This window comes from Crassostrea angulata, chromosome 6 (assembly GCF_025612915.1).
Source record: "Crassostrea angulata isolate pt1a10 chromosome 6, ASM2561291v2, whole genome shotgun sequence".
Lineage (NCBI taxonomy): Eukaryota > Metazoa > Mollusca > Bivalvia > Ostreida > Ostreidae > Magallana > Magallana angulata.
This window is the reverse complement of record NC_069116.1, coordinates 39,963,956-40,096,747: the sequence shown is the minus strand read 5'-3', so window position 1 is coordinate 40,096,747 and position 132,792 is coordinate 39,963,956. Positions and strand designations below refer to the sequence as shown.

At 33.2% G+C, this 132,792-nt stretch overlaps 9 protein-coding genes and 1 pseudogene across 11 annotated transcripts; 2 read left to right on the top strand and 8 right to left on the bottom strand.

Moving 5' to 3' along the window:
- Positions 1-1,535: 1,535 nt before the first annotated feature.
- Positions 1,536-2,969, bottom strand: LOC128190743 (uncharacterized). The gene is made up of 5 exons (XM_052862919.1): positions 2,771-2,969; positions 2,524-2,620; positions 2,245-2,387; positions 2,072-2,125; positions 1,536-1,873 (listed from the first exon to the last, which is right to left on the bottom strand). The coding sequence occupies exons 1-5, from the start codon at positions 2,855-2,857 to the stop codon at positions 1,661-1,663; spliced, it is 594 nt and encodes a 197-aa protein (XP_052718879.1). The 5' UTR covers positions 2,858-2,969; the 3' UTR covers positions 1,536-1,660.
- A 2,470-nt stretch (positions 2,970-5,439) lies between these two features.
- LOC128190435 (uncharacterized) lies at positions 5,440-6,922 on the bottom strand. Its single transcript, XM_052862480.1, has 5 exons — positions 6,694-6,922; positions 6,442-6,538; positions 6,174-6,305; positions 5,990-6,054; positions 5,440-5,790 (listed from the first exon to the last, which is right to left on the bottom strand). The coding sequence occupies exons 1-5, from the start codon at positions 6,778-6,780 to the stop codon at positions 5,578-5,580; spliced, it is 594 nt and encodes a 197-aa protein (XP_052718440.1). The 5' UTR covers positions 6,781-6,922; the 3' UTR covers positions 5,440-5,577.
- A 1,880-nt stretch (positions 6,923-8,802) lies between these two features.
- Positions 8,803-13,274, bottom strand: LOC128190440 (glutathione S-transferase kappa 1-like). Its single transcript, XM_052862492.1, has 8 exons — positions 13,187-13,274; positions 12,267-12,351; positions 11,859-11,959; positions 10,878-11,000; positions 10,385-10,420; positions 9,771-9,887; positions 9,434-9,527; positions 8,803-9,087 (listed from the first exon to the last, which is right to left on the bottom strand). Exons 1-8 carry the CDS (start codon positions 13,259-13,261, stop codon positions 9,044-9,046), a joined length of 675 nt encoding a protein of 224 aa, XP_052718452.1. The 5' UTR covers positions 13,262-13,274; the 3' UTR covers positions 8,803-9,043.
- A 6,689-nt stretch (positions 13,275-19,963) lies between these two features.
- On the bottom strand, positions 19,964-20,915 carry LOC128190441 (uncharacterized). Its single transcript, XM_052862493.1, has 3 exons — positions 20,785-20,915; positions 20,194-20,428; positions 19,964-20,045 (listed from the first exon to the last, which is right to left on the bottom strand). Exons 1-3 carry the CDS (start codon positions 20,837-20,839, stop codon positions 20,009-20,011), a joined length of 327 nt encoding a protein of 108 aa, XP_052718453.1. The 5' UTR covers positions 20,840-20,915; the 3' UTR covers positions 19,964-20,008.
- Positions 20,916-23,647: 2,732 nt separating this feature from the next.
- LOC128190269 (uncharacterized) lies at positions 23,648-30,721 on the bottom strand. Its single transcript, XM_052862259.1, has 3 exons — positions 29,921-30,721; positions 25,858-26,057; positions 23,648-25,718 (listed from the first exon to the last, which is right to left on the bottom strand). Exons 1-3 carry the CDS (start codon positions 30,183-30,185, stop codon positions 23,898-23,900), a joined length of 2,286 nt encoding a protein of 761 aa, XP_052718219.1. The 5' UTR covers positions 30,186-30,721; the 3' UTR covers positions 23,648-23,897.
- Positions 30,722-46,942: 16,221 nt separating this feature from the next.
- LOC128188907 (uncharacterized) lies at positions 46,943-90,144 on the bottom strand. Of its 2 annotated transcripts, none has more exons than XM_052860229.1 (2): positions 90,017-90,144; positions 46,943-50,624 (listed from the first exon to the last, which is right to left on the bottom strand). In XM_052860229.1, the coding sequence occupies exon 2, from the start codon at positions 50,600-50,602 to the stop codon at positions 48,644-48,646; it is 1,959 nt and encodes a 652-aa protein (XP_052716189.1). In that variant the 5' UTR covers positions 50,603-50,624; positions 90,017-90,144; the 3' UTR covers positions 46,943-48,643. The 2 variants fall into 2 exon arrangements, with proteins under 2 accessions (XP_052716189.1, XP_052716188.1); XM_052860228.1 differs by lacking the exon at positions 90,017-90,144 and adding an exon at positions 60,905-61,301.
- A 10,961-nt stretch (positions 90,145-101,105) lies between these two features.
- Positions 101,106-102,115, top strand: LOC128187501 (uncharacterized). Its single transcript, XM_052857927.1, has 2 exons — positions 101,106-101,519; positions 101,664-102,115. The coding sequence occupies exons 1-2, from the start codon at positions 101,267-101,269 to the stop codon at positions 102,113-102,115; spliced, it is 705 nt and encodes a 234-aa protein (XP_052713887.1). The 5' UTR covers positions 101,106-101,266.
- A 4,379-nt stretch (positions 102,116-106,494) lies between these two features.
- LOC128189942 (uncharacterized) lies at positions 106,495-112,893 on the bottom strand. The gene is made up of 6 exons (XM_052861769.1): positions 112,811-112,893; positions 112,525-112,583; positions 111,223-111,360; positions 107,563-107,689; positions 107,419-107,453; positions 106,495-107,300 (listed from the first exon to the last, which is right to left on the bottom strand). Exons 1-6 carry the CDS (start codon positions 112,891-112,893, stop codon positions 106,798-106,800), a joined length of 945 nt encoding a protein of 314 aa, XP_052717729.1. The 3' UTR covers positions 106,495-106,797.
- Positions 112,894-117,240: 4,347 nt separating this feature from the next.
- On the bottom strand, positions 117,241-122,094 carry LOC128189280 (multiple epidermal growth factor-like domains protein 10). Of its 2 annotated transcripts, none has more exons than XM_052860835.1 (6): positions 122,007-122,094; positions 121,739-121,791; positions 120,132-120,269; positions 118,133-118,283; positions 118,004-118,038; positions 117,241-117,923 (listed from the first exon to the last, which is right to left on the bottom strand). In XM_052860835.1, exons 1-6 carry the CDS (start codon positions 122,057-122,059, stop codon positions 117,427-117,429), a joined length of 927 nt encoding a protein of 308 aa, XP_052716795.1. In that variant the 5' UTR covers positions 122,060-122,094; the 3' UTR covers positions 117,241-117,426. The 2 variants fall into 2 exon arrangements, with proteins under 2 accessions (XP_052716795.1, XP_052716796.1); XM_052860836.1 differs by having other exon boundaries at positions 118,133-118,268.
- A 2,729-nt stretch (positions 122,095-124,823) lies between these two features.
- Positions 124,824-126,882, top strand: LOC128187500 (uncharacterized; annotated as a pseudogene).
- Positions 126,883-132,792: the final 5,910 nt, after the last annotated feature.

Here is a 132,792-nt window from a genome sequence, read left to right as displayed (position 1 = left end):
CATGTTGGGTCAATTCAGCGCCCTGACGCAAAAAATCGGTAATTATATCGCCACTTTTGAGACTGGATTTCGTCAGGGGACAGCCGTACCCCCAAAGAATTCGGTCTCAGCTATACTCTGTCGCGAGTTCTTGCTTCCACCACTTTTCGCATGTATTTCGATAATAATAAATACCTTTGTGCTCAAACTACTTTCATCTAATAATATGAAAAATGTCCAGATTATCTGTTTTGAAACGCCCCATCCACCGCTTCAGGTTTCAATACACATCTCAAAATAGAAAGTCTACGGGGATTTTGCATTGCATCAGCCATTAATAAGCCCGGATAATAACGTTGAAAAAATGTGCGAGGTGTCCCGAGTACTTCCGAATGGAGAAGAGATGTAAACATTTCCCATTATAAATCTCCGTAAGAAATTTGTTTTCGTTCCGGTGAAATTTTATGAGTGAAAAGGGATCATTTGTCAATGAAGATATCTTGATTTTTTTCCATTTCACTGATTTCAACTGTACTTCTTTTACAGGTGTGTGTATTTTTATTCCAAATCATCAATAAGTGATGGAAGCAGTAATTTGGGACAGACTATAAATGGCCGAGAGAGAGAGAGAGAGAGAGAGAGAAAGAGAGAGAGAGAGAGAGATCAATAACTTAATAAAAGTAATGTTTAGCTGTGTATTAAGTGTTTGCGGTTGGGCCCGGGGGGGGGGGGGGGGGGTCGTTTAATACATGCATACATGTACATGATACATGTATATGTACATTGTAATAATTGATTAATGGTAAAATTTGCCTTTCAATATTATTTTATTTTATATTTAACACTGCAGTATCAATTATAACTTACAATACATCTATCTTTTCTAATTAGTGTCTGCAAAATGATGGATTTCTGTATATCATACATGTAGGTGGTATTTATTAGATATTACTCGAAATATGCGATGTACAGTCAGAGACAGTGTTAAATGTATTTATGTCTCTGGTACTGTGTATATAACTCATTGAATTATCATTGATGAGAAATAAAGCAGCAATACATGACAATTATAACAATTACAGTCAAGAAAAGTATTAACATTTTGCAGTTTTCAAAAAAGTTTATACACGTTCACGTGCAAATCATGATATTTGAAAGTTGACAATTCATTGCTTATTTTTAAAAGTTAGATGCAGAAAACAAACCCAGGTCGCAAAATTATGACAAGAAGATATTAGTACACATCAACTGATGACGCCTCCAACAGATTGATAAAGCAAGCCACCGATATAAATGTGTTTTTAAAATTTAAAGTAATTCATATACCGAAACACAATTAAGCATCAAGTTTATTAAGTTTTCATTTATTTCATAATGACGTGCATGTTAAGCTGTAATTTAATGAATATACAAGTATGCCAAGCAAGCATTTTTCTTCTAAATTTTCCTAGAATTTGATAATAAAATAATCTTTGAAAAAGCAAGAAAACACAATTAACAGATATTTTAAATGACTTTATTGGTGACTAAAACGCCACAACACCCCAACCCCTCCCCTAAGTGACTAAAACGCCACATGGTAAAGGTGACAAAAGCACCACAACAAAAACAAAGTTCAATTGCCACGTGACTAAAACGCCACAACTGAGATCCATATAACCAAATGACTAAAACGCCACCTTTACTGAATGCCATGGAACTTCAGCATCAAAAAGTCTTTCGAATCTCCTCGGCCAAACTTTTTCTTCAGTGACGTTGCAATTCTCTCAAATAACCTGGGTCTTCTAAAGCGAAACGGACAGACTTTAATCTTTGTCACGTGACCAATGGATAGGCTCTCTGTATTTGGTTCGCTTGCTTTCGTTCTTTCCAGATTTCGCTGAAATCGTTTGATCTACAAAATGGAGAAACATCCAATTATGATAAGCATTTTTTTGATTAAAGTTTTTAAAGTTTCTTCGAAGAATAAAAAAAATGCTGGCAAAAATAGTTTATAACGCCTTAAATATTGGGATATTTCAAATTTGATATTAATTTAGATGCATTTTTGGAAAGACATCAATATGTATTTAACATGCAATCAAATACATACGTTAAAACTTGTCTCCTCGCTGTTATGAAGAATCCTTTCGTATCTTTCAGCTGTCTTTGTCATTTCTGTAAGGAAAAGAAAAAAAATCATGCATAAGGAATCGAACACAATCTTTTTGATAATAATTTCATAATTACAATCAAAAGCAGTGTCAAATTGAATAAGAGTTAAACCATGTACATACCGTTGTTGACCAGGGACAGGATATGCTGCCCCCACATTCTCTGGAGGGTGGTCAAGTCCGTCTCTGTCATCGTGTGCATCTTCAACGCCTCCATGAAGAGAAAGCCGAACAAAACGTACTTCCTTTGTTGATCTGAAATTAAAACTAATTATCGTCAGGGTAATAAATATCTGGTCCATTAGAACTAAGAAAAACCATGAATTAAAAAAGGTAACTCGGGTCACATCTAGATTAGAATGAAATCTTGAGCAGTGTATTATTTACATACCAGCAACTTCTTTGTTCTTGGAGTAAGAGAATCTACCAAGTTGATCAAAATTCTCCTCTCCATACAGAAACATCACCAGCTGCAGAATGTGTTTCCTCTGTAAAAACAACATTAAGTAAAAGAATTAATTTTAAAAGCCCAGAATTCGAAATTAATATGTCAGATTGTGTATATGCAATGCGATGAAGCAATGTTAAGGTCTTTAAAACCATAAGCAAACAACAAAAAGTATAAATAGCAAACATACCACGGGCGTCATTGTCCGTGTGTTTGTGGAGGACAAGTAGTCCACCAACAGTGAACGCAACCGACCCTCGAACCCTGCTTTCTCCATCTTGATCAGTAATAGAATCCTTGCAATATCGATAAGAGCGTGTGTTTATCTTTCGATTGACAACGATAATAGTTCGCGACGTTTATGACGTCATGTCATTATGATGCGCATCGAGACGACGTCACGAAAAAACAAACAAAAAAGTTGATGTTTTCCGGATTTAGTCTTTTTTCCACATGCATCGTCCTGCTTTGTATGGATTCTATAACACGTTGTCGGTTAGTCGTGTTTGTTAATCAAGAGGTCCGGATGATTGTGGTCATTTTAAGGCTATATTTACCTACTCTATATAAAGATATGGGAAATGAGTTTAGATATTTTTGCATTTATTTACCTCTCGCTTCTTCGTTCCGTGACATCGAGCGACATCATCTTTTTGAGCCAATTTAAATGATGACTACATTATATCTGTTTTTCATAGATGATATCTGTTTAGGAAGAAACTATATACAACTATTATTTAGTACATATATATTATCAATACAAAGTTCAATTTAATCTGATGTTTAAATTACTTTAAATTACTTAAAAATATGGGTTTCCAGCAGGTGTTCGAATTTAAAATGACCGAAAAGAATTAATTCAATTTTTTTTTTTTTTTGGGGGGGGGGTCAACTTTTTTAAATCTTACAGTTATTCATGAAAATAAATTAGAGTCCCTTCGGTATTCAAACTCGGGACCTGCGAGTCGGTAGGTCTAGGCTACACCCATTGAGCCACAGACAGTTATTCAACTGGTTTGTATCCACACACCGTTGCAGTTATGATACCACATCTTTAAAAAAATAATGATTAAACACCTGAATAAAGTCACAGCGACAGCACATCGATCTAATGCAGACCCTATCTTAATGTATGGAACCTGTATAATAGGGCCAACTCAGTGCCCTGGTGCCAAAAATAGGCACCTATATCGCCACTTTTGAGACCAGATTCCGTCAGGGGACACTTGTAACCTTGAGGACCGGGTCTCAGCTAAATGGCATACCTCCTAGTTTGGGCGCTAGGCGTCCCGTTTAGAGACCCTATCTAAATTTACGGAACCTGTACGATACATGTAGCGTCAATTCAGGGCCCTGACGCAAAAAATCGGTAATTATATCGCCACTTTTGAGACTGGATTTCGTCAGGGGACAGCCGTACCCCCAAAGAATTCGGTCTCAGCTATACTCTGTCGCGAGTTCTTGCTTCCACCACTTTTTGCATGTATTTCGATAATAATAAATACCTTTGTGCTCAAACTACTTTCATCTAATAATATGAAAAATGTCCAAATTATCTGTTTTGAAACGCCCCATCCACCGCTTCAGTTTTCAATACACATCTCAAAATAGAAAGTCTACGGGGATTTTGCATTGCATCAGCCATTAATAAGCCCGGATAATAACGTTGAAAAAATGTGCGAGGTGTCCCGAGTACTTCCGAATGGAGAAGAGATGTAAACATTTCCCATTATAAATCTCCGTAAGAAATTTGTTTTCGTTCCGGTGAAATTTTATGAGTGAAAAGGGATCATTTGTCAATGAAGATATCTTGATTTTTTCCATTTCACTGATTTCAACTGTACTTCTTTTACAGGTATGTGTATTTTTATTCCAAATCATCAATAAGTGATGGAAGCAGTAATTTAGGACAGACTATAAATGGCAGAGAGAGAGAGAGAGAGAGAGAGAGAGAGAGAGAGAGAGAGAGAGAGAGAGAGAGCTCAATAACTTAATGAAAGTAATGTTTAGCTCTGTATTAAGTGTTTGCGGTTGGGCCCGGGGGGGGGGGGGGGGTCGTTTAATACATGTATACATGTACATGATACATGTATATGTACATTGTAATAATTGATTAATGGTAAAATTTGCCTTTCAATATCATTTTATTTTATATTTAACACTGCAGTATCAATTATAACTTACAATACATCTATCTTTTTTAATTAGTGTCTGCAAAATGATGGATTTCTGTATATCATACATGTAGGTGGTATTTATTAGATATTACTCGAAATATGCGATGTACAGTCAGAGACAGTGTTAAATGTATTTATGTCTCTGGTACTGTGTATATAACTCATTGAATTATCATTGATGAGAAATAAAGCAGCAATACATGACAATTATAACAATTACAGTCAAGAAAAGTAATAACATTTTGCAGTTTTCAAAAAAGTTTATACACGTTCACGTGCAAATCATGATATTTGAAAGTTGACAATTCATTGCTTATTTAAAAGTTCGATGCAGAAAACAAACCCAGGTCGCAAAATTATGACAAGAAGATATTAGTACACATCAACTGATGACGTCTCGAACAGATTGGTGAAGCAAGCCACCGATATAAATGTGTTTTTAAAATTAAAAGTAATTCATATACCGAAATACAATTAAGCATCAAGTTTATTAAGTTTTCATTTATTTCATAATGACGTGCATGTTAAGCTGTAATTTTATTGAATATACAAGTATGCCAAGCAAGCATTTTTCTTCTAAATTTTCATGAAATTTGATAATAAAATAATCTTTGAAAAAGCAAGAAAACACAATTAACAGATATTTTAAATGATTTTATTGGTGACTAAAACGCCACAACACCCCAACCCCTCCCCCAAGTGACTAAAACGCCACATGGTAAAGGTGACAAAAGCACCACAACAAAAACAAAGTTCAATTGCCACGTGACTAAAACGCCACAACTGAGATCCATATAATCAAGTGACTAAAACGCCACATTTACTGAATGCCATGGAACTTCAACATCAAAAAGTCTTTCGAATCTCCTCGGCCAAACTTTTTCTTCAGTGACATTGCAATTCTCTCAAATAACCTGGGTCTTCTAAAGCGAAACGGACAAACTTTAATCTTTGCCACGTGACCAATGGATAGGCTCTCTGTATTTGGTTCGCTTGCTTTCGTTCTTTCCAGATTTCGCTGAAATCGTTTGATCTACAGAATGGAGAAACATCCAATTATGATACGCATTTTTTTGTCTAAAGTCTTTAAAGTTTCTTCGAAGAATAAAAAAAAATGCTGGCAAAAATAGTTTATAACGCCTTAAATATTGGGATATTTCAAATTTGATATTAATTTAGATGCATTTTTGGAAAGACATAAATATGTATTTAACATGCAATCAAATACATACGTTAAAAATTGTCTCCTCGCTGTTATGAAGAATCCTTTCGTATCTTTCAGCTGTCTTTGTCATTTCTGTAAGAAAAAGAAAAAAAATCATGCATAAGGAATCGAACACAATCTTTTTGATAATAATTTCATAATTACAATCAAAAGCAGTGTCAAATTGAATAAGAATTAAACCATGTACATACCGTTGTTGACCAGGGACAGGATATGCTGCCCCCACATTCTCTGGAGGGTGGTAAAGTCCGTCTCTGTCACCGTGTGTTTCTTCAACGCCTCCATGAAGAGAAAGCCGAACAAAACGTACTTCCTTTGTTGATCTGAAATTAAAACTAATTATCGTCAGGGTAATAAATAACTGGTCCATTAGAATTAAGAAAACCCATGAATTAAAAAAGGTAACTCGGGTCACATCTAGATTAGAATGAAATCTTGAGCAGTGTATTATTTACACACCAGCAACTTCTTTGTTCTTGGAGTAAGAGAATCTACCAAGTTGATCAAAATTCTCCTCTCCATACAGAAACATCACCAGCTGCAGAATGTGTTTCCTCTGTAAAAAAAAAAAAACATTAAGTAAAAGAATTAATTTTAAAAGCCCAGAATTCGAAATTAATATGTCAAATTGTGTATATGCAATGCGATGAAGCAATGTTAAGGTCTTTAAAACCATAAGCAAACAACAAAAAGTATAAATAGCAAACATACCACGGGCGTCATTGTCCGTGTGTTTGTGGAGGACAAGTAGTCCACCAACAGTGAACGCAACCGACCCTCGAACCCTGCTTTCTCCATCTTGATCAGTAATAGAATCCTTGCAATTGATTTTGCCGATAAGAGCGTGTGTTTATCTGTCGATTGACAACGATAATAGTTCGCGACGTTTATGACGTCATGTCATTATGATGCGCATCGAGACGACGTCACGAAAAAACAAACAAAAAAGTTGATGTTTTCCGGATTTAGTCTTTTTTCCACATGCATCGTCCTGCTTTGTATGGATTCTATAACACGTTGTCGGTTAATTGTGTTTGTTAATCAAGAGGTCCGGATGATTGTGGCCATTTTAAGGCTATATTTAACTACTCTGTATAAAGATATGGGAAATGAGTTTAAATATTTTTGCATTTATTTACCTCTCGCTTCTTCGTTCCGTGACATCGAGCGACATCATCTTTTTGAGCCAATTTAAATTATGACTACATGATACATATGTATCTGTTTTTCATATACAACCATTATTTAGTATATATATATATATTATCAATACAAAGTTCAATTTAATCTGATGTTTAAATCACTTTAAATCACTTAAAAATATGGGTTTCCAGCAGGTGTTCGAATTTAAAATGACAGAAAAGAATTAATTCAATTTTTTTTTTGGAGAGGGGGGGGGGGGATCAACTTTTTTAAATCTTACAGTTATTCATGAAAATAGATTATTAAAGTCCCTTCGGTATACAAACTCGGGACCTGCGAGTCGGTAGGTCTAGGCTACACCCATTGAGCCACAGACAGAGTTATTCAACTGGTTTGTATCCACAAACCGTTGCAGTTATGATACCACATCTTTAAAAAAATAATGATTCAACACCTAAATAAAGTCACAGCGACAGCACACCGATCTAATGCAGACCCTATCTTAATGTATGGAACCTGTATGATAGGGCCAACTCAGTGCCCTGGCGCCAAAAATAGGCACCTATATCGCCACTTTTGAGACCAGATTCCGTCAGGGGACACTTGTAACCTTGAGGACCAGGTCTCAGCTAAATGCCATACCTCCTAGTTTGGGCGTTAGGCGCCCCGTTTAGAGACCCTATCTAAATTTACGGAACCTGTACGATACATGTAGGGTCAATTCAGCGCCCTGACGCAAAAAATCGGTAATTATATCGCCACTTTTGAGACTGGATTTCGTGGTGTATGGAGACAAAATAAATTTTCTCTTCAAACTTATAACATGTACATGTACTTTCTATAGACAGCAAGTTAAACAAAGCATTACATATCCGGCATTTTTGCAATAATCTTTCTTGTTTAAATAAATTAATGAAACTGTTCATGACCAAATTAATGTTTGAAATTAAATTAAAAAACATGCAGGTCAATTGTTATGTAAATGTGCTTTTATGCAATTTATATTGTAACATTAAATAAAAGTAAATATCAAATGGAAATAGATATGTTTTATTTATTTTATTGTCAATCTGCCCTCACAGGAACTGTGATATAGACTAAGTAAGTAGACCCTGACAACGTTTTCCAAATCCTTTGAATTCCATGTTGACTGGTCCTCTGTCTATATATCGCGCATATCAGACAGGCATTGCCAGTCTAAATTCCATGATGATGCTAAGTGGAAGGGGTCGGTCCTGTCCCAAGCACCTGTGTTCACGATTTGTATCATTTTGTGGAGAAATACTATGTCAAAAACACAGTGAATTTAATAAATCATCATAGAAAAATTTCCAAAATACAATTATAACTTTATACTAGTACATGAAACCATTACATTACAAAACGAGGCCAGAGTGACCTACTTCTTAAATCATTCTTTAAGATTCGTAGAGATTCTAAGCCTCACATTGTCCAAGAAATGATCCAGACATGATTTGAGTATGTGCAGTAAGATTCCACAACAAGGCCAACATGACTTACTTTTGGGTTGTGACACGGCCTCCCTAAAACATGCATCAGCTAACCAGGTTTCAACCATTCTAGACCACAGTGTAAAAGATATGACTTGGACACAAAAAACAAAAAATAAAAAGGACAATGTCAAAAGACATGCATTTAATAATAAAATGCAACTGCATCAATTTCACTTTTATTATCGGCAAAACATAGTACACGTATAAAGTAATTACAAAATAATGTATCACAGATTCAATCACACCAATTACTTCTTTCACTAGGATTATTATTGGTTTATGGTACATTGTAACAGCATACATGTATGTAGTTACACACAACTCATAATTCCTGCCATTTATGACTTTGCTGCCACCGCTTAGTTTGACCTCAAAGAATTTTCCAAAGCATATGCCTTGCTTAATTACAGCTTCGATAATTCCTTTAATGGGCCATGCCATTCTTCTTCTGAAAAATTAGAAGGTAAAAAATAAATTTCATTTTCATTTTGGATGTGTATACAAGATGGACGAAATGGACATTAACTGATAAATTACAAATATATGCATATCAACTACAGAATTTTCCTTTTAAGAGTTCAAATTACAAAACTGGCACATTCAATGAAAGTTGCAATTATGTTCAAATTCATGTTTTAAGGGATGAGGGATATTTGACTCCTTTGCAATTAAGCCATGTCTACATGTAGTCACCGTAGTAATAAAAAATTACCACTCAAAGATTGTCATCTTTTGATCAGCTCCACCTGAATATAAAATCATGTCATACAATGTATGCTGGTATATGTACTTGCCTAATAACATTGCTAATATTGGAAATCTGTCTGATCCAAATATAGATTCTTTCTTCCCATTTATGTGAGCCACAATCCATGGACTGCCAAAGGCCTGAAAGGATCGAGTTTTAAAGGTATTATTTTATTGTTATTACATGACCTTATAATTATGCATGTATTGACTTATAAAGCGCAATATATACATATAGTTTCTATACGCTGCACAGTGTACAATTTTGAGATCTCCCGCATAATATCAAGACTTACATTGCTTTTACATAGCTTCCTCCCAATTGTAAGCTCTTGACCTGCCCCTCCGGTATTTCACTCCCAACATAAGTACAAATGTACTCACCCCTTCATCCAGGGCCTGTTTTGTGTACTGAGCTAGTCTGTCCTTCACATCTTGGTCCTTCATTCTTTTAAGTGCTGTTGCTATTGCATCATCACATAGTCCTGCTTTTTTGGCAGCCTTGAAAATACATGTATTGAATGAAATTGTGCAAGGAAAATCGAAGTATCGTTGTTGAGAATATTAATGATTTTTAATGATTTCTTTTTTTAACCCTTCTTGAAATTAACTTTCCAGTAATGTAAATCTCTTCTTGTTCAACATAAATGTCTAAATTTCAAGTAATGTTAATTTCTTCAAACTTGTTCAACATAAACTTATGTTTATATTAAATTAATATCAGAAAAGTTTGCCATTAGTCTGAAGAGGGGTGATTCTTTTTCTTCTACACTTATTGTATAACTTAAATTTACTAGAAAATGATTTCATGAAGACAACGGCTTAATTGAAGCATATACATGTACCAGTAATCAAATGATTTTGGAGTTGGATGCATGTACTGGCAATTGCTTTTATTCTTTTTTTCCAATTTAGAAGTAAACTATGCATACACACATTAGTTTTTCTCTTATTCTAATATTAACTTGAGAAAAAAAAATCTTTTAAAATGTTCCTACCTCTGCATAATGCTGGGGGTCAGTGACTGGTTCATCCTGTAAAAGAAACAGATTCATGTTTGACATACATGTAAATTACCAGGGATTAGCTTATTTATCTCAGTAATGTATACTATACATGTCTTGGGAGTCACCAAATTTTCTAAACCCCTTTGCAATTGACTAAAGTGATTTTACTTGCAGATACTTTCCTCAAGATATGCTTTATTTATACATATATAGCTAGTTTTATTTTACAAACATTTACTAGGAATGTTTTAGAGATATTATGAGTTGATGCGTCTAAATGTTTTCATTCAATTTCTACAAAAATAGACATTTTTTTTTTCAAAAAATTTACCAGTATATTGACATGTAATAATTGATATGCTATGAATATTTCCTTTGAACCTAATCAAAAGAATGTACAAGAAAACCTTGTTTTAAATTTTTTCTTCTGTTTAAATCAAAAAATTTTCATTGGTTATAAGTAAGAAAATCTCAATCAACATACATTTTTCCAAATTCGGAACCAGAATTGCCGAGAGAGTTCCTCAGTGTACTCGGGATGGGCCATGTCCACAGCTGTTAGAAACCTCTGGACTGGAAGAGTCCCAAACATCACGCTGCCAAAGTCCTGCCCCACAGGAAAAGACAAAATTTAAGTCTGGATTTACCTTTGAGCAACCACTTTTATGTGACCTTCACCAAGGAGTCACTCCATTCTGTTGGAGGGAGAGGGATGGGAGGGGGTCATGTGGAGGGACATTTGTGGAACTCTTGGGGAAAGTGTGTCTACGTTTCCAGAACCTGTGCCTAATCATTTTGTTGATACCATCACAAAAATAAAGTACATGTTTTTCTAATCACACATGAATTAACATTATCCTCAACATATACTGGTACATAATGTTTATTCAGGGTTGTTTCGGGGGGGGGGGGAGAATTTCCCCGCCTATGAGGACATAATTAACCTGCTATAATTGCATTTCAAACACAATCTAGCTATAAGCTAGACCCCCAGACCCCCTTTTACTTTTTAGTTTTTTCCTTCTACATGTACTTAAATTTTTAGAGACAAATAAACCCTGGTTTGTTGATCTTTAATGAAATTGCACATCCATGAAATTACATTACCAGACCCACAGACCAGTTAATTTATGCATTACATGTATTAAATTGTTTGTTTAAATGTTAATTATTTCCTGAACGAATATTTTATCATAAAGTCTGACAAGTGAATAATAGTGATGTTTTGATATTATTTGTTTAAAACTCTACTACCTAAAAGATATACATATATGTTGCATGTTTTAATTTCAAAGAGTATCTAAATCATTTCAAATATATCATGTGTCCTTTAAAAAACAGATGACAGTTTTAAACTGTTTGAAATCACAAACCATGTAAAGCTCTCCTCAATTACTATCAGAAAATATACATGGCTTTCATTTTTCTGGAGAGAATAATAATTTTTGGACTACAGATTGTTTACCTTAGGTTGGTTCAGAGGAATTCCATAGTATTTCCCCAATCTCTGTATGTCCTTTATCATATAAACACCTTTGTTTGGAACCATGGCTGGGGGTTTGTTTCCTACAAGACATCCCCGAGTTCAAATTAACTTTTTAAAGTACACATATTTCTAGTCATTTGAATCTCCTAAACTTAATTTCAGAAGTATTTTATTCAACATATAAATACATTGATTTGGATCAAACAGCACATCATCTCCTAAACTTGAAATATATATGTCTCTATAACATACTTGTAATTCGTAGAAAGTTTGTTACCATGTGTATATAATATTGACAATATACATATAAATTATTGGCTGATGAACAAATAAGAGCATAAATTATAATTTCAAACTGAAAGAATAAATATTTACATAAACTCATACCTGATTCCTTCATTACTCCTCCAAGGAAGAATGGTTTAAGCTGCAGGTCCATGTTTGGCCATTTTGTTCTGTATCGACATAGCACCTACAATGTAGAAGCTGTTATTTTTTTTCTCTTTAATACTAAAGTTTTACAGTTGTGCTACCTAAATGTGAAATTCAAAATGATCAGAACAGATAAAATGATACTGGAATCATGAAACTGCAATATACCTCCAAAAGTTGTGATATATAAAATATTTATTAATTTTAACATTAGATATTAATAACCAATAATATAAGCAGATAAGTTTTCGTTAGGAATAAATTTCAGCTTGCTAGATTTCCAACCTCCGTTAATTTTCGTACAAAAATTCGTAGAGGGAATTTTACTGAAAGAGGTCACAAAAAAAAAAAATATATACATGTATATAATTCAATGATATGTAAAAAGTATATAGGAGATTTATTCCATTTGATTTTTTGCTTGTTTATTGCAGCATGTTAAGAAACATATTTAGAAATACAAGTGTTCCAAACAACAACAAAAATCAGTGGAGGGGGAGGGGGTAGAGAAGAAATGGTATCCACAATTCATCTGCCTTGCTTGTAAACAGACGGGTCATTTATTTCCCCTTATTTTAATATAACAAAGTGAGATGATACACATGTCATTTAAAATGTGCAAAACATTGGTCAACTAACACGTTAAAGTTATTCTCTTTTGAGAAGTGGACAGGCATAGCCTTCACCTACAAGGGTATACAATTCCAATCCACTTATAACATGTAGAGCGTAGAGAGTCTAAAGTCCATTCTATAGTTATAACGTTATAGCTCACGTTATAGAGGTTATTTTTATTAATGCAGTTTCTGTCAGAAATTGAAACCGTGGCATTGTATTAAATTTTGATATTTGCATTCCAAATAATTGATACAAACTTCAAATCCAATCCACGTATAGGGTGAAACTACATCATAAAAAAGTTCAACAGTTTTCTTCATGGGGGCTGCCATCTTTGTTTTTATGAACAACTGTTACCTCAAATGTTTCGTGTTTAACATTTGAAAAAAATATTTTCGATACATTTATTCACGTTAATTAAATTAAATTATCTCTCATCTTTGAATCAAAGTAAATTCATCTATAAAAAGATATGATTATGGACTCAATTTATTCATTTTTATTTTCAAAGTTTTTCTGATGTAATTTTCTACATATTTTGATGATACATATTGAAATAGGTTTTTTGTCAATTTATATGTAAAATCTAGCATTTCAAACACAACATTATTATTTATTATGATTATCCTTTTTTAGAACTTTACTACATATCCTTATTTATCTTATGCAATCAAGCCGGAAAACTTTTTTTTTTTTTTTTTTTTATTTGCAATTTTTTGTAATTACATTTTTCACATTCATACATACACAAACACACATACCATAGATTATAAGTAATTATACTATAAAGTTGATACAATCAGGAAAAAAAACTATATGACTTCTGCTCTAGATCTTGTATATATTAAACATCACAGAAAAGATTTTTCCATTCAGACCATATTGTATTATGTTTGTAAAAAGAAGAATTTCTAATTGCTAGACAACTTTCAATTTCATATCTATAAAGTAAATGACACATTAGTCCAGCAATGTTTGGGGGTTTTTTATTACAAAGACATTGAAAAATATACTGTTTGGTAAATAAAATTAGAAAATTAATGACTAAATTTGACTTTGAGAGAGGAGCCTCTCCGAATAATACATTGATTACATTAAAACCAACTCTCTTTGTGACAGTATTGTAAATATGCATACTCAAACTATTCCAGATAGCAAGTACAGTAGGACAAGATGTGAAAATATGTTCAATGGTTTCAACTTCACTCTTGCAGAAAGTACAAGTGTCATTATCAACTAATTTTAACTTTTTCAAGTAAGCTTTAACTGGGAGAAGTCTATGTAATGTTCTATATTGTAATCATTGTATAGAAGAGTCTTTAGTGACCTTGAAACATATTTTAAACACATCCTGTAAAATTAATTCAGGATATCCTCTTTGTACAATAGTGGAATTCCATCTTCTAATTGATGTTGGTAAAATACCTACTGTATTAGTATTAATTAATTTGTAAATATGCTTGGTACATTTCTTGTATAAAAGAATTTCAACACAATGATAAGGAACAAAAGGACCAATGCTATGGTTGTAGGTTTCCTTACAGAACTTTGAACCTTTTACAAACTTTGCTACAGCACTAATCATACTGTTGTATTGCATAAAACATATTTCAAAATTGAATTTCTTTTCAAAATCAGATTTTGATAGAAATGATCCATTTTCATATAAGAAGTCTTTCAAAATTTTAACACCTCTTCTGTACCATTCTTTATAAAACACAGGCTTTTTATCCACCTTAATTTTAGAATTAAACCAAACTGGAGCATATATTATGTTATCATTTGAAATTCGACTTTGGTTAAAATTTATATTCAATACAATAAGCCATGACTTCAGAACATCTCTCCAAAAAGTGTTGGTACAGTTGTTCAAAAGATTTTCAATAAAAGCATCACCAAAATCCAAAAATCCAGACACTATATCTCCAAACACTGCTTTAAAAATACTCAACCAAGATTGTCCCCCCTGCACTAGTCTTTGTATCCAGGAACACTTTAAAGAAATTATAAAATTATTCAAGTTCACCATATTCAAGCCTCCTGCAAAGAGGTTTTGTGTCACGACTGAGCGTTTAATTTTATCACACTTGGATTTCCAAATAAATCTAAAAAAATCATTGTTCAAAAAATTAATTGTTTCTATTCTTGGATTTGGTAATGAAATAAGTAAATGGTTTATTTTTGGAATAATAAGACTCTTAAGTACAGTAAGTCTTCCTATGGGAGTAAGAATTCGCCTTTCCCATTGTTGGATGAGTGCAGAGATTTTTGGAATTTGAATATTATAATTTAATTCTGGAATTTGTTCCAAGTCAACAGAAAAATGAATACCTAATAATACAAATTCAGTGGCTCCCCAATCTAATTTCCATCTAGAGTGATGAAAGACTTCAGATGAAAATTTTTTTGAGCCAAACCATATAATTTTTGTTTTTGAGCTATTAACTTTCAACCCCGATATTTTTGAAAATAATTCTAAAGTTTCGAGAGCATTAAATAAAGATGAAGCAGAACCGTCAAGAATAAGGGATGTATCATCTGCATACTGGGATATTTTATGTTCTCTATCATACACAAAAATGCCTCTAATATCTTTATTTTGTTTAATTAGTATAGCCAATATTTCAGCACAAAGAATGAAAAGATATGGGGCTACAGGGTCACCCTGACGACATCCTCGCTGTATTTCAAACTGTTGTGACAGAAAGCCGCTTTGGAGAATAGCCGCTTTAAAATTTGTATTGAGAATTTTTACCCATTTGATGATATGATTTCCGAATCCAAACAAAAGTAACACCTTATAAATAAATGACCATGAAATTGAATCGAAAGCTTTTTCAAAGTCAATAAGCATGAGTAATCCAGGGATATTCTTGACTTCTGTATAAGACATAAGATCATAAATAAATCGTGTATTTTCACCAATGTATCTACCCTGTATGAAACCAGTCTGAGTATTAGAAATAAGTAAATCCAGAGTAGATTTTATCCTAAGACTGACACATCCAGATATTAATTTGTAAAAAACATTCAATAGTGTAATTGGTCGCCAATTTTTTAGGAATTGTTTAGGTTTGTCACCTTTAGGTAGGCATGATATAACTCCTAACCTCTGAGACACTGGCAATTCTCCACGTAAAAATATTTGGTTAATTGCTTTTGTTATATAGTTTTTAAGATCAGCCCAAAAAAACTTATAAAATTCAGCTGTGAAACCATCACTTCCAGGCGACTTGTTATTTTTCATGCTTTTTAAAACACTTAATATTTCACCTTCACTGAAGTTTTTATCTAAAATTTTAGATGTTGATTTATCTAATTTTGAAATATTATGAGGCTGGATAGTTGATTCTAAATCTATATCAGAAAGCTCATAATCTGCATTTTTAAAAAGATTCTCATAGTAAGCTTTCACCTCATCCATGATTTCTAACTGATTATATAAAGTCTTCTCTTCTGATACTACAACTTTTTTAATAATTTTATTAAGAAAATTTCTTGACTCTAAATGACAGAAATATTTAGTAGGTTTTTCTCCTTCATCTACCCATTTTGCACGAGAGCGTATAAAGTGTCCTCGTAATTTTTCTTTTCTGAAAATTTCAAGAGCTGCTTGTTTTTCCTCTAACAATGAAAGATCAACAACATTACTATTTTCTAGCTCATTAATATCTGATATCAGTTGCTTTTCTATCTTGTCATTGTTCTTCTTCCTATAAGATGAATAAGAAATTGTCAAGCCCCTTATTTCCATGAGAAGAATTTCCAAAAATGCAGACTCATCTATGGAGTTTTTATATTGATCTTTAACTGACTGAATGACTTCTTTAACTTTTTCAACATAAGTTCTATCCCGAAGTAAATTATTATTAAATTTCCATAGCCCTCTACCTCTTAAAAAAGTATTAAATTTAAATTCAAATACAACAGCAGAATGGTCTGACCTATACCCAGATTTGATCGAGACATTCTCAACAATATTTGAAAGATTTTCTGAAATCAATATATAGTCAAGTCTCCCTTGTTTTAATGGATTTCTCTTTCTCCATGTGTAAGCTTTTTTATCAGGGTTAAGAATACGATAGTAGTCAATCAGACATAAGTCGCTCATAATTTCTAGCAATTTTTCTTTAGCTTTTGGATTATTAACATGTGAATAATTCTGAGTGTCAAGAGTTTGATTGAGGGCTATATTAAAATCACCACAAAGAATATAATAGTCATTGTCAAACTCTAAAAAACATTCACGTACTTCTTCAAAAAAATCTGGACAGTCAGTGTTGGGACCATAAATATTAATCATTGTAACTCTATTGTCATCAATACTTAAATCCAAAGCCAATAAATTGCCATTACTGTCTTTCTTTTCTTTATGTAACTTTAATTCAAAATTATTGTTAAAAAAAACAGCAACCCCTCGTGAATTTGAACAGAGAGAATTAAAAATGCACCTATAACCCCATTGAGTTTCAACAATAGTCTCAAGATCGGACGTAAAATGGGTGTCCTGAAAGCATATAATTGAATACTCTTTAGATTTGTAAAAATTCAACACATCTTGTCTTTTGGATGGAGTACCGAGTCCTTGACAGTTTACTGTTGCAATTTTGATTGTATCAACCATGATCTGATATGGAGACTAAACAGACATTCATACTACACATTCATACAAAAAGGCCTAAAGAAAAAAATACAACGGTATAAAATACAAGAATGGTTTAAACAGCACTAGTTTTAATAACACAAAAACGTTCCTGGTAGGTACATGTACTCACGTCCCGTTGAAAAAGAGTTGACTGAAAAACAGCACAGGGTTGCACGACACCGGAAGTCAATATAGAGGAACATAAAATACAATTGTGATCGGACAACAAGAAAAGTTCCGGAAAAAAAAGTTTAAACGCATCGTATTCATCAGCGTCCCTTCAGGTTGCTCTGCACTTTCGCATCAATGTCATCGAATATGTCAAATTTTACGCGTCTTTCGTTACTCAGCTTCCCATAAACAGATCCATTGAAATACCAAGCGGATGAAATTTCTGGATGCTTTAATAAAGCCGTGATGAGTTCTGTGTTTGGTCTGGTCACGTCATCAACTAACTTCATTCCGTGTCCAAGCTTTTTTACATCTGACCTCTTTTTCATAACCCTTGCCTTGATGTTTGTGTTCAGGACTTTAACAATAATGGGTCTGGGTTGATCTTTTCTACCTGGTACTCTGTGTGCGGCAATTATTTCTTGATCGTCTAATTCAACATTTGCCTTTTCTTTGAGGAATTTTTTTTACCAATTTCCAAGTATTTTCTTCATCATTTTCGGTAACTCCCACATTTTCTTGAGTATTGCTCGTTTTGATTGCTGAGTTTCATAGCTTCTCTTGATACAATTTCTGTTTTATGTAATACTTGCTTTGATTCGCGCAATTCTTTGTTAGTACTGGCTAGCTTTTCTCTGAGAGTTTCGACATCTTTTTCAAGGTTTTCAATGTTGTTTTCCATTTTTACAATTTTTGTGTTGTAACATTTTTCTAGTTCTTCACACCTTTTGTTTATTTCGTCTTTAATTTTAGTTTCTATTTTTTTATTGTTTTGTTCGACGATCCGTTTAACAATCGAAGAGACCAAAGATTCCAGCTTATCGCCTTTAATTGTTTTTTGAAGTTCCATTTTGACCTCTTTGATGTCCTGTTGTATGAGAATTAGAGTTTTGTTTACCTCGGACATAGTGCCGTTATCACAGGTCTGCTCCGGGGTATTTTCAGGACCGATTTCGTCTGTTTTTTTAGTAGATTTTTTTGGTGGCATTTTTTTAACAAAACTATCCAGTGTATTCATATACAAAAACGCTGCTTAGGATAAGTTCAAGATAAATGTAAACACAGTAAGCCACGTATATATGTTATGAATCGATTGTCCAGAGCACTACTCACCGGTAGTCAGAGAATAAACAGTTTTTGTTCATAAAACACAAAATGTAAGGAAATATAAGATGAAACTCCCAAAATATACCTTGAAAGTCACAGATGTGAGAATTGTAAGTCCGAAAAGGATCACTAATGCGCCGGTATCGAGATATCCTGACTATTTTTCCTGAGCTCTTCACGCACCTGTTACCAGCACTAGCGCCATCTTAGAACCCCCAAGCCGGAAAACTTACTTTGATCATAAAATCTTCGAAACAGAAGGTTTTAAAAATATCTTCATACTATGCCAAAAAGCATAACAAATTCTGAATCTTTTTAAAATCGACCAAGGATGTTTTAAAATTGTTTACGTGAGGTCGTAATTTTTTTTACTCAAAAGAATAAACAAGATATACATGTAGATCTATCTTTTTTTTTCAAAGAGATATCTTACAAACTTTGAAAAAAAATCTTTTCTGAAATGGATTTTGGGCCACGTTTGGTGAAGAAAATAGTAATACAAAAGAGGAAACGTCGAATTTACATTTTTTTTATCGATTCAATTTGTATATTGCGATAATCTAACAATGAATTAGCACTTTCAAACATATTAGTGTACACAACTTTACGAAATAAACAATATTCGAACAAATATATGCCGTTTTTTACTTACTTCTCATCTCCTAAAAAGAAGTACTAGTCCATATAAATGAATATTTAATTAACTCTTAACTTTTCACTTTCATATGACGGTCTTTTTTTTCGGGGGGGGGGGGGGGGGGTACTAGTAAGGATGCCGTATTTTTTTCCAAATTAACAAGGATCGAATGTGGTCCTATCTGGACCCTTGATGACGTAATTTCCACCGACATCTAACTAAGCATGTCGCAACCAGCCCTTGTACATGTGAACAAGTTTTAATGCAAATATATACTGTTTGAAGAAGGGAAAATCTAGAAAGCTAAGGGAAGTACCTAGATATGAATCAATATCATACGAATTACAGCAAACATATAACACAGTTTTGTGAAATTAAACTGAAAAGCAAAAAAATGCCACTCCTAAAAAGTCTATAGAGCTTGTTATTTTTTAAAACGAACTCGTTGAAATAAAGATATAGATAAGACACATAGAATTTAGTTTATCCTGTTTATTTAGATAGCACCAACAATCTCATCTAGTAGTAGCCTCCCTTTTTACCTCCTCCTCCCCATCTGCAAACCGAAAAAGAAAAGAAAAGGGTTACAAAATAACCAAAAAATTGTTTTAACAGGTATAGCCATTGTCCATTTTTAATATGATATTGAATTGTTTAATTTTTATATGAATGAGAGAGAGAGAGAGGGAGAGAGAGAGATGTACCGTGAGCAGCACTGTTGCAACAAACTATATCCACAGTAGCCCTGGCTGTATTCCCCACGGAAACAGTACTGTCTGCACTGACAGTTTCCGCCAATTCCACCGCTTCCACCTCCAGGGTACCAGTTTCCACCGCCAGGGTACCAGTTTCCTCCGCCGGGGTACCAGTCATCGTTACCTGGGTACCACCCGCCTCCACCTCCGGGATATCCACCACCAGGATAGTTGAAGGCAGAAACTGAGAAAAAGGAAATACAGATATTTAAAAGTAGTCATTGTTTTTCCATTTGCAAGTAGTTTGATTATGCTTTGTTTTGAAATAAACAGTTTTTAAAATTTTGCACGAAAGACATCTTGAAACAGAAAAACATAATATGTTGAGTGTCACTGGATGTTCAAAGAATTCAATCTTACAAAAAAGTGCAGTAAACTAGATTGTGCAAAAAAGGTAGGCCACACTAAAAGAACGAAAGATACTCTGAAGAGGAAAAAGCTTGTATATCTAAAACCTTTACGGCCGAACCCCCCCCCCCCCCCCCAAAAAAAAAAAATGAAAACAATTTTGAACTCGTAAAAGACTAAAATTTTTCTTACCGGAGACTACAGCAATGCAGAGCACTGCTAGGGAAACAATGTGAGAGATGGCCATTGTTGTTACGTCGTGCTTCCAGACAATTCGGATATAGGGAGGGAATGCCAGGGGTCCTCATATATATACACAGATCTACCTAGCGTGACCCCGGGGTCACTGGAATTGACCGCTAGTTTCCTCTTTCAATCACAAAGAGTAATGATGAAATATTACTGTTGTATAAAGGCTTATTATTATCATTAAACTTATTAATTCCCATTACTAGTAATTGTGGTAATGTTTGGGGGTATGATGAATGTTCTGATACGTGTAAACACGTTGTTTTCACGCAAAAATGTTTATGTAGAACTCTAGATATATATATTATTCTTCTCTATATCAGAATTATTGAAATTGACCGCACTTACTCTTCCTATGTGATTAACGCACTATCAACGCACGGTCATTGTATTTTTGATATGAATGTATTGCTAGAGATTTTAGTTTATATTTTTGTTGTTGTTTTTATTAACATTATTGATTAATTATCATCATTATCATTAATAAAAAAAAATGCTGTAAAAAAAGTAAAAATAAAAACGTTTATCGTAAACGTCATATTTGAACACCCTTTTCATATTTATCTTTGCAAATTTATCAATTATACTAAATTTACTAACTCTCTAGTCATGAAAAAAATAATGCCAATAATTATATTTTAGATATTAAATGCATGATTACTAGCTTTCTGTCTTTTTTTCTGATCGCGTGCGATTGTACTGGAACTATAAAAATGTCGAGAAAAACTATTTCATTACATATGTTAAGTATGAATGATTCACGATGACGTGTCTATCTATCTTATATTCATTAAGCAGTCAATCTTTACTGAAGTGACCGGGGAGTCGTTAACTCAGACATTATATTGGCATTAACACTTATGTATACCTATATGGCTAATTTTCACGATGAACTATCATGAGTAATTGCACTTACCATCCCCCCAAACAAAGAAAATACTAGATGTGCTCAGTGTTCGCTAGATTTATCATCCTTGACATAGAAGGGGATTCACCACACGTTTATTTACCCCCCCCCCCCCCCAGTGACCCCACCCCCTTTATAAACTCCTTCCCAAAGTTATTCACACCTTATATACACTGTATATTACATGTATATGGACAAATATTATGTTTCTTTCATGTATGTCCACCCCATTGTAGATTTTTTTTTCTTTTTCGTTTGAAAACTACATGTGCAGCTGTATTTTAAATGAAGTATGCTTTAACCCCCACCCCCTACCCCATTCTCCTCTCCCTTCCCCTGTAGAAAATAGGCTAGTAGTTTCTTCATATTGGAATAGTTTTTAAGAAATTATTATTTAAAAAAACCTTTTTAACAACAATTTCTCTTTTAAGTTAATCAAAAATCGGGTGTAAACATATTACATTGAATTTTTTCTCAAGTATCTCCGCATATTATACATGATACATATGTGCATGTCTATTAATAAAATATGTGTACTGTCATGAACAGGATAATATATCCATACAAGTGTTATGGAACCCCCCCCCCCTTCCAAAAAAAAATAAAATCAAAATTAAATCTCAATTAGCTCGAGATACAAGTTTTAGAAGAAATATCATCGAACGGAATAGGAAGCACCACTCAAAACTTAAAAAAAATTGTAGCCATACTAATCTTACTATAATTTCCAAAATACTTGTACAAGTTACAACTAGCATAAAAATGAAGTACATACCCGGTAATATTAAAATTAACATTTTCATTTTAAAGGGACTTGGACACGATTTGACTTAAAATTTTCAAATTTTATTTTTACATTTTCAATCTTTATACTGATAAATATAGAAGTTTTTAATGATATGTCAAAATTTGAAAGTCAAATATCAAGATATAAGCAAGATACAGAGTTCATAATTTTTTGTTTTGTAAACATTGCTCAAATATTGTCATTCATTGTTGTATTGGTGTAAGTTTCAATCAAATGTATCTTTTTTTGTTGATACTAGCATTTATGAAGATATTGAGCTAGTTTAAATTGTTTTTTACATGTCATTGTGTCTAAGAAATGGTAAATCTCTACATTACATATTTTATAAACAACTATAAGACTCAAGCTTTGTTTATATAACAACCAAAAAATTCTTAACTCTGTATCTCGCTTGTAACTTGACTTTAACATTCAATATTTTGGTCACTCATTTAAAATGCACTAGTAAACCCTTTTATACAAACAAAAATAAAAATAAAAATTTTGATCTCAAATCGTGTCCAAGTCCCTTTTAAAGGGGCATGGTCACGATTTTGGTCAAAAATAATTTTTCCGATTTTAATATTTACAATGCTTCAGAAAGGCATTTTTAATAGGCAACCGAAATTTGAGTGTAATTTGTTGAGTTATAAGCGAGTTACAGAGCTTGAAATTCTTCGCTATGTAAACGCCATGTTAACAAAGCGTATGAAAGAAAGAACGAAAACATATTTATTTGCAATAATTGACCGGAAATATTTCACGATCATATGATTACAAATTAATGTCTTTTTAGCTTAAGTTACAATGAGTGGTTTAATCCCAGAACTTTTTTTTAAAAGAACGTTAAACGTGTTAAAAGCTATTTTAATTGATTTTCTCGAAATGTATAGGTTCAATGGGGTTACACCCAACACATATTCAGTTACTCCCTAAAGAAGAAAGGAGCAAAGAATTTGTTTAAACTGATTTGGAAATAGCAAAACCTAATAGGCCTTAAAATAGATTACAAAAATCATTGTGCGCTTTGACCTCAAAGCAAATTAGGGTACTACTTTTGATGCAGTGAAAATTTACGTAAAAAATTTCAATTTAAGGGAGAGAAAAAGATAAATGGCACTTCAATTTCTATAATATTTATTTTTAGAACAAGATTCAAAGTAGCAAGGTAAAATAAAGCGAATTAAAAAACCCATCATATTTCAATGCTGAAGAATTTTGAGTTCATTGTTATAAAGACATAATTTTTCACTTTTTTACAGTACATGTACATCATGGCTTTGTGGCGGTAATATGTAAAGTAAAATTCAACAAAAAAGAAAGTAAAAAACAAAACAAACAAACAAATCTTTGGTATCGAGTCTATTTCAAAGATATTCTCTCATGTTCAAACAACGTGATTTTCCTCGCATTTTTTAAGCAGTCCGCTTCAACAAATTTCTGTTTGCAAACTGTGAATGCATCTCTGGCCTTCACAGGTTCACCTTTTCTCCTGTATAACTCAACTAGAAATTGATAGACCTGTAAATCCGAATTAATTTCAGCTGACTTAATGAATTTATTTTCAGCGAGATTGTAACTTCCATATGACATTAACCACTGTCCTTCATATTTCAATATTGTTGTATTTTTATTGTCCGTTATGCGTTTCTCTACCTTTTCCAAAAAGCTCTCTTCTTGGGAATCAAACGAACGCTTTAACACGTGCATGGTACCATACCTGAAAACCTCTACATAACCTCGAGTAATAAACTGACGTGTTATTTTCATCACAAGATAATTGTATTCTTTTTGCCTAATCAAACATTTGAGTAAAAACGGAGTGTTTTGAATATGGACGTAATTCGATATTTGTGACGTAATTGATATTTCTCTGTTGCCATAGAAGGACCATACAGCCAGTCGACTTTCTTTCGAGAACTCCCTAAACTCTGTATTAATCAAAGAAAACCACGGAACATTTTGCCTCAAAACCGTATATCCTCCAGTCATGTGAATATCCCTGTCCATGAACACACCCGTGACGTCACTTTGTTGACCAATGAAATCTAGGCACACGTTAACGTCATGACTGTCTGTCTTTCCCTCGTAAGTCCAATCTTTCACTGAATTGTCAGTTGAGTTTGGCACGCTTTGGTATTGACTAGAAATAAAACAAAATAACAAGAAACACAAATAGACTTGCTGTGAAAGACATTTGCTTGAAAATAGGGACACCACCGATGACAAATGTTGAACTAATATGTACAGTAATAGGCCACAACAGATATAAAATAAAACAAACGCATCATGTAAAAATCTTGCCTCTTTGTGGCCTTGTAATGAATACATCAAAAACATGCATATAAAAGTTAACGAAGTTTTTCTTAGGAAATCATGTATTGCTGAAGTCCTATTAAATGTATAAATTGTAACAATAAGAATGGACACCGATAGGAATAGCAATATGTTATTTCCAAAGAATATCTGTAGATAAAAAAGTGTTGGCATCGTGCCGAACATGCGCTTTGCGTAGCCATTGAAGACATTGAATGATATCCATTGATACGGCGTCACTACAAAACTTCCGTAGGACAAGAAATCCTCTAGAACACCCGTTAAAATACCAGTTACACAACCAGATATACAAATATATATCCTGATAGATGATAGCATTGCCTTTAGATGAGTCAGAACTCTGGGCATATAGGGTAGCAAGACACAAATCAAAAGACTTAACAAATCTGGTCGTATGTAAACGAACAATCCACTAAAATATCCCAAAACAAACACGTGACAAACACGACTCTCGTTTCTTCCTATTTGCACAGATTCATAGTTGGATGTGTCCACTTGCTTATTGCAACGATGAACTCCATTGCAGTTGTTCATTGTATGAATGTTGTAATCATTGTTGTTGTTGTGTTGAATTCCGTTCCCCATCTCTTGAACGTTTCCATTAATATTATTTTCAACGGAAAACGCTGTTATAAACTTTATCAAATATCCAATGACTAGAAAAACAAACGGGGAAAGGAAAGAGTTCAGTAAAGTGTGCGTTCCAAACACCCACAGGTGCGTTGATGACGCAACGAGAATACACGAGATCATGGACAGATCATGGTTTCCGGTCACAACTTTGCAGAAGACATAAACAGAAAGCGGAAGGCAAGACGTTATACTGGCATGGAACATTCTCCACAGCTGAAATTTAAATAATGGAAAAATAAATATATAAATTAAAAAAATCATTATTATATTTTATTATTTTTTCTCCAATTTCAACAATTTTCATTGCTCCTTTCTGATTATATACGAGTACGATTACAGTGTTTATTCTTACCACAAAGAGACTACTGTTGTAGCCAAGCAGCAAGGCAATATATCCCACTCCAGTCAAAATTCTCGGGTAGATGAAGGACCTCATTGCATACATTCCCAGCATGCTCTCCTGCATTCTTGCTGACGTCACATTAGGTCCGGACGCTGGAGGCAGAAATTCATAAGGTCGGAAACCATATCCTTGCAACTCAGAGTAAGCAACTGCAATAATAGAATCGCCAACACATCAATTGCCGTGTTTTAAGTATTGAGTTTTCACACTATAGAGTCATTTTAACAAGACTTTGGACTTTCAGTAGGACATTGCTATTCATTTCTTGCGTCAAAACAAGTTAAAAAGGACGCGGTTTCAAGCGAAATACGAACAGATTAGGTACTAGGTATAACAAATCTTGTTGATTTCAAAAAGCCATGGCTGGTTGGCTAGCAATGAAATAGACATGCCTACGTCACATTGCTGTTTGACACAACTACCCAAAGTACAAGCTCTTGTTAAAATGGTTTTATCTGTATACGTTCTAGTTAGCATTACGTTGAGGTTGAGGGCGTAAATATGCATCGTTTGTTCTTTGGTTAGGGTGGTGGGTAGTTTAGGCAGTGCACGTATTTTCTTTTCAAATTTTCTTATGACAAAGGCAAAGTATGGTATATAAATTATCTCTTATTGCACTTAGAACTTTTATGATTATAATTAGATGGTAAAGTGTTCTAGATTTAATTAAATGTATATAGAAATTCTCTTACTCTGTGCTCATTCTCTCTAACATCGCACACAAATAACACTGCCATTTCATTTCAAGATTGATAAAGACATAAATAGCTGGTATCTTTTGCATATTAAAACTTTTCATCATCTGATAAAATATGTGGCTTTTGTGGGAAATGATGGCTATATTATGGTTATTCATAAACATACATAACCTTACTTAATCGAAAGCTATAAAACGACTGTGACTCTCCCGAAAAAAAAATCCCATATATTTTATTCACACACCTCTATATAATCCTTCAAAACCAGAAAACAGTAATTGATTTCGTATATCCTGTAAGAATTAATAGAATGTGTAAAATACAATTACTGCACGCTTGTACGAGATATAATCTATCTTGATCTTACAACTTGGATCGCCAATTCATCACTTTAACTATACACCAATCTTATTCCCCTCTTCATACCTGGGAACTTAACACCCAATCTTAACGAAATGTAATTCGTATAAATTTGCATAATTTCCGTGACTGATGGCTTTTGGAATTCTATAAATTATCTACGTTCTTTCAAATTGAATAAAACCGTTTGTCAATAACCAAAATCCCAAAAAGACCACCATCCAACTTGATACATTTAATACAGACGTACAGAGAATGGAAGAGAGAGAAAGATAAACTATCTAAAATCTTGACAAATCTTTTTTTCTTTTTTTTGCGCGTAACATGTCGTTTGGGGCTTTTTTTGACACCGTTGACACTGAAAATTTAAATGGAACAATCTTTTAAATTGTAAAAGGTGCCAGTATTCAGTTACAGTGGGGAGAATAAAAGATGACATTCTAGAATATTTGATATAGAACATCTCGATGAGTATGATGTTTCTTTACCGCATTGTTTAAATATCCTACAAAGCCGTATTTTGATCTTGTTTACCGCATGAATAAAAAATACCAATTCTGCATACAAATTAAATGATTATATCCTCACTGTAAGCCAAAAAATGTAATTTTTAAGACAACTTCATTCGGTACATGCAAACTTATTAGTTTGATTAATTCTAAACTTTTGATCGAAATGAAGCAAACTTATGTAAGTCTTTCAGGACAAATGTATATATTGTATTTGGTGACTGCTGCATTCATGCACAGCACATGCGCACGTCCTCAGATTAATTAGTTAACGCTTCAGACCATCGTTGAAGGTAGAAACTCATAAAAGGCGTTTCCTTCTACCACGTCTGTGTAAAGAAATTCATACGAACTCGAGGTAGTTCTGGACGACAGTTCACTCGCTGCCAGGGGCGGCGAGTTAATCGTATTCAGAATTAAATGAAAAGTTCCAAATGAAGTTAAAATAAATATTCAACCAGTCGTGAAAATATTTTGATATTCACTGGCGCATGTACGAAGAAAAAAGTTTTTTTTATCGATCTATGAGAAACTCCCGTTCTTACACTTAAAAAAGAATTACTACCTGTTGAATAGGCTGCAGCGTTGTACCAAGTTTATATAGAATATATAGTTTTTTTTTGGTACAACCATCATAAAAAACTACTTGCGCGACATTTACATCTTCAAAACATAATAAAATCTGCATTGATTTAAAGCATATTTACTAATTTATTGTTAGGCTTATAAAGGATAATGCAAATAATTGCCCTGATCACTATGACAAGTAGGGAAAATATTTTGAACTCTTTAAAATTAATTTCAGTACTTAAAAGATCTGTATTGCGCAACATTCTTCTTCATATGGCGAATTAACAGTAATCCCTGTATACTTAGGAACGCATTTGGGAGCTAAGATTTCTCGGCGAATCTCCTAATAGCTCTTGAATATATTTACTGAGGAATGAAACAAGTTTATCCTTGATAAATCTCAAAAGTGGACTTAAACTTCTGTAATATTATGAAGGCATTTGTTTAAAAAGAAAGACGATGGTACGTTGTGGGGGGGGGGGGGGGAGGGGGTTGCTTAATTGACATTTTCATTTCACTTTAGATCAGTTTTTGATAAGTCACATTTAACGTGTGCCTCTGGGTGTCAACAGTAAACAAGAGAACCTGGGGGAATAGAGAGACCCGCACAATTACCCATAAACTTCACATTATCTCCACCGGATCAATGAAGCGCCATTAAAGGACAGGACGATGGGAAATACCATTGTCTGTAAAGATATCAGAATTCCAACCTGAACGATAAATGTTACCATGACAAAATTGTCAAAGTCAACCCGGAGGGAACCCGATACACAAAAATCTGTATGATTTTGTCAAGGTTTTTATTAAAGACATTCATGATTTCAAACGGAGAACGTTGAATTTCTCCTTTCCCCCGGGTTAACCTTGGTTTCATGCGTGTTATGTAATGATGCAAACAACACCTGAATATCGATTATTATCTCGAGCATTTTACTCTATTTCAATTTTAAATTCATTGCAACCGGAAGCAAAGTATCTGATTTCTTTACCTGCAATACACTGTTTGATGCATGATCAGGAACATAAACATAGCAACATGACAGTATAATTGGAATCTGGAGGCCAATTAAAAGATCAAAAACATGGAAGAATAATTTTTACTGCTTAAATCTGAAGCATTTCATGTAAACCAAATAATCAACTTTAATAGCATGCACTATAAGCAAGCGTGTACTTTTACATGAATATGACTCCATGGATAGGTCTCCAGAATGTATATGGCCGATTTGATACATTTCGTAAGTGCCTCTTACGTTTTAAAAATTTGACGCTATTGTTTAATTTTCCATTTTTACGAGGAACCAAGCAAGCTTTCAACAGAAAATACGAGACTACTGTTTTTACGTTCCTAGTGATAAACTCTTTGAACCATGCACAATAGAAAGAAAAATCTTGAAACTTGAACGTTCTGAAGAAAAAAAAACCCCATCAAAGTTACGGTTTTGGGTGTGTGTTTCTCCGTCTTCTTTTATCTGAGGTTGAAACATTTAAAAAGCTAGGCGTTATTAAAAATGCATGAAATTTCTCGACTGGGGAGACGAATATTTAATATATAAATAATTCCAATCGAACCTCGTCAGTTAATGTTTTTGTTATTTTAAAAATCGAAATTGTAAACATCGGTGCGTTTCCTAGCATAGAAAAATGATATAAATGAAAATAGAATTTATTGTCCGTTTTCATTTCAAGGCTCAACATAGTACATGTACATGTATCTAGCCTCCTACCGCCACCCCATCAAATGCATCCAAAACTTCGAACAAATACATGTATAGGATTTTGGAAAATTCGAGAGAATTTACAACATTAAATTTTGTTTTAAAAGTTTTTAAAAGTTCCACGCCCCCCCCCCCCCCCCCCCCCAGCGCTTACCTTCCATGGCCTGGAAGATTTCATCTGGATGCAGGACCCACCAATTGTTTTTCTGCGAAACATAATTACAGCGCAAAACCAGGGTGACCACGAAAACAATCCACTCGGAATACCTTGGAAATAAGCCTTGTCCATCCTCATTATCCAAATCATATCCATGATTTCCTTTTTTACAATTATTACCCAAGAACCCATCCGCTATGAGCGGATTTCTCATTTGATCCCTCGGTCTTGGCGTCGATATGTGTTTTTTCCTCTGTTTCATTTTTTTTTCAAACGTTCTAAAACCTGCAAAATTTCCTCTGTTGTTTTGCTCGGTCGTATATAGTTAAGTCGCATTAAATTGTCGACTTGTTGTACACTGCCTTTATTGCAAGTGCATCCATCGATTAGAGATAAATTTATGATGAGGCTCCGGAAAAATCACATCATCTACCTTTAACGGATAGGAAGTTGATCAATACGAGCATATACACAGAGAGAAAAAAAATCACCAGGTATATACTTCATTTCAGCTCGCAGGTATATTCAGGTGTTGTTCTCAAAGAGAATTAATCATTTGCGTACCGATCATCCATTATGAACTTCATTCTAAACCACGTGGTTTTCAGTCGTTAACATTTTCCTCCTTCATTTTTTTTTAATGATTTAGGTCAACTTCGCATTTGCGTTTTTTACTTCGTGTGTGTGTGTTCTTTTGGAACAAACAAGCAACGGTGATTGCTCCCTCTAATACTCTGCGTTCCAGAAGTTCATTTGGACCATGAAAAGGTTCGGCGAGGCCCGTTCGACCGATTATAGCATTAAAGAGCGTTAGAAATAGCAAGTCAAGGTAGTTTTTAGTCGAGATGAAAAGAAAGAAAAGCAAAAGAATACCTGTAATTAAGATTCCCGTTTTCTTAGTAAAGGTCAAATTGCAGTGACACATGAATGGTAAATTAAAAAAGATTATTCATCAAGGACCAATTTGACTTTTGTCAAGCTTTCACTGAAAATAACTTGGAAAGGTCACGAGCACTGGTTAATTGTACGCGATAGATAATATTTAAAAAATCATCTTTGTTCCCCTCGTAAGTACCCTTATACAATCGATCACGACATGAAATTCTAAACAAGTACATATAAAAGGAACATGGCCTTGGACCACATCGCTCGCCTGTGTAACACTTACATTTCTTCTGCTACCGGGGGAGGGATATTATCAGGATATAACAATTCATTAATTTATTCTATAACTTTATATTTTTATGAGAAATGTCATCTGTATTGAGTATTTTTAAAACGTAAACTGTAAAAAGCTCTGCTCCTCCTCTTCATAAAAACCGCGCAATCGGGCAGACTGCAAATGCCTACCATGCGCAGTGGATCGGGAAATTTCAAATTTTATAAACTTACATTGCAAAATTAACGAAAATATGCTTCGGAATCCCCCCCCCCCTCGCTTGGTAAACTTAGATATCCCTCCCCCCTTCCCATTTATCCGGGAAAATTTTCTTGATTCGCGAATGCCTACAAGCGAATATGTTTTTTCCAGTATGTTTCAGATTGTCCATGTTATTGCAAAATAACCTAGTACCGTAAAAGGCTTAAATGAATGTTTTCATTTGGAATTTGGCCATACTCGAGGCATTAAGATTTACTGTGTATCACCTGTTTAGTCTGTGTCAATATAAAAGGATCGACCTAAAATTTTCTTTTCAATAAAAAATAGAACTTTGTCAACGTCCTTGACGAAATAATGGCACATCTTTCTGATAAATATAAAGGATTAATCCCCTGATTTGTTGGGGATATACATGCGTTGAAGTAAACTTTTAGGATATTTGTTGATAACAATATACATGCATATATATATATATATATATATATATATAAAAACATGTATACGTTGAATTAAACTGTCAGGATATTTGTTAAATAGCACAATGTTTACTTATTCTGGTGTTCCTTTAATTAATTTGGAGAGAGAGAGAGAGAGAGAGAGAGAGAGAGAGAGAGAGAGAGAGAGGAAAGTAATCAGTATAATCTATGATGCTATTTGTTAAAAAAACATTAACAGAAGGGGTTAAAGTACAGACGCCTGAAGTTAAAAATATTTCGTTTAATAATAATGTTATTATTTATAATACAGGGAATAATTTTATTACTTTTGAAATATGAGAGAGAGAGAGAGAGAGAGAGAGAGAGAGAGAGAGAGAGAGAGAGAGAGAGAGAGAGAGAGAGAGTTCTCCTCCTTCAATTGTATGTCAGGATGGTAGAATACTTGTTCATCCCATTGACAAGGCCAATGAATTTAAATCTTTTTTCTCAAGCAAATCAAGTCCTAATGATGTCCCAGAGCTACATGTACCTGAGCGTGGGCCTGAACCCCCTGATTTTGAATTTAATGATATTATAATAACTGAGCAAGATGTTACTGACCAATAAAAAATACTTAATGTAACTAAACCTCCAGGACCAGATGGTATTTCTCCAAAACTTCTCAAAGCAATTTCTTCTTCTATATATAAACCTCAAAACAAACTATTCAATCTATCACTTAGTAAAAAATGTCTACCATATATTTGGAAACAAGCTAATGTTACACCTGTGTTTAAGAACAAGGACAGTGTTGATAGTCGTAGTAATTATAGACCTATTTCTTTAACAAGCTCATTGTGTAAGATTATGGAAAAAAGTATTGTTCAAATATATGTTTAATTACATTAAAGACAATGAGCTACTATCAAAATTCCAGTCTGGGTTCCAGCCTGCGGATTCAACTATAAACCAACTAGTAGAAATTTATGATGAAATTAGATATCAAGTTTAGATAGAGGAAAAGATATTCGTTTTATCTTCTGTGATATTTCTACAGCATTCGATAGAGTTTGGCATCTTGGTCTTATTCATAAGCTTGAGGGGCTAGGTTTTGGGGGTAACATATTGGCTGGATAGAAGATTATTTGACTCATAGGCAACAGAGACATTAGAAGGATTTACATCTACATTTCAGATGTTAGATGCTGGGGTTCCCCATGGTTCAGTACTTGGTCCTTTCCTATACCTGCTTTACATTAATGACATTACTAATGGCATTTCAAACAATATTAGATTATTTGCAGATGATACTTCTCTATTTGCTATTATTGATGATGATGTCATTCAACAAACTTCATCAATTACTTATGACCTTGACATAATAAAAAATTGGTCCAACACATGGGCTGTAGATTTTAATGCAAATAAAACTGTTAATGTTGACTTTACGAGAAAAAATATAAACTATCCTGCAATTCTATTTGGATATAATGGTGAAGTCATAAACAATAAAAAAAAAAAGTCATGTACACTAAGGCTTGCATCTACAGTCTGATTGTGGTTGGTGCAATCATATTTTAATGGTATTTATGAGAAAGCATGCAAAAGGTTGAATATATTGAGATTGCTCAAGCATACAATTGATAGAGAAACACTGGTTAAAATATATATGGCTTTTATCAGACCTATACTGGAATATGGTGATGGTGTGTGCGGCAACTGTACCAAAGAAAACTCTGAATTGCTTGAAAAAGTACAAATAGATGCAGCCAGAATAATAACAGGGTTGAGAGTTAACTCTTCTTAAAATATCTTATATAGTAAACTTGGCTGAGAGACCCTTCAATCTCGAAGGGATAAACATAAGCTTATTCCATTCTACAAAATAGTTCATGGTTTAGCACCGCAGTACTTGTTAGACTTAATTCAACCATACTTTCCAACTGAATATGCATATAATATTAGGTCTAATCGGAATTTTTACTCTCTGCCACTATGTCGGACTACTTATTACAATAGCTTTATTCCGTCTACAATTAAATAATGGAATAATCTTGATGCAGAAATAAAACATTCATCATCTTTGTCTATTTTTAAGTCAAAACTCAAAAACAATAATATACCAAAAACTTGCAAACACTACAGCTTTGGCAATAGGAAAGAAAATATTATTTTATGTCAATTACGGAATAATTCAACTTTCTTTATTGCGTAAGACATACATCTTATTGCATATGAAATTTTTATAAATAATATGTGCAGCACATTGCATGGATTTTCTAACAAATGGTAATAGCAATAAATATGTAATACAGTGATGATAACATTGGAGAATGTCAATTCAACACATCAATTTAATTACAATTGTTTTAAAAATAGTATATTAGTCAACATGTAGTTTGAAGGCATGATGCAAGAATTTTCCTAAGTTACAGAGTTCTCTAACATTGTTTACACATAATAGCTGTATAAATTTAAACATTGATGGTTTTTTCCAATAGTAATTTTTTATATATTTGGCTCTTAATTGCTGGTATCGTGGACATATTAAGACAAAGTGATATTCATCTTCAATGTCGGATCTACAAAGTTCACATAATCTGTTATTTCGTACAATATTTCTGTGGCGTCCACTTTCTATGGATAAATTATGTGAAGACATTCTGATTTTACTGAGTTGTTTTTTGTAAATACAAGGAATGGGTTTCACCAAATAATATTGCAGTGAAAAATGGTCAATAATATTTTTATATAACATACATCTAGATGAACTATTCATATCTGCAAAAAGAGTTTGTACAAAAGTATCAATTATTCTTTGCTTAATAATTAAAAAATGGCTTTTATAACATATTTTGTGTTGGTCAGCCCAGATGTAGCCTAAACCAATTTCAAACAATAAAGGTTAAGCTAACAATTTAAATGCTCATTTATTTAAGGATTTTTTAATTGATGATAGTCGATGTACAATCTGTGGGTCTGAATCTGAGTGTAATATACCTTTTTTGAGTGTCCAAGATACATTCAACAAAGAGTTAAACTTTTTAATTAATTTAATGACAGAAGTGTACCTTTTCATACTAACTATATTCTTTATGGTAGTTCTAGCTTTTCATACAACTTAAATTGTAAAATTGTTTCTTATGTTCACAGTTATATTATAGCTTCTAAGCGTTTTTGACTTTTTTTTTTTACTTATTAGTTCTTTTTTTAATTACTGTTTCTTTCAAATGGGCTGGATCATGACACCAATATTCTATGTCTGTCTGTCGGTATGAATGAATGAGGTGATGGGTATATACATGTAAATGTAGGAATGAATGTGTTCATGCATATGCTAAACAACAAATTAACTTACAATTTATAATCATATGACAAAAATCAATCTTATCATTTATTATCCAATTATCCTTTGTCTTGTATACAAAAAATATCAATAATACATCACTCTGTAAACTGCAATTTAAAGTAATTTGAATTTCCAGACCCCCCCCCCCCCCCAAGATCCGCGCATGTACTAGTGGTCAGTTATTTTTTAAAATTATGATCTTTATACAGAATGTTAGATACAGCCAATCTAAGAGCTAAATATATTCAATGATAAATTACATGTACATGTATTGAAAAAAGAAATAATCCATAATTATTTTTAAAAATTCAATCACAAAATCATTTTAATTTTTACAGGAAAATACTGCATCTTGAAAAGAATTTTTCACATAGATTTGATACACATATTGACTTTGTCTGATTTAATTTGTCTTATATTTATATATATTAAAAGAAAACTAAAGATGCAAATAGATGCAAAACTATAGCGTGTTTCGAATGTTGATTTATGAGAGTTATCTCGCGTTTAATACATTCACCCAATTTTTTTCTTCAAAAGCGAAGTGCTGTTTCTGTCCTCAAAATATTAGAGACTCATTTTGCTAAAATAGGAAATAAAATTTTGCGATGAGTACACTTACATGCTCATGAGTGAAAGTGCCCAAAATTTTTTCTCGTAGTGTATATGTATCCATATAAAACACAAATCGTTGAATGTTTGTGGCATCACGTATTTGACTTTGTATGAACTCAGTTTGTGAAATATATATGGCGTGAAAGTGTTTAACATAATCAATACCAAAGACATTGTTTTTTGTTTTTTTTAAAATATGAAATCATTTATCGTGATGAAGGTTTTTTAGTCACATAGTTTGTTCTGCAAATCGAATTCGTTTTAAATGAATGAAGTTCATTAGGCCTATACCAAGTTTTTTTTTTTTTTGCTTTTATTTAAACAATGAAATGTCTTCTTTGGTCTTTCATGAGGGTTTGAGAAAGCGAATATCGCAGAATTCCATTTGTCTGCAATAATCGCTACCTTTATAGCACGTATGAAACACCAAAGAAAGCATTTTATTTTTTAAATCAATTTTAAAAACAGGTATCTGTTTGAATCTTTCTTTAAGTATTCTTATAAAGTGAATGCATCTGTAAAAGTTGAAAAATTAACCATGTTTGTTAATAAACAAGTTACAAAGAGGGAAAGAGCCATATCTTCCATAAATTTCTACAACTACTTTGAAGTGTGACGTCATCCTGTGCGTGAAGTCCATGGAGTTCGTGCTTTTAATCAATGTAGCTATAACGACATTTGATTGATCACAAAATAATCCATGCAAGGACAAGTTATAAGAGAAGTAAGATGATGAATAATATTGTTTTAAATCTTTTATAAAAGATGTAAACGATATTATTTATTTAAGTTATTTGTAGATTTTTAAAATTTTCTTTTTAACGTCTTAAACAATACAAATGAACAGTTGAAGTTAGATCGCGATAAATGAAGCACATGCGTGTGCATATGATTACAGGTAGGTGTATTAGGATTTTTTTAAAATTTCCAATGATTAAGTTAATTTTTAATTCCCTTTAATGAAGAAGTGCTTAATGTTTTCTTGTACAGGGTATAATTTCCCCCCAGCCTTTAGGATTCTGTATTACGGATGTCAATTTATAGTGCTGCGGGTCCATCTCACCAGTAATGAATCGAACCATACCTCCTTAGGCTGATGGCGATACGATGAGAAATGTATGTACTCTGAGGTATAAATTGCCTATCAACAACTTTATGAACATATCATGTAAGAAATCAACAAACGTTGAACCTGCTTTAGCATTCTTTACCATGATGTATTTAGATGGGGTGTGAAGTTGCCATAGTTCACAGAATAGCTAAATGCAAATCAAAATAAACTTTACGGTACGGTAACAGTTTTTCGTGGAAAGCAATCGTATGGAACGCCATCTCTGCCTTAAGGTCAATTTCATATTATATGAATTGGTATTTCATTTATATGCAATAGTAATATCATTATATGCAGCGGTTACATCATTATATGCAGTGCTAACATCATTACATGCAGTGCTAACATCATTATATACTGTGATTTCGCCATTATATTCAGGGGTAAAATCTTTATATGAAGTGGTAACATCATTGTTATGTCGTAAGATCATTATGTGCAGTGGTTTATTCATTATATGCTATGAATAAATCTTTATATGATATGATAAACTCATTTCATACAGAGCTATACTCATAATGAACTATTTTTCAATCGTTATGTTATATGGTATACTCTTCATGTGCAGTTGCAAATCCTATTATGCAGTGCAACTTCTTGACATTAGGTGATAAGTTTATTATATGTAGTACTAACATCATGTTATGGTGTATTAAAACCATTATGTATGGTGGTAAAAGCTTTATGTATTGTGGTGAAAGCTTTACATGCAACTGTAAATCCTTTATATGATGTGACAATTTCATAAAGTGCCGTTGTTGAGTCATTATATTATGAGGTAAGTTCTTTACATGATGCGATCATTGCATTATATGGAAGGGCAACTTCTTTATATGCAGTCGTAACTCTTTATGATGAGGTTGTAAACTGGTTCTCGCTGAAAAGTTTTAATGGGGGAAGAGGTCCAGTTTTATTTTGAAAAAGATGCCGCGTTCATTGTGACGATGCACATTTCCTGGTCAACTTGTCGTTTGTTTTGAAGAGAAAGAGAGAGGGAGAGACTAATATAAGAGAGTTTATCTGTCCATTAACATCGATATCATAATATCAAACATTGAACCCATTTTGTGTGAAAAATCGAATGTATTATTAGAGAGCATGCTTTTAATTGAAAAGTAAAAGAAATTACAAACCGTCAATCAAGCAAAGTCAAAAGACCTTTGTTTCCATGTACCAGGTAGGTGCTACGCCTCGCTGATCAATGCCTCCAACACAAAAGGAAAAGACAGATTTTCATTCATAGACATATAAAAATTCGTTTTAATTTTTTTTAAATTAATTAATAAAGAAATAATAAAGAAATTGGTTGGTGTTAACCTCTTTAAATGGTTGTTTCACCCACTGTATAAAATTTAAGCTCACCGGGCATGTATTTTTGTATTTAAAATCCTACAAAGAAGGTGTTGCAGTTCCTGTTTTCCATAGAGCTGTTGCAGATATCTTCATATCATTTTTATAAAACCATTTTATACGCGGATCCAGAAATTTTTTTTGTATTTTAAATCCTACAAAGAAGGTGTTGCAGTTCCTGTTTTCCATAAAGTTGTTGCAGATATCTTCATATCATTTTTATAAAACCATTTTATACGCGGATCCAGAAAAATTTTCGGGGGGGGGGGGGGTGCAATATGAATACTGAAGTTTGCCGAAGGAGTGGGGGAGGTGGGTTCGAGGCAAATTTTTGGTAATTTCATGGGAATTTAAGAAATTTGAATTTTTCTGGGGCGGGGTCCTCCCTGCGACCCACCCCACCCCCGTTCAAGACCCCATGCATTAAACAAATTGTAAAATGGTTACACTGAAAAATGTGACTGGTTTCATGGCATATCCGATTTTTGTTTCAAAGAGGCATATTTTTAACAATTTAACCTCGAAAAAAAAAATCCAAAGTTAAAAAACGGTGTTTTAAATCTTCGCAAATTTCATCGTGTCTAGTATAGCAGAGTAGTTACGCAGGATGGCCGAATAATCACCGAGACTAACGTAGTTTTAAAATTAATTTTTGATTGCACGAAAAAGGCAATACCCCTATTCCGATGGTTTTGAAATAATTAATGTCCGGATAAATAAGTTTCAAAACGTTTGTCATTGTAATATTTCATACGTGTGCTGATTTTCTTCAACGTTACCGACTTTGTTCACATTATAAACATGAATTGTAATCATTTGCTGCTGAACGAGGGGTTTTAAAACAAAGTAACGCATTAATCGATAAATTTAATGTATCTTTTTGTAAAATATGTCGTTTTCAAAATATATGTACATATTGTTCGACATCGTTAAAAGCAAGCCGTGCAAAAATTTATGAATCAGCAAAATACGGATAAGTTTGTTCCAAGCGCCACGGTTTATTTGGATGCTATTAAAATTATTTTAAATAACAATCAAGAACAAAGTAACTCAATTTAAACGTTTTTGAATAGACAGAATTAGATTAATTAATCAGTTAAGCTCCGAAGAATTACATGTATATTTTAAACACGATAGCAAGTAGAAATCAAATTGTTCTATGTTAATATCAAGATACATAAAGTGATCTACCTAACTGTATGCGCGGATCTAGAATCAGGGGGGGTATTAAATTTCTACACAAAGTACAATCATTTTTTGAAATTTGTTTTACTTTTAAAATTAAACGCGTACTCTACTAAAAATTCATTCGATTTATCACACATCGATGTATCAAGAACAGAGAAACTCTCTCTCTCTCTCTCTCTCTCTCTCTCTCTCTCTCTCTCTCTCTCTCTCTCTCTCTCTCTCTTTTCAAAACAAACGACAAGTTGACCAGGAAATGTGCATCGTCACAATGAACGCGGCATCTTTTTCAAAATAAAACTGGACCTCTTCCCCCATTAAAACTTTTCAGCGAGAACCAGTTTACAACCTCATCATAAAGAGTTACGACTGCATATAAAGAAGTTACCACTCCACATAATGAAATGATCACATCATGTAAATAACTAACCTCATAATATAATGACTCAACACGGCATATTATAAAATTGTCACATCATATAAAGGATTTACAATTGCATGTAAAGCTTTCACCACAATACATAAAGCTTTTACCACCATACATAATGGTTTTAATACACCATAACATGATGTTAGTACTGCATATAATGAACTTATCATCTAATGTCAAGAAGTTGCACTGCATAAAAGGATTTTGCAACTGCACATGAAGAGTATACCATATAACATAACGATTGAACAATAGTTCATTATGAGTATAGCTCTGTATGAAATGAGTTTATCATATCATATAAAGATTTATTCATAGCATATAATGAATAAACCACTGCACATAATGATCTTACGACATAACGTAATGATGTTACCACTTCATATAAAAATTTTACCCCTGAATATAATGGCGAAATCACAGTATATAATGATGTTACCACTGTATATAATGATGTTACCACTGCATATAATGATATTACTATTGCATATAAAAGATATACCGATTCATATGATATGAAATTGACCTTAAGGCAGCTATGGCGTTCCATACAATCGAGTGAAAACAACTTGGTATTGAAATTTACGCATTTGTGTTCCACTGCTCATCGAAACATACAGTAAACAACTATATATATGGTCGAGTAACTGACATGACACTTGACAACTGCATTAAAAAACAGACGTCTATAGACAAACCAGTATCACCAACCATTGCTTTTTAATTCACAATGGAATACATTGCAGGTCATAATATTTTGCTTTTACTATGAACCTTTAAAACATTTTTACAATCTCATTTCGAGAATGTCTGATGTACCTTGAGAAATCGTGCGCGTTTCGCTCCGTTTTTACCCTTAACCTTTACCTATAAAGGTCTAATTTGTGTATGGTAAATGCGAAAAAAGAGTCCTGTTTTATATTCTTTAGCCTCTTTTAGAATGACTAGGGTAGAAATTCATTTTTAAAAGGTTTCATCGCTTTATATCAGTAATTCAATGATTAAATTGATAATGTGAAGATGTCTGAAAATCATATTCGAATTCCGATTAATTACATCAAATCAAATAAAAAGTTCATTGTCAAAATTGAGGAAACCAAAGGATCGATGAAATACCAGTATCTTGATCCATCGGTGAAATGTTACGTTCAGTAACAATTCTTCTTCTTAACATGTTTAAACTGTGGCCACTTTGCAGATGAAACACATTGTTATCTGTATTGCTCGAGTTTCCTCTGTCCTAATCGAATTATGAATGCAATAACACTCTTCTCCCGTCAATTTAGGATTACGACATCGGTCATTCAGAGCATACATGATTATGAAAAAAAGATATAAAACAAAATTCTTGATGGGAAAAACAAGTAAAATGTTCGATTTTCTTTATAATTTTTTTAAATCAGAGAACTGAATGCACCCTACTGTTATAAGTAATGACTTTATCCGGGCCCAATTTCCTTACTTTACTCTTAAAGGGTTTGGGTGGAGAGACTGAATGAAGTAATGAAGCATGAAATAGAACCATTTAAACAAGACCTTGGACTTTCAGTATGACGTAACTATCCGTTTCTTGCGTCAAAACAGGTTAAAATATTAGAGAGGTTTAGCAGACCAACGTGTACGTGTACTTGTATGTGTAGGTTACAAGTTAGAACTACGCGTACCAGCTCAATTACTTTTCTTGTTTAGCAGTTGTAACGTGTACTTGTACGTGTAAATGTTTTAATGTAATTATGGATATCCTCTCCTACTAAGCTGAGAATGTGGGTTATAAACGAAAAGTAGCTAAAGGAATTCTGCATGTGTTAATTTTATTAAACATCATTTATTATATATGCACATTTTTATTTATCGCAAATTAATAAGATAATGAAGCCACTGCATGTTTTGGAGGAAGAGATGCGTGAAATAAAACTCTAATAACATATTAAACACTAATGAAAATTTATGTTGGTATTTATCAGTATTCGCACTGAATATTCAGGCTTAAGAAAAGTTAACATTTTTATTAAAATTAATAGACAACAGGGAAACAGAGGCTACAAGTTCGACCTTACGGGTACTTTGCAATTTACACGTATGTTCATTCGGGTACATACGTGTAGAAATTCGTCATTACACAAACTGATGACGTAATGCACATATTTTCCGTTCTACACGTACACGTACGCGTACACGTTGGTTTGCTAAACCTCTCTAATGACGCTGGTTTCAAGCGAAATATACACCGATTGCGTAGTTTTCGCACAAAGGCCAGACAAATCTTGTTGATTTCAAAGAGCCATGGCCGAGTGGCCTACAATGAAATAGACAGGCATACGTCACATTGCTGTTTGACACAACTACCCAAAGTTTAAGCTCTTGTTAAAATGGTTCTAAAACATACTTCATCAAATCGCCTTCTTAAAAGATATAATTACTGACAATCATGCTAAATATTTCTTGATAAGCCAAAAACAATTCTTAACAATAGCTTTCAAAACAATAGCATTCAAATTCCGTATAATTTAAAACTGGGAATTGGACTATAAACCCGTTTTTGCAATAATGCATTGACCCGAAATATTAGAGACATGATTCAATCAAACTGATATACCGTAGTCAAAACCTTACGATGGCAGAAGTTTATCTTCCCTAACTTACACCATGACACCATTGTGGCAACGTACTTTGAAAAAAAAATTCAAAGTGCGTTAAATTTTGGACAAAATCAACGCACTTTGAAATTTTTTTTCCAAGTGCGTTAAATTTTGGACCAAGTTAACCCACTTTGAAAAAAAATTTCAAAGTGCGTTATGAAGGTACATCAACATTTTTTAGTATCGACACTCTGAAAAAATATTTTTATATCACAAATTCTGAAACTGAATTTCTAATTTTTTTTAATTTTATGATGATTTGTTAACACTCGTGAATCTCACTTAACGTTTTTAGAACGATGATGGGGGTGGGGGTTAACCAAAGATACAGGTCAAATACAAGTGCATCATTTAATTGATTACAGGATGAAGGTCACCCCTCATTTTTCCTTCCAAAACATATGATATTCAGCAACTTTGGGTAAACATTTTAAGTTTGGAAAAAGAAATATGCTTTGTATAAGTACATGCAGTGTTATTGAAAAATACCTGCTGGTCGAACAATAATTTCTCCATTGGTATGTTAAAGAATCTATGTGTTTCAACAGTTACTCATTCGTTAATGTTAATATCCTTTTATTGAAGTGATTAATTTGATTAGAATACGAAAAGAGGGTTACAGTTACTGTAACCCTCTTTTCGTATTCTAATCAAATTAATCACTTCAATAAAAGAATATTAACATTAACGAACATTTAATTATTATAAAATTAAAAACAAGCATTAGGGTGTGGGTTAATTTTCTCGCACTGGTATTCTAAAAGATCATATTGTTTTTGAAAAACATAACTAAGGTATTCTTTTTTCACATCATATTTGTTATAAGCTAGTTGAAATTTATTGTACATTGATCTCCATTATTCATGTATATAAATCATATTCGTTCGGGCATAGCCCAACATACTAGATAAAAGGTAAATTTGCTGCATACTCAAAAAAAAAAAAGAAAGGAAAATGCAATTGCTAGGCGATGAAGTTTGTCATATTGGATAATTCAAACCTCCCGAATTTTTTTTTCTGCGATAATTATTGTCTTATGAGAAAAGAAAAAAATTCTCGTCTAGAAACTGTTTATCAATTCAAGTTACCTGAGAATGCAATAAGTTCTTTTTTGTGAAATATATCACATTAAGCTAAACAAGGTTAAAACAATAATTTATTTTACGTGTATATAAAACTATCAACTATTTTCACTAAACCATGAACATTTATTTTTCAAAGTGCGTTAATATCGACGTTGACTTAGTCCCAAAATTAACGCACTTTGAAAATTGTTTTCAAAGTGCGTAATTTTTTAAAGTGCTTTGTAACACACCATGCTTTAGAGTGCACAGGTAAAGGAGCTGAAAAAATAGGTAGTAACTAATGCTGGCCTTGACCTTAAACACTTTACATCTCAAGGACATAAAAAGTCATGTCATAAAGAGATTTTTGTCTCACAAAATTGCTTTAAGGAGTTTTAAAGAATGCCGAAGGTTTCATAAATCGTAAGATCGTGTAAAAATTCAATGATCTTTACAATTTTAAACACGAATCAAATAAAAAAACATGTCCACCACATGCACCCACTGATGTTTTGCGACGTTGAACTTTGTATTTAAGTAATTATAAAATCAGCATCTATATAAATCTTTGAATTACTATATTGTGCTCCGAATAAAATTGATTTTTATAAAATTGCATGCCGTGTCCATGACCTTCAGAATATTAAAATGTTTTACGATATTGATATACACATTAAATGTGTAAAATATATAACTGAGATTCTTTTGAGCATTGTTGAAGCAGCGACTTCAAATGGGAGGATTTTAGGTATTCCTTGTCTTTTAAGTCAAGGTAAAAGAAGTTAAAAACATTTCAGATTCTTATTATTTTTTATCTAAATCAGCGGTTTGGCCGTGCGGTTGAGATTTTAAAGCTATTGACGACACATTAAAAATAGCAAGGCAGCAAGTAAAAAAGAAAACAGATAAAACCAAAATTAACATAATGCAACGCCCCCATCACCCCCCCCCCCCCCCCGAAAAAAAAATGCCTCAGAAAAAAAAACAATTTAGAATTTAAAAAATTATGATTAAACTAAATATAAAGTATAATTTAAAAAAAATATTTTAGAGATTATTAGATTTCGATTGAAAGAAAATATATTGATCATAAATGTGGGTTTACGAGTACCGAATCAAAAACATTTCAAACGCATTAAAAATACCTTTAAAAATTCTGGATATGGGTATTTGTGTAATTAAAAAAGGGTAAAGCTCCTTCTTTAAAACTTGAAGAGAAAAATCCATCCTCTGTCCCAATGTTGATAATCTCTGAACAATGAAAGGATTTTTCACTAATTGCTGTAATTTATGGCGACCATTGATAACCTATTGTGTTCTAAACATCGGTACTGTGTGAAACATTGTGTTATGAACAAAAAAGAACAAATAGCAATTCGGAAAATCAATAATTTCTCATAATTTAAAATTACTGTATGATGCTTCATCAAAATTGATTTATGGGTCTTGGTGTATAACAGCAGTCTCTCTCTCTCTCTCTCTCTCTCTCTCTCTCTCTCTCTCTCTCTCATTATATGATTTAAACCATATCAAATTCATCTTTTGAAAGTACGATTTTTTCATTCAAATATAATTGAAATGCATGTTTGACGTGTATATACATGTAAATCACTTAATTTATGAAATATAGTTTATAATGCATATAGTCTTAAATGTAATATTTGATAAAATTATATACATAATCTTAAAGGCCAAACATTTTACGAACGCCTCTTTTTTACCTGTTCAAACTTCAAAATGATGCCGCTTGTCAATCAAGTTTGAAACAATAGCACCCGGTTTGATTGACGTGATCGTTCGAAAAAACTTATGAGCTACTAAAGTTTTATTTAGGTAATACACTTAACTGGAACTTCTTGCACGAAAACGTCACTCCATGGAAACTGAACTCCATAAATTGTTAGCGTTACATGGCTGCCTTTACATTCCACATTCTTACTGATCGTATGGGTTTTTTTATACAATAACATTTTTTAAAATTAACTTCTTAAAAAATAAATGTCAAGTGCTAAACACAATGAGCTGAGTTATATTTTAAAAGTAGAATTAATTTACTTTCTCGAAAGCAGATGGTTACTTTCGTTTTTTTCTACAAAAGTTTTTGATTGTCAATGAGTCCATGATTTTTTATTAGTCATTGACTCATTGACGATTAAAAGATGTTATTTAAGCATTGAATGTTTTTTTTTTGGATGTCGTCGGTCCTATGAGGCACCAAGCGGTGAAGACAAATTGAATAGCGCGCGTTAGCGCGGTATGGTAATTTGTCTGCAACATTTGGTGTGTCATAGGACCGACGATATCCAAAAATAACCATTCAATGCTTATATTTATATTTCCATAAACATAAAATGTATATTTGTATGAAATATTGTGTATCGCCGCTATAAATCCATTATTTGCGCTCTTATTCAGGGATATGATACATGGAACAGCCATATTAACATGTTATTTTGTTAGCTTCCGCGACAAAAAATAAAGTGCCAGAAACTTTGTGGAGAAAAATCTTTTTTATTATGGAGTAGATATATATTAATGATTGTTTTTCAAAAGTACATATCAAATTGGTTATGTTAGATTGAAAGTTTCATTTAATCTTACATTTTATTGTAGGCCACTCAGTTAGGGCTCTTTTTTCTGCAATGATCACCACATTCATACTCTTCAAGAATCATCAAAGGAAAATACTCTATTGTTTGTATTTACATCTACCGAGTATTTTCTATTAAATATTATTTCTTATGAAAACCTCTTGATTCAAAGCTCCATAGAAAATGACAGGGCTGAAATCTACACGATTTAATTCAAAATAGTTTATCGGTCGGTCGAAACCTTCAGCAACCTAAGAAAAATCCCAGACTGCACGACATAATTATGATGACGTCAGGCTTAAATCCTCATATAAGACGACTTGGCTATTTCTTTAAACTAACGTACTGTTGTAAATAAACAACAACTCAGAAACTTTTACCTACTCTTTACTATCAATTCATTAATTTGTTTACTAAATGTAAATATAAATAACAATTAAATGCTTTCTTTTATTGTAAATGCTTGAGCTATAAAATGCTTTCTTTGGCGATTCATGCGGGTTATGATAGTAGCGATCATTGCAGACAAAGTTTGCATAACCCACTTAATTAAAGGGGGTTGTGCATTTTTTCTGCAAGAGCGCTACCTTCATATTCCGCATGAATCAACAAAGAAAGCATTTCATTGTTTTTTATTTATATCATTTTAACAAGATAATGAATCGATCATTTTGCGTTATCGCGACTGTGCATGCTTTTAACTTTCCGTGTAATGCATTATACATGTATAATTATTCATATTTTATATACTGGTATGTACATGTAAAACGAAGTCAGTGGACATGTTATTTTGATTAAGAATGGAAAGGCCAATAGTATGGAATAGGCCATTGACCGAATCCATATCACTGGGTCAAAGTAATATCAGCAAGGTAAAACAAATATATACAAAAAAGAATAATTGTTTATTAGCAATTAACATAATGTCTGATGAAATATTTAAAAACATAGCACAAAGTTTCAATGAAATATTGCTTTATTATACTGGAAAAGCAATAATAAAAATCGATATTCAATAAAACATTTATGTGTATCTAAACTATCTGTGAAGAAAAGATATACATATGTACAAGGTTGCATTTTTTCGCGAAACACTTTTAAATGATGAGAGTATATTTATCATCAGTTTATGTACTTTAACAAATCAAAGTTAAAAACTGCATTTGGTGCCTCATCACATTTACTGAAATAAATTGTTATGACTGGCTGTACCAAATAAACCACGCAAAATTATGAAACATAAAAATGAATATGACCCCCCCCCCCTCCAAAAAAAAAATATCAGCATCGGGTCTCCTAAAAAAAAACCCACAAAAAAATGATAAGAATATACGGTATAACAGTTAAATTCATAATAGCATAATCAATTTGTACTTTACATGAACAATAAATGAATTTATTTGGTGTATGTACACGTAAAAGAAAGCAACCATTCCTCGTGCAAGACATTCACATAGGTATGTATGACATACCTCAGACAGAACTCTAAGCATGTACACGCATACATAAATCATTGAATTGGATCTTTTTTACCAAAACAAAACAAAACAAAAACAACGAAAAGGACAGTCCAGCATATCAAACATTTAGCGTTTTAACGCTTATAAGTTGAAAATTTGAAAAAAAAATGACGCCATGGATTAAAACAAATTATACATGTACATATGAATCGAAAAAGCGATAAAGCTTGCTCTTCCAAGTCAGTAAAACGATGAAACATGCACGTAAAGGTATACATGTAACATTACCAACCCCTTCTATTCCATGCCTTATACTATTTCAAAACCAGCGTATGATGTGTACAGATTACATAAAAAGAGAACATGACAACGATATGTACGTGCATTTGTTAGAGAAAAAAAATCAGAATATAACAGACATACGCGGTAGTTCCTGTGGTTATGAATTCTTTATAACAGACCCATACTAAAGTACATTTGTAAGGGGGGCTCTCACGCTGCTAGTACGGTGCCTTATCAAGGCTAGGGCATGAAATACTACCAGTACTTTCCCTAAGTTTCACTTTAGGTTAAGTTCAAATTGCAATAGATAGACACACAACAAACAAAAACCAAGAATTCGGTAACAAATGGTCTGCGATACAGTCTGTAACTTGGAGCACCATGTTCGACACGTAAATACTAGAATTTCCTCTGTCAGCGTCCAACATTAATATGTCATCAGCAGTACATACAATTGTTTGAACTGACAACTGTCTTTAGTTCATCGATCTTGTTTACATATTCTTAGACCTCTTAGTTGTCACTTTAAGAGGTTTAATCGCATAACTGTCGATGCTTTTCTCGTTTCATAGATCCGAATTGCCGTATTCCGTGAACGTTGATCAGTTACCACGGTTAATAATATTGTTGTGTTATGAATTATCACAGTCAGGAATATATTACTATAATACATACATGTAATTTACAAATTCGCAATAGTTATTCCAATTTTCAGATTGCACGTCTTTTAATCTTTGTCTTAAATTGAGGATGTCACATGGTAAAATGACAGCCTTCGTCTTTCGTGGACCACTGGGACTTTGGTCTCAAGCAATTGAGCAATATTTTAAAACATTTTAACATCAATTCAAATAATCAGTATGAGAAATAATGACGACAAAAACAAAGAAAATTTGGCGGAATTTGTGCAGGAGCCGCTTTCATCTATACTCGCCGACTTTGCCCCCGAGGCTTTGGGCGTTTTGTACACAAAGGGGGTAGTTTCTCCTGGTGGTGACGGTGTGTTGGACACCGGCTGAGTGTGCATATGATTATTTCCCACGACAGGAGCAACATCAATATAAAACGGGCAAACATTCTTTTGCTCCTTTATTACAACAAGCGAATCCAGTAGCGAGGCATTGCTGTTGTACAATGATTTAAATGTTTGCTCATTGCAGTCTTCCAAACTGAGTTGAACAATCCTTCGCGACTGCTCTTTTCCGATGAATCCCCAACATTTGTAGGACCTGTCGAAGAGCGAGGTCGTAATGACGAAAACGCCGCCGTCTTCGAGCTTCTCCGATGACAAACAAAGGTGTTCCTTGTTGATCGGTTTTGTTGTGTTGATGTTTACCATGTTGAATTTGCCACTTCGACCAATATACTCATTATACGCGATGCAGTAATCCTGCGCTTTGGAATTCCGGAGATACAGGTGGCCGGATTTGAATCCGAAATCGCCCGGAAGACGGCAGTTGGTTGTATATATTTGAGCCTCGTTTATGGCAACGGAAAACGGTTTCTTTAACAGTTCCTCTTGGCAGGTATCGACGATCATTTTGTCCAAAGGAAACACTGGCCATTTGACTCTTCGTCCGAATTTGAAATGCAGGGTCATTTTAGATGTCTTTTTGTATTCAAAACACGTTGTTCGAGGAAAGCATCCATTTTCGAAAACATGAAGCAGAGTTAGTCTGTAGGCGTTATCCTCTGTTGAGTTGGCTTTTCCTACACATTTAAAGTTGCCTTCGCCTGGCAGATGTAAGTTGTATGTGGATATATTCATAACACTTGATGCGCCTTTAAAATCAGTGTGCCATGCGCCTTTCAAAAACTCAGGAAAAGAACAGACGTTTGTTTCAGTATGGCATTGTCGACATGACTTGTGGCAGTATTTCTTGTACTTTGAACACGCTAGCTCTTGGGTACAGTAGCCAAATTCATTCTCACAGAGATTCGAAAAGACCGTTTTTTCAAATTCCAATTCGACATTTTCTACTGTGTTTGAAAAACTATCCCTATCGTTCAAGACACATTTTCCATCGCGAAAAATGTTCGCTTGTTTCAGATCGGATAAATTTCCCTTCAGCCTCATGCACACGGGAAACCGTTCGTTATCGGCCAAAACTACAAAGGTGTAGTTATTTTCCGCTGATTTATCTGTCCACGAGGCCAAGCATCGGAGTTTTTCTTTCAAACGGTGATCGTCATCCAGTTTACATTCATTGATCCTGAAATCCAACGTAACGCCGTCGCCATCTTCACATTCACTCTCTAAACGAGGCTGTATGACGGAGGATCCACATACTTGTGCCTTTTTGTATACGATTTTCAAATTATAACCCCCAGAGAAGGGACAACTTACCGACGGATTATCCACTAGAGGATATTTTATAATTGGACTATTTTTCAAAACCATATTCTGTACAGAACAACCTATCATACTTTTCAATAATGATGGTTGTGATTCTCGAACCTGAACCACAGAATCAGACCTTTTCAGAAACTGCATACATAGATACATTACATTACTCCCGATACCACGATGTTCATGCACAAAATAGATTCCCTCTTCACGATTTATAATCTCACCACAACGTCTTTCGTATTGAATTCCCTCTCTAGTTTCACGGATGTTAATTCTATCTCCATTGAAATACATATTTTCAGAATTACGAAACTCAGTTTCCCTGCGCCATAATTTGTCGCGCTCCAGAAAGTCCGGAAACATGCAGGGTTGATTGCGCGGTTGCGTACTGACACGTAGAAATGGAAGACACAAAAGAACGATAACTAAGAGGCACCGGTCCAAAAACGTTTTCATGGTTATTCTCGTTCGTCAACACCTAAAACAAAAACGAAAAAAGGAAAATTAAAGAATATGAACTTGGTATCTTTCTTTCAATTTTGCACTATTCTGATTCTAGATAAAGAGAGGAATATTTACACCTTTCTTTATTTGGAGTCACGATAGAAATGTCATTGACGATACATTTTCATGTTAAGTGTAATACGTTATATTCCTTCGGTCCTAACTAACCAAAAACAAGTAAATATCGGTAGGTGTAGATAGAACGGAAATATGTGAAGGATCGAACAATGCAACATGTAATCAGCACATATAGCCACATGCCTTGCGCACAACAAAAATACTCTTACTATATATATACATCAGGCTTGGGGTAAAGCTAAATGTAATGGTAATGCAGTGCAATACACTACATGTTTTCAAAGTAATGCTGGTAATGTGTAATGCCACAAATTTGTAGCAAGTAATGGTAATGTAATGCATTACTTCTCAAAATCTAGTGTAATGCAAGCATAAAATGGCATTACTTTTTATTACATGGTAAACTAATGCAAAGTTATGCCATGTAATGTTTGCATTACACTAGATTTTGGAAAGTAATGAATTGCATTACCAGTACTTGTAATGCTAAATTTGTGGCATTACACATTACTAGCATCACTTTGAAAACATGAAATTTAATGCAATGCATTACCATATATTTCATTAAGCATTACCCAAGCCTGGGTCAGGTAATACATTAGTTTACAATGTAATTCGCCTCAATCCTGATATACATCTATAGGATTTGAATTTGTTTTGTAGGATACCCATTTTCTAAGTATAAAGTTTAATAAAAGACCAGTTTTTTTGTGCGAACAGGAATGTTGGAAGACTAAAGTTTGACAGCTTCCAAAAGTTGCTGAAATAAATATGCATAGTTTTATAATAATTATAACGCAGACTTTTAAAGTTAAAATAAATCATCAAGAAAATTATACATCTTACTTAAGTGTAATATAATCCATCTCTAATATACCTGCGAAGTTTCGTGAAAATCTAGCATCTGGGATTTTTAGGGATCATCTCAATTTATTTACAATACTAGGATATTAAGAAAATTGAAATTTTCCGCTTTTTTATGCATATTTTAAAAAAAAACTACAAAAGACATTTTCCTAAAATTGTGATGGGTGATTAGTAACATCATGTATAGAACACAATACTCTAACATCTGGTATCCAAAAGAAGTCATCTCAAAATATCAAAATGCACCACATTTTGCTATTTATTAGGAGTATTACATACAAAGAAAGGAAAATAACCCCGGTGATAGAATATCTCTGCTCGTAAATTTTCTTACACGTGCACAATTTATAAAGAGCTGTAAATACACGGTATTTCACAGGAAAGAGCGAAGGCATTCTCAATGAAACCCGAAGAAAATGTATATACACTGACTTTTTTAATCATCTTCTCGAGATAAAAAAGGAGTATACTGAGCTCTTCACAAATGGCGGACGGTAATGGTGGCATCAAGATAATATTCGAGTTATTGTTCCCGACGAGAACCCATTCTACGAACTTTGGTAGCAAGGGACAGTTTCGGATAAAGTACAATCAACATTTTTGTTAAATTGAGAATTGCTGTACTTGAAGGCTTATGAGTGTTGCTTAAATTCATGAAATGATTTTTAATGGTCATCATTAGTTAGAGGGATGTCTCTTGTTGTAATTAATATGCAATATGTAGGCCCCCTATGTTAGGTAGAAGTAAAATGCGAAACCTGCGGCTATGACTGTTGTGTTTACTTTACACAATGAAATTGCAAGTTACAGACGGGAGGGTAAATAACACGAAAAGTAGGTGGATGGGACATTGTAAACTATGTACACCGGTAAGTTTCTGACATGTGATGGTGCAACACGCACACGGTTCGGAAGGTCAACCCTCTGCAGGGAATTGGCGGGGGGAGGTCTAAAGAGCTGAAAAATCTAGAAAAATTAGCAAAATATGAAAGGGTCGAAATCTAATAAAGACCAGTATGTAGAAAATTTTACAGGTTTTGACCAGTAATTTTCTTCAGAAATTGGTGATTGGCCTTATAAAGAGTGAATTAATGGTATTTATGCTGAATGGGAACTGAGGAAATTCTAGTTACAGAGTTCTGAAGACACACATCCCCTGGCTACAATGAAATGTATCAAAAAACTGTTCCGGCCACCTTTACACTTAAATATCTTCTACGTATAAAGAGTTGAAAAAACGTACATATACATGTGCATTAATTAAAATTTGTTATTTGATCGTTTGTAAGCACAATTTTAAATTATTTCGAAGGTGTTAAAATTAGTATTCGTTGGATATTCCGTCGTTTTATAATTAGATCATTGAATAACTAACTATTGTCCGCCATGGAAAAAAACCCAACCAGTTACATGAAGTAACAGGGTCTTAGAGGTTGCATGCACGTAGCATGGGGGGGGGGGGGGCATGGGGGCGTGCTTTTTGAGCATGTAAAAAAACTTGAAGTGAAAATAAGGAAAGTAAAAGTGAATTGTTGTTATACTCCCACCCCGGTTAGAATTTTAAAGTTTTTTTAATTTCCTTTTTTAGGGGGGGCTTGTCAACATTTTTTGTTAGAGGCTAACCCCCCTTCCCCATTTTCAAAAACGATTCTACGTGCGTCAGTTGAGTGAAAATTTATGTCTACTTAATCTTCTTCTTTATGACTGCGCATCCATTGTAATTTTCAAACAATAAACAGGTTTCTTTCAATTCCGTTTAAAAAGGTTTATTTTCAGTGAACAATATTTCATTCTGTAAATTTGGAGTTTACTTGGAGGGGGGGGGGGGGTGTAACTACAAAATAAACAAAATGACAACACATTTTGTATTCACAATGTACTACCATCCAGTAAAAGTAAAATTTACAATATGACATAAAAAATCGTAGAGTCTGTATTTTATCATTTTGCATTGCATTTGCTGGTACATGCAGCTGCAAGACATAGAGTGACTGAGACCATTGGTATTTTTAAACAACAAGAGAATAATATGAAAAATTAATACTTTTAGATTAATACATATAGCAGAACTCTTTTTACAAATATTTCAGTTCCTGAAAAATGAAATCCTATTGTGTATTTCATTAACATTCGCCCTTAAACCATTCATTTCTTTCCTATCATAATGTGTTAAACATTGGACAAATAACATGCGAAATCAATAGAATGAGGAATTACGGAAATGAAACACAAATATAATAGCGGTCTGATCACTGCAGGCTTTTTGCTCTTCTTTTGTGTCTACTGTTATCATTGCTATCAAGGTCTACCGTTTCATCAGGTTGATGATTATCATTTTAAAAACTACCTACAATGGCTGGAAAACTCTCTCCCTCTCTCTCTCTCTCTCTCTCTCTCTCTCTCTCTCTCTCTCTTATATAAATTCCAATAAAACAAAGAACCTGTACATTGAAAAACCAAATTCTGTTTCGATTTTAACATACTAGACTTTGACCCGTGCGTGCACGGGTTGACATTGCATATAATATCGGGCATTTATAAAATAGATACATCGAAACACTGTATAGGGGCCTATTGTTGACATTTGCATAACCAAACTTCAAGTCTCCAATAATGCTATTAATTTCACTACACTCTGCTGAGTTGGACTAATTTAACTGTGTCTTGGGAAAGGCCTTCACCACAGTTAAAATGCCTCCCATATACCCGTAATGTAGCAGAAAATTGCAGAGTCGCTCAAAACGATTTTGGAGAAAATTAATAAAGTTGCATTGAAAATAACAGTCAAATTGTTCACATCAAAGTATTTTGAAGCTGTAAATACTTTTCTTCGATAATTCTATAATAATATTATTGCAGAATTCAACATATTTCAACAACGTTTTTTACACACCATGTTTACATTCGAAACTCTCGGGATTTTTTTTTTTATAGTAAAAGCATTGTGTTAGAGTCATCTCCCGTATTTTCTTTAATGAACATAAAAACATTTCCAATGAAAATTAACACGCATTTGTTTTATCGTTTCCAAGATTATCCATGCAAATGTGATATTGTGGAAGCATAAAATAAAGAGCCTCCCGTGATTAAGCGTGAATGTAATGCATATGCGCAAGATTGTAAAATCCAAAAAATTCAGATGATTTCCGGAATTTTTTTAGGAATTTTCGTTGATTATTAATTTACGAAGCTTGATTTAGAAAAAATAAAAACAAATTTGTAATCTTCAAGTACCAATGATGTTTAAAATATTTAAAACAAAAGACAGTACTCTTCCGATTTATCGGTATTAAAGCTAAAAAATTCGAGTCTATTATTTTAATATAGTAGTATAGATTTAGAGCTACATCTGTACTATGAAGTTGAAAACTTTTAAAATATCTTGATCAAATTTCAATGAATATTTTATATGAAAGGACCTAGAATTCTCGTTTGATTACAGGTTGCAAATCGATATTTAAAAATAAAGCTAGCTCATTTTTGGAAAGAATGTAGCATTTTACCTGCAAACGAAGTACTGATAGCCCACGCTTTAACTAAACCCGTTTCCTTTCGGTTTGTTAGGGGAGGGGTAGGTTCTTTTGCCTTCTACATTTTTATTGACAAAAGTCTTCAACTCAAAGTGAGGAGCTGTGATGCTTATCGTGACGTCGTAACTTTGCTCAAGCCTTTGCGTTGTCTTTTCAAACTACATGTGTATTGTGATTTACCCCTAAAGAAAGACCTCGCCTTTAAACATCTAGGAACCTGTATATACCTAAAATGAGCCCCAGACAAGTCCCCATGGCCAGTGATTCTGGGTATTTCTGCATAAGGCATTCACTTATGATTCCTCTTGATACCGGTATTTAAAGTTGCCTCAATGACATCCTTGTGATTCTCCTGTGCACTTCGATTATACTTACGAGTATACTCCGAAAAATTCTTCATTTTTTAAAGAGACAGATTCGAGTTAGGTTTATACCGAATTGAATTGTTCGCATACTAGACATTTTTGCTTGCATTTCTAAGTTATTTCTTAATCTTTGTCACTCTGAGTGCATTTTATTCATTGTTACTTGATGTCATTAGATTCAATTTTATGCAGTTTTTAATTAACATTGATTCTGAAGCTTTTTTTAAAAAATAAATTAAGAACAATTGTAAAAAGCTGAAAAGTAGATCCTATTCTTTAGTTTAAAATTTTACATTAGTTCAAAACTGTTGCATAATTTTGATGCACTAAGTCATGACATCCACAGGCATGTTGCTCAAATACTTTTTGGAAACGTTATATCCCCCAAAATTAAAAACAAAATCGGACCAAAAAGAAAGTTCCTTCGTGTCATATGTTTCGTAACTCCCAAATACGTGTTTCGCAGTATCGTGATAATATTTGTTTTATAAAATTGGGAGGGCACGGGATTTGTTTGATATGTGGGTGGATTAGGAAGATACTTGTCCATTTCTGTGCCCGTGATCGAAACATTAATCGCTCGTTTACAGTTCGATCAAACAAGAGTACACACAAATCAAACTAAAGATCCTCCCATGCTATGATAAACACAATTAGCATGCAAACACTCCAGATCAACAATACAATGAAATAAATGGGCACTACTGGGTTGTTTGACTCTCACATATGGACCCGTTTTTTCGGATGATATTGACTCAAATGACTCGGTGATTAGCAATCAAAGAATTCTTGACTTTACCTAATTTTTTCCTAATTCATTGATATTGTAATATGTCGTAAATTTCTGGGCAAAAATGATAAGAGAAATGAAGCATTTACATGTATCCAATGTATTTGAAGTATTTTAAATATATGATATTTTTGTGTCTTAAGGCACCTTATATCAATAATCATATTTGATGACACCACCCTCCACAACACCACCCCCACCCCTTCCACGGTTTTTCATTGATTTGAAAATTTAATTTGTTGATTTTGAAGCCTTTAACGAAAATCTCGTAATGCATGTTATCTATATTTTAAAATCCGATATACGGTATGATGGAGAAAATAAAATGAAACGTGTATAGGGTTTATCAACCAATCAATAAACAAATGTATAATTCATAGGTTCATAAGGTCAGTTACAACATATGTGATACGTGAAGGGATAATTTAGATCCAATATCAGTTAATCATGGTTAATCGAGGATCGGGGTAACATATTTCACCAAAAACCGCACGAAGACTTTAATTTTTCAATCACATCTGGAGGCAAGTCCATGACTGCTATGCTACCAATAGATATCAAAACAGAGCATATACAGATCTCTGATAAAACAGTTCCAGGATCAAGATTAAAAACCCGTTGAGACGCTTAACAGACTTGGAGACCGAGATAATTCGAAAATCGAACCCGATCCCCTCTGGTCAATTCTAAATGCAAGGGCACTTTGCTCTTTCTCCTTTCTTCTGCGCGTCGCTTATTACATGGTGAAATAAAAACCATCGCCAGCCAGACTCACATTATAGAATATTAAACGCAATTTGCTTTAATGGAGCAAAATGTCAAGAAGCCCATGAGAAATGTTTACTCTAAAATGGCGATTTTGTTCTGAAAGGATCACGTGAGCAAGTAACACTTCCCGCGCCACCAAGGCGAGGCTCGTCAATTTGGGAATCATGCATGACGTCCTTTTAGCCGTGTTGATTACTGGTAATATCTTTCGAACACGATGAGGTTAAAGAGATGCATTTAAATATTATCCTAAGGAGGCTCGGTGATCAGCAAAATAACCATCAGATGACCAAAAAACTTTCAGATATGATTTGTTTACCTATCAACTATTATCTAGTAAAGAAAAAATCCATAAATTTCATATTTTATATATATTTTATATATAGAACTCTTCTTTCAAAGGAGATCAATACATTCAAAAAATGGCCATGACCATCGAACCCTCTTAAAGTATAAAGATAACATTTTGTTTTTCAAATGATACAAAAATTCGAACAATAAGAAAAACTTTCGAACAAACATTCTCATAGAAAGGAAAGGATAAAAATTTCAATGTTGACCCTAACCAGGAATCTCAATGTCCTAACTGTCAACATTATCAAAATTACATTGAGATTTGTCAGAAACTAAATATTCTTTACACTGAACATTTTCTTCTTTAAAAAAAAAAAAGGATTCGATCTTTCACCATTAAAAGAGAAAAAGTGCAATTCTCAGTTTTGATATCAATACCTTACGCAACAAACTATGGGCTTTTATTTATGAGCTTTTTGCAAATTTCGCTCGATATGAGCATAATTAATTAATTTCTGTGATAAATTGACATCATGTAAATATCGAGGTTTGTGATATTGGTTTATATACATATGAATGAATAGAACATTTCAAGCAACCTATAAAATGCTTGTTATAACATCGGAATGCCAATATAAATCACTCAACAAACCATCTTCTGTTTGGAAACTGTTTGATTTCAATATCCAAATCCATAACGGGTTTTCACAAGGGAGAAGGGGGAAAATGGGCATCTGTACTCGATGAATAGTTAAATGAATTCGTTAAAGAGGACTTTTATAGAAGATAAAATGTTTTGAGTCGAATTCGAGTCGTACCGTAATATGGCATAAATGAATAGAGATAGTCATTTTTAATCAGTATTAATTGAGATCCTTTTATTTTTCAGATTCTCTCAGCTTTTTCTTTTTCTTTTTTTTTTTTGTCTCTGCATCAACGATTCAATATGACCAAGGCGCTCAGAGATAACACAATGTAGCTAGCGTCAAATATCGTGATTAAGGAATTTGGACGTGATCTTATTGTTAACGGTCGTGAATTCGCGGCCGTCGCATCACCTTCACTTCCGTTTGTCATTTTGTTTGATTAAAAGGTTCTGCAAGCAAATACATCTGATAAAGCTCAAAGCAACTAACAGCGGCCATGGTCAGCCATGATTTTTGTTAATCATTTGCTGTATAGCGACTTTTAGAACGAAAATGGAGGCAAGTGTAAGATGACACAGAATGTATCACAAAATAATGAAAGAAATATGAAGAGAGGCCAATACCATGTATCAAAAACGCCGATGTGTGTTGACAACACGCTTGCTTACGGGAATAATTCAATATTTATAGCTATCGCCACATCTCATATTGTTTTGAATAGAAGAACCCTTTTGTAAAAAGAGTTTCCGGGTGTTTAAAAATCCTCATTGTCACTTTTCAAAATCAATATCACTCTGTGTTTGAATAATTTGTCGATCATTATCATATATGGATGATCAGCTTATTTTCGTGGATAAGCTCGGCTTTCTTTTATATTTTATATATTTGTTTCATAGAAATGAAAATTCCCGATAGTCTACCTTTATAGATAACGCCCTTGGAAAAAAAAAAAATATATATATATATATATATATATATATATATATATATATATATATATATATATATATATATATATATATATAAAAGCACTAAAAATAACCAACGACACGAACAATAAAGTAAAATATTGTCAAATTTTCGGGACAACCCGTCCCTTCTTCAGGACAACAAAATAAAAACTACATAAGAAAGAAGAAAAACATCTACAAAACTAGCACTAAACTAAACTAAATGATATATAAAAACTAGATAATGTTTAAACACCGGATCAAAACGTGGCAGCTACATCTTTATATTTAAGAATTCGAGCCCGAGAAAGAAAAATCCCGTCCGACGCAGCGGACGGTCTGTGAAGAAGTGCTGAAAGATAACGCGAACGAATTAACTTGCTAATTGGTGGTTGCTGTTAATTAAGTTGTACTAGTAAGATAATTCGTAGTGAAAGTTTGTAGGGAAGATTGGCCCTGTAAAAGACCACATAAATAATCATGAATGTAAAAACTAATGGAAGTGAAATAAAGCAAAAGAACAAAACCGATTAAGGAAATAGCTAATACTTTGAATAAATAACATGATTAATAGTTTGTACATGGACCGAAAAAGATGAAGATGGTGATATTGCTACGAAAACAAATCAGTACTTAGTTGATGTTCATTTTGGTGAAGTCACTTAATTTGTTAATGCCGTCAGGGCGGAATGACTTCAGTCTATGCATCCAAAATTTTTCTTTGTTTTTTCTCTCCGCATCTGTCCAGTTAGGGTTGTGATCAATGATCAAAACCATCATGTCCTCCCAGGGCCAATCTTCCCTACAAACTTTCACTACGAATTATCTTACTAGTACAACTTAATTAACAGCAACCACCAATTAGCAAGTTAATTCGTTCGCGTTATCTTTCAGCACTTCTTCACAGACCGTCCGCTGCGTCGGACGGGATTTTCCTTTCTCGGGCTCGAATTCTTAAATATAAAGATGTAGCTGCCACGTTTTGATCCGGTGTTTAAACATTATCTAGTTTTTATATATCATTTAGTTTAGTTTAGTGCTAGTTTTGTAGATGTTTTTCTTCTTTCTTATGTAGTTTTTATTTTGTTGTCCTGAAGAAGGGACGGGTTGTCCCGAAAATTTGACAATATTTTACTTTATTGTTCGTGTCGTTGGTTATTTTTAGTGCTTTTTTATATCTCATCTTATAACCTTGTATCTTTTGATCCGACACTTTAGATAACGAGTGTTGTTGGTTTGCTAGTGCTTCTTATATATATATATATATATATATATATATATATATATATATATATATATATATATATATATATATATATATATATATATATGAAATTAGAATTTTTATGTTCTGTCAAGGTAAGGTTTTCAAAAACCATAGATATATCCAAACAAAAAAGTGTTCTGTATGGTTAGTCAAACAATAAACAAAGCAGTACACTATTTCCCTGAACAAAGGTACCGCATTGTTGATTGAAAAAAAAAAACATGCACACACAAGGAAACTTAAAGAGGGATAGATGGTTGTGACCATTTTTAGAACTATATTAATCTCCATTTTAAAGGTGAGCTCTAAACACAGATATCAAAATTTTCAAAGGCTTCAATCTCTTAGTAATTAATAGTTTATGGCTTCTGATATGTAACGGTAGACATGCAGGATAATTCATTTTCTATTCAGCCTCCTTAATAGTGAAGTATCTATAATTATCATATATTAGATTTGAAATGTAAATTAAAATTATTTATAACTTTAAAAAAAATGAAAGAAAACTTTCGAAAAATACAAATGATATAGTATTGTTGTTTTGGTCAATGTTATATATTTCGGTTATTTTTTTTCAAATCTTACTTACTGATTCCATCCAAAGTGGGGTTTTTTTAATTAAAAAAAAAACAATAATGATATCAGATATTAATTGTTAATTACTTTTTTTGTAAAGAAAATCTCAAATGAAAACATACCTTATTCAGAGAGAGAGCATGTATCACGAAAATAAGTATCCAGCTGAAAGGAATTCAAAAACCAAACTAAACATTTCACCGACTCCGACTGAACACATTGATATTGTCTCTAAACCTCACATCCCTTTCTGTTCCGGAAATTTAAAAAAAAAATTAAACTTGCGATTATATAACGGTGTCGCTTTTAACACACTGTTGCCCTATACCTTAACCAAACACAGTTCTGAATGAATATGCATGCACGCCTAATATTAACTGTACTATAGACTGATAGAATGGAATCTCCAATAATCGAATTGTCCGCCCAATTACTCTATTTTCCGGTATGCCTCTGCATGGGAGTTCGATTGCGAGTGGTCAGGCGGGGTTTAGTTCTACCGATCCGAGACAGACGTTTGCCAATCGATGGTGTTTTTAGGGGGATCTACGGTGCGTTATGATTATCTAATATTCAAAGCTAATCAATTATGATTACACCTACCTAGACGCCCCTTACCTTATTTAACCCAATTAATTAATTTCATCTCTGATTCAGTTTCGGTCTGATTTTTGTTTTTGATTGATCTTTTAAAAGAGGTCCAGAGGTTGACTAATTCATTGCTGATCTATCACTTTTAGTTTTTTTTTTTAAATTAAAGATTAAGTTAAAGTAAAAAACAATATACATGACTCAAGGAATACCTTGCAATCATTCGTGACACTGTTCGAATTTTTTCTCCCGACAGGTGTGGTAATTAAAAATTAATACTGTCCTATTATCCGATACCCTCGGGCAAAGGTGATGAAAGAGGAGACACTTATAGTTTGATTTAATAATAAATATACATATGTGTTTCAAAGCCAAAACATTTTTCGGTATGAGCTACTAACAGAAGTATGCATCAAACGCTTAAATGTGTTTTTAATTATTCCTCTGATACAAATAAAAAAATGATCAAAAGTATTTCATAATTAATGCCTTCATTAGTAAAGATTTCTGCTCACCTTGACATACATATGTTTCTCTTGTAGGTAAAAAAAAAAATTATGTATATAAAAAAAAATCAAACGTAAAAGTGTCTTTTACTAATTAACAATTTCTAATTGTCAATGAGTCCACGATTAATTAGTCATGGACTCATTGACAATTAAAAATTGTTTATTAGTAAAAGACAAAAGTATATTCAATTTTATTTAAATTCCGTATCAAATACCTTTAAATATTTGATCAAAGGCGGGTGGTGGGGTGCTATCTTACAATGTACTAAAAATATAATTTATGTTATGTCAATTTGATGTGCGTTTTATTGATTACTAACGGTTGTGCGTTTAAAATTTAATGGAACATGCATCCGAAAATCCTGTGGGCTCATTTTTAGTGGGGGTTGTTTTTTTTTTCGAAAAGACTTTGGGGATTACACTTCAGCATGGATAACAGGAATGCTGTGAAGGTTTCATTGATAGATAAATCGAATCAAACCTCAACATGCATTTTCTATGGGTAAATTTGATTGATGAATTTTTTTCTTTATTTACTGGATCTATTGCATAATAAATTTCATGTCTTAGAAACTGGCTCAATACAAAAATCACTTTCATTTTGTTAATTCACAGAGGTCTCAGTGGTCTGAAGCTAGAAAATTATTAATGAATGGACACATGCATTCATACAGACTCCTTAATCAGAGAGAGAGAGAGAGAGAGAGAGAGAGAGAGAGAGAGAGAGAGAGAGAGAGAGAGAGAGAGAGAGAGAGAGCATTAGTTATATTTCAAGAACTACATGTAATTAAAATGTCCAAAGGAATTTATTATAATGTATGTCCTGCTTAGTATACGTCAAACTTTCACAATGTTCACCCAAGAACTGCATTTTACTAAAAATCATACGGAACTGCGAATTACTAAACACCACACGACCTAAGGGCTAATTTCCAAATGCTCACAAGTTAAAAGCTTTAAATCCTATACTTTATCATTTAACTTCATTTAAAAAACCCAAACTTACATGAATTGAAATTGATTGATATAAAATAAATGGTCAAATGAAATTTTCTCGTGAAGAATCATTGCATGAAGATTTATGACTTTGTCGTAAGGTCTTTGCAAAACACAGCCCTGGTCCCACATAACCCACAGTCATTGTTCTAAAATAACCACACCAGCACCAGCACCACCAACGGCACCGCTTTCAGTATAAAAAAAGATGTCAAGATGTCGAAGAGGTTCCCACCATAATTTACTTGGACATATACACAATAAGAGTCTTCAAAATAATTACAGATCTATGTTCCCCTTTTTCCCAACACTACTACCACCAACATGGAAAAGAAGATTCAATATTACAGATACCCATGAATTTTATCGATAAATTCCAGAGGCAGAATGATATATCTTTCATCAACTTTGTCAGATGAATCAATCTTACATCCAACTCCATATTACCATCATAATAGAATAAAAGTTTGCTGTGGCCTAACGTTAGAGATTCTTCTTCAACTTTCTTCGAAAATAAGTGGTTCCGTCAACGAGACATTTTTGCGTAAGTGGGATATCGAGTATTTTGTTAAGACTATCAATAAATGCATTACACGTTCTAATGAAAACAACAGAGAGAGAGAGAGAGAGAGAGAGAGAGAGAGAGAGAGAGAGAGTTGTTGCTTGCACCCTTTAAAAGAAAAAAAATGTCAGTGTTAAGCTTAATTTTCCTATTCTAAAAGTGTGCACATGTTGTATTTAATCTGACCGATACGACTGAAGCAAAGTAAGCTCATTTTGGGCGTTAACCAACATCGTCTTAGCTATATGCAAGCAGACGACTCTATTTGACGTGATATCCGGTTTTGAAACACGCATCCTTTTCATCATACAGGAATAAACAATATGTCATATACGACATCTCTCAAAACAGCTAGAAAATTTCGTTACACTGTGCTCTGCAAATACCAGCAGCGATGTGTGAATTGTATCTCCCCTATAAACAAATGACTGCCTCGAGGGGGGCAAATTGAATAAAAATTGATCTTTGATTTTTTTGTTCATGGGATGCTGAGGCGGAAATAAATTTATATAACACAGCTATAAAATAGCATCAATTGTGATCAATATGCCCGCATAAAGACGATCAAATATTATCAAGATAAACGCCATTTCTCTCTATGTAGTCATGCCCCTGTTTTGCATCTTTATATGATCTGGCTCCATTTTGAAAACTTCGCGTATTCAATTTTTCTAGTTCGTTATGCAGAGGTAAATGTTTTAGCTTCGCAGCTGTAATTAATCATTTTTTTTTTAATTTACCGACAGGTCAGACATTCTCTGTTCATGATTTCATATTTGCTTAATGAACTAATTAATTCATCTCTTTCTTGCATGACACATTGAACATTACCCTAGGCTTACTTTTATATTATTCGATGTTGATGTATATGATAAGACGAGAAAATCTAGACTGGACTTCGTGTGTCTAATAGTTTGCGCCGGTCATGTAACCGCGCCGAAAAAAAAATGGGAAAATGTAAAAGAGACAAAGGTAGCATCAAAACCATTTGCATTGATGCAGCGGAATTTTGAATTAATAACCATTGATGAAAAGATCCACCTTACAAGATGTTAGTGAAGGATGTGATAATGTTGCCTATTCTAATAGAAATTTCCAAAAGTGACATGTTCTTGGTTAAACATCAATATATTGTAACGGTGAAAGATTTGGCGTTCGGTAACTTCAAAGGGATGTAACTAAGGAGACTAGAGTGGACTCTCCCAGAATGCTGGTTACCCCTTTGACGGGTGAAACGACCCAATCTTATATAAGGACGCGCTGAGAGTTTCTCAGAGAGAATTGATCTAGCAGCTGAAGTGAAAGGACGCCTGAACGCAAAGCTATAGAAGAAGAAGCGAGAGAGAAAGAAAGAGCAAGGGTCGAAGTAAGTAGCGCCAGTGGTTAGAGAAGTCGAGAGGAATTGTGGTGGGGTACCAGGAGAAGTAATCCTGAATAAGGGTGAAATAACCTGGTACTCCACGAACACAATAAGAACTCTGACAAGTAACACGGTGCAGGGTGCCCGGCTCTAGGACACGTACACACACCTCGCCTTACATTGATTATTTTGTTTTAAATCCAATCATTCATACTCAGGCAGGGTAAAGGAAAATTATTAATATATTTAATACCCTATTCTCTTGAAAAGAACTCAGTAGATAACACGTTACATTTTGGTGGCAGCCGGTCAAGGGATAGGGTAAATTTGATCATTTGATTTTTGATAAATTAATCATTGTGTTTGAAATTTTTGTTTTTGTGTGTGGTAAACGTATTTTTGTGACTTGGTGTAGCTGGTGACTGAGTGCAGTTGGTAACCGAGTATAGTTTTGGTACCGTGTATTGATACCGAGTGAAGTAAAGTTACCAGGTCGCATTGAAAGTTACTTTGTTCTGAGCACAAAGATACTGTGTGCTGAATAAAGGGTACTGTGTTCTGTGCACCGGGCTACTGTATACAGAATTGAAGGTACGGAGTTAATAAAAGTATCTTAGAGAGCACTTGGTTCCCGTGAGCAAGGTACAAGGAACTGTGATCAGTTTGAGACATTAGGTGAATCAGTACACATTTAAATATAGATGTTGAGCAGGAGTTGTTAGCAGATCTTGAGAAGATTGATGCGGAGAGACAAAGATTGAAAGAAAAGTTGCAGATGATGATGCATAAGCAATCTCCTGCTAAGGTAACTAAGTCATCTATGGTGAGTGACTTGAGTTATACAGATGCAGGTGCACAAAGACCGCAAGATGATACCATAGCGGAGTTGAACAGACGATATTTGCATGGAAGTCCAAGTTATGAATTATATGGACCAGATGAAAAGGGTGCACGTCCAAAAGTTAGAGCATGTGATCTATGTGAAGATATGTCTACACTGCGGTTTACGGAGGGAGAGAAGGAATTCTACCAAAGGACTTCAACACCTAGTGTCCATTTCTCGTTGCCAGAAACCAGAAGCACGTCTACACCGACAAGCGTTACTTGGAGCTTGGCTAAGGACAGTTACACAATGCCTAGTATACCGAGGGCTTGGGGTCCTAATAACACACCTATGAAAAATGAAATGATTGATAATCAGCAGTTTGGAAAAACTGTGATGAAGCCAGCTACTTTCGATGGCACTGGTTCGTGGATAGATTATAGAGCGCATTTTGAGGCATGCGGTAACATAAACATGTGGAATGACAAACAAAAGGGTCTTTACCTTGCTGCATCTCTGCGAGGACAAGCTCAAACGGTGTTGGGGAATATGCGTCAAGACAATGCATGCGCTTATAGGAACCTTTGTGAAGCGTTAGAGGCAAGGTTCGCCCCAGCAAACCAAACAGAATTGTACAGGGCTATGTTAAGAGAAAAGCGCCAAAAATCAACTGAAACATTGCCTGAACTAGGTGAGAGCATAAGACGTCTGACACATTTAGCTTACCCTAGTGCACCATGTGAGGTCACAGAAATGATAGCCAAGGATCAATTCGTTGATGCGCTCACTGATTTTGACATGAGGTTAAGAATTCAACAGTCAAGACCTAAGTCGCTAAATGAGGCTATACGGCTCGCCGTAGAGATAGAGGCATTTTGTAGGGCTGAGCGACAAAGACGCGACTTAAGCTACGCAAGGGGAGCCTCTGGAGAAAAACCAGATACACAAGACACTAATGTCAGAGGTGAGTTCAAAGAACTGAGAGATGAACTAAGGGCATCTCTTCGAGAACTTGAGCTCAAGATAGCGGCTTTAACAGATAGCAAGTCAAACACGACAACTACAAACACGATGAACACTGACGGTTCACAGAGTAAAGGCAGTTTTCCTTACAAGTGTCATAATTGTGGTACAAGAGGACACAGGGCAAGAGATTGTTTTGCTCAGAAAAGGGCAGGTTGTGGTCAATGCATGTCTCAGAGGCAGAAGAGGACATCGAGTCAATCTGAAGATGAAACTGAAAATACATTGAAACAACATAGTCCTACACCAGGTTCAAGCTTCCTTACTCAGACTCGCATCGATGTTCAGTCAGGTCTATTTGTAAAAGTAACCGTGAATGGTATACTCTGTAACTTTTTAGTTGACACAGGAGCTAGTTTGACAATTCTTTCTCATAGTGTTTATGAGAATATTACAAAATACAAGGGAAATGCACTTGCTCCAAGTACCCAGAGCATCATACTAGCTGATGGTGCACTGTTACAGGCTAAAGGAAAATGTAATCTTCGGATTAACATTGGTAACTCGGAATGTGAATTTACGACTGTAGTAGCAGACATCAATACTGATGGAATTTTGGGTTTGGATTTCTTGAAGAAGAATAGATGTTTGGTGGACGTCGCATCAGCTAAGATGTATATCGAAGAATCAGAACATGAGCTGCAACTGAAGGGACATTTGGGGTGTTTCAATGTCAGCTTGAAAGAAACTGTATGTCCACCACCTCGCACTGAGATGATATGTCCAGACCCGTGGTCATTACCCTCTACAGAACTACAAAAGCGAGAACATCTTATCACGTGTGCGACAGAAGACTTGAGGAAGCGGCGATTTGAATGCAGTCAGTGTGACAAAGCCTTTGCCAAATCTTCACTTCTCGTTCGACACCAGAAAAGAGTCCACTGTTCGAAAGACACGGTAAACGCACCAGAGACATCCAGTAGTTTTATGAATAATGTCATTACAGAGTCAGATGATGACCAAGAATGGCTTGAAGACCCTGGTGACCTTATCTATGAGCCTAACATTGAATCCGGCAGGACCATTCGCAAGAAGACGTCTCCTTCACTGCCTGGAGTCAAACGCAAGGCACCCGAGCAAACACCAGACAAAGAAACGCCTACCTCATCAAGTGTGAGTGCAGAGACAACTGGACATCAAGAGGCGCCATTGATTTCATTCCATTGTCCCTGCTGCAAGACACAAGCTACCACAAATGACGCTAGCACACAGACAAATGGGAGCAGTCACCAAAGAACAGTGCGAGTTATCAGAAGATATCAGAAGGACGGAGAAAGTGTTGAGAGATTCGAGGAGGACATTTGGAACGCATGAGCCTGTGTTGAAGAATGTAATGTGACAAGGAAACATTGTTTTAAGTTGATAGTCCATATTGTTAGTGCTCTTGTTTGTTTTGATAATTTTGTTATCTGTGGGGAAGGATAAGATATTCCTGTTTCAAGACACTTGATTTTTACCCCATTGTTATTTTTGTATTAAAATCAATCACTTTTAACTTAAAAAAAAAATATGTTAATAAAGAGAAAAATTCTTTGTACTTTGATCATTGGACATGCGGGACGCATGTATATCGAGGCGTGGGTAGTGTAACGGTGAAAGATTTGGCGTTCGGTAACTTCAAAGGGATGTAACTAAGGAGACTAGAGTGGACTCTCCCAGAATGCTGGTTACCCCTTTGACGGGTGGAACGACCAAATCTTATATAAGGACGCGCTGAGAGTTTCTCAGAGAGAATTGATCTAGCAGCTGAAGTGAAAGGACGCCTGAACGCAAAGCTATAGAAGAAGAAGCGAGAGAGAAAGAAAGAGCAAGGGTCGAAGTAAGTAGCGCCAGTGGTTAGAGAAGTCGAGAGGAATTGTGGTGGGGTACCAGGAGAAGTAATCCTGAATAAGGGTGAAATAACCTGGTACTCCACGAACACAATAAGAACTCTGACAAGTAACACGGTGCAGGGTGCCCGGCTCTAGGACACGTACACACACCTCGCCTTACATTGATTATTTTGTTTTAAATCCAATCATTCATACTCAGGCAGAGTAAAGGAAAATTATTAATATATTTAATACCCTATTCTCTTGAAAAGAACTCAGTAGATAACACGTTACAATATTTAGCAGTCCCATACGATAAAATGGCTTTTAAATTCTTGGCAAGTTTAACAAATCCTTCCTATACTAAAATTAGCTGCAGAACTGGAGCTTTATCGGTAAATTTTGGTTAGAACCCTTATTTATTTCACAGAGCTGCATGTACAAGTATCAATAGATATTAACTATTGACGCACCCTGTTCTTCTCTTCACAAATTCCTCGAACGTTTCAAATTGATTAGGTACATGATTTTATAACGAATAGATAAATACATTGATTCAAAGTTTATTATTTTGTATTTTGAAATGTAATGTTTAATTACCCCCCCCCCCCTTTTCCAAGAGAGAGAGAGAGAGAGAGAGAGAGAGAAATAAAATTGCGATACTAAAAATGAAGACAAATCCTGGTATTCAATTTCTGTTGTTTAAATAGATAAGTCAAAGTCATTTTCTTCAAAGTGTTCACATTCTAATATAGCAATGAAAATAAATCAAATAAAAAGATTCCTATTTCACGCATATGCCTGTGTCGCTAATTTTGTATGGGTCTCGGGAGTAAACTTTTCTGAATAATTAAACAGCGATTCAATGCAACTGTTTTTCTTTTGCTAGATAAAGCAGAAAAACTCCCTAACAAATTAGAGTTAGAAGAATGTTGCGGTAACATTGAATTCATATTGATTTCCAGTGTAAGATACTTTTGCGCATGGAAACATTTATAATTTACGCGTGTGGTCCTTCAGGACACAGAACAGTCTATGGCGGGTCTCTCCAGGAAAATTCCCCACAGAGAGATAACAGGAGCCGCCTAAATATCAATTGAATATCAAAAACTAGTTGAGATATCCCCCAATGATACAGTGTTACAATCTTGCACTATGTGACAGCTGTCCAGTTGGACTGTTTGGCGGCCCCACCTTGCTTTCAACTCTTGAAGTACGTCCTCTTTTCATTCCATTGACATTTTTCGTTGATATTACATTGAAGTATAATATGGTGACTCTCGATGGCTCGAAGTCCAAGGGACCAAAGAAAAGTGATCAAGAGTTCGAGTTTTCAAGAGTTCGGAATTTTCGGGATTGACCGACTGGTTTTAAATTATGTATGAAAGAAATGTCTGCATAGTCTAAGCATTGTATTTTTGTTGACTGCTTTTCTCGTTTCTTTGGATAAAAAAAAAGTTATTTTAGTTCAAATATGAAGAAATTTTCACTTGTCTTAAAAATATCTAGCTGTGTATAATATGATTTGATTTGAACATTAAAAATAATATGCAATCTTTTTGAATGAATCTTATCAAACTCATTATTACTTTTCAAAATTTCTGTTCATCATGTAAAATTAACACAACAATTCATCCAATAACTTTCTGCTGGAAATTTTATTACTAAACTGATTGTCTGAAAAATGCAAGGAAGCAGACATGAATTTTTTATAAGATGTACTGAAAAACTTTTCCGCACCGTTCCACCTCTGTATGCAATTAAATTTTATTGAACATTCGTAAAAAAATATTTATAATTCCAACATCAAGATTTCCGGTTATCATGCAAAATTTACGCACATTTTCCAAGAATTTTTAAGTCCGAATTTGCATTGCTGCCCGATTTTTTTTTATTATCACTCAAGTGATAATCTGCAAAGACAAGAGCATGCACGGTATTCAATATTAATATTGTATATAGTGTACTGAAAAAATACCTCGCTACCGTTCAATCTCCGCATATAAAATAGAGGGAAAAAACTACTTTGAGTGACAAAGTCACTTTTAAAAAAGAAGGAACCAATGAAATAAACATGCCTTGTAAGCGACAACAGGTATATTACCCGTTCTAATAGGGTACTGAATTCCGCTGATCTTTGAACGTAAAGCGCCTGCTCAGAAATGAGACGGATTAGCATTCGCTCTATGATGAAATATTAATGTTATCGCTGCATTATATGGAAGTATCACTCATAAAAACCACAGATCGATAAAGGTTGTATAGTTTCCGAACACATGGGTCCTAATAAGTATATTTTTCCTGTGACGGCCCTGGTCCGCCGTTCTTGATCCCGTGGGTATACAAGGGACACAAAACCTCTAATTACGGGCCTTACACGGGGTGGATGATTTGTGTCAATATTTCGCAAGACAATGAAAATGAAGCTTCTGCAATGAAAATCTATAGTTACACAAAAGATTGTCCTACGCTACGGTAGCAGGCTTCTTTCTGATTTCAGGTGCGAATATAATGGCACACGAATACAAACAGAGTAGGGTGCCAAATCAATGAGAAATGGCGATAATTTACTGTCATTCAATATTTGCAGGTCAATTTGGACAATTTCAATATTTTTCTTTATCTTGTAAAATTGGAATGACGACACTTTTATAAGTTTTGATGGGATTAAGGACCAAACAAGATGGGTATTTGTGTTGCTCACAAAGGCGTTTTAAATGATTATCGGGGTTCAATTTAGATCATTTTTAACAACTTTTGCCTGATGAGAAATCTTCACGTTAGGTAAATACCAACTCTCAAGGGATTTAGGAAAAAACACAAAATTAGCAAATCAAGTTTTTAATTTTTTTTCTCTTAAAATTCATGAAATACGCTATGCAGAAGAGTTTTTTTAAGGAAATAAAAACACAATCCCGACCAATATCACCCGCAGTCCCATCACAATGTTTCTGATAGCTTTCATCGAAAAACTCTCTCTACGCCAACCATGAAAACAGCATGCATTTAGCCTCTATAAATTGTAAGTAGAGATTCTGGAGGTGGAAAATGACCCGTTAGGAGTGTCGCCAACATTTTGTCAACTAAGGTACATTGTGGATCCGACAAACGATGGAGATGTATTTCTAAATTACACAATAGCATGCCTATGAATAGATGAAAAGCCTATATATTACAAAAGTCATTAAAAATCTGAAGATGCGATGAAATGTAATATCCAGTGTCAATAAATTATTCAGAATTACTTCCTCTCTCAAATTTAATATTCCTTCGTGATTGTCATGTATGGGATATTAAGCTCGCTTTATATTCGCCCTATTATTTGCAATACATATAAACATATTTATACACAGGAGTGGATGCATGAATGAATGCATGTGAATGCGTTAATGTTATAAATTAGCATTTCAATTTGTTAACTTCATAGAGAATCAAAAAATTGATATAAATAATATGTGATTACATGATGGGCATTTGCATGCAGCTTAAAGAGTAGGATTGGGATGAGAATGTGTACGGATATTGTTTCTTTTCTTGAAACTACTTTCTCTCTCTCTCTCTCTCTCTCTCTCTCTCTCTCTCTCTCTCTCTCTCTCAGAGGGATCTTTACTGGGTACATGTACTATCTGACAAATCAATCCATTAATTAAACCGTGGGGTTTAAAACTTAAGTAATTGTCCACTGAATTATTATTTCAAAGCTCTGGGCATAAAGCCTTTGCTTTTTAATGAATGTAGCTCAAGAATAGTCTCTGAAAGTCCTAAACAAAACACATACAACAACAACAATTAGATTAAGAAAGCAATTCTTGAAACAATTACATAGTCCTTCTCTTTCTTTTCTAATACAGCAGAGGTCATTATTACTATTGATCGGTGCACAATGTTTAACTTTTGTATTGTCAGAGTCTGTAACATGCCCCCCCCCCCCCCCCCAACTCATATTCGTGACGATGAACAGTGAAAACGGTAGGCCGTACTGTATCCCAAAACAGCGCCAGTTGTAGGAAATGTACGGGATAACTTAATAAAAGAACCGGTATGATGTACCTTGGGGAAATCCGGAGGCTACAAATGGTTAATTATAGAATCCAGATGTAGACTTAGTAAGAAAAGAAGACAAAGCACAGGAATGGACAATGGCGATGAGGAATTTATTAACGTGTGAGGGTTTCTGAACTACCAAGTTCACACTAGTTCGCATAGTGTACACGACGACCTACTTTTAAAAGTACTTATACATGCATTGATCTATCTTTTAAGGCGAGAGCTTAAGAGGTCATGAACTCATCCGACGATCTCGTTTCTTTAAAGTTAGTGCTAATCTTGTAAATTGTCAGTCTTCTTCAACTTTGCATAGTCTGGGGAGTTAATAACAGTTACTAGACTTTACAAGCATCTTCAAACCCTCCAAATCTACCTTTCTACATGTACATGTATATACTGTTTAAGAGAAACATTCGCCTCCTTATATTTTCACCCCTTTCGCTATGTCTTAAAATAATCTCTTTTTAAACATAATATTATGAGGGCGAATTCCAGAAGGTGCGAAAATTTTTGCAAGTGAAGAAGGGCAAAAATAACACTTTATACAGTATTCATAAAACGAAGTATCGGCAAAGTAAAACTTTGGTATACTATATTATACATTCTGTTTCAATATTATTTGACTGGATCAAACTCAACGATCACCAAATCTTAACATAGAATTCAAAAATAAAAAACAACAACTTTCACTGGGCCGTAAACATGATAATATTTTTTAGAAGTTCAATTATATAAAGGCTTTACAGAATCTGACTACAAGACCGGCGAAGTTACTTTTTTTCATCAAAAAACATCTTTCGAAAAAATACATTCTTAGTACAATGCACTGATGATGTGAGTTATCTATCTTTAAATTACTTTTAAAAGTCAAATTGATTGATAAAATCAGTATGTAATAAGGATAGAGTGGCGACTCTTCATGAAATTATAGCAATCGCGTTTTTGACAAGAATACAAGGAGGGCATTTCATCCTTATAAAAAATAAATGATAAAAAAAGGACGAGCTAGCTTCTTACGTAAAATTTGCATAAGCTTTTATGTAAATGGAATTGCTCATGTTGAGAAGAATTCTTTGAACTTTAGCAATGTGTTGGGGAGATTAAATTCTTATTATGCTTCTTTGTGACTTTTCGAAAATGCAATAAAATGGACAAAAGTCACAATGGATACAGAAATAAACACTTGAAGTTGATTTTACCTGTGAATTCAGATAATGAAATTTCATTAAGATTTTAAGTGAAATAATAGTACATTTGTCCTCAAGTTGCTGTGTCAGTGTGCTAGGGGTGACCCGGTTTTAAATTGCGACCAAACTCCTTGCTGTTTAAGACGTCTTGCCGAATTCCACACGGTGAAACCATTTTTTTTTTTTAGATAACCCATAGCCCGAAACCCTCTTTCTTGGACGAAATCGCCCTGATATGATTACGTTTATTAATGTTAAGTGACCTTGACCGTGAATCAGCGACCTTCACCAAGATAAGTTATTTCTAAAAAGAAAACGGGTGGGGAAGAGTCCTAGAACTTTCCTCTCATTGAGAAGGAAATTAATTAGCCTTGACAAAGTATACTTATCAACAGTTACTCTTACCAAAAAAGAGTATTGTGTGTCTACAGTTCATGAAACACAACGCTGATAGAAGAACAAAGTGACGGAATTCTCTTACCTTTTTTGTTGGATGTTCTGAAATTTAAATCGTCCTTTCTAAATTCAGATTTGTCGTGATATGAAAAAACAAATATCGAAACAACTTGGCAACTCGAGGTCTCAAACCGAACAGAGGTTGAATTATTTATGGCGGGATAGGATGCTTTTAGCACCTTTTTACGTATAGTATCATCTCCTTACAAAAGCATCGAATTTCCCGGTGAGAGAAACTTGTGATTGCATATTGGCGCCCTGAAACCACCTCTAATGGCCAACTAATCCAATTTCTCCATCAATTGAAGATTCTGAGACTAAAGTATGGAAGCTAATGACGGAATGATGAGAGAATCGTAACAGCCTTTGTCTTAATGAAAAAGCAGGATTATATGCTGTATATGAATGAAATATGTCAACATCGCGCAAAAAGCCGCTCTAATAACAGAGAATCTTCATTTTTATCTTCTTTGCGCGGACTTTGGGATGCTTATTATCAACATGCCGCACCATACTATTGTATTTAGAACTTAGCTTTATGAGGAAATTCATAACAGAATAATAACGGGATCTTAGACTTTCAAAATACACATGGTCATAATCGAGCATCTGTAAAAGACTTTCCTCAGCCGTTCGCATTTGATGGTTGTAGAGCGTCATAAATCTTCTAAAAGGAGAAGATTGGAAAAGAAACTATTTTCTGTTAAACTTGTTATATATCAAAATTGCAAAGTCCGTAGTTGTTATCGTTATTAAGAATTAATTTGATTATTTGACTTAAAATTGACTACATGTATATACACTCAGAGGCACGACGTATGAAATGAGATATCAAAAGACTTCATTTTGTTACAATACGATTCAAATTGTACAAAAAAAGGAGCGACATATCATAATTACAGAAGTTTACAGACTATATATAATATATTACCAAACGTTATGGAGAAAAGCAAACACATATAATGACTTCTAAATCTTTTAAATGGAAAATATAAGGTTAAATTCCAATTTTATTCATCCAAAAATTGATTATTCTTTATTCTTGTAATCTTTGTTGAAATATTGTTAAATTGAATTTTCTTTTCTACGAATGCTTAACAAAATTGAATTATTGGTGTATGCAGCAGTTTTCGAGGCTTCCATATGGAGGAAGATTCGATTTTAAGCCAGTTGTTTGGCTTTAATATCTTTAATTTGATTTTGGAAGAGAAGAAGCTATTTAAGCCGTGAACTATTTCGAACCATCTTTTCTTAATCGAGAGAATTTTGTTGACTTTCACGCAGTTCCATTTTGTGAAGAGTACAACAATTAAAAGAGAGAGATTCCTAGATGCCATAAGTATGGAGTTTATCTCTATGATATCACGTGATAAATGTAGACGGAAGGTGCAAACAAAATCCCTGAAGATTTAATCTTACAATAGAGAAAATCCACGCCGATAAAAAGTACACAAAGTCTAAGAAAAAATCGGTGAAAACATAATACATGTATATGCTTCCTTTCCCCATTTTCAGTTGACCCCAAAATTATAGCTATAGTCTTTAGCCTAAAGCAATGACACAAAGCAAAAAGTACTGTAACATGGCGGAGTGATATTATTAGTCATCTTTACAGACCCCCGCTGTTTACATCAGTAGGCAAATCTAGCTCCTTTTCAACATCCATATGCAAAATGTTGTTGAAAATAGCCAGACACTGGTATAAGGTATTCTAGATAATTCAATTGTTCTAGGACTGATCGAACGGTACAAAGTAAGATTCTAACCGTCTTTTCTCAAGGGGGTCGTCTCATTTCGTCCACATCTATGCCGAATATTCCCTAAATTCCCGAATAATTCGTGAAAAGGAAAATCATGTATAAAAGCGGAGGAACAATCAATATACGATGTTTTTATGAATTTGATAGCCACCAGTCTTTTGATGGCAAGATGATGAAACAAACGTGAAATAGGTTATGACAGTTAATTCTTTATAAATCGTAGATACTTGCCAAATACGCACCCTATTTCATCACATATTTGGCACCAAGGAATTGAATCATCGTATTACGGGAATTTACTGTACAAAAAACCATTTAAGTACTAGACGAGAGAAGGAGTTAGGATTTTCTTTTTCTTTTAATTTCAGCAGGGTTTTTAATGAAATACGGACCCTGTGCAACAATAGCAATAATCAAGCTTTTATGTGACATTGTTTTTTGCGCATATCTTTGTCAAACAACATAAGAACGTTTGTGTATGCATGCAGAATCTATATTTTACCAACTTAAGGTATCATGCAACTTACATATTAATGTATTTGTTTGAAATGGTAAAGGAACATTTATTCGATATTTTTTTATTTTTGGGGAGAATGGGGAGGGGCAGAGGGTGCGGTTTAAAAATAAAAGCATTTTTGTATGATTCTTGTACGATTTTGATTTATATAAAATAAACTACCATATAAGTTTATGAAAGATGTATTAAGAAATGACATACAGATACTGGGTGTAACATGAAATGCCTGAAATGGTTCTAATCTAGAAACTTGTTAGCGTGGAGAGAGGTAGAATGTTTATTTACATATAACTGGTTCAAATGGGAAAAACATTTTTATTGCATGCTACAGTGTATATGTATGTAGCTTTAAAAAAAAAACTAAAAAAAATATTTTTTCTTTATGATTAATCTAATCGTCGGGCAAGATCATCGAGTCCACAGCAAAATCGTCTTCATTGAATCAAAAACCTTCATCAAGAATTTTCCCGTAACCAAACTATTTTGTTTTTTGTTGAGCAATTTCAAAAATCTATAGTTAATCAAATACTTGAGGCATCCCTAGGAATAATTCCTATACACGAAAACTAATTTCCGTGAATAAGATAATTAGCAACCGCTTAAGTTGTCTTCTGCGTGTATTGTTTTTCGGGTGTTTCGGTAAAATTTACAGGATGGACCTTGTGATCGTATTCTAGTTTCCTTCGAGTCTGCAATTCAAAACTCAGAAGTGCCCAAGACAACGCACTGAAGAGTTCAAATGAATGGATGGGTCTTTCAAACGACTTCCTTTGATCGCGGTTATTGAGACGCTTTGATACATAAATTTTGTACGACTTCCTCTTCTGTTCTACATATTCGTCGCCTCTTGGATTTGGATATTTAACGGAATATGATTGAATGCGATAAAAAAAATCACCAGAGTAAACGTTGTTATTTCAAAACATGTTACAGAATATTTCATTCCTTTCTGAGTTACAAAGTTACCAATATTTTTCTTTTAATTGACTGACAAACATAACGATAACAGTAATCTTACCAAATATGTGTTTTAAATGCAGTTGAAATCTGTATTTTGATCTTACTTTAAATATCTGGTAAATTAGCTACAAATTATTATACAATATACTTAGAAAAAAGTGAAATATATGCATTTTTCATCGATTTGGGTTTTTTTGCATATGTTATTTTGAAAAGTAAATTAAAATTCACCCGCACTCAGAAAGAGTTATGACTCAAATCCAAATAAATCATAAACCTGTCAGGATTATCAATCATACCGAGCAAAGGAAAGGTTGGGGGTCAGGAACATCATAACTCTACATCTGGTGAAACAATATTTGCGATGATGCAACAAATTTGTTTTTATAGAGACGAAGTTGACTTGCTAATGCCATCTTTCATTTAGAATTATTGGGCCCCAGGGTAGCGTCCAATTTAGATATTCAATTTGTGGACCGACTGTTTGGTCTCTGGTTCCCGTCCTACAGAGGGCCTCGATTAGTCATCACCAACGTACACACAAATTCAGCATGTCAGATCCTCAATATATTTGGAGGATATATGCCCATGGAGTGACCTTCTCATCTTACGAATCCATTATAAGGAAATTTTCTCGCAGACTTTAATTCCTGTTTGTCTTCGACGTTATAGATCGTTGGGTCTCTCTCTCTCTCTCTCTCTCTCTCTCTCTCTCTCTCTCTCTCTCTCTCTCTCTCTCTCTCTCTCACATTGGGATGTGCCGAGCGAAAATTAAGATTTGATAAAATAGGAAGAAAGTCATGGTGTATTGTTTTATACATGTACTTATTCAAAATTTTCATATAAATATATTGTTGAAAGCGATTTTCAAATTTTTTAGAATAGGGTAGCCTTGATTTACCTTTAAAAAAAAACTTATTAAAGATATTGATTTTTTAATTACTATTTCTGTATAACTTTCTAAAAATCTTGTTTTTTTTTAAAGGTTAAAGCCCAAATGTGTCTTAAACCCCAAGCTGTTACTTTCTAAGAAGGTAAAAAAGTAAGTAGCGTGGAAAAAATTATTTCTTCCTTTTAATCTGATAGAGCGCTTTAATGTGTTGTGTATTGATCAGACAATTTAGATATCAGGATAATCACATTGAACAAGACAAGTGATGAAATTTAGTTTTCCCTCGGGACTAGAAGAAATGAAATAATTCATTTCCAATATGCCCGGATTACGATAAACAAAAGACAAATTGGAGGAACCAATTTTTTTTCTATCTCCAAAGCTCCAGACTTCAGGATTGCAGAAATTTGGATAATTTTTTTCTCAATAAAAAGTGAGAAAAATCAATGGCAAATTAGATAAACTTGACAGAATGATGTAAACATGCCTTTCTTTAAATAAGCTTTTCAGTAATCTATCTATCTATCTATCTATCCATCCATCCATCCATCCATCCATCCATCCATCCATCCATCATCCATCCATCCATCCATCCATCCATCCATCCATCCATCCATCCATCTATCTATCTATCTATCTATCTATCTATCTATCTATCTATCTATCTATCTATCTATCTATCTATCTATCCATTCATCCATCCATCCATTCAACTATTTACCCATCCATCCATGCATTGTTATGTTTTTTTTTTTACTTTAAATCATGTAAATGAAACATAGAATGTATTCAACGAGAAAGGACAAAGACAAAACACTGCAAATTGCAAGACTGTACAAATGTTTTTGAGTGTCATTATATATAATAAATAAATATAAATATAACCCCAAACATATACCCCAAACAACTTTCCAACAATATGAACACTTTTGCCAAATAATTTTAAACAAAGTAACAATTAACCAACCAATCAACCTAGAACTCAATTTTATGTAAGAAATGGATCGCATACTTATATGTCATCATTACTAACATACAAACCATTGAATAAAAACGCCAACCACTTTCAAACCAACCGTCCGATAAGTAAAACCAACCGAAACCTCACTCCAACCAAGTAATATCACCTCTGAACTAACTAATTAAAAAACATTCATACTGACCAGCAAAAATCCCATTGATTATATTAAGTGATACCAACCAATAAACTAATAAAACATTGCCAACCATCAAATTAATCACTCGAGCTAAAAAAATTTTTACCTCCATCCCCACCCATCAACACCAATCCCCCCCACCGTAAAGACAAAAAGAAACCAGCTTCATTGATTACCTTTAAATTTGATTACTAGTACCCTGCCAAATCGTAATCTACTCAAAAAATTATCCGAAAGCGGAAATTTTCTATAATTCCAACACATTTCTTTTTGTTGTATTAACTAGAGATGAGTTAACGTATTTATTCCCTAATCACCATTAAATGAGAAATTTCAGTATTAACGTAATGACATACGAATTAATAAAGTCTAGATTTATTGCATGCATTGGCAAGGATGAGTGAGAACAAGCAACGCTCGACGCATGAAATGTAACTATAAACTCATAAAATAGCGTCGGGTTTTCCTTGATATATAGTGACCTTAAATGGGTGGCTATTAGTTTTGCTTCAGAAGAGAAAATGTTTTCTGTCATAACTTATGTCTGATCAACAAAACATGCGAGACTTTTTAGCTCGCCTGGCAAAGTTACATATAGCTATTACAAGGCCTATATCGTCGGCTATAGGGCTCAGTGTAGCTCAAATTATTTTCCTCAAGAGCGGCTTCTAGCGTGAAATCTATCATATATCTAAACAATATCTCATCATCTAAGAAAAATCACTGTATTGTCCAACAGACGTTGTTGAAATGTTAATAACAAGCCCAATATTTGGAAGATACGAATTGACAAAACTGTTACATGTATATGGCTACATATTGCTGTAATAGATGAATACTGTGTGTAATTGAACCCCACCAATATTTGGATTGGGTTAATTGTTTGACATTTGAGTTGCATTTAAAAACATGATTTATATATGATTAATTTGTTTGTACAATAATTAATAACTTTGTGCAAGTGGTATGGAGTTTGTCCTGGCTAGATTCTTATTTACAATCCTCGATCAAATGCCCTGTCAATAAAATAATACGAAGACAATGTCGCTGTCTATCATATATTTTTCATGAAAGTCATACTTAACAGATTATTCAGTGCATCAACACTTATGTTATTGATATGCAAAGTTTAAGTCCATTTGATGAAATGATATTTTTGTTACCCCTTTTTAAAAACATGTGTTGTCACCACGGCGCACGGTAACGTTCAAAGCATGACGTCAAGATTTAACATGCACAGTTTATAGATATACCCCATTTTTATATCACGCTTAGTCTCTTGTGCCTGTCTCCTTACAATTCAAAATGGCACTGAACCACTTAATATCTTATTTGCACACATTTGTTCGAGAATCATGTAAGTTAGTTCTTCAAAGTTTTCATTTTCTAACCGCGTATCTCTTAGTTTACAGTAAGGATAACCCTGAACGTCGGTTGACGTTATTTATTTTTTGACCAAATATTTACAGATATTCTACTCTCTTTCGGACTGTTTTATATTCAAAATACAATTACAACCACCCCCACAAAATTTATTACAATTAAACACAAACTTGCAAATAATTGTTGACTTATTTTTTGCACAATTGAGCATTTCCACAGCTTTATCGGATTTTTCCTGAGTTAAATCCATTTTGTGCGTACTTCTCGTTGCGCCGTGACGTCCGGCGACGTCGATGTTTTTAGTCACTTCTAAAGAGGATTATCTGTCTTTAGTTACTAATATCTGTTCGACAAAACAATGTATCCCGTAATTTTTTGGAACATAGAATACCTAGACCAATCTAATTAAAATTAGAACTTCAATCCGCTCCCCGGTTTTCGATATGTCGCGTGCATTGACCTCTTTCTTTGATGTTAGTATTCTCTTAGCTGGAAAAAAGTGTGAAAAAATTGATAATTTCATTGCAACTAAGTAACATGCTGAGGAACGCGACATATCGAAAACCGGGGAGCGGATGGAAGTTCTAATTTTACTTAGATTGTATCAAGACAATTAAGCCCAATTTATAGAGATACTACTTTTAACATTATATGGTTTTTTGTTGACATAACACAAATTTTGACCGTGCGCCGTTACCTCAATTTTGCAGGATTAGATTCTAAATAATTCTTAGAAAGAAAAGAATTTATTAACTTTTTCTTCTTGCAAATTGTTTGAAACTATTGCTAAATTATGTCTACCAAATTTAGTAATGATATGACGTTAAGTAACATAGCTATGACAAAAGTCTTCATATTTTTTTAAATGACCCTCGTATAATACATATATATTATTCTAGCAGATAAAATCAAAGTACTGAAGTACTGAAAGCCGGGCTCTTTTGGTGTGTCTTTATGCATATTGTGTAATAAAGACTGAAAATCTCTCTCTCTCTCTCTCTCTCTCTCTCTCTCTCTCTCTCTCTCTCTCTCTCTCTCTCTCTCTCTCTCATGCTTTGAATGACGGCAAAGCATCAGTGAGCGACCAAATTTTGTAAGCGGCTATAAACAAAAAATATGTCTGTCTAGTAGAAGTTAAAAAGTTCAACAGTTGCTGCCTTGAATTTTGCAACAAGCATTTATATATTCAATCCCCGTTTCTTCATCGCGCAGCAAAGTAGTTCATGGAAATTCATGCGCATTGTATGTGTCCAAAATGCATAGTAATTATTTAAAAACACGCTATTAATAAGAAAACTAAAAAAGATAGACAATTCATTCGAAATTTAAAAAAAAAAAAACAAAATGCCAACACTTTTGACAAAACGTGGCTCTTTGTGTAACTATTTGGTATAGCGGAAGCTTTACTTTGACGCTGTTTGGTTTTTTGTTAATTTGTGCTATTTATGGTAACATTGGCGATTTGCCTGCCTATAGCCAGGACTCTGCTTTCAGCAGAGCCCGGCTAAAAATCAAGAATTAAATTGACCAGACTGAGTATGTTATCTACATGAAGTGTTATTTAATGGTTTTGTACATGTATGTACAAGTAAACAATAGGCCCATGGGCCATACCGCTCACATGAGCAACAAAAAACCATTAAAAATCAGCTTTGTAAAATCGTATACAAAATATCTGTACAATGTAAAACTTGATCCTGTATTAAAAAAAACCCTCCAGATTTTCTTCTGTTAAACATTGAGAACCTTCTGAAACTGGATGATTTCATAGTTATATGTCATATTGAGCATTGTAGTTCTCCAGAAGATCTTAAAAACAGCTGTTTATATAAATATAAGTATAAACCTATATCAAACTTTGAAACCCCTAGTGGCCCAAGTATTGTCCACAGTCTAAACAATTGAGAATTGACATATGTCAAGATGCTTGCATATAGGTAATACTATATACTTTAACATTTGAGTTTTGATCATAATCAAATTTCTTTCCTACTAGTATGTAGAAAAAAACCCAACCCCTCTCCCCTCCCAATTGTGGCCTCATCCTACCCCTGGTGATCATGATTAAAGTTAAAATTAAAACTACATGTATATTGTCTGAGAATGCTTTTACACAAGAGACAGCTTGTATGGTCGATTTTATATTCCTATCTAAAAATTTGACCCTCATTGTGACTTCACTCTACCCCGGGTATAATGATTTAAATAAACTTGAATCTACACCACCCGACGATGCTTCCATCCGAATATTAGCTTTTCTGGCTGCTGATTGGTCTTTGATAACAATATTTTTGAAAGTTACTAACAAACGTTCATTATTTTTTAATTTACCCCCATGAAATAAAATGAATTCCCTAACCCAAATCTGCTTTGTGCAAAATTTGGTTGAAATTGGCCAAGTGGTTCTAGAGAAGAAGTCGAAAATTTAAATTGCTTAGAGACGGAGAGACAGACGGACGCCGAACAAAATGTGATCAGAAAAGTTCACTTGATCTTTCAGCTCAGGTGAGCTAAAATGTATTTTCCGTATAAATGTATTTTGTCATTGACCCTGGTGAATGATCTATGCTCGTTTGAACCTAAGGAGATATCAAACAAATCATGCGGATTGAAAAGCACATAGTCAAATGTTTTTCCATCTTAAAGTTATGTATGTTCAAATAAAAAAAAAAAAAATTCAATAACACATGTACGGATATCTACTCATACCACCACACCTATCAGCCCAATTAAGTATTTGCTTGGAGAATAACTAGACTTTGAATTGAGACCCCACTCCAGTGTTCAACTGCTCTCGAGCGCTAGCAACTCCGTTAGTCTTTTTCACTGGAATACGCATGCTCGACTCCATAGTAGGGGATTCTGGGAATACTGTACTACTGTTGATAAACTGTACGATTTGAATTTCGTTTTATCATCTTCACATGAAGTTTTGTGTTTTATTGTAAATGTCAAAAAGTAACAGTAGGTTAGGTCTAATAATGCAAAGTTATTTTCAGTATTATAATAAAAAGCTAGCTTTATCTTAAATTCCTTCAAGCTCGGAAAACAATATCGGATATGTTTTCTGAGCTTGCCGGAAAGGCCCGAGAAGATACAATAGCTACAAAACAGTACCAATGCTTCTTGAAAATTTTTACCTTGGAATTGAAATTACAGTAAATACATAATGATTAAGGCACAGTCAATAAGCTATGCATCTGCCGACGTGAAGCCTTCTCTAAATTCACCATTCTAAATTGAGACCCCACTCCAGTGTTCAACTGTTCAACTTCAGTACAATTCCGGTACACCACTGTGTTTTCCTGTTGTTAATTAATAAATTCAGAAATTGAAACCAATGTTAAAGAAATCTGCTTCTTTGTTTTACGATGGCTACAGCGCTAGCTAAGCAATCTTTTTTAAAAAGATAAGCTTGTTTAAGATGTGTATCATAGATAGTCATCAAAAAAGAAACAAGAGGCCCATGGGGCCACATCGCTCACCTGAGCAACAATTGGCGTTCAAAAGATATTGTGCCATATGGTCCCTCGGTAGAATAACAAAAAATAAATATTGTCAAGTATTCGAATTTTACAATTATTTTTGCATACACGTAATCTTTGACATTGTACCTTCATGAAATACTATTTTTTACCAGAATAAGAATATCCTACGCAAGATATAAAACTAAACATTTGGTAGGGGTACACTGTTCAGTTGTTAACTTCCAATTCCCTATATTTTCGTTCTGCCCCCCCCCCCCCCCCCCCACACACACACTTTGTAAAGCGATCAAAATATATGAGAGCATATAGGTACATTTGTTTCATCAACTACTAGTACTTACTTGTTATTGTATTTAAAAAAATATATAATAGTTATTGTATTTTATTTAAAAAATCCTTCATGTATAGATGTGAAGAAGAAAATTGTACCTCAATGTGCTCAATTCCTCAAATTAAAACATTCAAAAATTTAATTTGTTTTCCATTATAATTAAATGACTGTTATTTACCTCGCGTACAAACCAGGATAATTTTCCGCTGTGATATTTTCTTAGGAATAGCGATAATTATTTTATCCCCATAACAGAAATGTGTCAAAACTATGGAAACTGTTTTAAAGATGTCGTTTTTATTTACTCGTGTCTGAAAAACTATCAAAATTGATGTAGATTTCACATTATTTATTGTATAATGAGGGGACCCCAGAGAGTAGGTATATACAGAATATCATTCTTTCATTTTTTTGTACAAGTATTTAACATACTCTAATTCATATAGAATTTCTAATGTTCAACCAAAATTTCAGCGTCAATCGTAGAATTATAAGCAAGATACAGAGCTCACAGTTTCCTTAGGTTTGAGTCATATTTTGTTGACATGACTTTATTACATTCAGCTTAAGATTTTTAACTTGGTATTTCCTATTCAGCATTTAAAATGGAAAAAAAGAATGGCCTAAGATTTTCAATTCTTTTATTCACTCAAGACCAATTCATTGGTATTTAAGGTTCAAAATCAGTTTATACAAATGTACACAAACACAGTCAAGGATCACATGTACAGTAGGAGTAATAATGACGAAAAAAGGTTAAGTTTACAATACAATAAGTTGTTAAAATTGGTTTCTGGAAGAACAGACTTTGAAAATTTTTTCTTAATAAATATTGACAAATTTTTTACTTTTTTAATCTTTAGTTTTTAAGATCTGTGTACAAACATAGAATTGTGAGCAAATCTCTGTATCTTAATTGCTTATAATTCGAAGCTTAACACTCAAATAGAAATTGTAAACAATTAAACACAAGAAACATGCATGCACTATAACAAATAAAGAACACAATTTATTTTTTCGAAATGAATCATATATACACATGTATATATACCTACATATTTCCTTCAGCGATATAAAACTCTATCTAAAATGAATAAACTCGAGAAAATGCCGAGCATCGATCTCAACAAAACCTATTGCATTAATCTACCATTACGCAAAAGATAATGCCGAATTACCGATAGAATGAATTGTATTTCAGTACTTTTTTGATACATCAGATTTTGCTTAATTTGCGCAGGTAAAGAGTTAACTGTTTGATCTACCGAAGTCTCTGTTTGAATTGATACGTAAAAATCACGAAATACGAGAGTTCCCAGGTTAAATTACAAAGCATAAATAATGAATACGAAACGAAAATCAGTCCAAGCTAACACCAACGTCATGTGTGAAATCTGTCAACGCATTGAAATATTTAGCCTCAATTTACTTCACAAAATCGGCACCAATATATTTTGCATGTTTCAAAAATTTCCCTTCATACACGAACTGTTGCATAAACAAGCAAATTCATCATAGTCAGATCGACCCTTTTTCGTATATTAATGTCATGGCTGCTTTAAACAAAGAACCTCGTTTTAGAAGTATGGAATACGAGTCTTGGTAAAATGGATATGCAAACCCGGGCCGTGGCAAAATAAAAGCCGGGGTAGATCGGCAATCGTCAATTCCAAATACGCATTATTTTGCGGCAATATTTACAGCGAATACAAATATAACTGGTCCATCAAATATCCTGAAATTTTAATGAGATTGGCAGATTAATAACTGCCAATCTTTTGTTTTGACCAGGCCAAGTCTTGCCTACCCATTTTACCGGATGCCGAACCGAACCGAAGCTGAAACACGCCTTTCTTTTATCATTATTTTCGTAATAACTCAGATTTGAAACTGAATTAGACCTTAATTTTTGCAATTTATATTTTCCTTCCCATAAGGATAATTTATGCAAAACTACGTTGAATTTGCCTCGGTAGTTCTTGAGAAGAAGATTTTTAAAAATGCACCCCCCTTTTTCTACAGTTTCAAGGTTTTCTCCGCTTTGAATACAGATCGTACTTTTATTTCTGCAATTTATATTCGCCATCCCATAAGGATGCTTTGTGCCAAATTTGGTTGAAATTGGATAAGCGGTTTTAGAGAAGAAGTTCAAAATGTAAAAAGTTTACAGACGGACGGACGGACGGACGGACAGACAGACAGACGGACTGACGGACGACGGACAAAATGTGATCAGAATAGCTCACTTGAGCTTTCAGCTCAGGTGAGCTAAAAACTGATAGTACATTGCATCCTGTTTTTAATTTTGTTTTCCAATTTTTACATTACCCCCCCCCCCCCCCCCCCCACACACACACACACGAGGACATAAAATCCACCAAAGACACAATTACATATACATTACACATTCATGTTTAAAAAATTTTGATATAATATTTCTATTTTTTTCCTTTTTAATTTTCTATTTAAAATATCTATACTAACGACTGACGACCGCGGGTAGCCATAGGTCAACTCGACTTCCCGCACCCTTCCCACAATGCATCGCAATGCGGTAGTAGTAGTTAGATATGACGAGGTTCTCGTTAACATTTATGGACTCCAGTGTTTGTTAATGACACGCGAGGGAAATTGTTGATTGCATAATTATCCACAAATTCATTTTATTGCCGTCACTTCAGCTTAGTGCTGATTCGCTGCGGAAGAGAAGACCCAACGCCGCGTATTCCTCGAGGACGAGGGGCTTGCATCCTAATCCTTGCCCGTGTACACGCAAAGATGGTCCCCCAAGCCAAGGGGGCATAAAACGGTGCAGCAGTAATCTGCTGGAACCATCGCCTCAGAATATGGCCGGAATTCACGTAACCCGCATGTATCGGCCATCCCAAGAGTCGTATATGTCTTAACTTTTCATCCTGATTAACCAAATTTAAACGATCGCTTTTTTTTTTTTACCACCAATTGGTTTCTTTTTCAATTTGGCAGTTAAGTTCCCATGAGGTTAAGGGAACACGTTCGCTTTGATTATCAATTTAAATATTTATTTGATCTATGATATTTGCTTAAGGGAAAAGTAATTGCAAAAATGCAAGGTAAAACCATAAAATAAATATTTCGCATTTTATGATAATTTCACTTAAAAATCAAAGGCTCTCTCTCTCTCTCTCTCTCTCTCTCTCTCTCTCTCTCTCTCTCTCTCTCTCTCTCTCTCTCTCTCTCTCTCTCTCTCTCTCTCTCTCTCTCTCTCTCAGAGACATAAACGTAACAAACAAATGGTCGTTCGATGATAGATATTTGAAAGTTTGCCATATGCTTATGATGCACATGTATTCATCAAAACTTGGTTACTCGATATCAATTAAGATACAGCAACCATTAGGTCGATATTTTTTCAGGAACAAACAAAATTTATGCTAGTTGAAATGTACAAGAAAAATAACAGTACCGTTTTATTACCTTTTCCATAACGAGGGCTTATTCATGATCAGTTAGTCTCGAGAATGGGCTTCGGGAGAAGGAGGGGGGGGGGGGGGCGGTGGGGGCGTTTAAAACTATTTTATAAGAGTGACAAATTGATTGGACCGAGAATTATGATGGGGCTCATTTGAAGACGTCTAAGCTGGAGAGTTGTCAATCAAGGCAATGGTCATCAACCCGTGTTAATGGCAATAATCTGCTCTATGGATTGTTGGCTGCATTATATACAATCGTTTACGTGTTTTGGGACCTTGTAACTTTTGACAGAAAATCGATTTACCCTGGTTCTAATGTCCTGTTGTTTTTCCTTTTTTGATGCAAATTATAAGGTTAAGGGTCAGCTTATACATATTGGGTTTGATGACAGCGAATTTAAGCTTCTAGGACAATTATATTCATATGATAATCGAAATTTTAACAGCCAAATGGTGTATATATTTATTTTTCAGTACTTGGTGATTAAATCATTTTTTTAAAATTGATTCCAAAAGTGCATGCTCGATAATTGATAAAAACTTAAAGACCCCCCCCCCCCCACACACACAAAACCCGCATAGAAAATAAACAAAAACAAGAGAGACAATAAATAATTAGCTAAATAAATAAAAAAAAATCTCGGATAAAAAAAAATAATCATAATAAATAAATGTTTATTAATAATAAAAAAAAGTGAATCTTGTTAACAATATGAAATCAACTTCATCTCTCTCTCTCTCTTCTCTCTCTCTCTCTCTCTCTCTCTCTCTCTCTCTCTCTCTCTCAACGGGTCATAATAAGTTGAATTATGGGTCTATATAAAGAAACAGGATATCTGTATCACTTTGACTCTTAATCATCGATAGAGACATCACCGTCTATACACAGAATGTCCAAAAGTATGTCATTTGTTATGAATGGCATATCATGAATAAGGAGTTTAAAATACCTTACGATTTTTGTGACCCAATCGACACCAGTTTGAAATATACCCTCCAAAATATGATATATATTTGTTGCGTTTTTTTGCAGGTGGGCTACATATTAATATTCAATTCCGTCTTTTGAGATATTCATATTCCGTATTTTGGAGGCAAATATTCGGAAACAGATGGTGGTAAATTATTGTTTAACAGTGTCACGGTGACCTAAAACTGAAAACAATGCGTCTATATTTCACTCGGCAGTGACAAGCAAGATGAGTTATTACGCATTTTTAGATATCTATATTGTACGTGACTTAAATTACAAAATACTTAACTCCACAAATCATGCTGTATATAGAAAAAAAAAACACCTCTCTCTCTCTCTCTCTCTCTCTCGTTTGAAAATGCTCTTTTGACTTGCGTAATTATGTAACAAACAGACGTTCAACGAAGGAAAAAAAAGTCGACAGTCTGAACCTTAGCTATTTTCACTAACATGCTCACTGTACTTTGCCAAATATGCAATAAAGTTCCGACCGTCTCGCTCCTACCCTTAACATCATTAACAGCTGGGTAATGTAATAAAGATGGAGATAACAGTCTACATTTCCATTTAGTCTAAGGTCGTTTAGCGAGAGAGAGAAAAATGTCCCATTTATGGAACCAGATATCAAATCAACCAGAAAAACGAAATCATAATGGACCCTACATGTACAGCGGACGCTGCAAATTACAGCCTACAAAACGCAGAGAGGATTACATCCCTTTATCAGATCTTACGCATTCTGGGCGCTTGTAATTCTTTGAAATCGTATTTGCAAGCTAAAGAGTCGTTAGACACGTCTTAGTGTTACCATGCGCTAAGTTCGCTAAATACGAAAATCAGTAGAAAGCTGACTTAATACGAAAATAAGCACCGTTTATATGCTTCCTTTTATCTGAATCCATTAATCCAAGCATAAAAAATTGATTGGAAATGTTTAATAAAGTAAAAGAACTCACCAACGTCCAAACTCCTTCGGATCCCTTCCGATTTTTGCTTTGATTGTTATAGGAATATTCAGAGGAGTTCTACAAACCTTTATTCGGTCGATACCTATGCGTTTTACACATCGCTACTTATTTTATTCCCTCTGCATTTTGGATTACCATTGGGGGAGGGGCCTCAGTTAAGTGGCTCTTTACGCTGAATACCTACTTAAATATTTTTTTGATGACAGTTTACATGTTACATGTAATTGCATGCATTTTGCAAAACATATAAATCACTGTATTTGTTCAACCTGTCAAGAGCTTGGCACCTGCAATGATTGACAAACCTGTAATATTCTGGGGCTGTTAACAAAAAAAAAAAGAAGAAAGGAAATAATCTTTGTTATGATTTAACTCCGTTTAATAGCACTAATTTCGTTTACAGATAAAAAGAAAATGAACAAAAATAAGAGAATGTTCAGTAAAAGTAGTGAATTTTTGGGGGGTGATCTGTCATTCTCTTAACAGGAAAACAGTCTGCATCACGCTTCCCCTCCGAAAATAATATCTGCACAGCATATGTGTGTGACTTTTTGTATATCTTTGTTTATAATGGGATAATTAGATAATGGGAGCATTAGATAATGCAGCATAAAACATCTCTCTCTCTCTCTCTCTCTCTCTCTCTCTCTCTCTCTCTCTCTCTCTTTCTCTCTCTTATAAATTGGATCTTTATTTTACAGTTCATAATATAATGTGTGAAATACATTACGGCAATCCATACACTTATATACAACAAATCAATTTAACGAGAATAGGTTCTAAACTTGGGAGTACGTAGATAATGTCTGATTTACACTGTCGCAGAGGGAATTCTCTCCAGTAAAAAATGGCCAAGAATACAAACATTAAAGAGTGCAAAAGACTTATTCTAAAAGGCCAGCATCTGTTAGAGGGGCTAAAGTATCGCAATAGACATTCTGCATGCCACGAAGGACTTTTGATAGATCTGGGAGTTTTTTTTATCTATAATTGCTGCACATGTACATGTATACAACGGTTTCTGATATACTCATGAACATAAACCAAATTCTGAAAAGGGACAGCTCATATGATGAGGGTCAGACATGCCTCATTTTGAAAAATAGCGCACTGTGAAAAATGTCAAAGCACTTATTTTGTTAAAAACCCTTACGCGTGTAATTGAAAGTAAAAAAATGATAGATAATTACTTCAATCTACATGTAGCTTATCTCACTGTAACAATTAGCAAGAAAAATACAGAGTTTAGACCAGCATAATCGGCAGTCTTGTGATGAAAAAGTTTTACACAGTTAAAAAGTTTCCTAAGTTAATAAAAGCGTGCTTTTTCATGTTAACAAATGAATGTCTTAATATAGTTCTAGATGCAACTTCTTTACTTCTTTTTTTTTTTAAGAATGATTAATTTCAGTTGAATGCCATTATTAAAATAAAATGATTTGATTGCTTTCAATTTGAGAAAAAAGTTTATGTATTATGTATGTGTACTAGTAATGCATTTAATATTTACAAACATGTAGTGTTTATAAAAGTATTTATCCGCCAGATAAATAATAGATATTGACATTTTCCAGGGTCTTTGTCTGTGATACCACTACGAATCGATTTTGTAATGTATAATTTAATACATCAATGACTATTTTAATATTTATCGTACAATTACTGAAAATAATATTAATATAAGTAATAAGGAATCGTTTTTTAATATTATGAGATGATAAAATACGGTCAGGCATGGTCAAATACATCATAAAGGTTTTCGGGCTTTATTGAATTTGATCTTTCCAAACCGAATTTGGTCAGCCCATGATACTCAAAGAATGATTCCTTATTCCTTAAAAAGAGAAATATAGCGTACGAAATCCTCTAACTTTAAATATTATAACTATCATAATGGTTTTGATTGAAAGATATTTTTTAAAGATAAACTTTTGATCAATATATAGTTCTTAAAGTGCACTTGACTGAAATAAAAATGGTTTTAAATAGAATCAGAATTATATATAAAAGCTAGATTTCCATAAGGATTATTTCAGATTGAACACTTTAACATTCTTATAAGAATATAAAAAAATTAACACGGTTATCCCCAAAAAATTAATCTTTGAAGTTAGTTCAATTTGTGTATTAAATCATAGAGTATGAAAACGACAAAGAGTACTTTTTTTTAGCAAACACTCAATAATAATTTAATTGAAAACTTTCCGTTGGTTCAATAAATTTTTATTAATAAAATATTTATTAACTTGTTGAACATTAAGCGAAAGTTTCAAGCTTTTTTTTAAAAACAAGCAAATGAATGCATTTTACTACCGAAGTTATAAAGATGAGTAAGAAAGGGCGTCTTAGAAAATCCTGAAATGTATGGTATTTTAAAAATTAGGGCCACAAAAATCATTTGTATACATTTCTTTCAATTACAGCTTTACTTAATAAAGTATCGATCTGACAATGTTTCCCCCGCAAATATCTATGTTTAAAAGGCACTACATGTTATGCACAAGAATAAAAATATAATTACGGCACCAGTCAGAGACGGATGTTGGGGGACAATTGATTCCATCTTTCCTTACGACCCCGAACATTAAATTTTCTTTTGTGTCATTAGCAACATTTACGGTCGCACAGGGAGGAAATTATCACCCGAGCTCTACTTCTGTTAGTGATAGTGAAGCGTGTGGATTTCTTAGAAAGTCAGACGCCATCACAACGAGGTAAGGGTTCCGAGGGGTATGCTAGACGATGGACTTGTAATAAGTTAGACTACATTAAAAATATCTAGGACTCGCAGGAGAGGCTTCAAACTTATGAATATTTTACAATCTTTCCGCATGTGTAGTCCAATGGGGGTTATTCTCATCAAGGCAGAATGTCCAAATTCTTTGCATTTCAAAGATGGCCGCCAAATGTTTGCTTCCTCTGAGGTTTAAAAGGTGACGCTAATGTGAAAGATTTATTTTTCTGTATTTTGAATCGTGTCGTGTGGTTTCACACAGAAAGCAAGATGGTCGGGATTGAAATGATGGATACAAATGGATTTCACAGTCGTGTTTAATTCTGGAAAGCTTTATATTGTCAACATGAAAGACAGAGAAAGGAAGGGTGGGGAGTTTTCTTCTCTTTTGTCTCTTATACCTTAAAATCATTACATTATTTTAAAAATTTAATATCAGTGACAATATATTATATCAAAATACAAACTAGTTGTAATATAGTAACTCAGTAAGCATGTCAAATTTTTCGGTTGAAAAAACCCTCCAAAGATGAAAACTTTTCACTAGTTAGTTGACCATGTTTGTAATAATAATGATTTTTCTGTTGTCGTGTTGAATATAGATTAAAATAGCAAAAAATAAATTATCATTGCTATATATCGGAGTAATTATGGGGTTTACGCAATTTCAGTAATTTATAATGAAATTTTCCATGTCTAAATATATAAATTAAATATATTCCGGATTAAAAGGGAAGAATAAGTAGTACTACAATGTAGTATATATTCTATTAACATTGACAGAATGGTGTCTTGTACAATACATGTACAGTTTTAATAATTCCATAAGCCTCATGATAAACCTAAACCTTTTTGATACCCCTAATTTTTTTATGTGGCAGTCACTGCCTGAATTTTACATGGTCCCTATTTTAAATTGTTGCAAAACTAACAGTACTACGTCGACCAAGATATATTAAACACAAAAATATCGCCATATTAAATATTTTGCTTTCTTTTTATATGGTGCAATACAGGTATATTAGTCAATAGGCACTTCCGACACTGTAGAATAAATGTAAGCTCTAGTTCAAAATGGAATACAGAAGCTAAATTGTTATTTTCTTTCTGAATATATTGAGAGTACGGTGGCTACTGTTTCACCATAACGTCTCTTTGCATTCAGCACATGAAAGACAACTCTTGTCAATATTGTGGCATACACCAACATATAACAAACAATACAGAGATGAACTTAAAAAACATTCTGAATATTCAAAATGACGCGTTGGAATTGTTCAAAAAGTAGTTTAAAACTTTAATTCAAAAATTTATTTGAAAATATCGAGTACTTACGATTAGTGTCAATAAAAGTTGTATAAGGGAGATTCCATGTTAAACTGAATGCACACATTTGAAGTACTTTTTTATATTTCACTTTAATGTTAAAGGACCTATTTTTAAGACCGTAAAAGGTTCTTTGAAACGTAAATGTTTCCGAGAGGACAATATAACTCTTTGCAGCGTCATTGAGCATTTTTCGGGGCATGGTAATGAAATTATCTCATTTGTGACAACGAAAAAAACTTAATAAAATCAAATATGTTATATTTGACATTATATACACTTTAAGCCTCTGTGTATTTTTACGAGTAAACTTGCTATTTATCACTAATTCCCTCGGCTCCACCTCAGGAAATAGTTGTTGTCTCGGGAGACTTGCAAGTGTTCTCATACATGTAGGCTGGAAATGGTTATGTTATTTACCTGTAAATACGGTGTCAATAATAAGTTTCGTTGGTCAAATAGCTATTTTTGTATAGTTAAAACTCCAAGAAAAAATTATTTTTCTCAAAAAACCAAAACTACAGAAGGTGTGAAACAATAACAATGTGCGAAAAAAAAAATTGAAGGTTTTTTTAAAACAAGATCTATTAACTAGATTGATCAAAAATGTTGTACTAAATACATGTGTAGTATGAAGCGGATTCGATCATATCTATGACTTTTGCTTAGGTGAGCCATGTGACCCTTGGACTTATTGTCTATGAATAATTATATTCATAACAATCAAATCATCGACAAATATTCTTTTTTCTCCGAAAAATTCTCTTTTTATTGAAATACATACTAATTTAATATAGATAAAACGTTTTATTCATTACGCTGCTTATCAAATAAATTCTAAATAGCATTTATCATAATTTTAATGTTTCTCATTCGTTCTAAAATATGTTTTATTGAAAGGAAGTGTATGTACGATTCATCAAAGATCCAAATATTCTGGTTATATGAAACATGCTTTCATGCTTTCTTCTAATACTTAATGTCTCCATCGCGTACACTTGAGTTTTAGGGGATGTTTCGGCGGACTTGAAAATTTCATAACCGTTTTTCCATTACGTTTGGATAAGAAGACGATTGCTTTAAGCTCCTAAATAGGATTGTAATTATCTGATCCCCTGTACCAATCTCCATATTATTTTTGGAGCCAGTTTTCTTGAACGTGTTAGTGGTATTCTAGCCTGGTTAGATGGTTCTTTAGTCATTCTACCTGCTAAGCATAGCTAAGCGCTTTATTGTCGTTAGACTTCTACTTCCGGTGCATCAAATAAACGCCACCTATGAGCAGAAATATGCATCACTTCAAATGTTTAGGGAACCAGTTTCAGGGGTTTACGCACATAGTTGCACGGGCTATTGTGAATATAAAGTTCGGGCTATTGTGAATCTAAGGTGCGGGGCTTACGTACATCATTGCAGTCAAGCAGTGATGAGGAAATATAGTGCTTAAACAGAAGCGGAAATATAGGAAAATCAAATCGATTCTTTCTAACTAAGCTTGCACAAAGTGAATTTCCTTTAGAACCAAGCTAGGTTAGCGCTTTTCAGTACTATCAGTACTTTGATTATTTGAGTTATCAGTCCATTCAAGTTGCATTGGGCGGCAAATACTGAACGAACTCACCACTATAAACAACTATTCAGGAATCCCTGACATCATCATAGATGACTTCTTGTCCTGCACCTCTCTGACTAGGTTTCTTTACTTTCTCCTAATATGAAAACGAAATATATTCAAGCGAACCAAATAAAATAATATAAAAGACATTGATGTAAGAAATAGTTATAAAAATAGTAAATAATACTCACAGTTTTTGATAACAAATTAGACGAATAGCTCAAAACCCTTATTTTTCTAGTCTTTCTGTTTGAGCCTCCACGATGCATGTATCATTAAATGGTGCAATAACAAGTACAGAGTACCAGATTGTTCATCAACAGAGGCATGCACACGTAGATTTAGGATTTACCAACCGTTTACCGCTCTCAGTCTTTCACCTTTCGAATGAATTTGATCTATATGTAACATTTTACATTATTCCTCGTTATTGAATACACTAGACATTAAAACGTTCTTCCAACTTGTCAGTATCAATGTCTACAAAGGCTGCCATTTCTGCACCAAGTACGTTAAAGTACGGCATCTTTCATCATCTTGCTGATTTAAAAATAGGAAAAGAGATCACGTGACAAAAAAATATCCCGGCTTTTGACAGCACGTTATGCCAAGGGTTTGTGAGAAGCGGTGCGGATCAGAAAACCTTGGCTAGCGAAGATGACAACAAAAGTAAATTCAGAAGACCAGTGATAACAAGCATTCTGAGAGTATTGCATAAGCAATAGACGTCCCCTACCGGTAACCCCTTTGATTGAGAAAGGCAAAAGTTTGAGACCCTGTATATTAAATATTCCCTATCATAAATATAGTAATTGTATAGTATGAAATTATGAAAAATTATTATAATAAACAGCAAACAATCTCAGAAATCCATTAAAAAAATACATATTTGAAGCAAAGCAAACACAGAAGTCTAGTCTATTATTCAACAGCCCAAACCCGATAACAAACCCGATTGTAATAATAATAATAATAAAACCCTGCCGTTAAAATTTACACAATACTTGACACTATTTTACAGAACTAATTTGTTTGTTATTAGAAATGATAAATGTAATGATACATAAAATGCACGATATTATTTATTATTTTACTGACCACATAATGTTCTCGTTCATTTAGTACACACTGAGCCCGATAACGAACCCGATCATTTAAAAATTTGGAGTGAAAAAAATTAAATTTCTGGAAATTGGGACTAACAAGCAAGGACCAAGGATGCCTGTATGGTCGTAATTTTTGTAATCCTACGGATAAGGGTTAGAATTAGTGCTGGGGGCTACTGTTGAGGCTAAGATCTTTTTATTCATTTCAAATAATCAATTAGATCAGAGTAATCTTATTATTCGCCAAAGTAAATTTGTTATTGTTTTTTTTTTTTTAATCCAATTTTTTCCAATTTTGATGATTCCACAAATAAAGGTTTAAAAAAAAAAAGGTCGGCTGTAACAAAACTTCAAACATCATTGGACCTTTAAGTCCAGTCTTGCATAGGCTCATTGACCGTGGACCAATTCGGTTTTTTGTCTCCATGAAAATTCCATTTCCTATTCATTCTTTTCAACTATGGAATCTTAGGCTTCTATGCATGTAACATTAACCCCCACATCCCTTCCCCCGAAAAAAGGAAACTTACAAGTTTTGTTTTCTAGAGCTTGTTGGTTGGTTTAGAATAGTAAATATTATTGAAAACAAGAAAAAACCCAAATGAATTGACTCAGTGACTGTAAGTTAAAATATGCGAGATTAGCAATTCATTTCAGATGATGAACATTACATGTAGCTTTAAAAACAACGGACTATGCTTCAGAAAATTGTACAAACTGAATAACGTGACCTAGCTTAAGTTTTTAATTTTATTTGTTTTATTTTTCCAGATACCTTTTGCAATTAACTGGTATATTAGAACAGTTTATGAAATAGTGTAATTCGTATGATAATTCCTAACGGTATTATTTGTGTTACAATATAAAATTGAACTATGCACTGTGAATATAACATATACAAATTGTGCAGAGTTTAAATTTTAGTCCGCGTTTGATTCAACATACCTTCAATAAAGCTTCATTTCACATGTATGTGTTAAAGAGTCGTTGTTAGTCGCTTTTATTCACAAAAAGTGCGATATCTGCTATTCAAAAACCAATATATAAATATGATACATGTACGTGTATGTCTAATCATTCATACACAATTATTTTTCTGTATTTATTTACGTTCGATGCATCCTTGTTTGGGGTCGCATGTCTGCTGATCACTACAATTACACCTTTGACGACATCCAAATCCATAAAAACCACGTGTACAGTTGTTCCGACATTCTATTCCCCATGAACCGATGCAAGCTGAAAAATATCAATTTTATCATTTTTAACGTTTTCAAGTACTCTTAAAACTGGTTAGTTCAGAGCATGCCGGTTTACCTTTCTATATGTTATTTAACAAATAAAAAGATTCTTTGGTGATTCATACGGATATGAAGGTAACAAGCTTAAGCATTCCGAAAAAAAAATACATACCCCAATAGCGGGTTTTATTTTTTTTTTTCTGGAATGAAAGCAACGTACACTTTCATAACCCGTATAATACATCATAAAAAGCTTTCTATTTACATCGATCTTTGAGTTATTTAACCCATACGTTTTGAAAGAAATGCGTTTATTAGGGCCCGCTCCGTGGTCAGTCCGTTCGTCCATCCGACACAACATGTCTGGAGCATACTTTTTATTCCCTTTGCCCAATCTGGCTCATAGTTCATACACAGTCTGCCTTTCCGTGATTATTTTGTTTATCATTACATGTAGTTACTTCATGCAATAATACATGAAAAACAGATCAAAATACCAGGGCCTTAAAAATATGTTCTTTATTGGTGGTGTTGGGTTCTTGCTCAATTCATTCATGATCAGTAAGTAGCATTAAAGTTTTATTGATTTTAATGGACCGATCAAAATGTGTGTTATCCATCTGTGGAGTCTGTTGTTACAATTATATCATCAATCTAGAGATTAATCAGAAACATTAAACTTTAAAAGTATGTGTGAAATATTAATAATATCAATATGTTTATTAAAAGTTTGGTTTAAACAAGTGACAAGTTAACATAATAATATCATTAGAGCAGATATTGGTCCTCAAGATCATGTCTGAATTACAAAGGGTTAACTTGCCCATTGAAAATTCGGCCTACACCAACTGCATATTGTTCATTGGTGTTGAAAAACAATTACATCCAGTTTTGTCATTTGTACCTTCATAGAATGAAAGCTTTTCAATTTTTTTCTTATGAAATAAAATACAAATTAAAGGAATATTTAATGTTAACCATTGAGAAATTTACTTAATACACACTAAGTGACACGTAACAATTATAAATTCGGTCAGGTGCACGAGAAGCTTTTCATTCATTATGTTCTGCATTATCTACCAAAGTTCATCAATAATAAGAGGGAAATATTTGTAAACTGTAATCAGTATGAGTCAAAGTGACGAAAGTCAGAATTCATATCATACCTTCGCATTTTCCAGAAACGTTCCTATAATCTTGACAACAATCATATAAACCAGTATAACTGCAAACAAATAATGAACTAATTCAACGTAAAAATTATTTACTTGTTAATTACTCATAAAAACACAGAGAACAAGAATTCTATTAGGTCATGACAGTAGTTTGTAGAAAACAAGGACAATTTTAAAATCTGTCAATAATATCTTTTGGCAAGGCACAGCGACTTGCACGCATTTATGCATACTTCATTGCGTGTCGCTTCTTTTGTGCTACACTATTTTGCTGTTACTTCTGTGGTTTATACTTATTCGAAGTGTAAGTTTTTAGTTTAGTTTTTGCCTGGAATAAATAATTGAAAGTCTAGTCAGTATTTTCACTCCTAAATTCAAATGATTTTTTTTATATACCGGCATTTATTTTCATCCCAGTCACTTAAATTATATGTTTTGATATTGATTACGTCATTCGTTTTTACGATGATGAATCAAATATTCACATATATCAGTTGTCTTATTTCACAGACAAAACAAGCTGCAAAATGCCAGATTTTCATTTTCTTAAATTGTAAAATTTCTGCATATAGATAATAATCATTTACAGAATATGATTTGGGGATTAATGAATATCAATTTAAAGTATCGAAGGCCAGATTTCTTTAAATATGTGTTACTTTCTGAAGATGATGTGAATTAAAGCTGAACACGACTTGTATATGGATACTTGCCTGAAAAAAGATATGTTAAAATCACAAATTATACCTTTTGAACAGTAATTTATCACAGTTTTTGACATTTTCTTTATTTAACTTTACTTTACTTTATTTTATTTTTCTATATTTTAGCTTCTGAATACGCACTATATTTTTTCATCACTGCATAGCATCCCGTGCTGATGTACGTAAGCCCCGCAAACCAATCGTATCTACTCGGCCATTTCCGTCACCCAGATAACTGGTTCCCTATACCTCTTACCAGTTTAAATTATGTATATTTCTGCTCATAGAGGGCAGTTATTCCTTGCACCGGAAATAGAAGTCTAACGACAATAAAGCGCTGAGCTATGCTTAGCGCTTTAAAAATGAAGTATGGCAATAAAACAATGACTGTGCCCTGTAAATCCATTTTGTTCTGAACGTCTTCATTTGAGCAAGAAATCACGCTTAGAGTTATAGAACCTAACTTGACTTCATATGGAAACGTTATAAATGGTATGTTCAAAGTCCATAAATATATACTACTTGAACTTTGTGGTCAGACTCATTCAACTATCAATAATTATTATTCAAAAATTTTTTTTTTTATTATCGAGCTGTAAAATATCCGAAATTCTTCGTTTATAGCTAGTATTAGGGATGGATAATATGAATGAATACTGTACAATTTCATTTACACGTAATTTCTAAACATTTTTTATTTCAATAATTGTTTAAATATTTTAAAAAAGGCATAACAATAAATAGTTTTGTTTAGGAAGAATACATTACTAACCCATAAACACATTAACTTTTTGACATTTGATGTAAATGCACACATGGAAGTGGACAAATTTTAAAAAATATGTCCATTAAAACAATTTGGAATCTAATTTCAATCAGCGTTTAAAGCCACCACCAGTCTTGTATAGACTTGCATAGAGTTTTCCTTTCTTTTTCAAGAAATCGCTGACGAAGTTTCAAGAATAATGATAATAATACAGAACGAAAACAATAGGTCTTTATGAATGAAAGTCTTAAAACCCTTATTATGGAAACATAGAAGTCAAACTGTAGAATAGTGAAAAAAAATTTAAAATCATTGTAGTCTAGGCATAATATGTTTGATATCTAGCTCAACAGTATCCATTGTACATTGTAAGTGCAATTTGTTGAAATGCAATTTAATATATTTATAAAAGTTACTGAAAACACGTGTGTTTGTTTTGAATTAAGTGGGCGTGTCGATATTACATATCGATTGGCTGTTTACGGGTGAATAGGGTGAATTATTCCGTGCTACGCATGAATTGTACACATATAAAGTAGAATTCAGGGTTTTTTAAGTTATTCGAAGTTCGATGCCACTTTGCAACAGACTACGAGAATCTAACTCTATGTCGTCGAAGCAGACTACAGATTTCCTAGCTGAAATTAGAGACCAGCCTATGGACGACTCTATTCTTGATGAGCCCTCCACTCTTACGGCACCAGGAATTTCAAATACAGCGCCCAGCAGACCAGAGGCCACGTCGGATATTGCTGACACATTTAACCTGTTCAAATCCTATTTGGATTCCAAACTTGAGAACCTGAAGGACCAGCTTTCCACTGGTAATGACTTTGACTCCTTAGCTAAGCAAATAAAGAAAGAAGTATCCGTTAACTTTAATCACGAAGGAAACAAAATTCAGTTCAATTTCAATTCAGAATTATTGAGTGACTTATCGAAATTACACAAACGTTTATCTGTTAAAGATTCGTCATTGGCCAGTATTGTTTCTTCTATCATAACAAAGTTGTCTAGGAGAAACAAACTCATTCGCATTGCTGACAAGTCTCCGGCCGGTTGGACAACAGTGCGGGAATATGAAAGTGACGACCTCGCCTCTGACTCGGACGATGAGAAGCGCATGCGACAAGCTGAAAACCGTGCACTCCGCACGCTCAGAGAGAGACGGCGCTATCGTCCTTACAAGAAACCCTCTGCAACTGTCTCTACTCCTTCTGACGATCGCAGTCCTGCTCCTACGTCCTTTCAGCGTTCCTTTCGTCCCTACACAAAGCAACGTAGACAACCCCCGCCGTACGATATCTGCTACAATTGCCGAAAATACGGACACTCGAAATCCCAGTGCACAGCGCCTTCAGTCCAGTCCAGCGCCCCCAGTGTTGGCGTTAACAAATATATCTGTAGAGAAGTATGTTGATCAAAATCAATCGCTTTTGGATAATCAAATAAACTTGTTTTTAAAGCATATTGCTTACTTTGAAAATAGCTCTGTTTGCAGCAAAGGCGTCAAAGGCAGTCTGGCGAAAAATGTCCAGTATTGGCAGAGTATTGGAGCTAGCGAGTTCGTAATTGATATTATAAAAAATGGATACGTTGTTCCTTTTCAGAGACCTCCTCCTCCTATGAATTTCAAGAACAACAAATCTGCTCTTGACAATGTTGAATTTGTAGAACAATCTATAAAAGATCTTTTGGAAAGCGGTTGTATAGAAAAAGTTCCTTTTCAGCCTTTTGTTGTCAGTCCACTCAGTGTTGCACATAACAAAGGTTCAGGTAAAAAGAGACTAATATTAGATTTGAGTGAATTAAACAAATTTGTAGATGAGAAAAAAGTTAAGTTTGAAGACTGGAATGTTGCTTTAAATTTTTTCAACAAAGATTGTTTTTTATTCAAATTTGACTTAAAATCTGGTTACCATCACATCGATATTTGCAGAAAACAACTTACTTATTTTGCTTTTTATTGGAAGGGTCAGTATTATTGTTTCAACGTTTAAGTTTTTGGCTTGACTTCAGCTCCGTATATTTTTACAAAATGCTTAAGGCCATTGGTTAAACACTGGAGAACCCACGGCATAGATATTGTTTTATATCTAGACGATGGGCTGGGGTTCGGTAAAAATTATGAAATCACACAGAAAGCTTCAAACTTTGTTCACAATCCTCTAATGCAAGCTGGGTTATTGATAAATATAGAAAAGTCAAATTTTCAGCCCGTGCAGTCCATAGAGTGGCTTGGCTTGCTGTGGGACTCAAAGAGTTATTCTTTATTCATTCCGAACAGAAGAGTAGAAGAAGTTCAGTCGACTTTGAATTTCCTGATTAATTCTTTTCCTAATTTTACAGCTCGAGAACTAGCAAAGTTTGCCGGACAGATTATTTCATTATCGCCTGTTTATGGTTGTGTTTGCAGCTTAATGACGAGAAATATATATTTAGCTGTAGAGAGCCGTGGTCATTGGGATTATGTAATAAATCTTGCATTTCCAGATTTGGTGAAAACAGAGTTAGAATTCTGGACAAATAACTTGGTAAAAATGAACTATAAACGTTTAATTGCAGAATCTTTGCCTTCTGTGTTAGTGTTTTCAGATGCTAGCAATGTTGCAGCAGGAGCATATACGGTTGAAGTAGACGAAAAAATCGTACACAATACATGGTCAGAATCTGAGTCATTGATGAGTTCTACGTGGAGAGAGTTAAGAGCGATTGATTTAGCATTAAATTACTTTCAGCTTCGTTATCAGGAAAAGCAGTACGATGGCACACAGATAACCAAAACTATGTCACAATTGTTCAAAAAGGTAGCACAAAGCCTCATTTACAGAGTTTAGCTTTTAATATATTCTCGAAGTGTGTCGAATTTGCTATTTCATTAAGCATAGTTTGGATTCCTAGAGAGGACAATACAAAAGCTGATTATTTATCAAATGTTATTGATTTTGATGATTGGCAAACTACTGATTAGTTTTTTAAATTTATAGACGGCATACACATGTGGGGTCCACATACAGTGGATCGATTCGCTAACGCTCAAAATGCTAAATTACAGAGATTTAATTCATTGTTTTGGTATCCAAATTCTGAAGCTGTCGATGCATTTTCACAGTCTTGGCATTTTGAAAATAATTGGTTAGTTCCTCCAATTAATTTAGTTAGCAGAGTGATCAAGCATATATTACACTGCAGAGCTATTGGAACTCTTATTGTGCCGAAGTGGCCTTCCGCTCCTTTTTGGACACTGCTGTTCGATGCAGAAATAAAATGTAGAGAGTATGTTACTGATGTATTAGAATTTGCGCCATACCAAAACGTGTTTTGTCATGGAGTTAATAATAAAAATGGTTTATTCGGTTCAGATAATTTCAACTCTAAAGTTTTGGCAATAAGGCTTTGCGCTGAGCAGTTGTAGACGAGGCCCTTTCAAGATGTCTATCTTGATGAAGCAGGCGCGGTCTATTATGATTGTTTTACATCTGATGCTGTGAAGAAACTGTATTATTTATCATTGTGATTGCTGACATGGCCCTTTCAAGACTTGTGTCTTGATGAAGCTGACATGGTCTAGTATTTTTGTATTTAGACATGACCTTTTCAAGATATGTATCTTGATGAAGATGGCATGGTCTAGTATGTATTCAGACATGGCCCTTTCAAGATTATTTATATTCTTGATAAAGCTGGCACGGTCTGGTTTTGTTTATGTACAGATGAACTATTTAAGATTTGTAATTGTCTTGTAAAATTATGATTACACAGTTGATCATTCTTTTCTTTTTTTTATATATCCGATTACATCGTTATTATACTGTAGATGTTACGGAAAACTAAGTACACAGTTAAAAACGGACTAGTACTGTTCAATTTATTCAGCGATTTGAATGAAAAATGGGATGTAGAGACCTGACGATTATAATTGAAGCTATCTTATTTGATTGGTTTTATCTTCAAGTTTTTCAGATATCTTTAATCAAGGAAAATGGACTACTTCCTGGGCGTGCGCGGAACCTTCTCTAGAGCCATTGGCTAGCAGACTTCCGGAAACTTGTTTAAAATCAAAAGCTGAGAATACACGCACAAAGTACAGCGGAGCATTCCATAGATTCTGTAAGTGGTGTTCACGTTATATCATCTCTTCACTACCAGCCTCAGACTATAACGTTTCCCTATATTTGATTCATCTCAGCGATACATGTAACTCAGTAGCTACAATAGATGAAGCTTTTTACGCTATAAGTTGGACACATAAATTGTGTGGATTTCCCGATCCTTGTACTTCCTTCCTTCCTATTTCAACAAGGGAAGGATGCCACAGATCTATTGGACACCGAGGGAGAAACAAAAAGGAACCTATTTCTCCAGACATTCTTAAAAATATTTGTCTATTGTATGGTAACAACAGCTGTAATTTACTTGATCTTAGAATTGCCTGTATGTGCGTTCTTAGTTTTTCCGGATTTTAAGGTTTTTTAGAGCTTGTTAATCTTAGAAGGTCAGACATTCAGATTTTTGATGATTATTTGACTCTTAATGTTCAGAAAAGTAAAACTGATCGATACAAGAAAGGTACTACTGTTTATATTTCCGGTACTGGGCAGATTACATGTCCCATTATGATCACTAAGAGGTATTTGGAAAAAGCTAATATTAGTGAATGTTCAGATGAGTTCATATTCAAATCTGTTTGTTTTTGTAAAAGCTCTCAATCATATATTCTGAAGGGTCACAAAAGTTTGTCTTATACAAGAGCTAGAGAAATTCTTCTGTCTACACTTGAATCTATCGGACTGGATAAACGTCAGTTCGGATTACATAGTCTTCGAGCCGGCGGCGCTACTGCAGCGGCAAATGCTGGTATTTGTGATAGGCTGTTCAAAAAACACGGTCGCTGGCGTTCATAATCAGCTAAAGATGGCTATGTTAAAGAAAATTTAGAGCAACATTTAATTGTAACTAAACATATTGGGATATAGGGGTGGGTTGTTTATATCATTGACAATTTTTTGCTTTCTTTATTGTCGAAGTCTGTTGCATTCGCGCATGCGAGCTTATCCTATAAATTATGTGTTTGTGTTTTATTTTATAAATAATTTATGTTCGGTTGAACTGGTGAATAAGAACATAATACTTTATATCTTTATAGCAAATTGTACACGTGATCACAGATGATTTTAGTTTAATTATGAGAACTCTTGTGAAGAGAAAAAAACACCACCAGAAAACAAGATTTAGAATTCTACCAATTAAAATAATTCATTATAAATGGATAACTTTATATATGCGGGTACTGCTAAGAGAAGTCGGCTGCGATGGTTGAAGCTGAAAGAACTTACTGGCATAGACGTGACTGAACAATGCAAGTCTTTCCTTCCCTGACCGACAAGGCTAACCCCTCTATAAAGAAAGGTAAATACTTTAAATGATCCAGCTAGACATGCATTATTATTGAACTTATTTGAGACATTGCTCCGCCTCATCATTAATAAGTTTAGGTTTTAGAATTAGGTTCTTTTATCTACGCTTTCCCACGAATTACACCGATCATTTATAAGTAAGTAGCTTGTCTAAATTAAGAATTCAATGTATTGTATATATTTTTGATTATTTGGTTATATAATATTTTTAATTCAGATTATTGTTAAGATATTTAAGATAAGCTACATGAAGATGGCACGGCACAAAACTACATGTAGCCAATTTTGCATATCTGTATGATTGACATACATATGTGCACTGTATATGTTGATGTACTTCCCTATGTAGATAAAAGAAAAAGATGTATCTGGTGTGCTGAATTACAACTACAATATTTCGTGACAATATTTTAATGAGGAAGAAACAATATGGTGAAACTGTTACTGCTCATAATACGTTCGGAAAGAAAACATCAATTTTGATTTTGTATCTTCCCTTGAAGGAGAACAAACACTTCTTCTTTAATATTGCATATGCATATTTACTAAATGTTACTAATTAGTATGTATTTTTATGTATTATATCATAAGTATCATAATTATTAAACTATAAGATACCATTAAGGTATATTAAACATGGTTATAGTCATTAGAATCAAATAAACTCTAAATGTTTGTCATAATTTTAATGTTCTTCATTCATTCTGATTTTTCTGTTGTATTTCACTGAACTGTACGGACGATTCACCATAGATCGATTCTTTCTGATTGGGTGAACTATGCCTCTTTGATTATTTCCAAATATGTCCTCTTCAATCTGTTTGTTTCCATCGCATTCTTTATCGTTTGATTGAGTTTCAGAGGGTGTATTTGGTGACTTGAAAACGTCATAATGGTTTGTCATAGTATTTGAATACGCGTACAATGGTTTCACGCTTTTGAAATCAATGTGGTTGTAATTATCAGATCCCCTGCACCAATGTCCATATCCCCCTGGACCCAGCGTTCTAGAACGTCTTAGTGGTAGTTTAGTCTGGTTAGATCGTTCTTTTGTCAATCTGTTTTTCTCTATTGAAGTTTTGTCTCCATTCATGCTTGGAGGCAAATTACAGACTCTTGTCAATGGATCACTATTATTATCAACCATTCGGGAGCCCCTGATATCATCATAGATGTCTTCTTGTCCATCTTTCATTTCAGAAATGTTACAGTAAGTATACGACAATCAACTACAACTTTATGTATTTTAGAAGAGAAATAAATTTGTCAAAAATGTCCATAATTAGAATCATTGATAAATAAGTACCTGCATATGATTGAATCGGTTTACTTTGCTTTGTCCTGAAAGAAATGATATACATTCAGATAACAAAAAATCTTGATAATCAAGACATTGATATATGAGATGATAATAATTATAATAATAATGAAAGTAGTTAATAATACTCACATTTTACGATTACAAATAAAAATAGTACACAGCAAAAGTAATATCAGAAGACCACTGGCAACTAGCAAGTAGGCCTCTAAGTTTGTAACGTCATCCAGATCAGGGTTTGGAGTTCTGCTTGAGGGTTCTGTCGAGGCGATAGTATTTTTATGTTTATGTTATTTACAAAATGGATAAGATAATAGTAAATTTAATATTTACACTTTTCATTTTTAATGTGGCTTTTTTGAATTTAATTGCCAATGTTACTGATTCCAACAAATAAATTAGAAAGAAAACAATAAGTCGGTTGCAGAATACAAATGATTGATTTTTATCATTATTGTTATCATAAAACTGTTTTGAATTTGGAAAAAATAAGGTGTGAAATGATTGCGGAATGAGGTTTTCATTAAACTGAAAGATGGCATTGTTGAAATCCTAAGATTAATATTTTAAGCTTTTAATTGTCACCAATTCACATGTACATGACTTTGTGAAAATGTAAGGATAAATTACAAGCTCATAAAACATTTTATGTGCATGCATGGAACAAGACAGAAATATCTGTCTACGTACTGTGATTATTGGCTTAGATAATTTAAGCACGGATTTAAGAAACAAATATAATGTATGCGTTTGTTTGATATGAGTTTCTGCATGTATAACAAATCTATGTATTTTATTTATGTGTACAGCGCCATTGATTGCATTTTTATTTGTAAAATTGTGCGCTTTATAAATTATAATAATAACAAGATCTCGTTGCGAGCAACGAGGAGGTCTTCCGTCTGATTTTAGAATTTGAGATATATGTTCTATCTTGATTTTGCTATTTAACAGCTAAACATGATTTAGAATAAAAAACAGGGTCTATATTCTAGGGGGCCGGATACTATTTTGTTACAGGTGTAAGAGCTTTGTTCAACAAGTTTTTAGAAATTCGTCACTGTTCTTGAGATATCTAAGAAATAAAAGTTTTAGGGGCCGGTCCCTTATCTTCTTATTGGAGCCGCTGAACCAAATTTTGAAGATTGCATGTTGTTAAGTACATCATTTTTCGCATCTTTTCTTCTATACTGCATTTCAAAATATTTTTTCTTTTTGAGATATAGGTGGTCATAGTTTTGGACTCTTGACCCCTACAAAACCCTCATTACACAACACATGACATTACATTGCTTGGGTACATAATTGTAAGATAAACATATTTGCTTCTATAGCCTTTCACAAAATATCCCTCAGTAAAGAGCTACAGATGAAAGACTTGAGAGCCCTTTGGTCCCCTAATTTGAGGGGCCAGTCCCTTTTTCTTGGTATCAAATAAAAGGTCATTTAAATTTCAACACATTTTGTTTAACAAGTGTTAAGAGATTTGTTACCGTTCTTGAGATATATGGGAAAGAACGTTTTAGGGGCCGATCCCATAACTCCTTATTGGGACCATTTAACGAAATTTTGAAAATTGCATATTTTTTAGTACATCATTTTGAGCATCTTACTTCTATACTTTATTTCAAAATATTTTTCCTGTCTGAGATATGGGTGATCAAAATTCTGGACTTTTGGCCCTAAAAACCCCTAATTACGTAATACATGATAAAATCATTACATTAATTGGATACATAACTGTAAGATAAACATATTTGCTTCAATAACTGTTCACAAAATATCACTCAATTAAGGGCTACAGATGAAAGACTTTAGAGCCCTTTGGTCCCCCTATTTGAAGGGCAAGCCCCTTTTTCTTGATATCAAATGACAGGTCTTGTAAATATAAAACTTTTTTGCATTACAAAAGTTAGCAAAATATTTTTCAGAAAAGAGAACTAAGAAAACTTTTAAAAATTACGACTTTTTTTAGTCTCAATTTTCGGGACCAGGCGAGCTTAAACGCCTTTTGAGCATGACAAAAAAAATTTGAACGCCAAATAGCACATCTACAATCTCTTGTCTACAATCCCTGAAAGTTTGAATTCAATATCTTTTACCGTTTAGGAGGAGATCCCTAGACAAGCCGACCATCTGAAAATCGTTAAAAAGTCAATTTATCAAGAACGGAAATGACGTCATCAAAATAAAAAAATGTATATTAAGTTCGGATTAATATCTATTTAACATCTTTGAGGGACAGTGATGTTCCATAATCCCTGAAAGTTTCATGTAAATCCGTTGAAAACTTTTTGAGATATTAAGCTTTAAAAAAGTCAGAAAAATAAAGAAAAAGAATAATAACTAGAGCAAAGGTCGTTGCAAAGCAACGAGTGGGTCTTCCGTTAATGTCGAAAGTAAAGCTGAAAGTTCCTGTAAGAAGCAGAGCTCTTAAACCAATAACAAGAGTAACTATAATAAAAAAATGAAAAAATCGAATATTCCTGGTACGACTTAACAAAATCCGAATGATTTTAAGTACGAGTTAAAAAAACCTTTCCGATTTCAAGAACAACTAAACAAAAAAAATCCGAATGTGTTACAGTACGACTTAACAATTATATTTGGTACGAATTAACTTTACTTTGAACATAACGCTATTTTTTAAACCAACGACGCGGAATCAAAATTTCCGGAAAAATCAATTTTTAAACCCCAATAACTCTGTTATGCATCATCCGATTTAAAAACGGTTTTCAGTGTTAGGTTCAGCTTATTAAGCTCTACAAAATACATATACGTTTTTTATTTGATCAAAAAATTTAAATTTTCGAAAAATTTGATTTACTTTCGGTTTCGACTGGAAGTGACGGATTTTTATTTCCAGCTTTATTACAGAGGCAAAACGATCAATATATAAGCATGAACAGTTTCAACTTCCTATCTTGAAGCGTTTTTGAAAAAAGCCGCGGAAAAATGACTTTTTGAAAATTTAAAAAATGACGTAACGTAAAAACAGAAGTGGCGTTGCAATAGAAACTTTAACATCTTCGAGGCATTGTAATTGCACATAACCTCTGAAAGTTTCATAAAAATCGGTTAAAAACTTTTTGAGTTATGAAGCCGAAAAGAAGTCAGAAAAAAAAAGAAAAAGTATAATAATAAAAAGAAACCGAAGAATAACAAAAGGGTCTTCCGTTGGAAAACGGAAGACCCTAATAATAAAAAGAAACAATAGAATAACAAGAGGGTCTTCCGTTGGAAACGGAAAACCCTAATAATAATAATAAAAAGAAACAATAGAATAACAAGAGGGTCTTCCGTTGGAAACGGAAGACCCTAATAATAGGGAAAAAGAAACCGAACGAAAACAATAAGGTCTTCCGTTGGAAAACGGAAGACCTTAATAATAAATTTGAGTTCTGTAAATTTTTCTTACTCGGTTGATCGTCATTAAAGTTATAAATTTGGAATTTGGATATGATTTATGTTTCTTGAGTATCAGTGATTGGTACAAATGAAATTGACTGCTTCTTTTCCCTGACATGATTGGTTCGTTAGTTTTAATGAAGGAATAGTTTTAGAGCATGAAACTGTGCACAATTTATGAATATACATAAAACTTTTGTACAAATTGTGACCTGTTCTGATTTTTTTACCACATACTTTCAATATAGCATTAGTATCTGTATGAAAGATTAGTTGTCTGTTGCTTTATTGTAATGTTTTCGTACTATTTTCGATTTAAAACTTAAAATATGTAATTTAAGTAAATTTTATTATATATCATTTTCCCCTTCATTTATTTACCCTTGAATGACTCGATACATCCTTGTTTTGGGTCGCATGTCTGCTGATAACTACAATAGCATCGGTAACGACACCCTAATCCATAATAGCCAAATGAACAGTTGTTACGACATTCGGTTCCCCATGAACCGATGCAAGCTGAAAAGTACAATAAAAAATGACAATAACAAAACTGTCGACCATCTCAAAAATCCATAAAACGAAATAAAAATTCGAAGCAGAGCAACACGGACCTCTAAAAAGATAGAGGTAGGATCAGGTGCAAATAAATACCAAATAAATTATCAACTGTAACATTTTTACGTCTTTGATATTATTTTGAAACATTTTCAAACTAGTTACTTCTACATGTATATGATAATATAACAATAAATATTCTTTGTTGATTCATGCAGGTATGAAGTAATAGCAGTGAAATACATAACCAGCGTGACGGGTTTTGTTAAGTTTTTCTGCAATAAACACAGGATAAATCTTTACGACATGTATGAGACAATAACAAAACGATTACATGTAACTTATTCTTTTTACATCCATCTCTAAAAAACTACATATTTTTATTCTAAAACGAGCTTCCTTTTTCCTAGAGATTTGGAATTATTTCATATTTACCAAAGGGGACAAACCAAGACAGTATTTGAAAAACAGGAGACCCATCACTCTTTTAAATGTTCTCTATAAGCTCATATCAGGATGTATTAGTTATCGAGCTAAGTCAACACTAGAATAAATTATATCTGATACACAAACAGGCTTTCTTAAAGGAAGATATATTGGAGAAAATACTTCAATTATTTATGATTTGATGTCGTTCACTAAAAATGAAAACATAATAACTATAGTCCAAAATTCTTTATAATAATATCAACATTTAAATCAAATGTTTTAAAAACAAGATTTAGACGAATGATAATATCAACATTTTAATCAAATGTTTTTGTAAAAACAAGATTAAGACGAATGGTAATATCAACATTTTAATCAAATGTTTTTGTAAAAACAAGATTAAGACGAATGTTAAGTTTTTTCGTTTGTACATTAATTATAGTGTAATGCTTTTTTTTACTTTTAAGAAATTGAATAGAAATAAAAATCGGATGATTAATGTTAAGCATTAACGAGAGTGGTTTTTGCTTTATACTACAATTGATGGGTAAAAATTATAAATTCATTTATATGCATAAGCAGCATTTCAAAATTACTATGCTCTACATCATACTCCAAAGTTCACCAATAATTACCAGGAAATCATTGTATTTGTAATGGGTCAAGGTTAAAGCGATGTGAGACAAGAATTCATACCTTCACATATTCCAGAAACATTTCTATAATCTTGACAGCACTCAAAGATTCCAGCTTTACTACAAACAATGTACAAAATTGACTTATTTGACTTATTATATATGTAAATCATTAATTCGTTAAAAAAGAACAGTAAACAAATAAGCTTAAAGAACAATTGTATTAGGTTATGATTGTTGTCGGTAGAAAATAAGTAAAGGGAACTTTATCCTGAGCATTTAATTAACAGAATATGAACTTAAACTGGTAATTTAATTTAAAATGATAAAAAATAAAACTTTCTTACTTGTTAAAGCACTCTGTACTATTAGAAGTTACAATATAAATGAAGTATGGCATTAGAACAATGCCTATTCCCTGTGAATCCATTTTGTTCTGATAGTCTTCATTAAAGAAAAACATAGCGCTCAAAGTTATTGAACCCAACTTGACTTCATACGGAAGTATTGTAAATTTTCCGTTCAAAGTCCATAATTATATTACCACTTGAACTTTGAAGTCAAACCCATTAACTATTCATAATCAATTTTTAAACATCTTTCTTTTTTATTATCGAGTTGCAAAATATTTCAAATTGGGGAAAATCTGTATGTTTTTTTTTCTTTAAAAATCCTACTGCATGCTTTTTTACATGTAACATGACCTTCAATAACTACAGGAATTTTTCTTCTAGAGTCCGTTTATTCATTTAAGAAATATTTTATTGTAAAAAAAGGGGGAAAACCATAACGAAACAAATACGTTTACTGCAGTAATTTATAATATGTTAGCCCGATCATTGGTTTCAAGATGCTGAACAAAAAATATTACCAAGGACAGTTGTTTTTACACGAGAGGGAAAGAAAGAAAAGAGATTTTACTTTGCTTACATCTCCTTTACCTTATTATCTATATCATACAGTTTTATGATTATGATATATCAAAATTTATACCAATGCATACAAATTGTAATTTAGAAACTCAGTAAACATGTCAACATTTTTGGTTGAAATTAAAGAAAACCCACAAAAGCATGATACTGATAAGGAAACAAATAAACATGCAAGATTGCACCAGTTACATGACCATATCCGTTATAATAATGATGTTAGTAAGAATGTGTTGGATTGGATATATAATGTCAAAGTGTTTTGCTCTATTCAACCATATTCATAACACTCTAAAAATACAGAAATTGGTAACGGTAAAATTACCAAGTAAATAAAACACATTCTTGTTATTATTTTAATGACTATAAAATCGTAATGAATGAAACTAAATGCACGAGTAGCAGTAATTTTTGCAAAACAAATATGAATTAAAAAAAGTTCAAATCACAACGAACAACTCTTAATGCAAACCGAATTGACATACGTGACACTAAATGTACAAGAAACAGAGTTCATTTAAGAATTTAAGAATTAAAGTACGAGTTTTCGTGACCCCCGTGGTCAAGATATGTTGTATTGAAACACAAAAACCGAGACGTTAGCCAAGGCTTTTTTCCCACAGGTAACATTTCGAAATGAGGTTATCCTGGAACATTAACTAAAACAAGAATTTTATTTCTATTTCCACTTATCGTTCCTCATATAAATATCTGTCATTGGCTTTTCCGTGTAACCCAAACGGTAATTTACATGTATATTGGCTACCATTTAGAATTACATGCAGACAACATATTTTTCGTTGGATATTCAACCATTCGGGAGCCCCTGATATCATCATAGATGACTTCTTGTCCACCTGTAATATCAGAAATGTAAAGTACACAGGTATCGAACACATATACATTTAATATATATAAGAAGGGAAATCAACTTGCCGAAAAAGATTAGTACCTGCATATCTTTGAATAGGTTTACTTTGCTTTTTCCTAAGATAAAAAACCCCAAAACCATAAAATACATTTAGCTAACAACAAAAATATGTATGCAAGACATTGATATTTGAGATAGTTACAGTTGTATAACAGTAAAAAAAATACTCACATTATTTGATAAGAAATAAAAAGAATAGACAGCACAAGTAACACCAAAAAACCACTGACAACAAGCAAGGAGACTTCTTTGGTGGAGAAATCCTCCGAGTTAGGGTGAGCTGTACAGTATTTTTATATTTTTGTAATATTTTTTAAAAAATGTAATAAAATGGCGTAGATATATTCCAGTCCACATCTTTCTTTAATGAAATTCAATGTACATGTAATTGATTCCACAAATAAATTAGAAAATTAGACCGGTTTTACAAGGTGGATGGACCATATTATCATGCGGTTATCTTATATATAATTGTTTAGTTTGTAAAATCAACGAGTACTCGACTATTGGTCAGCTATCTTAAATAACGACTCTATTCAAGTAAAATAGACATCCCTATTATATTAATGCAAACGGCAGAAATACTGTTATAGTACACAATTGAATTGTAATAAGAATATAACATATACAAACTGCGAAGAGTTCAGATTTTCGGTCTAACAGACCTCTATAAAACATCAGTATCTGTGTTAGAGATAAGTTGAAAGTTGCTTCTAGACACGTAAAGAAAGTAAAGTATTTGTAATATTTTCTATTCATAAACCTAAAATATGTAATATAAGTATATTTTATTATACATTATTATTTTCTCCTTTTATTTACCCTTGAATGGCTCGATACATCCTTGTTTGGAATCGCATATCTGGTGATTACTATAATCACACATTTTACGACATCCTAATCCATAATGACCAAATAAACAGTTGTAACGACATTCCATTCCCCATGAACCGATGCAAGCTGAAAAGTACTAAAAAAATTCATTTTTATCATATTTATGCCTTTGATATCATTTTAAGCACTCTCAGACTAGTTTGCTTTGATAATGCTAAATAACCTTCTATATGCTAATTAACTATGTACATGTATGAAAGTAACAAGCATTGAAGTAAAATACATAATCTGCGGGACGATTTTTGTTTATTTTTTTCTGTAATGAACGTAACATAATCCTTCATAACCTGTAAGAGACACTTAAAAGCTTAAACCATTGATTATTTTTTAAGTCTTTATTTTACACCAATTTCTAAAACACTACATAATATTATCAACCTTTTAATAAAAAGTTTATATAAAAACACGATTCCATTTGTTTAGATGGGGTTTCTATCATGTTTAAATGACGAAGGGTTATCTCGTTGATAATCTGATCAATATTTGTTTAGTCATTTTATGGAAAAGAATATATCAACCATAGAACTAACTCCTTCTAAAGAAGGATCATATCAAAATATTGAGTTCTCGGTAAAAGTTTCTTATTTTATCTCTTAAAAAATAAAATAGGAATAAAAACCAGGTGCTTATTTTTACTCTTACGAAATAAAATAAAAATTAAAACCATGGCCAGATGCTGTAATGTTAATCAACAACAAATTGTTTTTTCAATTTATGCAATAATTGTCAAGTAAAAATTGTAAAGTGTTTTACATGCATGAGCAGCTTTTCATAATCATTATTCTCCACATTATTTTCTTAAGTTCATCAATGATCAATAGGAAATTTTTGTCGGCGGTCGGTGATATGCTATTAAAGTAGAAAGTGGTTGTGAGTTTCTGCGGAGCTATTATTAACGTCTAGTCTAACCAAACGCTTTGTATACGCAACGTAGATTCGCTCAAAGAGAGCGTGTGGTTTAAAGAGACCAGTTATAAAAATTGATTAAAAATGATAATAAAATGTATTGGTTTTGTGTACTTTTGTATTTTAGTCATTCAACAAAAAACAATAGGCTGATGTACAAACATGTAGCTTTGTTTTTATGTCTACAAAATATCGATTTTTTGGATTGCCTTTTTTTGTTCAGAAAAAGTTGATGGTTTGCAAACGTTCTTTTGAGATTGCCTCAGTTTATAAATTTACTTGTTAACTGTAAAGAGTCAGGTTCATAGTGACGAGAGATAAAATATCATACCTTCGCATTTTCCTGAAACATTCCTATAATCTTGGCAGCATACGCCTGTTTTACTGCAATCAATTTTACAACATTAACTTATTATATATGAAATTTTATATCTCGTTGAAAACAATGATATAAAACATAAAGATCGATAATTCTTTATATTTGGATAGTTGTTGGTAGAAAACATTATTGGGAACTCTATCCTGATAAAGAATTTAATTGTCTTACTTGTTAAAACACCCCATCGTATCAGAGATATAAATCAAGAATGGTAATAAAACAATGACCATTTCCTGTGAATCCATTTTGCTCTGACCATCTTTATTTGAGACAACGCCCAAAGTTATTGAACTTAACTTGACTTCATCAGGAAATATTGAAAATTGTCCGTTCAAAGTACATAATTATATGACCACTCGAACTTTGTAGTCAGTCTTACAGCACTTTTCATTTCCAACGAATTACACACATCATTCTAAGCAAGTAGTTTGTCTAAAATAACAATTAAATATATTGCATTTATTTTTGATTATTTGTTAATATATTATTTTGAATTCAGATTATTGTTAATATTTCTAATGTACGCGAGATTGGGCGTCACACAACTACATGCTTAAGTGGGTTTCTTTTGGTAATTTCAATCTCAAATTTCGACATGTTTAATGAGTTACTAATTACTATGTATTATCATATATTATATCTGTATTACATCATTAATACTATAATCATAAAACTAGATAACAACATTAAGTTATATAAACATGGTTATTATTTTTTTTATTTTTTTTTTGGCCTTTGTGTAGTTTTACGACGAATACACTTGCAATATCGTCTACTTTTCTCTCAGCTCCACCTCGGAAAATATTTGCCGTCCCTGGAGAAAATAATGGTTGTTATTGTTTTCAATGTGGAATTTATTATAGACTAAAAGTTTTTTTTTTATTAAAATGCTTATCAAATAAAGTCTAAATGTTTATCATAATTTTAATGCTCTTCATTCATTCTGGTTTTTCTGTTGTATTTCACTGAACTGTACGGACGATTTACCATAGATCGATTCATTCTGATTGGATGAACTACGCCTCTATGATTATTTCCAAATATGTCCTCTTCAAACTGTTTGTTTCCATCGCATTCTTTGTCGTTTAATTGAGTTTCAGAGGATGTTGGTGACTCGAAAACGTCATAATCGTTTGTCATAATATTTGAATACGAGTACAATGGTTTCACGCTCTTGAAATCAACGTGGTTGTAATTATCAGATCCCCTGCACCAATGTCCATATCCCCCTGGACCCAGCATTCTGGAACGTCGTAGTGGCATTCTAGCCTGGTTAAACGGTTCTTTTGTCATCCTATCTCTTTCTACAGGAGTTATTACTCCATTCAAGCTGGGTGGCAAATTGCAGACTCTTGTCGATGCATCGTCATTATCAAACATTCGGGTTTCTCTGATATCATCATAGATGACTTCTTGACCATCTTCAATTTCAGAAATGTTAAGTACACAACAGAAATTAATATGTCAAAAAATTTCAATATAAATTATCATTTATAAATACCTGCATATTTCTGAATAGGGTTACTTTGCTTTTTCCTAAAAAAAAAAAAGAAGAAATATATTCAGCAAACAAAAGATAATGATCAAGACATTGAAATTTGAGATAATTTTAATAGTAAATAATACTTACAATTTACGATTACATATAAGAATCGTACACAGCAGAAGTAATATCAGAATACCACTGACAACTAGCAATGAGGCCTCTATCTTCGGAAAATATTCCAGGTCAGGGTTAGGAGTAATGCTTTGTGGTGCTGTCGAGGCTACAGTATTTTCATCTTCATGTTCATATTAAAAATTAATAACATTATTGTACATTTTACATTTACACTTTTTATTCTTCAATGTAGCTTTTGTTTTATTTAATTGCTGATTCCAACAAATACAGTAGAAAAAATGTTTGTCACTCAATGTAAATGGTCCATTTTATCATTATTGTTATCATCACAATTATTATAATCATAAAAAATAAAGTGTGCAATGATTGTGAAATGAGGCTTTCAGTAAACTGAATGTTGGAATGGTCGAAATCCTAAGATTAATATTTTAAGCGTTTAGTTTTCACCAATCCACATGTATCTGACTCTGTGAAAATGATGTGATAAAACACACCATAAAATAATTCATAAAAGTAATTTAATAAGTTATACATGCGTGTACCAAGACGGGAATACCTGTCTACGTACTGTAAGTATTGTATTTGCTAATTTAATCACGAATTAAGGAACGAAGGTTAGGTTCTTTTAACATGGGTTATGTAAATACACTCTTAATTAAGAAGACTGGTTTCAAATTAGAATCTGATTTATGTTTTATTGCGTATCAGTGAATGGTCTAAATGAAGCGGACCAATTATGTCAAGAAATAGACCAGTCACCTTAAACAGATCGGTGCCCAAGTTTATTTCTTTCGATATTATACATAAATTCAGTTCATTCATGCATACGATGTTTGTTTATAAAGCATTTTAGTTACTATCTGAATTTTTAGATTAAGTAATTCAGTTCTTTATTAGACGTGAGTCAACGAAAAAGCTTGGATGAACACAGGTATAGGTCACTTCAGGTGATTTTAATTAACGCCCAAAATTGCAAAAGCCAGAATAATTTTGAATAACTTTTTTAAGTAACAAATAAAATGATTTTTTGAAAATGAAAACATCAAACACATTTAGAACAGATAATAATCAAATGGTTTTTTTTTAAAATGTAACGCGCTTTATATGACATTTTCATAATTTCATTTCAAGAGACTATAGATTCGGGTAAATCAAAGGATACCTGACTACCGTTTGACTAAAGTCTCCGATTAATCTACTAGACTTTCCGAGTAAATTTGACAACCTTTATAAATGCTAACGGCAGTAAATAGTGTTATTATACATTTTAAATAGAATCAAACAGTACACAATATGAATATGACATAAGCAAATTGTGCAGGGTTCTGATTGTTATTCCAGCATACTCTCAATCTGTGTTTAAAGTGATTTAAATGTTGCTTTAACAAATAATGTATACATACTATTTTCTTTTTAAAAGCAAGAATATATAATACTATTTTATCACATGTTTATCTCAATTTGCGGGGTAAATTTTTGATATTCTATCACATGTTAATCTCAATTTGCGGGGTAATTTTTTTTATATTCTATTGTGTGTTCTCACGCCACGTGACGTCATAATTAAACATTACTTAGCTTTAGGGGATGAATGACGTCGAATGAAAAAGTAACAAAATAATTTAGCTGAAAAGTGAAGAGTCATACATGTAAATGTAAAGAATTTAATGCTGTTTCATCTTTTTCATCAATAAATAACTATATGTTAGAAAATTAAATACCCGTTTGTTAATCTTCAAGGAACCTTTTTTTACGAGCGAAAGGGTGTTGTCGTCTAATAACGAAAGTGCTGTACGGCTCACATTTACCATGTTTACAGAGAAGATTGATTTTTTACAAAATACGTTGAAAACATGTGATAAAAAGAATCTCATGATTTGCGATGGTATATGATTTTATCCAACGAGTTGTGTGTTTTCTATCCCCGAGCCTTGGCCATCGCTAATCATGAGAGATTCTATATAATATCTTATTACACATTTAAATTGCCTTTTCTTCATTTATTTACCCTCAAATGGTCCAATACATCCTTGTTTGGGATCGCATATCTGCTTATAACTACAATTGCATCTTTTACGACATCCAAATCCATAATGACCAAATGGACAGTTGAAACGACATTCGATTCCCCATGAACCAATGCAAGCTGAAAAGTACAGATTAATTTATTATTATTTTTACATAGTTATGTAATTGATATTATTTTTCACGCACTTTCAGACTGTTTGTTCAGAGAATACTGATTTATCTTCTATATGTTAATGAAACAAACTATGATTCTTTGGCGATATTCGGGAAAATGGATGTAGGTAATAAGCATTGCAGAAAAATACATATCCAGATTGACAGGTTTTGTTTAGTTTTTCTGCAATGAATGCAACGTAACCCTTCATTACCTAAATGAGACGCCAATGGAAGCTTAAACTTTTTCTATTTACATCCATCTTCAACATACTAAATAATATGTAAACGGTGTGACCGTTTGACCGAGCGCAGATTTAACACAGTGCAGTTTTGATTATTGTATGATAAAATCTATTTAAAACGCACACAGTAGGATACGCCTGCATGGTTGCCTACCATTCGTCAAAGTTTAACTAAACGTCGCGTGCTCAGTCTACATTATGACGTCATATTTCAGACGTAAAACGTTCAAGTTTTGTCTTCGGAAATAGCCGAAGAGTTACGTAGAGTTCCGGATTTTTTTTATTTCTTCTTTTACTGTTCATCAATTTAATTCATATGAATACCGCTGTAATAAAATTACATACTTTGTTCAGTATCTAAAAGATCAATTCTTTGACGTTAATGTTTGTATTTTCTATCTGATAATTTGCTTAGACATACATATAGAACTAGTCGTGTTTCTTGATTGAAGCACTATTAAAACTTATCTGGTTTCCTTTTAAATTTCTTTTAATTCAAATTAACTTCTATTAAAACACTGGAAATTATTTTATCGAGTTTAGGGGCAATAAACATCGATAAGTCAATCAATGATTGAACTAACTTTTTAAAAACAAAATGGCTGCCAATATGGCGGCGCCCTGGTCTGGAAGAAATTTTTTTTGGCCTTAGTACCCCTGATTCAACATTCATTTTTCACTGATTTTCTTATATATACGTGTTACAATTAATCCTCGCTGCGCTCGGTAATAATATCAAAGTTTAAAGTTTTTTGTGAAAACAGAACAGACTATTTTTAGATGGGGGATATATTATGTCTAAATAAAGAAGGGTTATCTTGCCAATTGATAATTGTAATTCGGTTTACATTAGCTGTATATTGTTCATTGTTTATTGGCGTTGAAATAGTCATTTATTAAACCAGTTAGATCCAGGTTTGTCATTTTTATTTTCATTGTGTAGATGCTTCATATCTTTACTCTTAAGAAATAACATAGATATGGAAAGATGATTTAGTGTTCGGCAATAACAACTGAGGTTTTTACTTTAATTGACAAGTAAAATTGTAAATTCGTTTATATGCATAAGCAGCTTTTTCAAAATTACTATGCTCTACATCATATTCCAAAGTTCATAAATGATTACAAGGAAATCACTGTAATGAGTGGGGGTCAAAGTGATGAAGAGACAAGATGCAAGAATATATACCTTCACATTTTCCAGAGACGTTCCTATAATCTTGACAGCATACCCCTGTTTTACTGCAAACAATTGTACAAAGTTAACTAATAATGTATGTCAATGATTAACTTGTTGAAAAAAACCCCTGTAATTTAAAACATAAAGAACGATAATTTTATTATGTTGTGATAGTAGAAAATAAATATAAGGAACTTTATGTTGATAATTTTATTTACAGAATATAAACATGATCTTAAAATTTAACTTAAACCGATAAAGAATGAAATTGTCTTACTTGTTAAAACACATTGCACCATCAGAAGTTTCAATATAAATGAAGAATGGCATTAGAACAATGACTATTCCCTGTGAATCTTTTTCGTTTTGATAGTCTTCATCAAAGAAAACATAGCGCTCAAAATAATTAACCCCAACTTGACTTCATACGGATGAATTGTAAATTTCCCGTTCAAAGTCAATAATTACATGACCACTTGAACTTTGTAGTCAGACCCATAAAGTATTCATAATCAATTTTTAAAAATCTTTCTTTTTTATTATCTAGTTTCAAAATATTCAAATTTGGGGAAATCTGTGTTTTTGTATTTATTCTGTTGCATGACTCCTTAGATGTAACATGACCTCCAACAACTAACAGGCATTTTCTTCTAGAGCCCGTTTATTCATATATAAATAGTGCCTGTTTGGGAGGGTAACAGTTGAAATTGACACCCCGAGAAAACTATTGTCAACCGACGCGAAGCGGAGATTGACAATGGTTTTCTCGGGTCGTCAATTTCAACTGTTATCCTCCCAAACAGGCACTATTTATTTTGTTATACTGAATGTCTTAATTTTAAAGAAAACATCACTGCTTTTAGATAGGAATAACGTGAATTCTAAGGCGAACCGTACGCGCATGATTTCCGCGCATGTAACAATTCGTAATGTTACCCGTTGCTAAGTGCGTTGCTAACGCTGAGGGTAATAGAAAAGATTATGAACTGCGTCTAAACCAATCAGATTTCAGTATTTAACATGAAAGTATAGCAATCAAAGATATTAAATGTTTGCAAAAAGGAGTAAAAAAAATCAAAACTGATACGTTTATCGCAGTAAGTTATTATATGTTTGGCCGATCATGGGTTTCAAGATGTTGAACTCAGTAAACATGTAAACATTTTCGGGTGAAATTAAAGAAAAACACGAAAGCATCATATTCATCAGGAAACATATACATGATTTCACCGGTTGTATTCATTAAATTCAGTAAAATACATTGTAGAATGTTTCCGATTTAATAAAACTTAGATCCTTCATGCGTTTGCATTTGATATGTCTTACAATGACATATCATATACGGAAGTGTGGAAAGTCTAATTCTAATTCGATTGTAATGTCTCTATATAAATATCGTATTTCATTGTTCTTTGAAAAGAAATTTAAGCGCACTCGGTTTTGTTGAAAACGCTGGAAAATTGAATTTGTCTCACTTGTTTAAACACAATACATTCTCGAAAGCTTCACTAAAAATCAAGTTCATGTTTAAAACTAAACAATAAATATCTTCTTTGAATCCATTATATTTTGTTTCATACTTATTTGAGAAAATGTCATAAGGTGATTGACTCTAGCTTGATTATGTAGATAAGGAAATTTTGTAAGTTGTCCTTTAAAGTACCTCTCTGACTACTTGAACTTTGCATTCAGACTCTTATCATAATAAATGTTCATCATCGATGGAACTCAAAATCTTTACGCCTCGTTATTTCCAATTGAGGCATCTAAATTTTAATTACTTCTGAGTACATAAACTTTACATTGAACGATTAGATTTTTCGCATTACTTGTCACAGCATCCTGTTATAATTATCTTTCCCAGAACGATCCGTTTTACTTGCACGTGCACGTGCACTTCGAATACGTTTTCCGTCCCTACAGAATGCATATTGAAGATAATAACTCTATTTCACTAAAAGTAGTACAAGGTATAAGTGAAATCAAGTCCTTATTAAGTTTTTTTAATTTGGTTTTCAAAATAAAACAAAGAGTTCCTGTACGAACTATTAATATTAACATTTTACTGTGTCTTTGTCTGTGATAACACTACGAATAGATTTTGTATTGTTAGTCCAGTACACTTCATCAATGACTATTTTGATATTTAATCGTACAGTTTAATCTTATATTAAATTTTCATACTTCTTATCTCAGAGACTATTAAAGAAACAAAATTACTCAAATAGCTTTAATACATCACGTAATTCTTTTCAAAAATCGATCTTTTCGAAATATATGATAAATTTAGTCCGTGCTGTAGCTTTGATTTCACAATTTGAATGTTATATATCTTCCTCATTGTATTGTAGAATTTTTTTGTGATATATTCTGTTTATTTCTAGTTATGTAATGTAGTTTTCCAAAAGTATTGTATAGGATATTTGTATTGAATATTGTGTTCCTAATTCTTTGATGTTTCTGATTTTCTTCTTTGAAGTTAATGGTTTACATTTTTTTCCTCGTATGTGCGGTATGTAATGATTTCCTAACGTTTTTGAAGGTAGAACTATTAATCATAATCAAGTAGATTTCTGCTGATATCAAAAACTTCTTCAAGGGGTAGTGAGCCACATATACACAAATCTTTTAAAAGAATTTTGGGGTCGGCGCCTTGCCTAGTAATAGCGTCAATAATCAAACCTATTATACGATTATTATGCAAAATATTACTTGAACACGGCACAATTTGCTATGTTTGTACACAAAACAGACATCTATTTATTTTTTAACAACATGGTATTGCACACCAAAAGCATTAAACATAACTAAAAATTTTATTAATCAACCCAAAGTTTACCGTCTCTAACCATGTGTAGAGCGGTTGAACAGGAACGATAACTCTATTCCAAATATGATCGTTTTAATAAAAAAAAACGACAGATGTTAAACAAGACTTAACTCTCAATACCTTTTCATAATTTAACATACACACATGTAGAAATAAAATAGGACATAAAAACCAATCAATACTTGGAAACTATTATCCGAACTCTATACACAGCTTAGAGTCTATAAGGGACACAGACTTAGGAGTTCACTTAGTGTCCCTCGGATGGTTGACGGTTTGTTATTGTCATTTTTTTCACCTATACTTCCGCTAGAAATTTTACAGGAACTGTACAAATCGTGGACTCGCCTCGAAGAAAGTCTCGTGAACCTTCATTCGAGCACCTCTTGATTTATTACAGTCTTAGAAACTATAATTACAACATATCGAACACAATCGCAGGGTGTAAAAGTCTGCATGTTGAATTGCCTAACCTTAATATTAATACGAGTTGTTCGTCTGTTTGTCATTTCAGTGTCGCATGTTAAAAATGACCTTTGCATGGAAGTAAATAAGGATAAAAGTTATGCAAAATTCAAAGTTCGAGAAGCCAATATTAACTTGGTAAATGAAGAGTTATGTTGATAAAGCAAACTTAGGTTACAATTACAAAAAGTTGGAAAAGCCAATATAAACTTGGTAGATGCAGGCACGTTGCATCGTTTTTGAAAGTGGGGGGGGGGGCAGACTCGTCCAAAAAATCTTCACAAGCCCCCCCAAAAAGGGGGGAGGATTTCGAATTTTCCAAAATCGTCTAAATCATAATCCGTCTTATCCGTAAGGGGGGGGGTGTTAGTACATCAATACCTTCAATATAACTTCAATTTTACCCCAAATTTCCTTATTTTCATATAATTTTTTTTATATACTCCCAAAAAAGTGGGGGGGGGGGGGGGGGGCAACTTCATGATAATTCAATTTTTACATGTAAATTTTAAAAAAATAGTTGCTGCGAGAAAAAGTGGGGCCCCTCCCCCTCTTTGATGCTACGTGCCTGAAATGAACAGTCATGTTGATAAAGCAAACCTTATGTATGATTACAAAAAAATACAACATGGTCTCAATACTTTTTCCAAAAAAAACACATACAGAGAAAATTATTTTTAAAAATGCAAATTTAAAACATCAAACATAGAATTGTTATTAAAAAAGAATAAACAATTAAAAAGAAGTGAAAATAAACACATACAGAGAAAATTATTTTTAAAATGCAAATTGAAAACGTCAAACATAGAATTGTAATTAAAAAAAGAACAAACAATTAACAAGAAGTGAATCACGATATAAATTCAAACTAAAGAAAAGGTATGAAACAATACAATTAATGAAATACTAGTAACAAATAAAAAACGACAATTGTAAAATACATTTTCAACAAAATCAGTTCGTTTATTACAACAATTGACATTTGCCATTAGAAACAAGAATCATGGTCACCAAAGCCAAATTAATTGTGAAAAAGGGATGAACTGAGCTGTTATTCGTCGTATTTTCAAACGTTACTATACTTGTAAATTTAACTCTTAGGGAAACCAACTGCAATGTCTAAAAGGTTTTTTTTTGTGTTTTGAGCATATAGTATAATTAATATGATATTTCAGGATCTACTTATACCATATGAGGTAAAACACAATGTCCATCAAAGAAGGGACGGGCACAGTCTACAGTGGTAACATTATATATTTGTGGCTGTACATTGCATTTGTGATATACTAGTATTCATGTTTATTTGTAAGCTACTGCACCTTGAATAATATTAAGCATATCTACTTGTACAAAGGTATCGCTGGTGGAGGAGATTATGTTCAGCCAGGAAATGGTGCAAACACTCTCTGTCTCCCTAACAATCCGGATCCAGCTCCGTGGGATTTTCCAACTCATTTTCAGAATAACGATAGAGCAGCGTCGAACGTTATATATGGAGCAGAATTTCAATACACATACAGAAATATTGCGGTAGATGATGATGTTCCCTGTGCTATATATAGTGTTGCACATGCGTCATCCGTTATTATAATACCTGCCAAAATGACCTGCCCAACGGGATGGTCAAAAGAATATGCAGGAGTCTTAACAGCATCAGCTCAAGTGTCTGGTCATCGCATTGGAGAGTATTTGTGTGTGGATCAGAATGCTGAATATCTCGGAGAAGGAACTCGACAACAGAATTACGACGGAAATTTGTTTTATCCTGTTCAAGCAGCCTGTGGTTCCCTCCCGTGTCCACCGTTTACATCGTCACAACAGATAGCTTGTGTAGTCTGTTCGAAATAAAAGAGTTTAAAGCGCATTCTAAACTGATCACTATAATTTTTGGTTTGATAGAAAAAGTAATTTTCAGTTGATAAAAAACTTCAGATGAAAAAAAGATCAAATCAGATTCAGTTTCAACCTCCCCATAGAACTGGGCTCGAAGGTTCCCAAAAATGATTCAACCACCAGCATAGAGTTAATTGTTTAAAATATTTTTCAAAATGAAGATAATTTTGATCATAGTGTATATTTGAAGTTCTCAAAAATAGGTTTTAAACAATAGCTCAGAAAAGTTGGTAGTTGAGTTTTTTTCTGTTTAGAAAGTAAAAAATAACACTACAAAGTCTTAATGTAATATATGGCTTTTCATAATTATCAGTGGATTTTTTACAGTGTGAGTGAACGCCATTCTTACGCAAAATTATAAATTGGTTAAAATACAATTGCGTTATAAAACGATAGATAATGTTATCCAAAAGAAATTACAACCAATCTTAATACTTTCCACTAGAAATCATTGACTGAAGAAACGCATTTTTAGACAGCAAACTGAAAATGACAAATATGGAATAGGAACAAACTACAATAGTCGAAATTCATGAAAAATAGTATAAATTTATAATTATAGAATGCAAGTTAAAATAATACAAAATAGAACGATTCAATAAACTAAAAAACACTCTCAAATCTATAAAAAAAAAAACCAAAAAAAAAAAAAAAACCGTAACAGCAAATATTTCAATAATAGCTCGCCATTGTTTAATGCTTAGATGTTCTTGTATATCTGGCAATAACATACAACAAATGTAACACGTTAAAACTTATCTCACCATTTGCATTAACAGACGAAATATGACAGGCATATAAAGGATATATATATAGATATATATATAAATATATATATATATATATATATATATATATATATATATAAACCTTTTCAGGTTATGCCCAAAAAGATAACAATCCTTTAGAAAAGTTTTGTGCACGTTATAATTACGGCGAATGAAGAAATGCATTTATGGGCCTGGTAAAAAGTTTTAAAACAAATGTAGATTCAAATTAAGCTTAATTTTCCATCTCACATTATTTATTGAAATTTAAACCATAAGAAACAACAGGTTTAGCGCTGAATTTAGTGCGTATAAAAATACAAAGCTTTAGAACATAGTAGGGGTAAGCCAAACATTCGTGATTTTATATAGTAAATCTAGGACGGAGATTCAATTCAAAGCTTTTGTTCACCGTCAGCCTAACTTGTACAAACTTGTGGAAAAGACAAAAGACGCATTATACATTTCAAAACCTCCTGTGAAAATAAGAAGTTTGTGCAACATTGGGCTGGTATCTATAATATGTAAGATGTATGAAAATGCCAAGGTTTTTACTATACATGTAGCAAGTGAAAGCTTTACCTCCGTGTTTAAACCGACGTATGGAACAAATTATTTCAAACAGTCACGTTGGTTCTATCCAGGAAGTCTTGTCATAATTGATCCTTGTAAAACACTGACACGGTTTTAATACCTTTCCATCGACTTTTTATGGTCCGTGATGTTTGTTTGATCACTATGGTAATATGCAACTTCAAAGCTGTATTAGAATTTTTTCCAGACGTAAACTAATACATCAAGTACAATTCAGCAAACGCGCCAATCGATCCAACAACAGAATAATGTCTCCTCCTTCTGATTTAAATAGACACAATTTAGGTAGGTTCAGTAAGATTATTTCCCGATTTAGATTATAGCCATATCCACTGTTTTAATTGTATGCTAATTTTGATAAATTTACACGTGCATATAAATCAGAAGCATCCATCAGTGCGTTCTTAAATATTACGGAAAAAAGCAATTTGTTGATATTTTCTACATACAAGGGCACTGAAAATGGGCCCATTCTCAATAGCTTGAGTGCATTTGTTCATTGTTTGGTCTCTAGATTTTACGATCATTGTCTTTTGCCTGCATATAAACGCCGAAAATTTCGACCAAAGAATTTTGCTCAGTGATCCCAATCATTCTAAGATTGTCAAAGATGAAGTGGACGAATATTTTTTCCCAAACATTTGATAAAATGTTTTGGCACACTGTTTATGTCGTTTGTTTTAAACAGAAGATATTTTGCAAAAAATCCATTTACAGTGGTAATTATGATTTCTTGTGATTATCTTCTATACCCACATAGCATTTGTGAAATATTCAAGTAAATACATGAATGTAAGAATCTGCTTTTATGTATGGGATTTCGGATGCATACTTAAATGTTCAAATGCATCGCTAAATGAGGGCATTATAATCGGTATGGAAACGGTGCCAATACTCTTTGTCTTCCACACAATCCGGACCCAGCTCCATCAGATTTTTCAACCTGATGTCTCATGTAAGGTTTGTGATGTTGCACCTGTGTCATCATCAATTATAATGATACCTGCCAAAATGACATGTTCTTCGGGATGGTCTATCGAATATGCAGGAGTCTTAACAGCAGCTTGTTAACATTTTGGTCTTGCTATACGAGAATATTTGTGCATTGATTAAAATGCTGAACACAGTACCTTATGGACAGTACTCAACAGAACTACGATGGTAGATTAATTTATCCCGTCCAATAGGCCTGTGTAACCCTCCCATACCCGCCGAACAAGAAATCACAACTGATCTTAATGTGTTCGAAATGAATGTTATAAACTTCATTTGGGTTTAAAATTATCATTGTTTATAATACCAAATGATGATAGAAATACAAACTTTTCGATGTTTGTTTAGGTTGGATTATTTTCCAAATTCAATCATTATCAATAAGTAAAAATACTGAAATTCTCTACAAAATATAAAACTTACAAATATGTTAATAGAACAATCAACATGATTGTCATCCACTTGTGTAGTCTAATGCTAAAATTATACTATCAAACTAAAGATAATCCAGAATATCAAACTTTAAAAGTTTATAATAGTACACAATACAATAATATCAATGTGTTTATCAAAAGGTTGGTATAAACAATTCAAAGTTAAGTTAATTATATTTAGAACTGATATTGGTCTTGTTTAAATTAAGGGTTATCTTGCCCTTTTGATCATTCCGTCTACACCAGCTTTATATTTTCATTGATGTTTAAAACCAGTTAGATCCTGTTTTGTCATTTGTACGTTCATAGAATGAAAGCTTTCTTTAATATTTTTTATCAAATTAATGCAAATAAAGTTAGAAAAATTTTGTGTTAGCCGATAACGAATGAGGTTTTTAATTAATGCACAAATATCGCAAACAATGGTCAAAAATGTAATATAGCATTGAATGACTTATTTTTGACGTCGTCGTGTCAATAACTGCCGTCAGGTGAGCAGACAAATTGAATAACGCGCGTTGACGACGTCAAAAATAAATCATTTAATGCTTATATTTACATTCCCTTACTGAGGAAATCAATTGTTTACTTAAATAAATCGATATAAAGTGCAGATCACGGAGGGAGTGAATAAGTAACAGCAAGAACAGCTGTTTTGTAAAACCGGTTTAAACTGATTTTTACATAGCCTGTTGAGATAAGATCGACGAGCATGAAAATATAATCCATGATAAATAACTCTTGAAATGTTGCTTTTAACAATAAAGTCAACTTATTTGTTGAATAATTATAAAACATGGTGTTTTGACAACATGAAATACATTTTTAACTGATAGCATAGAAATCACTGTTTGAGAACTACTTATGTAAATTACTCGTAAATTCATACGCAGTGAATAGGTGTTGCATTTAGAGGCATTTAAACATCACTGAATTTTAATGGAAAAACACAGTAGAATGTAAATATACTCATTTATATGCATGACCAGTTTTCAAGATCATTATGTTCTACATATATTATCAATCAAGTTCTTCAATGATCAGATAAATTACATTGTAAGAGAGTCTCGACAACACTCATGTAAGAGTGTTTTTCTGCAAACAATTAATGAACTAATTAAACATATAATCCATAACCTCTTAAACATAACACTCAGTTAAAACATAGAGAAAGGGATTCTTTAGGTAATAATAGTAGTTTGTAGAAGATAAGTATTTGAAAATTAATCAATAATATTATTTTTACAGAATTTGGTTTGGGCTTAAATTAACATACTTGGGAAAAAGACTCAAAAATAGAAAGTAATAAAATTGTGTTACTTGTTAAAACACTCTATATTTTTGGAGGTTTCAATATAAATGAAGTTTTGCTAATGACTTTTTAGATTGGATCCATTTTGATCTTCATTTGAGAAAATTAAATTCTCACAGTTATAGAACATAACTTGACTGCTTAAGGAAGAATTGTAAATTGTCCGTTTAAAGTTCATGATTATATAACCACTTGAACCTTGTAGTTAGACTCATTGCACAATGATCATTATTCAAAATCTCTCATTTTTAGTTTAGAGTTGCAATACATCCGAAAATGGGGATAACCTGAATCCTGAATGTTTTTAGAGAAAGTAATTCGCTATTGGTTTATAAAATAGTGAACCAACTAACACTTAACCTCTGATTTTTTTTTCTGGCTCAAGATGTTGAACATGAAGCGTTGCCTTTTAAAAATCATCAAGGACAGTCGTATCTAAAACAGTTTTTATATTTTACACGGGAGGGGAAAAAGAGGGTGATTTTAATTTGCTTTTGTCCCTTGATACTTATATCATATAGACTTAAATTATAATTTTGAAATATGAAACAAGAGGTTCATGCACCACATAGCTCATCTGAGCAGCAATAGCCATAAAAATCAGCTTTATTAAGTCATCGTAGTATACATGTAAAAAAAATTCTGGACAATGTATTAGAATAGATCCTGTTTAAAAAGATTCACAAATTTCCCTTGAATATTCTTATATTAAATATTCAGCCACTTTTGTAACGGATGATATCATAGTCTTTTCACATATTGAGCATTGCAGTTCTCAAGAAGATCTTAAAAACATATAACTGACATCAACCTTTGAACCCATTGTGGGGTCAATAATTATCCAGAGACCACAATCTAAAGAATCAAGAACCAACAATATGTCAAAATACTTGCGTATAAGTAATACCATATATCGTAGAATTTAAGTTTTTAAAAAATATTTTAATTTTTTTTCTTATGTAAAATTAATCCTCTAATGTGATTCAATCCTATTTACACAATCTGAGCTTGATTTCTTTAAAGAAACAGCCTAACCATTTTTTTTAAAATTAATTTTTAATATATAACTATGTAAGAATCTGTATCCCCCCAATTATGGCCCAACTCTACCTGCAAATATTGTGATTTTGACAACTTGAATCTACACTATTTGAGGTTGCTTTCACTAAAGTTACAGCTATATTGGTTGATAGGTTTTGGGGAAGATTTTTTTCTATATACTCTTAAATAAAAAATTTCGACCCCCAATGTGGTCAGAACCTTTCCCCGGCGAACATGACTTGAACAAATCTTCATTACTTGAAAATGCTTCCATACAAGTTACAGGTTTTCTGGCAAAATAGTTTTTGAGAAAAAAATTACAAAATTTGACCGAGCATTGAAGTCCAGCTGTACTCCCGATGATCATGTCTTGAACAAACGTAAGTCTACATGAGGATGATTCCTGACAAGTTTAAGGTTTTCTGAGGATAATTGAATAATACCGAAATTTTTCAACAATTTTGATAATCTCCCCTTGAAAGAGGGCGGCCCCTTCATTTTAATAACCATTTTTAATAACCACAAAAAGTAAAGAATGAGACTATGACATGACAAGCAGTAATTTGCATATTAAGTATGCACAAAAAATTCAAAACCAAAGGAATAATCCTTTATACAAAATGAAATGTCATCTTTGCATTATATAAAAACACGTAAAAAAAATTAACCACTTTGTGCACAATACATGACACAAAATAAACAACAAACAGTGTTTATTGCCAAATAAATTAAGG

Bases quoted from the DNA above. Each gene is read 5' to 3' on its own strand.
- LOC128189280 (XM_052860835.1), bottom strand. From the start codon at position 122,059: ATGCCATTCTTCATTTATATTGAAACTTCTGATGGTGCAATGTGTTTT. The intron at 118,284-120,131 runs GTAAATAAATGA...ATGAACATGAAG, and splicing joins ATGTATTGGACCATTTGAGG to ATGAAAATACTGTAGCCTCG. The intron at 117,924-118,003 runs GTATTTATAAAT...CTGAAATTGAAG, and splicing joins CCCTATTCAGAAATATGCAG to ATGGTCAAGAAGTCATCTAT.
- LOC128190440 (XM_052862492.1), bottom strand. From the start codon at position 13,261: ATGGCAGCCCCCATGAAGAAAACTGTTGAACTTTTTTATGATGTAGTT. The intron at 11,960-12,266 runs GTATGAGTTTAT...GATGTCTTGTAG, and splicing joins AGGAGTAATGAAGGAATCAG to GAAACAAACCCCCAGCCATG. The intron at 9,528-9,770 runs GTGAGTACATTT...CGATCCTTTCAG, and splicing joins AACAGGCCCTGGATGAAGGG to GCCTTTGGCAGTCCATGGAT.
- LOC128190441 (XM_052862493.1), bottom strand. From the start codon at position 20,839: ATGGCCATCTCTCACATTGTTTCCCTAGCAGTGCTCTGCATTGCTGTA. The intron at 20,429-20,784 runs GTAAGAAAAATT...CCTTTTTCTCAG, and splicing joins CTGCATTGCTGTAGTCTCCG to TTTCTGCCTTCAACTATCCT. The intron at 20,046-20,193 runs GTACATCTCTCT...TTCGGTTTGCAG, and splicing joins TTGCAACAGTGCTGCTCACG to ATGGGGAGGAGGAGGTAAAA.
- LOC128189942 (XM_052861769.1), bottom strand. From the start codon at position 112,893: ATGGATTCACAGGGAATAGGCATTGTTCTAATGCCATACTTCATTTAT. The intron at 107,690-111,222 runs GTAAATAAATGA...TCGCCTCGACAG, and splicing joins ATGTATCGAGTCATTCAAGG to AACCCTCAAGCAGAACTCCA. The intron at 107,454-107,562 runs GTGAGTATTATT...CATTTCTTTCAG, and splicing joins TTTATTTGTAATCGTAAAAT to GACAAAGCAAAGTAAACCGA.
- LOC128190269 (XM_052862259.1), bottom strand. From the start codon at position 30,185: ATGAAACAGAGGAAAAAACACATATCGACGCCAAGACCGAGGGATCAA. The intron at 26,058-29,920 runs GTAAGCGCTGGG...CTATTATTGCAG, and splicing joins AATCTTCCAGGCCATGGAAG to TTGCTTACTCTGAGTTGCAA. The intron at 25,719-25,857 runs GTAAGAATAAAC...TTTAAATTTCAG, and splicing joins ACAACAGTAGTCTCTTTGTG to CTGTGGAGAATGTTCCATGC.
- LOC128187501 (XM_052857927.1), top strand. From the start codon at position 101,267: ATGCCACTTTGCAACAGACTACGAGAATCTAACTCTATGTCGTCGAAG. The intron at 101,520-101,663 runs GTAATGACTTTG...TATCTGTTAAAG, and splicing joins GAAGGACCAGCTTTCCACTG to ATTCGTCATTGGCCAGTATT.
- LOC128188907 (XM_052860229.1), bottom strand. From the start codon at position 50,602: ATGAAAACGTTTTTGGACCGGTGCCTCTTAGTTATCGTTCTTTTGTGT.
- LOC128190435 (XM_052862480.1), bottom strand. From the start codon at position 6,780: ATGGAGAAAGCAGGGTTCGAGGGTCGGTTGCGTTCACTGTTGGTGGAC. The intron at 6,306-6,441 runs GTGTGTAAATAA...TTTTAATTTCAG, and splicing joins CAAGAACAAAGAAGTTGCTG to ATCAACAAAGGAAGTACGTT. The intron at 6,055-6,173 runs GTATGTACATGG...TTTTTCTTACAG, and splicing joins CCTGTCCCTGGTCAACAACG to AAATGACAAAGACAGCTGAA.
- LOC128190743 (XM_052862919.1), bottom strand. From the start codon at position 2,857: ATGGAGAAAGCAGGGTTCGAGGGTCGGTTGCGTTCACTGTTGGTGGAC. The intron at 2,126-2,244 runs GTTTAACTCTTA...GAAATGACAAAG, and splicing joins TCAACAACGGTATGTACATG to ACAGCTGAAAGATACGAAAG. The intron at 1,874-2,071 runs GTATGTATTTGA...TCCATTTTGTAG, and splicing joins GCGAGGAGACAAGTTTTAAC to ATCAAACGATTTCAGCGAAA.